General features: G+C 37.6%; 3 protein-coding genes across 7 annotated transcripts; all 3 read left to right on the forward strand.

Moving 5' to 3' along the window:
* The first annotated feature begins 19,642 nt into the window (after nt 1-19,642).
* On the forward strand, nt 19,643-35,124 carry heatr3 (HEAT repeat containing 3). Its single transcript, XM_039657349.2, has 15 exons — nt 19,643-19,913; nt 20,218-20,390; nt 21,664-21,751; nt 23,186-23,289; nt 24,106-24,215; nt 24,499-24,639; nt 28,526-28,836; nt 29,542-29,632; nt 29,843-29,997; nt 30,979-31,061; nt 31,149-31,285; nt 33,474-33,562; nt 33,664-33,807; nt 34,197-34,373; nt 34,785-35,124. Exons 1-15 carry the CDS (start codon nt 19,782-19,784, stop codon nt 34,896-34,898), a joined length of 2,049 nt encoding a protein of 682 aa, XP_039513283.2. The 5' UTR covers nt 19,643-19,781; the 3' UTR covers nt 34,899-35,124.
* A 1,008-nt stretch (nt 35,125-36,132) lies between these two features.
* tent4b (terminal nucleotidyltransferase 4B) lies at nt 36,133-61,987 on the forward strand. 2 transcript variants are annotated; one of them, XM_039657361.2, is made up of 12 exons: nt 36,133-36,991; nt 50,809-50,932; nt 52,227-52,273; nt 52,720-52,840; nt 52,941-53,048; nt 53,512-53,640; nt 54,585-54,798; nt 54,932-55,058; nt 56,103-56,212; nt 56,292-56,482; nt 56,612-56,755; nt 58,938-61,987. In XM_039657361.2, exons 1-12 carry the CDS (start codon nt 36,486-36,488, stop codon nt 59,076-59,078), a joined length of 1,962 nt encoding a protein of 653 aa, XP_039513295.2. In that variant the 5' UTR covers nt 36,133-36,485; the 3' UTR covers nt 59,079-61,987. The 2 variants fall into 2 exon arrangements, with proteins under 2 accessions (XP_039513295.2, XP_039513302.2); XM_039657368.2 differs by having other exon boundaries at nt 56,355-56,482.
* Nucleotides 61,988-62,310: 323 nt separating this feature from the next.
* Nucleotides 62,311-113,052, forward strand: adcy7 (adenylate cyclase 7). Of its 4 annotated transcripts, none has more exons than XM_039657315.2 (26): nt 62,311-62,514; nt 88,259-88,770; nt 91,857-92,063; nt 92,237-92,401; nt 92,547-92,696; nt 94,417-94,574; nt 95,494-95,605; nt 97,033-97,160; nt 97,305-97,463; nt 97,589-97,721; nt 97,829-98,017; nt 99,672-99,712; nt 100,913-100,993; nt 101,113-101,182; nt 102,153-102,250; nt 102,397-102,481; nt 102,830-102,967; nt 103,366-103,461; nt 103,776-103,954; nt 104,252-104,369; nt 104,466-104,669; nt 105,927-106,073; nt 106,535-106,639; nt 107,675-107,789; nt 110,921-111,045; nt 111,937-113,052. In XM_039657315.2, exons 2-26 carry the CDS (start codon nt 88,606-88,608, stop codon nt 112,081-112,083), a joined length of 3,315 nt encoding a protein of 1,104 aa, XP_039513249.2. In that variant the 5' UTR covers nt 62,311-62,514; nt 88,259-88,605; the 3' UTR covers nt 112,084-113,052. The 4 variants fall into 4 exon arrangements, with proteins under 4 accessions (XP_039513249.2, XP_039513272.2, XP_039513256.2 ...); XM_039657338.2 differs by having other exon boundaries at nt 62,312-62,514; nt 104,466-104,624; XM_039657322.2 differs by lacking the exon at nt 62,311-62,514 and adding an exon at nt 70,525-70,676.
* Nucleotides 113,053-115,256: the final 2,204 nt, after the last annotated feature.

Here is a 115,256-nt window from a genome sequence, read left to right on the forward strand (position 1 = left end):
TATATGATCAATAAGTCATGGCAAGTTGATGTAAGTGGACATTTGTAAGGAAGGACTACATGCTGACGGTGCTCTGGGAGTACAGGCTAGCTATCTCTCATGAGTTGAAGAAGGCTATCAATATCTGATTTACCTCTATTAAAAGATGTAATGCTGCCTTGTTTCCTATCGAAGACGTTCCTGAAGCTTGGGACAGAACCTAAATGACAGAGGAAGGCTATTAGGGGGATAGCAGCAAAGACTAATGGTTTTGGTTAAAGAGAAATCGCAGTTGGAATCCGTGTTCAGGTGAAGGCTGAATTGGTCTTCGCTGCCCCGCTCAGGAGGGGGGAGATGCTCATGACCCTGAGAAACCTACAAAAAATGCTGTGGGATTTCCATATACCAACGCTCTGACCACGCAGTCGGCTACTTTGAAGCTGCAGTACGTTATTTTTTTATTGGTAGTTTGGCGTGCAATTTTCATACTCATCCACCCATCCTGTTTAATGAAAGCCCACCCACTTAAACATTTCTGGCCTCGTCCCTGGAACAAACCTAATCCCCATCCTTCTGTTTTCTAACTTATACATCTTATCTTTCTCTGATGAATGCTGATGGTTAAGATATAGAACTCCTCCCTTATGGTTCTGGACTTCATCTTCGACGAAAACATTAATACAAAAAGAGAGATATTTAGAATTACTATTAGATAAGGCGGAGAAGAACGCTAAAATATTTATGTGTATTTACTTGTAATATTGTGTATTAATCTATATAAATGTACAATGTTAAAGTATCTTCTTTTGTGTTCCACAGAAGAAAAAAAGTCATACGCCTATATGGAACAACATGAGTGAACAATAACTTTAAGGAATGTGGAATAGTTTATTGACCCCTCTGGGATCTGCACTGCAGTGTATCCAGTGTGTGGTTGTGTATTTACTGTATGTGTCTGTGTTTTTGTGTGTCAGCATTTCTGATGCACTCCTCTATAATCTTTGAGCTTGTCTGCACAGATGCCACTGCTTTCTAATAATGAAAAATTCCTGTTTTCTATGGGTACGCTGGTTTAATGTGTTTCTTAGTGCTATGAAATATGGGATTCCTTTGATTTGATTTGAAGAGTTAATTCAATCTGTCTTAATCACATCTTCATTACACACATATATAGTTCGAATTACAGGGGGTAGCCTACTATACCCCCCCCCCCCCCCCATACATATTCATTTATAGTTAAGAAATAACAGGCTACACACAACAAGAGTACTATTTTCCTGAATACCATCATGACTGAAACCGATATATTATTTTTCATAACAGTTCATCATTAAACAAATAGTTAATCGTTCTGTTTCAGCAGCAAAAATAGTTCCAAACAACAGAACCACAGCGCATCTCAAAGCAACACTCACCCATGATTCATTACTGAATAATTCTTTGTTTTGAACTAATCGCTCGAGTCAAATATTTATTTACCCATTATTAAACCGCCTCATTCTGAATAAATCAGCCGTTTGAACGAATCGTTTAAATTAATGATTCAATGACTCGCTCATTAAGACCGTCACCTGCTGCCTCCTACTGGCGGTTTAGTTTCATTCTTTTCAACATTCCTTATTTGTTTATTCAAAAAAAATATTTAAAACAATCTCATAATCTCATTTAATACAGTTATAATTTTTCAGTGTAAATGATTTAATTTGATTGGTAACCGCCTAGGCTGTCTTATTATTTTAATTGAATGTAGTCAATTATTAAAATGTAAGAATTTGAAATGAAAGTTAGAGCATACATTAAATAAAATTAGGGGAAAAGTACCCTTCATAAAGGTACGGAAAATATTCAGATAAGAGTCTATAAAAGAAATGTAATTTTGCCAAAAGAAGGTTGGAAGGAAGGAAATTTTCTCCGGGTTCCCTAGTGTTATGATTTTGCCACCTCTGCCTCATTTTGAGCCAGGAAAAACCCTGACATTGGTCCATATAATTTTGCCTACAGTATAGGCTATGTAGCAAGGTAGTCTTCCGATTTTTTTTTTTAATCATTTTATAATTACATACATTTTAGGGGGTCCCCCAAGAGTCATAAGTCAGTCAAACCCTGGAGAGAACTATGCATCTATGACCGTGATGGTCATAGGAAGTGAAGGAGCAGTACCCCCCAATTATGGAGGGTTAATTCACACTCTGACTACACACACACACACACACACACTCTCTAGTTGATATATGACTATTATAAAATTAATGGCATCCTCTCGCTGCCAAGTTTGCCATTGTATCAGCCTGTCAGAACACATTCTCTCTTTCTCATGTCATTTGTCCTCAAGGAAAGCTTGTGAACTTTATTCCATGACAGCGGCTTTTGATCACTGCAAACAATCTGATTTGGATTTGACTGGATTTTTCCATCTGTTGGCGAGAAGGGCAAAGTTCTTTCTTTGACTGGTCCTCGGCCTGCTTACAGTATGCTGACACAATCTGGTGCCAGGCATTCTTGAGCTTGCACATGGTACAAAGTCGGGGTTGTATAGGTACGCAAAGATGCTAAGAGTCTTATTGGTTTATTTATTTGGGACAGTGCACATTAATGAACAATCTAACATTCCTATACAGACTGTAAATGAGCCAGGTTATAGCATACATGCTAATTTTCACCTGTAGTCCCAAGGGAGGAAGACAACAACATATAAAACAATACAACACGCAGTAGAATATGACAATATACAATATTATCAAGTAAGAAACACATTAGCACACATTCAGGCAGAATACATTGTATCAATAAAATTAGTCAAAATGAGGACATAACAGGGAACTTGCTTTTTAAGGTGCTTTTTAAATGTGCAGTAAGTGGGACATTTGCTAGTGTTTGTTGGATGCTGTTCCAAAAATGACCTCAGATAGACAGAACGGTTTCTCCAAAGGTAGTTTATGCGGGATGTCTATATCTCCTCTGAATGAAGCTCTTATACAACAACCTCTGTCAGACCTTGGTTTAATGTATGTAGAAAGTGAAGGTGGGGCCAGGTGATACTTTGATAAAGATTTGAAGGGCATCTCAGTGCACTATAACATAGGGACGTATAAGCCCTTTACCAGACTGTCGAACTTTGTGCAACTCTAATCACAATTTTCCATTTGTTTAGGATTTTTAGAGTGCTGGTGTTAGCAGAGACTTTCTTCTGCTAACTTTTCTTTCTTCTGCTGAAATATTTTGTTGAACAATTGAAACATGGAAGACAAAATGCAGGTGTTTCAAAAGAATATTTTAGAAAAATAAGAGCCAGGGGTAGTCTGATATTCCTGTTTATGTTCCTGTCTGTTTATGATTCCTGTAAATTTTAAGTTGCCAAAGTATTGATAATTCAGTGAAAGTTTCTACACTGAAAAGCTTTCAAAATCACCTTACACAGGCTCAGTGACAACATGCCAATGTTTCAAAACCCAAGACAGTTGTATATGTTCCTGGGCTGAATGTTGCAATGAAAATTGCTTAGGTTTGGCAGTTGACCAAGACAATAACTAGGATATATAATATTTCCATTTATCATATAGTTTAACTCAGAGATTAAACAGAGTTTAACGTGAGGCCAAATAAATGTACAGTAGGGAAAACTCTAAAATGCAGTTCAAATAAATGAACTGTTTCTATTACATTCTATAACCGTCAGAACTCATTAATATAATTAATAATCCATTTTAATTGGAATGCATGTTGTCTGTGTTTTGTTCGTTCAGGCCTGTTCATAAAAATATAAGCATCTTCAAGACAACATGAAGATGGTATAAGAAAGAAAGAAAGAAAGAAAGAAAGAAAGAAAGAAAGAAAGAAAGAAAGAAAGAAAGAAAGAAAGAAAGAAAGAAAGAAAGAAAGAAAGAAAGAAAGAAAGAAAGAAAGAAAGAAAGAAAGAAAGAAAGAAAGAAAGAAAGAAAGAAAGAAAGAAATAACATGCCTGTAGTGACACCACAAGTTCTGTGGCTGGGTTTGCTTTCGTGTGAATGCTGCATAAACTTTGATACCTCAGTTTGAGTGCTCAGACCAAGCTTTTAATTAATATAGCAAAGCATCACCCATTATCATTCATCTTTATATCTTGACAGCATAATAAGAGTATTGGTGTCTAACATCAATGTGCTTCTGGTTTCTTTATAAGTGTGGTGGAATGCTCCGTCTTTCTTAATTATGTCACTCTAAGAGATATTAAACAATTTGATTTGAGCACTGAGGTTTGCTGGGGTTATTTGTTTTCAAACAGACTCAAATGGATAATTATGGTTGAACCAAAGTATTTTTGTTATGCACATCATGTAAACCAAGATAATATTACAAACCAAACCATAGATCATTGGTTCATTTAGTAAAACATGTAGCAGTACTGTACGAAAACATGTTTGACATTAAATGAAGAGTGGTGGTTTAGTGACAGCCTTCAGATATCATATTATATTTCAAAGCTAAGCCTTTAAAATATGTGGGTATCTGTAATTTTTGTCAAAAAGTTGCAGCAACAGCTCTGGACACATACATGCTTCAGGTTGTGAGCGCTTTGGGAATTTTACTGTATTTCATGTCAGTCTCTTAGCAGCAATGAAGAGAAGTAAAACTCTGGACTCCATCAGGGCCAAGTTGGTGAAATGGTGCTATCAGCTTTTAAACTTGTGGGAATACAAAAAAAACCCCACACGGCCATCCATTAAACTTCTTATCAGAGATTGAAAACCAAAGGCTAGTCACGATAGCTTACACTATAGGATTTCACACTGGTTTTGCAACGTTGTAAATATCGTCGTTAGCTCTTTCCATTGATGAAAAGTAATAAAATAATTTGTTTTAGATGTATAAATACAACACTTGAAGCATGAGCTGCACTGTATAAAACATGGTTATTAGCAACACCAAAAGTTTACAAATAAGTTTCCAGAAGATTCTCTGTGATAGTCCCACCACCAAACTCAAACCATTGGTTGAGCCAATGCAGCTAGTCAGGATGATCAGTAAAACTAATGACTTGTTGTCAAAAGTCAAAATGCTTGATAAGATGGTGTATAATTTCCATAGCAATGACTCTTTACTTAAAGTCAATATGAAATTAAAATTCACATTATTTTTTGTAAATGCATGTTATAAATCTTCTTGTAAACTAGTCTGTTTTTAAATAACCTACATTTTCAATCAAACTGTCATAACTGGATCTTTCAGGGATCTTTATTTTTTATTTATTTTTTTCCGGTGAAATATGCAGGACCTTTCCAATCATTTAGTCTGCTTATAAACTCCTCCCCTGCAAGCTCACGTTCACCCAAATCTCAACAGCCAAATAAAACCAGGTCTCCATCTTATATATATATATATATATATATATATATATATATATATATATATATGGTCTTTTTTTGTGGCTTCCTGGGAAATGAATGATAATGATACTATCCAGTCAAATCCAATCATTATTACAATCATTATTATTATTCAGGGAAGACAATATTTTTTATTTTATTTGGGAGCGATAAGGGAAGTGGAAAATGGAAAATTTTGCCCCCAAAATGTTAAGAACCACTGTCCTAATAAACCGTATGGTAACAGTAGTGATTTGTAATAAGTTATTTGTACATTTTTATAATACATTTTTTAGTTGCATATTTTGGATATGCCATCAGAGTCAGGGGATGGAAAGTTTTTTGGGTTGTTCAGTGGACTTGTGAATCAGCACAACCCTGCCTGCTACACTGGGAAGTGGTCTGCACTTCCTCTTTCAGTCAGAGGAAGACAGGAGAAAAAGAGACAGACAGCATGGCTAGTCTTATGATTCGGGGGTGGAGGAGTTGTTTGTAGTTGGGACTGCTCCGTTCTTGCACACACTCACACACACACACACGTAACAAAAGACTTATTCCACACACGCTGCTGGACATTGTGTGCATGCATTTTTTTGTTGTTACAGGAAGTAGATCCTCTTACGAAGCATGTGCTCCAGCATCATCACAGCGTTATATGTACCATTTGGTGCTGATCTTATTACAGTCACAGTTATATAAACCTTCAGAGAACAGCCCCATATAATCACTCCTTCAGTCTCAGTGTGGCATTTCTGCTGATTCTGTCTGGCGCACATGGGCCAGCTGCTCATCAGGGTGAAAGGTGACATGAGAAACATTAAGAATGCTGTGCAAAGGTTAGCTTACTTGTACTTATAACTAGCCTTTTTTAACTGCTTTGGATGTCTTTCATTTCTCAGACAAAAAAAATCCTTATTGTTACAGCTGGTACATATTGATTGAAACACTGAAACAGTTCATGTGTTTTAGTATTTAAATGTGCAAATAATAACTCAATAAGCCTGGTTTACATCTATGTTTTATGCAACACAGTCTCTTGAAATTGCGTGTCTATACCTCGAATGTCATTTCTTGGGGCATTCATACGCCAAAAATTGTTTTTGCGTGCATATGCTACGCACTAAAAAACCCTGGGATAGGTTTAGGGATGAGAACGGGCTGGTTTAGGGGGGAGGGGGTGGGGAGTTTGTGCGTATTATACGCCATAAAGTGCATATCACATGCACGCGAAAAATGCGTACCATATCCACGCAAAAACTGTTTTTTGCGTATAAATGGCACGAGAAATGTGCTATAGATATGAACTTTTATAAGATTGGGCTGTTTTATGTGAATTTTACATTAAAAATGCTCTATGGAAGATGCAAATAAATTGCCCAAAATACACATAAAAACCTACATGTTGTTCTGAGTTGCTGGCGCTGGCTGCTGTAAATCGCATTGCGAAGGAAATTCAATAACTTGAATAAATTCAAGTTGTTACTTGGAAAATACATTAATAAAACCACATTCCAACATAAACAAAACTGAACAATAATCAGAAGAAACGTAGGGCTTAAATACACAGTGATAACAAGGTAATAAATGGACAACAGGTGAACACAATCCAATCAGTAACCATAGAAACAAACTAACAAACAAAACTCCGAAAAAGCAGCAAAGGGAAGAGAAGGAAATCAAAACCATGAGATTGGTACAATTCAAAGATACAACAGACGTCTGTCCAACGCATTCTCATCCTTTAACGTCATATAGAACGCTATATGACAAAACGGCGCTATACTACGCACATGGCAGCCGTTATCGTTAATATAACACGTGCTGTGAGGGCTAAGTTTAGGTGTGGCGTAGGGTGTGCGTGTCATATTCACGCTAAAGGATTTATAACGTCTTGGGTTCGCGTGTTATATTAACGATAAAGGGTGCCATGTGCGTAGTATAGCGCCGTTTTGTCATATAGCATTCTATATGACGTTAAAGGATGAGAACGGGCTGGTCTGTCACAGTCCTTCGTCTGCACCAGTCTGTCTTGTCATCAGCACTACACTTCCCAGGATCCTTTTGTCTCCTCTCCTGAACTCACTCCCTCATTAGCCACCTGTTCCTCGTCTTGATCATCTGTTTCACCGGTTTTCACCCCATTATATTTGATTCATCTGTGTATTTAGTTCAGTTCAGTTCCATTCAGTCTTTGTCGGTCGATGTGAATGTGTGTTCTGTGCTCTGCCTGCCTGTATCCAGACTTATTTATGAGTAAACCTTTGTATCGGAGCTCTTTGGACTCTGTCTGTTCTTCTGCCTGCACAAGTGACAACGTCACTACCAAATAGAACACCCCCATATTTACAGCTGATCTTGCCCAAACTGCCCATTTGAATGAGTGAGAGAGAGAGAGAGAGAGAGAGAGAGACAGAGAATTTTTTTTAATTATAGGCTCCAATCCTTATTTGTAATCCCCAGTTTTCTTTCTTTTGCATAACCCCTCCCCATACAGTGGGGATCACTTGAAGGCTTTCAAGAGCACCAATGCAAATCAATGTGCAGTGGCTGCAGCCTGTGTGAAAAAGGTGTAAAAGTGCGGCACCTGGCCACCAAGGATTTATATTTAATCATGGAAAATGTAGGTATTATAAAAAATTAAAATGGGAATTTTGGTGGTAGTTTACTCTGATTAGGTAGCGAGTTGTTAGCTAGTACATAAACGACATATTTTACATGAATACTCTCCAAAGCGGACATTTAAACATAATGTCCATTTGTCCATTCAGACACAAAACAGCGCTCAATGTATTACTTGCGCTGTATAGGGGTCTATGGTTGCACACTTCAGGTCTGGTGTGTGCGCACAAAGATGAGACATGATACAATATGAGACATTCTGGTCCTCTCTCTGAATGAAAGCTAACCACTTCTTTCTTCTATCCTTTTCTTTTCGTATAGAATAAAATAACAGTTTGGAGTTCCTCTTTCGGCTGCTGTTGCAGCCAACTGCATAACATTTTGCAGGCATTACTAAGATCATTGGTCATAAAGATGGCGGTGCAAAGCCACAGTGACATCATGTGACCCGAACGAATGGCACCCCCTCTCAAAATGGGTACAACAGTGGAGTAGGGGCGGTAGCTTTGGAGGAGAACAAGGGGCTGACGAAAGGCTGGAAAAAAGAGGATATGATGGCGTGAGAAACCAGGACAGCGTTGATGCTGGGAAGAGCCAGAGAGGAGAAGAGAGCAGGAGGATCCAGGTGAGAACCCAGAGTACAGCCAGGACAAACGCCCCTGGCATAGTGGAAAGAGGGAGAAGACATGGTGACGACTTGGCCGTGGACGACAAATGAAGATGGAGACCGAGGAAGAGCTGAAAGGGTGGAGGGAGAAAGCACCTCCACCGTCCCTAAACTACTGGGGTTAATACCATTTATGAGTCTTCCCCTACCATCCTAGGAAAAAAAATATCGCTCCCCAGATGTAGATTTACATTTTGCTTCGTTTCGCTCGGACATTTAACGGCGTGTACATACATGCGGAATCACTCAGACATTTAACGGCGTAGACATACACGCATACACACTTGACTTGAAAGTGGCGTGTATGTTTACGCAAAAGTCATGATGTCATGTTGGGCAGAGTGAAGTCTTATCAAGGTGGAGCCGGAGGGACAAGGGAGCTCTCGTCGGGCTTAGGCGATGGTGGGCTAAGTCATTCTTTCTGGTGCTGACATCGCGACAGGTTTGGGCTCCATGTCTGAGGTGGGCTTTGGCATAGGCTCTGTGCAGGGTATGGGAGGCGGCTGCAGGAGAATACAGGAATCTAACACATCGAACAAAACCACTTTCAACATGAATGAGACAGAACATCGAACAGGACATTGAACAGGGCTTAAATACACAGAGATAAAAAAAGGTAAGTAAATGAACAATCAGAAACTATAGAAAATAACTAGCAAACAGAACTCAGGAAAAGCAGCACAGGGAACAGAAGGAAAACAAAACCAAAACAGAATGAGACAGTTATATGTTGAATGGAAACTTAATTTACCAATGTTTTGTTTTGATATTTCAAAATTTGGCATCTATTAATTAATATTTAAATGAAACTTTAATTATATACCAAAAATCAATAAACCTATATAAGTTGCTATTAGATGCTGCTAGCATTTAATTTTGATTAACACCGGGCTATGACTCTGCTGGGGCTTAAACAGGCACCTGGATGAGCTCTGGGGCTCGAGCAAGCTCATGTGATGGAGCCAACACTGGAGCGGACTCAGGGGCTGGAGCCGACCTGTGTGTGTCCCAGAGCCATTATGGATAGTGCATCTTTCTGGTTTGAGCTCTGGAATTTCCCTCACTGGGACGGACTCATGAACTGTACACTCAGGAATGGACTCTGGGATTTCACTCACTGGAACTGATTTCTCAAAACTGCTTTGCTGGACTGTCCAGATAAGATGGTAGTCCTAATTCTGTTTCAGGTTCTGATGGTGGTGACTGGTTTGATGTTGGACAATGAGAATTGATACTATAGGGAATAGCTGTTCTTTACTTCACAGACCTCTTCTACTGCAAAAGAGCATCCACTCAGCCACAGAAAATAATCAATATACTTTTTTTAAGGAACATTTTCCAGCCACTGTAATTTGCTGGAAAAGACAATTGTCCAATCCAGTCCAAAAAAATTGGTCTTTAGCATGTCATTGTTCCAGGGTACCTGACGTGAGAGCTCAACATATTCAACATACACTCACCGGCCACTTTATTAGGTACCCCATGCTAGTAACGGGTTGGACCCCCTTTTGCCTTCAGAACTGCCTCAATTCTTCGTGGCATAGATTCAACAAGGTGCTGGAAGCATTCCTCAGGGAGTTTGGTCCATATTGACATGATGGCATCACACAGTTGCCGCAGATTTGTCGGCTGCACATCCATGATGCGAATCTCCCGTTCCACCACATCCCAAAGATGCTCTATTGGATTGAGATCTGGTGACTGTGGAGGCCATTTGAGTACAGCGAACTCATTGTCATGTTCAAGAAACCAGTCTGAGATGATTCCAGCTTTATGACATGGCGCATTATCCTGCTGAAAGTAGCCATCAGAAGTTGGGTACATTGTGGTCATAAAGGGATGGACATGGTCAGCAACAATACTCAGGTAGGCTGTGGCGTTGCAATGATGCTCAATTGGTACCAAGGGGCCCAAAGAGTGCCAAGAAAATATTCCCCACACCATGACACCACCACCACCAGCCTGAACCGTTGATACAAGGCAGGATGGATCCATGCTTTCATGTTGTAGACGCCAAATTCTGACCCTACCATCCGAATGTCGCAGCAGAAATCGAGACTCATCAGACCAGGCAACGTTTTTCCAATCTTCTATTGTCCAATTTCGATGAGCTTGTGCAAATTGTAGCCTCAGTTTCCTGTTCTTAGCTGAAAGGAGTGGCACCCGGTGTGGTCTTCTGCTGCTGTAGCCCATCTGCCTCAAAGTTCGACGTACTGTGCGTTCAGAGATGCTCTTCTGCCCACCTTGGTAGCCATTTTGAGATGGGTGATAAGTAGATCAGCGGGATCAATAGGGCCGAGGAGAATGCTCATGTTTAGGGTCTTCTGCAGAGTAGTAGACTCAAAAAATATGAATAGGAAAAATATGGAGAGAGTTTATCAAGTAATGCAAAAATATAGCTGTTCATTTTGGAGCTTGCAGTGAAGCTTGTGGATGTGCAGATGGAGGACCAGTGAGGCAAACCTACAAGTCCTTGAAAGGCAGAAAGAGTATTCACTCAAAAAAACGACCAGATATCCATGAAGAGTATGCTGGCTTTTAAGGTGTGGAACTGATTAGGGTGATTGAATACAAATGCAGGATGGTGGAGTGTGTGCAGGTGGGAGCCAGGAACTATTATGGGAAATGAAGTTCTGAGGTGATCACAACAATGACTTTGTATCAGGTGTATATGTAGAGTTTATTCATTCATCCCACATCCACTGTATCCCATTCCTCAAATAACCACAACAAGCAGCTGTAATATCTGTTACTATGACAGCAATAAAGGGAGGATTCCATATCCCTAACCCCCTTTCCCATCCCACATCGAAGAAGAGATAAGATACATTAGGAACTTATGATGGAATCCTCCTACAATAGCGAGCTCAGTGCGGAATGGCCTTATGAACCAGAGCATGTGAGAACCAGGCTCTACTTTTGGCAGAGCACATTAACACACAGAGCTGATTCAGCAAACATGACATACACTCAAGCTCTTTATATAGATGCACTCATTCATTAATAGTACATTCTGGACAGGATCTTTACTGTTCTACAGGAAGTCCTTTTCTATATGATTTCTTTGAGTATATTTGATGGTCAGCTCTGTGAAGTTGTTTAAAAAAAATGTTTTGTATCTGTTCAGTGTTAAGTTGAAGGTTTTTTTTACTTAAACAAGAAGAAAATAATGAATGAGGAAAATAACATTCTCTGATCATCGTGCTGGTTTATCTCCTCACCACATATCCAAAATAGCCGTTGGTGCCAGCAAGGGTCATCAGCACGGCTCATGCTAATCCTTTGAAGTTCATTGAAGGATCAATCCAGAGAACATTAGTAATTATTGTGATGAATTCCAAACATACAAACTTTGAAGAACAAAAAGACAAATGGAAAAAATCTGTATGCCATTCAGCAAATAACAATTTTTGAGTTCATTCTTCAAAATAATAATTTTTGACAAATATGTTCAATAACATTGTGAATTTTCCATTAAATGTTAAAAGAGTACTAATGTCAGTCACCTGATTTTTGCCTTAATTCAACCGAGGTCAGTGAACTCATGTGTTTCTTCGCTGCAGTAAGAGGAAATAAATCAGTGTCATCTGCAGAGTGATTTTGGAAAGCAGCATTTGGAATATTCCTCTAACAACCCAAACTAGCTTTCAGAAAACAAAGGACCCTGTAAAAATGTCTCCCTCTGAATTACTAGATGATTTAGTTGTTGTAGAGAATGAAGCATTGAGGAATCAGGAATCCAAATAAAAATCATTGAGACTATAATATGTATATATGCAGACTTTTATAAGTGACAATATTTACAGAATGATGCTTTGAATCTCTTATGCTGTAAAAAAAAAAAAAACTAATTGGGGTCAGAGAGAGGTTTTTTTTTCAGATCTGGCTCCAATAACAGCTCAGATACATATGGTCTAAAGTACTGTTTTGTGGAGGCAAAATTGAGCAAAAATGTGCTTCATGTGGAAACGTTTAAATGAATTGATTTTATTCAAATCAAAATGTATCCTATTGACATAACTGAATCAATGTAAATTCATAATGTTACACATTTAAGCGTCAGAACAGGTAGAATCAGGGCCAGCACAAACCCTCTTTTGGCGCTTAAAAACTATTATCAGGATTTACTAAAGACACGCAGTGAAAAAATAGCGCTGAAAAGGTGTGGACAGTTCTATTTTAATTTTTTTTTGGCTGATCTTGCATATGCATTTGAAAGAGTTTCCCTTTCGGATGCAAAACTAATGGGAAGAGAGTATTTAAATAAATCATGCAAGGTGATTCACTAAGGTTTGCACTAGTCGTCAATATACTGGTATTTGCACCATTATAAAAAAAAGCTTAAACCACAAGGCGTCAACTTTGACCATGCTTCAATATTTGACGTTTTAAGCCTAGTTCACACTACGTGATTTTAAGCCCGATTTAAGCCCGATTTGCAAATCGTTGAGTCGCCGACAAGTCAGGGTGTTATCGCGTGCAAATCGCGGGCGATTAGCGGACGATTAACGCTCGCCAATCAGTTAGTGTGAAAGAGCCAACAACGCATCAAAGACAGCTCGCAGACAGCTCGCAGACAGGTCACCGAGCTCAGAAAAATATCTAGCATGCTAGATATCTCGCGCAGTCGCGCGACTCAATCTCAGTGATGTCATGAGTACAGCCAATCATAGCAACGCATGGGTTGAGGACACCAGGTAAATCTTACTTTTTCTTTTTGCATTTTTTTTTTCTCAGAGCAGATCGTCGAGCAAACAGTGTGCAGCACTAGTTTCTGTCTGACGTCCATATTCGCGTGTTGTGTTCTTCTCTGCAGTTTCGCGTCATTTCTGGTTCGTTTTATTGCGTGGTTTTTCGTTACAAAACATGGTTTCTAGACCAGATAGAATCGTGTTGTTGTCAACTCGTTATTTGTTTGATTATTTTCAGGATTTAGACCGTACTATAGTACTGAAACAGCTCTCATTGAGTCACAAATGATATGCTCTTATCATCCGATCGTGGTTCTCTGTGTAGTGCGTTGTTAACTCGTGTAGTGAGTTACCTCCTGTTGTGGATCAATCACGTTGTGTTGTGTGGTGTGAACAGCTAAACAACTTGAACACTCATGATTTCACTGAGAGCAAGTCATGTAGTGTGAACTGCACAGTTCAGCCCGACATTTTAAAATCATGTAGTGTGAACTAGACATTAGGCGCCCTTTAGCGTCACTTACATGACGCGATCCTAACTGGCGTCATCTAACTGACGCTAAAGGAAAGCATCAGTTAGAGGACGCGGTTAGGTTTAGGTGTGGGGTGGGGGTAGGGTACACGCGATCCTAGGGCGTCATCTAACTGACGCTAAAGGGCGCCTAAAGCGTCAGATATTGAAGCATGGTCAAATGCTTCCCAAGGCGTCAGATAGGTGACGCCTTGGGGTGAGAATGCGTTGCAAACCAGATGCTTATTTGCACTGCTCTTGGTAGATTGTGCTGGTCATTACAGAAATGATCCAGCTGTGTCTGTGTTCTTTAATTTGCACATTTTCAATAGTTCATGCACATAACTTTGTACTCCCATCTGTGTGTTTTTTTTTACTCTCTTTGCTCTCTCATGCTAATTTGCCGTTTAGTAAATCCGACCATTAGTGTCTAAAGGTAAAAACTGTAAGTTATAGTGTGCCCACCTAAAATTTACATTATAAGGACAGATACAATGCTGTGCTCATGTCTAAAGAAGCTTTGTGCACCAACTCTGAGTGTTTAAAGTCCAGCTGAGCTTCTGCCAGAGAATGTCAAGCCCACGCCCTCCGAGCCAAACACTGGAAAACCGCCCAGAGAGCTCACACGATAGGCCAGCTGACTGCAGCCATTTCAGCCAATGATTACACTTGTGAGGCTAACACCCCACCCTCTCTTAACCCCCCACTCACTGGGCACCCGGGAAGAGATCAGAAGGTCTCTGGGTTGCAAGGTCTAGCAAAGTCTTTTGCTGTGGCATTGACGCACACTCTGATACATAATTTATACTGTACCCTTCACATTGTCAGACTTTAGGTGCAGTATAAACTCATAAAAATGCCCATTTTAGTCCATATTGTAAATTCCAGCTATCCAGTAATATCCAAACATGCAAAACCAAGTATCTGATATTATAAGAAAATATGTATGTAAATATGTAAATGTAAATATGTATATTGGAATATCTGTGAATACTAATGAGCTGTGCTTTGAATTTGTTATAGTGTGGGCACAGTAGTGAAGATGTTGAGAACTTTCTGTTTAAAGTTTTGGATGTTCAGGTATAAAATGTAAAACTATTGGTGCATAAAATCAGTTGAACTAGTTTTAACTGGCCAACGTGTGAACTTCACTCAGAAGAGATATCAGTATTGGCAAACCAGGAATGGAGTTCCGTGTTCACTTGATTCAATGACTTTCTCAAGCTTTTCAGTGACGCATACAAACATAAAATTACTACAGCCACCAAACTTCCTTTTCTCTTTTTTAAACAGACACACACTGCATTGCATGCTCTTGTACACATTTATGTCATTAATTATTGTTTATTCACCCTCTAAATGACTTCAGAGTGAGTCAATTTTTTTAAGCTTTTTTTTTTTTTTTTACAGATTTCAAAACGCTAAGACATACTACAATTACACATACAAATCCACCATGAAACATAATACCATTTCTTGGGGGCTTATCATGCTCTCCACTTGTAAAATGACTCTGGATGTATAGTAGTAGCTGCCTATAACGTATAGGTCTTGACCTTAGTGCTACAGCCAACACTTTCGCACATTTAGGACTTTAGGCTTTTAAAATCGCCTTTCCAAGAAAAACCCAGCTAATGCTAATCTAGTTAAATGTGTTGCTATCATGTGGCCAGAGTCAGAAATCCCCTCAATCTTGCACTGAATTGGAAATGTTCACTGTTAGACAAGGAGACAACGCCATCCTGAAGAAAACTGTTCTTACAACAGTAATGCGACTATGGTATTTTGATGTATTATGCACTTAATTTATGTGAATACTGAGAAGAGTTTTCTATGTCAAAGCAAAATACCTAACAATTGAGGGAACTAACAATTCATTGAACTAACAATTCAATATTGATTCATATCACTGGAAAGCCAGGAATCAATATGAATGAATCAATACAGTCATTTTCCGTAAGCCAAGAGTTAAACCTGTCTGATCAGGTTGTTGTTGCATGAGTGATCCACATTTTTAGCATGACATCACAGGTCCCTCAGAGTGGGGTCCCAATTCAGAGTGAAGAGAGGTAACAAAGAATTTGGACCCACTCACTACGTCAAGATCTGTACTGAAGTTATTCTTCTCTCATTGTTTCTGCAGCTGGATTGTGTGAGTTTTGTTGCTTTGCTTAAGAGGTCAGATTGAAGCCTTCAGGGCAACAGCTGATGGATAAAGATCACACGAAAAATCATAACAATTATACCTCATCTGCTCTATTGGCCTCCTTTTCTCCTCTTTATTCCATGAAAATAAAAAATACGTATATACGGAAAATATACTGATTCTCTTTTATGCATTTAGTGAATAAGTTTGTCTGTAATAAGAAAATGGTCAGTGTTCCTCCATGGATGTTGTTCCTCAGTGTCAGCCAGCGGAGGAGGGCTGCGGGGGGCAGATCATGTCTATATACTGTAATTAAATTTCATTATGTGGTTTTCCTGAAATCAGCGACAAACATCATCATCACCCATTTATTTTGACCTAAAGAGCCGTCTTTCCCCATTTTACATAACACCACCCTTCCTTCTGCTTCTCTCATTCTCTCTCTTGTATGCATTTTAAGGCAACATGGGGCCGATTCTGTGTTTCTGACTTTTGTTATAGTGCTTATGTGGGTGAAGATGGCTAGTCTAGAGGTCATTGTCTCATAAGGCAGAAAGCTGATGAGCTTGTCATGAGGTACAAACTCGCAGCTGTGTCCTTTATAAAAATCCACGACTTCTCAGTTCTCTCTTGCCCAAAACCTCAGAACGGAAACCTTGAGGATAAATAAAAATGTAGATAAAACATAAATAAATAATTAATAATAATAAAAAACAAAACTTGGTCTAAAGAAAATAATTTTTTTTCTTTTTGGTTTTATTTATTTATTTTTAATTGAACTACATTTAGAAGTCTGAAACCAGTTGAAAGGACTCCTGGACCAGAACTAGTAGACGAGACATCACATCACACGTCAAGAGCTTTATTTATTTATTTATTTATTTATTTATTTTGCAGGATTCCTTTCTTAATTTTGCTCTGTGGGATTCTGAACATCCGTTACAAAAAGCAGAAATAATCTCCTGCTGTCTTGTGCTTGGGTTACTCACATGGTGGGGACTTGTAGATATCATCTAACACGCAACAAACAAACCTCTGCAAAATGTAATAATGTCTAGGCATTGATATTCTGAAATTAAAGAAGATTAGATACGTCTTAGAACATTCTGTAACATCATGTAAATCTACATTGAAGTGTGAGTTTTACTTCATGTCGAAATGGCTAATGTTTTAAAGCTGAGTGAACAATGGTAAAGCATAACTGAGCGTGCTTGGTACTTGGAGGAACGTTTGGCCTATTTGCTTTACTCAAAAGAAAAGCTCATAGATCATTCACCTCACAAATGACACCTTACATCCGACAGCCTCTCAGTGCGGTTCAGCTCTCCTCTGGCCCAGGCGCTGATGGATATTTCCCCAAACAGATGTATTTCGTCATCATACTGCACTGTTTATTCACACAAACATTAAAAAAGTGTGAAATTGCTGTGGAGAGATTTGGGACGTTGCTGGCGTAGTAACATAGAACAATACTTCCATCTAGTGGTGAGTTTGTGTTCACCCTTGTGTAGGCCTTCTTTGGGGGGATTTGTGAAGTCAAGACGTGTGTGTGTGTGTGTGTGTGTGTGTGTGTGTGTGTGTGTGTTCATGTTTTTCTATCCTGGTGGGGACGTAAACCTAATTGCAATGCACACAGACTCATGGGGACTCGTTTTACTGTGGGGACCTAAAGTGAGATCACCATGGGTAAACATGCTTATAAATCATACAGAATTAGTCCCCTTGGAATTTTAAGGTTCTATCTGCGTTCTGAACAATTTTGAGATATTGAGCTTCAAAGTTTTTGCATTCCATAGGCTATAGGAAAATGTGTATGGGGAACAAGTTTCTTTCAAACATAAAAATAACAGGGACCCGTACAAAACACATCACATAATGTAAATAAATTGTCATAGAATAAGAATATGTGAACAACTAAATTTTGACAAAAATGTCAGATAGAACCTTATAATTCCAATGGGACGAATTATTCTTTTTTAAAATATAAAAATGCAGAATGTTTCATGTGATGGGTATAGGGTAGGGTTAGTGTAAGGGGACAGAATATATATATATATATATATATATATATAAAACACTACGTCTATGGAGAGTCCTCACAAAGATATTAAACCAGACGTGTGTGTGTGTGTGTGTGTGTGTGTGTCTGTGTATGATCATTGATGGTGCTTTAATGTTTGTACTGTGCAAAAAGTTTGACTTGCATTTTAGAACATAAAGCAGGATCTGTATGAACGATAGATATATGAGTTCATGAGTTCCTCAGTCGTTATCATTGGGAGCCGTTATCAGTGAAATGATACAAGGACAGCTGACGCTGTGCTAGAGGAAACCTGCTGGGTCAGAAATCAACCTTTACACACTCAAATTATTCAGTTCATTCAATATATTGAGAACAAAGACAAGGAGAAATGTGTGTGCAATGACGTTTTTTTTATTTTTTCATTAAGTGTTTCAGACCCATAATGTTGAAATCCTCTCTGATTTCGATTTTGAAACATGCTGATTTGCAATGAATTATGGGTCCTCTCAGGACAGTTTTTGGGGAGGTTTGCCACGTGCTGACTTGCAGAAGGCCTATGGGATTTGGAAAGGAAGACCCAGGGTCTCTAGCTCTCATTCGACACACTGCACGGGTTAGGAGAGGTCAAACCTGTGCTTTTGCCAAAACTAACTCTTAAATTTTAAGAAAGAAAGAAAGAAAGAAAGAAGAAAGAAAGAAGAAAGAAAGAAAGAAAGAAAGAAAGAAAGAAAGAAAGAAAGAAAGAAAGAAAGAAAGAAAGAAAGAAAGAAAGAAAGAAAGAAAGAAAGAAAGAAGAGGAATTAAAATGAATTAAAATGTCAACTTTTTATTCATTAAAGATTCCTGCGGAAACTGTATTACAGTTTCCTCAAAAATAAGCAGCACAACGTTTTCAACATATTAAGAAATGTTTCTTGAGCAGCAAATCAGCATATTGATGATTTCTGAATGATCATGTGACACTGAAGACTGCTGATTCAATTTTGCCATCACAAGATTAAATTAGCCTAGATTTGAGAACATATTAAAATTGGAAACAGTCATTTTAAATTGTAATAATTTTACATACTGTATTTTTAAATGCATTTAAAAAAAATCTGCCTTGGTGAGCATAAGTGATTGTGCCGAGCCATTACATTTTTATATAGGCCTAGTGTACATTTTTGTTCTCAAGTTTTTTAAAAAAGCACAAAAAATAAACATCGACATTTTCCAATAATAATAATAATATAATACTAATAATAATGTCAACCTGAATGAATGAAGATATAAAAGGTAATATATATTACCCCCCACGCCCCGCCTCCTACTCAGATTCCCAGGTTCCAGAGAGAGAAGATGCAGAGGTAGAGTACAGACATCTCTCAAAAACCATATGGTAGTCTAATATTTACTAACTGTTAAAGATTAGACATGGGCTCTCCTGGAGGAGTTTATCTGTAAGAAGATCAAATGCGCTTGGTTTTATTGATTTATGTATTATTCCGTGGTGGAACTTCAGATAGAGAAAACAGGTGACTGGATGCTGACTATTTGACATCCAATATCTCCCTTGCCAAGTAATAAGATTTCTTTCAGACCCGCTTTCAACTGCAGTGTGTTTTTGACCCACAGGGTGGCGCGCCAAGTCTTTTCGACGACACGTTACTTTACGACTATCTCCTGCGCTTTACGGCAGCTTCTAATGTCCACATGGTCGCTCGTGTTGTGGGGTTTTACTGTCTATGGCTGTGAGCTTGCCCGAGTTTAAAACAGTTTGAAATTGATTTTACACTTCAAGTGTATTCCAAACACATTAAAAGCATGGGGAAGACTAAGAACACCAAATTCAAACGACCACCGTTTTCTCCTGATGGTCTTGCAGCGACTCCCGTTAAACAGGTTGTTGAAGAATCAGAAGATGAAGACTCTCCGGCAGCCGAGCTACTCGATAAAGTAAGCTTTCAGTACTGTGACAACTCTACAGAGTTGTAGTAAATTAGGTCTTGGAATCCAAATACCCCAAAACACTGAAAAAAAAGTGTGTAACGTTGTGAGTGTGTGTGAGTGTGTAACGCTAATGACAGTGTCAGCTGTTTTTCTGATGGAATGTTCATTGAATAGATAAATCGTGTCAGCCTTCTTTACGGCTGAACTAACTGTTTCAGCTGTCTGTCAAGCAAGTGAAGTGTTCAAATATATCTTTGAACTTATAATTCTCTCTTGTAACTCTCTCTCTCTGTATGTGTGTAACATACAGTTACAGAGTCCATCAGCAGATGTGCGGGAGTACGCCTGTGCCAGTATCTCTCGTGTTGTACAGCAGAGTCAGGCGATCCCAGGATTCCTCCAGAGAGATGCTGTCAGGAAAATCGGACCTTTACTGATGGATCGCAGCCTGTTGGTCAGAGAGACTGCTGCTGGTGCTCTCAGGTACACACACACACACGCACACAATCTCTAGTCTATTGCTCAGGTGAGACTGGCAATCTACTTTTGAGCTGTAGTAGTACTATTCAGCCGCCATGGAACGGAACTACACATTTTCACAAGCGTACAGTGAAAAACGCATAAGTGCTTTTTACACGTGAAATATTAATTATGTTTCATTCTGAATCCTGGGTTATCTTGCTTCACATTTCACATTGCTAATAATTTTCTGGGGTAAACAATTTAATCCTGAGTTTTCATAAGCGGACGTTTCATACTGTACTTTCCTGAAACACACGTTAGTGTTCTTATTTGCATAATTGTGGTCAGGGCTGGACTGAGACAATAAAAATCGACCCTGGCATTTTTGCCCAGACTAGACCACACTGCATATGATCATAAAAACCGCCCATCTTTTCACGCCCTTGAATATGTTCCTATGGCTTAAAGGGTTAGGCTAGTTTACCCAATAATGCAAATTATGTAATTAATGACTCACCCTCATGTCGTTCCAAGCCCGTAAGACCACCGTTAATCATTGGAACACAGTTTAAGATATTTTAGATTTAGCCTGAGAACTCTCTGTTCCTCCATTGAAAATATAAGTACGGTATTCTGTCCTTGTCCAGAAATGAAATAAAGACATCATCAAAGTAGTCCATGTGACATCAGTGTAAGAATGTTTTGAAGCATCAAAAATACATTTTGGTTCAAAAATAACGAAACCTATGACTTTATTCAGCATTGTATTGTCTTCGGTTCTGTTGTCGAGCCGCGCTCAGTGACCCTGATGTTGTGTTATCCACATTTATAACCACTAATGAATGAGAAGGAACGAGTGAGATTTAACAGATTAAATAAGTACAAAATTGTCATTTATTAATACAATCGAACTATACTCCACAGTGATGAATCCTAAAACAAGCTATAAGATGTTCAAAATTAAAAGCTCCAACCCATATTCAGTGTGCAAATTAAAGAAAGAAAAATTCATACCTCTTTTAGTTACAGTGTCTGTCTACATCACACTACTACATAATAATAGTTATAATATTATTCCCATGACAGTAATAGCCATATTTTGTAAAAACAAATGCACTGAAAAATAAAGGAAACTTTCTAGTAAATTGCGGTAATCGTTTGTATAAAATATATTAATAGTTTTTCTAATGAACATCTTAGTGAATGATATGCTTTATCACTTTTACACAGCTCTTTGATGCAAAACTCCTCTGCTTTGGGGATTATTCTGTAAAAATGACCCTCTGTTTTACAGGAATCTTAGTGCCTGTGGAGGCCCTGGAGTATGTGAGGACATGGTGAGACAGGATGTGCTGACATCTCTGTCTGCTCTCCTGAGGGAGGTATGAGTCCTGGATAAATTCACAAGTGAATTTATACTTCATTTTATATATATAGTGTCTAAAATTAAAATTGTTTGATTTAAAATTAAAAGGAAATTTAAAGGTCTAAAATTGCTTGCAAATTCCTACAAAAACCATCATGACAGGTCTAAAATATAAACGCTTATAATAGGCATTGTGAATGAGGGTAAGGCAAAACACATTTTGGAAGAAGGATTCAGAGCCGGCTGCAGAAACAAACCAATGGACAGGCATTTAATATTGTAGGGGGGGCCTAATTATGACATCCAATAAATTGTTCTATAGGACAAAAACCAACTATTACGCCGATTTCAAGTACCAGGTGTAATTTGCGTGTGGGATATGTCCCCATATGTCCCGTTGATATTGTACCCACCACTTTTGAAACATATCCCGGCACGAATGTACCAATACAAATAAACAAAACATCTTCAGTTAACTAGCAGAGCATTCGTTTCGTTCGTTTTTTAAATAAGAGACGATCTAGCGCTGAAATGTGTTTTTTAAATCAACTGTTCAAATGCTCGTTGCCGCTGGCGCGGATAGGCTAATGTGTTTTTTTTTCTGGCTTGCGCACAGTCTTCACTCGGACGCGCAATCCGTTGTGGAGAGACTCTATTCATTACGGTGAAATTAAAACACAAAATGTTCTGAAGATGTTTTGTCTCTGCCTGATATACAACCACTGATAAACGTAATCAGTTTTGATGAAAGAAAATGTTATTAGAACGGATTAGAACCCAGAACCTCTGGCACGCTTGGCAAAAGTTCTACCCCTGGACCATTATTTATTACATTCACGTTCAATACAAATATAAAGGCGTAATTGAACGACCACATAAACCTAAATCAATAACTATTTAAATCAATTAAAGGATATCGTAATGTTATGCTACATATCTGTTTTATGAATTAGCAGGGCTGGTGCAACTTAAGAAGAGTAATAAAAATAACTGGCCCATTCATGTTCTTAATACAGCTGAAGTCGACGTTTTTGGGAGTGGAATATCCGCATGAGTTATTCAGTACATTATTTTTATTTTTAAAATAAATTTCTTTTTAAAATTTATTAAATGCAAATTGCATGGAGAGGGGGGCACAGGCGCTCGGTAGGCGGGCCCGGCCCCCTAAGGCCCGCCCATAGCGCCGGGTATGGAAGGATTGATGATATGTTGACATTAAATAAAAATTTAGTTAATATTGAACAAAAAAAGTTACGTAGTGTACCTTTAAACGATAAATGAGTTAGGTGTACTGTACTGGCCAATGACTTCCAAAATAGTCTTAAACCAACATAAAAAAGAACTGAGAAGATCGTGGGTGATTATCCTGCCTGATTTTGATATTTACACCGCCCACCCCTTGTGAGGAGACATTTATTCATGAGACTGTTTGTGTGTTTGTGGAGAACAGTGCTGTGCTGGCTTTGACGTGACGACTTCTCCTGTTATGAAAGGACAGAAACACACGGTGGAAGACGTCACCAATGAGGCAGTAAATTTACTTTGGAACCTCTGGTAAGACTGAGCTTAAACGAACTCTTTTTGTGATCATGACAGATTGCCGTTTATACCTAACAAGAGTATTAACAAATGTCTTAGAAATACCCTTGAGTGTTTTTTTGTGACCACTTGACAGTGCATCAACATCTTTATATTGTCCCTAGGGCACTGTTTACATCTGGTAGACACATAGACAAGGGAGACACATTCCCGGTTATTCCTGGTGTCTCTTTTGTCCACTTTCAACCGCTTCTGTCTTGATTTCTTTGAGGGGAGGTTCTTTGTGCGTTTAAATTTTTTATTTTTCATTTTTTTTAAATCTTTCGATCTAATAGACAATAAATTTGCTTGCACGATTTGCACATGAACGTGACCGGAGACGACGGAAAAACGTACAGAGACCAGTTGCTAGCGCTCTTCACATAATGTTTATGCGTTAGGTCAGTTGAAGAATAGGCCATCTTTGGTGGCTGTTCGAATGCATTAGTTTTCAATTACCTCTGGAAGTGGTTGAAAATGGATAAGCTCAAAATGTTTTAGACCCTGTTTACATCTGTATTTACCGCCGTCCACTTGTAAACCGATCGACCAAAACCCTTCATAATACTAGGTGTAAACAGGGCCTAGATTGATTAGTTATAATATTTAAAAAAAAATTAATTTAGTAAAACATTAAGTGATGGCATTTAGAGCATTTACTTAGCTTGTATTTTAATTAAAACAATGCATGAAGAGTTGTGCTGTTCTGTTCAAAATATGTTCAAAAAGTTGACAGGGTTGCAGTCTTGTATGATCTGTGTGCTTCTGTCTGTTTTCTTTGTGGTTGTGTAGTGAGAGCAGTAGCACAGCAGTGTCAGTGTTCAACAAGTCTGGACTTCTAGATATTCTTCTACACTGTCTAAAGAGGCACTCTCAGAATATGGAGTTGGCAATATCAGCAGGTATGTGTATATAAAACTCTTCAAAAGTTTCTTTTTTTTAATATGTTTATTCAACAAGGATGCCTTAAATTGATCAAAAGTGACAGTAAAGACATTTATAATGATATAAAAGATTTATTTTAAAAAAAGGCTGTTAAAATGTAAAAATATATATATATATTTCAAGTTGTAATAATTAAAAATAGTATTGTTTTTGCTTCCCCTCAGATTGTTACATTTCATTCTCACACTCCTTTAATTGGAACTATTAGGAGTAATTGTGGTTGTTTTTCCCCCTGTGTAGCTCACTGCTTGCACACAGTAACAGAAGATAACTCAGAACTGGTGTGCAATGTGAATTCAGGGGTATTTGGCATCTTGGACAACATTCTGTCCACCACACACACCAGTATGGAATACACTCTCCTGCGCACACTGGCTGCAGGTAAAACAACACAATACTGGACGTGTAATAAATATTTTTACTAATTATTTACTACATTCAATCTTTTTTACAACGTACAGATCGGTACTCAACCAGAATGCTTTTTTTGCAGCAGGAAAAGTATTTCTGCTCTTGACCACTAAGTGGTGCAATAATCATAGATGTTATAAATATTAGATTATGTCTGATAAAGGTAGGGTATGGGATTTGCAAAACGGACGGCAGATTTTGAAAATATACGATTCAAAAGGCCCTACCTTCTTTCCTCCAACGCAGAACATGGACATGCAATCATTTTTTCTCCAAAACTCAGATGCGCAAGATTGTACTTACTCTCTATCTCTCTGTACCGGGGTGACTTGCACTTACTGTGACTGGGTCACAAGCTTTGAGTATGTGCACTAAGGGGACAAGTGCGCAAGGGGCATGGTACGTCTGTTTGATTGACGCACTTTCAGTCCAATCATTCTAGATGGTCTTGGAAATGATTGGCTGGAGTTTTTCGAGTCCTGCCCATTCCACAGATGATTACATTTCTTAATTTTCATTTCAGTGCTTCTAACTTAGTGGCTGGAAGTGGGTTAGGATTTCAAGTGATTTTTGAAAAGAAATGGTCAAAAAAGAAAATCACATACCCCACCTTTAATATGGAGTGGATTTATCACAGCTCGTTTTCACGCCATGTGGAGATTTAGCAAAAAATACTATCAATAAGATTTTTTAAAATCACATTCACATAACCAAATGTAGTAATCTGAAGCCAATGTAAGTATTTGCTTTTTATGAATTCAGACATAGCAGGATATGTAAAAATTGTCTTTACTTTTTCATGGAGTGCACTTTAAAATCTTAATAAGCTTAAGTATTATGTATCATAATCTCCTTCTAATCATATATATATATATATATATATATATATATATATATATATAAAATATAGAAATATGAACTATTAGGCTACACATTTGCATGGGAGTATTAAGAGTGATTGCATAGTTTTCTAATAGGCTTCATGAATTAGTATTAATTCAGGAGTATTAAGAGTGATAAGTCAATAGCCTTGTGAGCAGGCTACAACACAAGCTGCAACTGTGCTTCAGGCTGTTCGAGATCAAGGTTCAGGCTTTTCAAGCCAACATAGCTTGTTCACAGGCTTTAGCCTCTGGTTTAATATTTGTCACAAAGAAAAGAATTTGTATTTTTAGAATCGATTTTTATTTTAACAAAATACTATAGTATTAGGCTCTTTATTTTTAATTGATACTTATGATAACAACAATATTAGCGGTGTGCCGGTTTCAGAATTGGTGATGAAGTTTATGAAGTGAGTCAAATGTGACGGTTCTTAACATAACCGTCGTCAGGGGAGGAGAGGGAGGGGGCTACCTTATATGCTGAGTTTCGGTTCTTTTATGAGACGAGCTCCAGTTCACGCGCCGGCACCTCTGTTTCGTGATTGTCGTCTGCTATATTTACTTCTTATTTATTAAATCCAGGCAATTGTTTGATGAAACATTGATTAAAATTAAGATACAATTAATACAAAATGAAATTCATTTTAAAGAAAGGTTTTCTGCTTTCTGTTTGATCTCTCTGTGAAAAGTTTTAATGCTTATCAGAGCTTATTTTATCAGAGCTCATGAATGCGAAAAATAAAATAAATATTTCATGTTCTGTAGAGACTACAGTTAGGCTACTCATAATTTGTATTCTGAATACGTAACAACAGTAACGTTACATGTATTCCGTTACCCCCCCGGTTATATAATAATCGTCCCACCCCTAAACATTGTAAATATTTGCTCTTAACCTATGTTGGCTGACAGCTTTTGTTTTACTTTTCTTAGTGACGCTTAGAAATAAGAAACAGCAGATTATTATAACCTCATCGTCAAAATAAAATTCTAAAAAAGAAGACCACTAATTTCCGTGAACCAAACGATCCTGAACAAAGACTGGCAGTATGTCTAAGGTATGGGGACACACGCGCAGCCTGGCGGAAGCTTTGGGCAGACAGCTGTATAGGCTACAGGTTATATATTGTACCCAAATAATACATTAGTTATAGAATTGGCTGCTCAATCACACCTTAATCGATCCAAAATTTCAATCTGATTGAAAAGGGAGGTTTATTCCTTTTCTAATCCGATCGAGAGAACATATAAACACTTGATCGATTTGAAAACCAAAACTGAAAGGACTGCGCATGTGCAATGATGTGTGGATCGAGCTCCCCCTGGCACTGAATTGTCAAAAAAACTCTCAAAATGCTGGCTGTGAATGCGAAAAACGCAGAAAAGCGAACCCGATCTGATAGTTTTTTTTTTTTTAATGACTGGCGAAAGTTTCGGAGGCGGTGTGCAAGCGTGATGGACTAACGTGAGGTCGAATTTTTTTTTTTTTTTTACATGCGAAAAATTTTGGATGCGAATTTCGGACTCGGAGTGTGCAATGGGCTTTACACTTAAATACTCACCTATTTAAATACAGCAACTTTTTTGGGGGTCGGTGTGCGTTATGTAATGTAATGTTATAAATTAACATTATTCGCTCATGTATTTTGAATTAAAATGAAAATGAAAGCTGACTAGATATATTTAAAATAATGTAGGCCACTTTTTACTGGTAACATAAGACATCTGTCATTATCAAGACCCACAAATATTCCCCCATTGCATAATTATTCTCCAATAAAGCTGCAGTCCATAGCTTTTTTGCGTTAACAATTATCCAAATAAAATTGAGAAAATACATAACCAGCCAGTGTTCAAAACTATCTGCTTGCCTTAGCTCGATTCAAAGCAGTAAGCTTTTAATCATGTTTTTAATTCCAGTGGTACTGGTGGATTCGAGCATGTCTTTGCGTCATTATGTCACATCTGTACACATAAAGAAGAGTCTCTCGGCTAGTATAAGCTATGTTGCGAGTGAGGATGTTGGAGATTTATAGCCTTCTCTCACAGCACTTGATATAATTAAACTTATCAATTTGATGGCAGATCCAGAAATGTTCAAACGACAGTCACCAGTGCTGGAGATTCACCCGTTCTAAAATGTAAAAGACTTCGGGGTGGCTACAGGATAAAATAGACTGCAACCGGACACATGCGAAACAAGGATAAATATCTGAAGGGCTTTAAGTAAGCAATAAGGTATGAGAGGCTGTGCTGTATCGTGAATAAGTAACGGCTGAAGGGCGTGCAACCCCTTCAGCCGTTACTTATTCACGATACAGCACTTGCCTCGAGTACCTTATTGCTTTTATAAAACGGTTGCCACACAATATTAACGTAAAAAACAATATATTAGTGCAAATTTCTTGAAGTAAAATCACTAAAAGCCTTCCTTCCGCTAGAAAAAATATTCCCTGACCGTGAACAACAACGTTCCAATGTGTAAAATGCATGAAAGCTCAAATAAAAACAACATAGAACCGCAGTGTTGCGCAGCGATCAATAGAACCGTTGGGTGAAGAGGTCATAGCCGTGTTTTATCATGAATAAAGCACAGCTCTTGACCAATCAGAATCAAGGATTCGAACTAACCGTTTTATAAATGCAGTCACTAAATGCTGATGTAGTATAATTTGTTAGATTTAATCAGCACGTTTTACTGCAATGTCAGAACCAGTGTTACAGAACCAGTGTACAGAACCAATGTCTTATCTAGTTCAGATGACATTATTATCATTATTATTAGTTAATTATACCTAATGCGCATTAACTAATATTAACTAATTGATCCTTGTCTTCCAAAGAGTTATATTAGTGCTAATAATTGGTGAGGAAATTTAAGACTGAAATACTGATTTCTGCATGGATAGTGGACACTTAGCAAATAAAGTTTTGTATGGTTAAATGTTGTTTGTCTTTCATCTGTTCTTCAGGTTCTTTATGGAATCTAAAAAGCAGCCTGTCTTCTGCTCAGCAGTCTCAGACACTGACGGCACTGGCCGCCACTCTCTCACACTGTCTCATGTTGGACGCTGGAGTGCTCATCCCAGAGCTGTGGCATGCTGAATCTGCCCGTCTGTCTAAAGAGGCAACATCTGCCACAGAGTCAGATCATACGGATGAACGGTCTGAAGGGCACAAACCCGAAGAGATGGAGGAGGATGGGAGAGATGAGAAGATAAATGGAAGAAAGCCCAAGGGACAAATGTCAAAAACAAAAAGTGACATTTCAGATCTGTTGCCTGTAAGTTTGAATCTGCTCTGTCTTGTTGTTAAAAAAAGAAGAAAAAAAGGACCAGGTTAGATACAGATTTAATTTTTTTGGGGTGAATTTTCTAAGAAAAATGATGATAGGTTAGAGTGCGCATGGAGGTCACATGCGCTTCTTCACTATATTCCTCAACAGGAGGACGATGTCTTATTGACTGGCTGAATGTGTCACATGACTCAAATAAGGTCATCGTGAGGGCAGGAATACCTTCTGTACTCTCCCTTTCCTCTTCAAGCCATGTAAACGCAAGTGATGGCATATCTGTCCCTCAGAGCAAAATGGTCTCGCTCTCTCTAAACACAGAGTGACTGTCCTCATTTATATATGAGTGTGCTGGGCTACAGTAACCTCTCTGTACTCCCGTTGGCAAGTGTAACCTGCCCATAGGGTGTCCTGAACATTGTCCTGTTTGAAAGGTCATGGTGAGATTTGATCCAGATCCTCATTTGTGGCCTATTTTTCATCTGGAACCAAAGCAAAGCATGTTTACTCAATCTGTTCTTTCCATGTTGCCATGAATGGCCTTAATTCTTTAATTTTCTATTTCAGCTTCATGAAGGCAATTATTAGTAATCAGTTAAACTATCTTAAATCAGTTTAACCATCAGGATATGTGTACAGACGACCCCAACAATTACTTTTGTGGTTTTGTTGTGTGTGTATGTTGTGGTTTTAAAGAGAGACAGACTGGAGTTGCGAGAGGCCAAAGCACTGATGTCAGCACAGCAGACATCCCTGGAAATCATCGTCAACATGTGCTGCTCCGATGGTGAGATTGTGTTATTTATAGGCGAGCAGGTGCTTGGGGGAAGACATGAATATTCTAAACCCTGCACAGGATTAGAGGAATAATTTCTGTAGTTGTATCAAAGAAGATGAGACAGAGGATAATGTGATGTAGTATTGACTCTCTCTTGCTGTGTGTGTGTGTGTGTGTGTGTGTGTGTGTGTGTGTGTGTGTGTGTGTGTGTGTTTGTAGAGCCCTCAGATGATGAGTGGGAGGAGATGTCCAGCAGTGATGAGAGTGAGATGTGTGCTGATGGGATGGCAGACACTAATTCCAGCCTGTTCTCCCCTCTCTGTCTGTCTGCTGAACTTCACACAATCCTGCTCAACCACAGCATACCTCAACAGGTAATTGTTATATTATTATATAGTCTGCAAAACAAACAGTGACAGTGTCTTTTTGTGTAACTCTGGTTAGGGATGTCACGGTACCAAAATTCCAGTAGTCAGTACAGAGACCTTTAAAATGTCACGGTTCTTGGTACCAATTTCGGTACAAATCAGTTTTTTTTATTTTATTTTTAACTACTTGAAAAAATATATATATATTAAATTCAATTCAATCACTTTATTATTTATGATGGTAAATTTATGAAAGCATTCAAGGCTACATGCTGTTTAAACAAAAATATTGATGATACTGAGAAAAAAAATCAAGTAAAAAATACATTCAGCATTCAGTGGATTTACAGTAATATTTTTAATTCATGGAGACGTAGTTAAATCTATTGTACAGTAGCCTAATATAATTATTTCTGTCAATTTCTTTAAGTTAAACCAAACTTTTATTTTGACGGGCTGCCGTAAAGACCTTTGAGTTTTCGTGCGATATGATGTGATGATAGTTTTTCTCAAATGAAACGTTAAAATGCTCATGAAGTGACTCGGAGATGAATGGAATCATGAATCATGTCATCATATCGTGAGGCAGCAGAGACTGAAAACAACGCGAGCGTCACTCATGCGTCAGTGTGTGTGTGTGTGAGAGAGAGGTAACGTTAAATGAAACTGCGCGTCTGCGCCGTTCATTCACACAGAGACAAGCACAACATGCAGGGTTCATATTTAAATAGTTTAATATACACAGAAACCACATCAGCAGCGCCACCGGTCGCCATGTCTCAGCGCTTTCATGAAGAGAATGCAACTTCACGACCTTTGTGCATGCATGCGCATCCAGAACCGGGTTTGACCGGGTATTCGGTCCCATCGGGACTTGGTAGGGTGACGTTTAACATTTTTTAGTACCGACTTGGTACCGAAGTACCAAACATTTTGACAACACTAGCTGTGTGTACTGTATTCACCTAACTGTCCGATTGTTTTCAGGTCTTAAAGAAGGCAGAGTTCCCCAGTGCTGAGGTCCTTGAGCTCTGTAGCAAACATCCTTCCTGGAAATGCCTCTTGAAAAAGTAAAAAAAACATATGCATGATGGTTTTAGTATCATGCAAAGCAGTGCGAACCATAATCTTATTCTCTCAAGCTTTGTTCCTTCTAGGATGCACCTGGTGCAGTGTCGGGCACTGACGTGTCTCCATAATATCCTTTCCTCTATGGATACAGAGTCTCTTGGTGGTGCTTCAGGGCTACAGGCAGTGGCTCTGCACCTCTCCACATTGGTCTTCAGCTCAGCAGGTGATTAATTGCTGGGAGATTAATCAAATTTTATTTTCAATTACAAATTTGGATAATCTAAAATAAGTTATAAGGCTTATTTGTGCCACATTCCTTTTTGCATTGATTCTTCAAGGGGGGGTTGACTGCTTTTTTTCTTTGCATGATTGTGTTTATGGGGTGCAATATAACATGTATTTGTGTTTTTTCTTTTTTAAAAAAGTCTTATTTTTCATAAACTTCACCTTTTTCATCAGCCGCACTCTCCTCTGTCCTCGAATGAGCGGTTGACTTCCTGAGTCTTTAAAACCACTCCCTCAGAAACAGGCCGTGGGGCTCAGATTGTTTTTTTTTGGCTGGTACGTTGTGATTGGCTAAACTGTCGCTCACGTTGTCCGGAAGGTTAACGCCCATTACCTTTACGTGCGAAACGTGCCTGTCATGAGCTCCGGTCCAGATGTAAATAATGGCGTCGAACTGCAGTATCAGTTTGAGGCACAATCAGACCGAGAAAGCCGCAATGAAGAGGGTCAAACAGCACCTCACCACACACGGCTCTTAAAACCAAACTTTTATTTTGACGGGTTGCCGTAAAGACCTTTGAGTTTCTGTGCGTGTATGATATATGATATGATATGATGATAGTTTTTCTCAAATGAAATGGTAAATATATATTTAGACGCTTCTGAATGATAATTTGCTACATTTTTTAACTTTATACACATTTGTTGTACACAATAGCATCTGACTGGCAACAATAGCAACTGACTGGCTACTAATGTTAAACACAAACAGTGTTGGCAATTTTACGTTCTTGATCAAATCGAAAATAATGTCATAAAGCATATATACATGAAAATACATTTACAACGTTAGTACTAATACAAAATTCATGTTTGTACGCGTTTGTCGTAGACACAAAACAGCATAACTAGTAGCCTAGTGGCTATAAAGCCAGCGCTGGCATTTGAAAAAAATAAAACACAAGGCTACGTCTAGAATTATACATGCAAATAAAATACATTTAAAATGATTAAGTCTTAGCCTACTTACAGGTTATGGCCCAACAACTGCTGCCTCTGGTTTTAAAGTTGGAACTGCTTCATGTTTTAGTAACAGTTTCTTGTTGAATCCGGTGTTGAATTCGTGGAGATTCTGGAAGCTGTCCTCCGTAAAATGCGCAGCACAAGAGAGCTAAATTACGATCGTCATTTTCAGGAACATAATCAAACATAAATTGTATCCATTGTTGACTAAGTACAGCGTCCGTGGGAAGCCTGAAGACAGAAGACCTGACAGCTGGGTGAACACAACACAGTCGACGTGCCGCAGAAATATGCTAATGCCCTTTTCTGCATATCCCGGAGGGAGGGTTGATGCAAATGTGTGGGTTAGTGACGTCTAAAACCCAGCTGTAGTCCCAATCGAGTCGTTTTTGTAGGCAATTATACTTCCTGATTTTTAAAAGACAATATCTCTGCTTACACTGAACTTTCAGCGCTGCAACTTTGCAGATACTGTTCATGCACCATCAGCAACAAAAAAAGTGAAATCGCAATCACCCCCCCCCCCCCCCTTTCAAAATTTTCTTATAAATTAAGCATACTTTTTTTCCTTTAGGAAAAAAAATATGATAAACAAGCGAAAAAGAAAGAATTAGACCGAGCCCTTTGAATCGGTGTCAAAACTCTAGCCACGCACTGCAAAGCAGTTGTGCGTGTTGTCATATTTGGCCATAACACGACATGACATGTAGCCCAAGCCTGTAACACATTCTCATTTTTAGCATTTTTGAGAGGAGTAAAGAGATGCATTGTCACTTGTCCAGTTTGGTCTGGAATGCGGCCCTGACCTCCTGAAGTGGTTTGAGGGATCTGAAATAAACCTTATGGCATAAGAACTTGTTTTATTTATTCATCTTTTTTGATGCTTTTTCCCATACGTTTAAAAATATCAAAATTAATATCGATATCGCAATATTCATTATCGATATCGCAATATCACCTGTTTGTCAATATCGTGCACCCCTAGTTGGTAGATGTAGATGCTCCAGACAGGGACCCGATTATAGCACTTCAACACGGAAAAAGTCAGATGTTCATGATATGTCCCCTTTAAGTAATGGTATAAAATAATTGTGATTTCAGTATTGACCAAAATTTTTGTGATTGTTGAATCATGATTTCTTCCATTCTGAATTCATTTCTAGAGGTATTAAAGGATGAGGAGTTTCTGGAGGCTGTGACCAGTGCTCTTCGGTCTCTTCTACAGATCATGGCTACCAAAAACATCCCTCAGGTCAAAACATTCATCATTTTTATGCTTTAGTGAAACATCATTTCAAGCTTTACCCTGTATTTGTGTGTAACTGTGTTTGTTTTATGTGCTGTATCCTGCAGTGTATGACTCCACACCAGCTAATGAGTTTTTGTGAGGCTGCTACCAGCTGTGAGCTGGTCAGTGTGAGAGTTAACGCTCTGGCCATTCTTGGTATCACAGGAAGTTCTCTTGCCAAAGAGAAAAACACAGAAGACACTCTACGGGTAAAACTGATTGTGGTAGAATTATTAGAATAACATTAGTCTTGTTTATATTGTTTTTTCTTGGTGCCCACAATAAATATAACATTCAGAAATTATTACCTTTTTTTAGGTTAGAAATAATGATCAAATGTTCATTTTATAATATTTTAATTAAAAGATTTGATTATGTTTTGTTTAATTATGATTTATTTTGTTATTAGAAATGGAGTAAATTACATGGAATGCAGTCTCATTTTACACCACATTCTACAGTATCTTAGGACATAAATGTATTTTGATTTACAAATGAATTGTATGATCAAATATGCCTGCTTTTCGTAGGTTTTTGCAGTTTATTCTGCGTTAGCTTTGGTCAGTTGTACACCTAACCTTACCTTTTTTTTTTGCAGCTGATTGGAAATGCATTACTGAATGTTGCAACAAAGGACACAAACCTGGTGGTGTGCGGGGAAGCGCTGGACGCCCTCTTCGATGTATTTGCTGATGGCGATGAAGCAGAGGCTGCTGGAAAAAATATTAACCTGCTTTCATCGCTCAAAGCTCTTCAGCCAGGGTTTAGGGCCAAGGTTTGTTTAAAGCCAACAAGAAATATTAGCTCAAATACATGCATTCATGTTCGCACACTTGAGCTGTGATATTAAATCAGACAAATCTCACACCTCTAAATACAGGCTCGAGTTTAATGTTCAAGAGGAACGTTTTTGTCTGTTCTCTGAGATTGAGATCGCTTGCATAAGCACTGTCATAAGACTGTCCACAGAAAGTAGCACTGAAATCCAACTGAAAGGATCTGCCTTGGTTGGCTTATCTTAAAAGTTCCACTTTTAAACTGTAAAGTACTTTTTTTTCCAGCTGCTTTTATCCATTCACAGTCTGACCATTCACAACATAGCCATTGCTGGATCTCTGTATTCTAGTATGTTCTTAGGCCTTTAGATGGCAGGCTTTTCAAAGTTTGGCCTTTTGTTCCCTCACAGCTGCGAAAAGAAGGCAGAGGAAAATACAGCCCTGATCAGCTTTGTGTTCTGGACAACATAAGGATCAACCTTAAGAGATTCATCGGCTACTTGGAGAACCTGCAGAGAAAATGAGGCTTCAGAGATCTGGAGTACAAATTCTCTGTAAACGGCTCGCCTAATTTTATTTAGCATTTTCTATCTGTACTCTATGGTTTTCTTTTTATGTGAGAGTGTTTATGTGAGGAAATTAAGATACAAAATTATGTTTGTAAAACCAAACATATAAGTGCTTTAATTAAAGAGTCACATATCATAATTGTTCCTTGTTGTGTTGACAATTAAGAAGAATAAGTATTAATCTGTGATGTCTGTGTGTTTTTTTACTTATATTGTACACTCCCTTGACCATCAAATCTCAGCAGTTATACTGAAGTGAACTGAAAAGTGTGAGTGAAGCAATGTCATCCTGTTATATATCAGATGCCCCTTTAACCCCTTGTTTATTTTCTGGCTTCTGGTAAGACCTGTCCACAGCGAGAGCATCTGTAAATGATAATGGATCAGTGCCCTAGGGTTACTTTATTAACACTGCAATGTTGCTCGGCTTCCCCTCTCACCCAGTCCGTCATCATGCGAGAACAACAAAACCCTTTTTATGTATTGTTTTATGGCCTACAGCAACAGTAGATTATCAGATGTTTATGGGTTGTATTAGATCCCTCATAAACCTGTATACATGAAAAGAAACATTGTTTTAGATGTTTGGTTATTTTGATAACTTATATTGCTATTAGCATGCTTATTTAATTAGTTTTGCATACACTTAAATTGTAGCAGTTCAGGTGGATGTAAAAACCGAATATATTAGCTACAATATTTCTCAAAAATTAGGATACTGTATGATTGTCTCAGTCACCTTTCACTTTATTGAAAATGATGAAATGAAAGTGAATCGTGAATATGGCTGTCTTATAATGTTATGCCTAACATCTTTTGTCGTTCACTGTAGAACAAAAGGTCACATTTGGAACAACAGAAATTATGACAATTGTATTTTTTTTTTATAAACAGTGGTCGGATCTATTTCACAGTAATAATACTGTATTCTATTTGTGGACTCTGTTCCTAGTAATCTAATTTCTGTTAATGCATTTCAAAATAATCCAATTATAGAGATGTCAGTGAGACCCCGTGCACTATAGGGCTCAATGGATTAGACAGAGCCACGCCGCCACTCTACGAGGTACGTTTGAAACATGACAAGTGAGTGGTTCGTGTTACTACAATGTATCAAAGCTACTGCTGTTACGTAACAGAATTGTAACGTGCGCTCTTGCGTAACACTCGGAGTCGGCGCGTCCCCGCTGCGCGCTCGCTCACGCCTGGCTGAGCATGCGCAGTCGCGAATTGGTCTGTCCGCCATTGAGAGACACACGATCTCAGATAGAAACGGGTCAGAGGCAGTGACACAGACGACACTCACGTTTTTCCATTCCTCGTGCTGAAGTTTGACGGTTGTCTTTTTTTTTTTTTTAAAACAGAACCTATTTTACAGTTCGTTTACACTGGTGTTTTCCTTTTCATAGAGACGTTGATGGACCCGCACTTGATATTTTAGTTGCTGTCCAGGGCGAGTGTGTTCCCGTTAACTAGTGGGTGAAGCGAATCGAGCCTGGCTCTGCTCCGGGGGCAAGTGTGCTTGCAGCAGCTCAGCGTTTGATGGATCCTAGAATCGCCTGGTTTCAGCCAGAACAGCGCGGACCCGCCAACAACCTGTGGATGCACATCTGGGAAACGACACAGACGCTGGGAAACCTTTACTTTAACAACAACTGCAACACAGCTAGCGCCAAACTGACGAGCAGCGGCGGCGGGGACGGGGCGTCGAGCAACGCGGTGGACAGCAGCGGAAAGACCAAGGATCATCAGGGGATGTCTGGATCCAAACCCGACAGCGAGGTGTCCCAACAACGAGACTTTATCCCGCTGGAAACCAATAACAATAATAACAGCAGCAGTAGGGCGGGCAGGGGTTTCGGCGGAGGGGGGCAAGTGTGTGGCAGTGGGGTCGCAGGAGTGGGAACGGAGTTGCCAAGCAAAAGGAAGAGAGACAACAAGGCGAGCACCTTTGGCTTTAACAAGAGTCTGCTGCTGACGGATGGGGCGCAGGACAGCTACACGGGCACACCGTGGAAGAGCAGAAACTACACGGACGGCATCGTGGGGTGAGTGCAGACATGAACTTTATATGTGTGGGTGTAGTGGGATAACCTCCTCGATGCAGGGCCCGTTTGTTTGCTCGGATTCAGGAGCTGGCCTACGCGTTTGACACTAAACTAAGGGGTGTTCAGTACACGTTAAACATGTCATGACCTGATTTAAAAGGTTATAACAGCTCGATGTTGGACCTGTGACCGTTCATTTACAAAAATAACTGTCATGTTCTCGCAGGTTTACCAGTGGTTTGACATCCGAGCCCTTTCTTCTCCATATTTGGCATGTCTAGAGTATCCTAACAACCCTTCCATTTAAATGACCTGCGCTGTCTTGTCAGCTCAGCTGCTCCCTTGACTGTCCTCTAGTTCCTGAATACTTCACGAGTAAATACATTTTACAAACTCTCTCAAAGTCAGCTTAGACTTGAAGAGAGAGTTCACCCAAAAAAAAGAAACTTCTGTCATCATTTAAACATCTGTAGGTTATTTCTTCTGTGGAACAAACACTGAAACAATTCTCAAAATAGCTAGGCTACTCTTATGTTTCACAGAAAAGTGACATGTACATGAGGATGATTAAATTATGCCAGATTTTAAATTTTTAGATGAATCCTTATATGCTGCTTGACGTTTTGTCACAAGCCTAGATAAATGCATAGTTTCTGTCATAATGCCATCGTTACTACAGTTGTTGAGACAATACAACTCTGGTTACTTTGTGTCAGTTTTACATATTACACAGTTTTAAGGTCATCACATGACTAGATATGTTTTTCAGTATTACATGTGGTGTTTGGGAAACAACTGTTGCTATGGTAATGTTTGTGGGAATCAAATCAATTATAATGTTATGGGATTATAGAAGAATAGAACTAAAATGTCTAAACTAGAAGTTAAAGAATTATATATATAATTCTTTAACTTCTAGTATATCTAACTTATATATATATATATATATATATATATATATATATATATATATATATATAAAATATACATTACATTATATATAATGGAGAACTCCACTACTCTAGTGTGTACTGTATGTGTAATGAATTAAATAGCGTTGCTGTATGTACCGCCTCTATTAAATCCTCTGTCACTCAGTCGGTCAATAATCTACACCTTGCTTGCTCTTCACACTCTGGTTACTCAACGATCAGAAGTCATCATGATGACAAACTTATTTTCATGTTTCTATTGCTGTCATTACTTAGACTGCTGCAACTGTTTATGATCAAACGGCTTCAAAAGTGTAGTTCATCACTTATGTTGTTTCAAACCTGTTAGTCTTCTGTTCATCTTTGGAACACAAATGGACATATTTTAAATATTCTCTTATTGTTTTTGTCCATCCACAATAATGCATGTTACCACATTTTCACTCTTCAAAAAGCGTGAAAAGACATCATAAAAGTAATATATATGAATTAAACACAACACAATCACTTTGAACATTTAATTTAGGCTTTATTCATATATAAACATTGATCAGCGAACTAGAGCACTAATAAGGTTGTTCTCGTGTATCAGGTAAGCATGGTGGATTGCTTAACATAATTACTTTTACAATTTTCAACTTTGAATGGATGAACAATAATGATGTGAGAATTTTAAAATAATTCGTTTATGTTCTGAAGATGGAAAAAAAGTAAATGATGATGGAACTCTTATTTTGGCGAACTATCCCTGGTCTGAATAAAAGAAAAATCAGCATCATGCTCTTAAACCATATTTTCCCTGGCCTGAACCTAAAAAAAACATTAAATTAGGTATTAATGACAGTACTTAATTTAGTGCATTAAATGTCCATCTTCCAGTGTGCCAGGGTGGTGGAAGTAGTGGTGCTGGATTGTATTTTCTGGTTTGTTTGGTGTTAGACTTAGGTGTGGTGGTGGTTTGGTAGGTTTTTTTTAAAGTGCTGATGATGGCCCTGGTTTGTGATATGTGCAGCAGCTTGTGGAGCCCAGAGCAAAGTACAGCTGACAAGCCTTATCCACATTTATAGTGTTCGCTCACATAAGTGCATTCCTTTGCGATTTAATATATTCTAGAGTTCTAGACTTTCTCACCGGATTGCCTCTTCACTGTTTTTCCATTTCTCAGATTAATGAACTCCTGTCAGCTCTGTCTTAGTCGTGTGTCAATGTACAAATGTACAATCAAATCCGCTTACAATAGAGTTTTGTATTTGGAGAGCATGTCTGAGATGCCTTAAAGATTTTAATCTTGTTCTGTGGAGGGATCATTTGTTGTGTTGTTTTAGAAAGCCATGATGTGAAAAATGTGCTTCCTACAGCACAGAATATTTCTAACCTACATCATAGAAATAGTTTGTGTATGTCTTAGTTGGAGGCTAATTTTCCACTATAATCCTATCCGCTGTTCTGTCCGGAGGTGTGAGAAGAGAGACAGATGGTTTGAATCTGTGAGTGGAGAGATTTTTCTGTGTTTATATTCTCTGTGTTGAGTAAGTTCCTTCCCTGCTCTACCCAAAACAAATGCTCCCCCTCCCAGCTGACACATGATCCCGTCTCTGTGATGTCACAGTGCTTCTGGCCAATCAGAGTGAGCTGCGATCCCTTCATCTGCCTGACAGCTATGCTGCAGTGAGAGGGAAATCCTTTCCACTCTGAGTTGTGCTGCTGCTGAACTTTTATGTTGGGTCTTCTGAATGTTATGAATACATATAGCGTCTTTGTTAAAAAAAAAAAAAACATAATTTGCATTGATTTTATATATATATATATATATGCATATGCGCACTGGTCTCAGAATCAATGCAAATTTTTCTTTTAAACAAAGATGCTGATTTGTATTCAGTAGGTGTTGCTAAACAGATGGTGGTCTGACTTCATGTCTTTGAATAGTCTTGTTGTCGAAACTTTAAAGAATTGGAAATTAGATCATTTCCTCATAAGGCTTCTCAGAGGTTTATTACTACATGCAGTTTTTTATAATAGTAGCTTGCTGTTGTTGTTTTTTCCATTACAAAAACTTAAGCGACAGTAAGTTCCTTCTGGGTGATGCGTTTCCTATTTTTAGCTCTGTTATGTGCAGTTGAGTTCAGACATATTTATCTATCTCTGTCATTAGTTTAACCCGTTACCATGGGAGGCATTGCAAGTTGGTTGAAGGGGGCTAAATGTAATCGAAAACCATCCTTTAGTGGCAGCACATGGGGTTTCCCTGAGAGGATTTCAGTCTTTTACTGAATCTGCCACTAGCAGCAGGATTTGGAGTTGTAAAAGAATCGTCAAAGTCCCTTTCAAAGAAAGTCTGTTCACTTGGCGGCCTGGCATCTATTTTGGGCTACCAGTTTTATCTTTTTGAATGGGGTTATCCTGAGATCTCAAAAACTGATTGCTGAAATCACGATTAAATAACATTTTAAATCCGGAACAAAATCTGATATTATGAACTGGCCCATAAATGTTGCTTCTGACGCTCAAATAGCTTTACAAAGCTTATTTTTCACGCCAGACCAACCAATGCACATGTGCAGTCCTAAGCAGGAGTCTCTGGTTACTGTGGGAACTGGAGCTTTTAAGAGCAACTGCAATGACGCAATGACTTTATGAATCAGCGATTTGCTCTTTTATTTAGAAGGTGGGATGTATTCCACCAAACTGCGTGTTGCACTTTGTCCCGTTCATAATCATAAGTAATAGGATAGTCAAATGCAGTATCTTTTCTATAGTGTCACATGCTAGAGGAATGACTGTCCCAGACACCCTCACACACACGATTAGACCACTCAGCGAGAATTCACCCTCGTCACAAGGGCACTTTCCCAGGGTGCTCAAAGTGAACGGGATGATGTCAGAATGTGTTGCTTTTGTTTTTAGACCAGTGGCTGAATGTTTGGAATCTACATTGACAATTGAAACCTAAAAGCTTGACTGTTGGTAAACTTTTATTAGTTTTAATTATGCCAGATCAAATGCTTACCTGCTGCAGTCCACTTAAAGGGGTAGCTCACTCACTTTCAAATCGCACTGTTTCAAACCTGTAGGCTATGACTTTTTCTTCTGAAGAAGACATTTTAAGAAATGCATCAGTGGGTTTTTTTTTTTTCATACAATGGAAGTTGTCTTTTTAATTGGCGAGGAGCTGAGCTGTTAGCACATATCAAATGACTGATAGTGTTTAACATGTGATCAGGTTTAGTTTGAATGTGGTTTGTCATGGTCTGTTGAGCATTGAGGCTGCAAAGCAACAGACTGACTTTACTTGCTCAACTAACAGCAGGCCATGCTCTGCCTAGCAACATGAAATGGACACTTGTTTATGCTTTGCCCCAATAAATGTACCAGGGAGGGTTTGGTCCGACTTGAGTCAGAGTTGGGTGGGTACCCTTTGAGCTTGAATGTTACTGATTCATCACAGAACAGCGTCAAATACACATCTAGATGTCATGGAGCTTCAGTCAAAATAAGGCAATGTTTTGGCACCCTCAAAGAACCCCTTGACCGTCTGTACATTTCACAAGCACTGTTTTTTTGGTTCTCATTTTGGTAAGGTTCTTATCCAGTATAACTTGTGGAGTTATTACAGGGCCATACAAGCGATCTGTGATGAAGAGTGGAGATTATAAATCTTCTCAGCCTCATGACACAGTTTGTAATGCCTCGCTGCCACTGAAACACTTACGATGCACTACTTTCTCATGGCCATTGGCTCAGTTCATTAACTCTGTCATGAGTATTAATTACAATGTAATTTTGGCCCTGACTGATTGACATTTGTTGTTAGGTCTAGGAGTGGACCCAAATTTTGGGTGGACCCAATATTACCCAAATCTTATATCACAATATCAATTCAAGTTATTTTATTTCATTGTAACTATAAGCTTATGCTTTTTTTGATATCAATTTACAAAATGTAAAAAAATACCATTGAAATTTCAGAATTCTTGCCACTATTTTCAATACCACAAAATAACTCGTATGCTGAAGTAAAAAAAATACAAACTCTCAAGCTTACTGAAACAATTAAACAGTGAAAATTAAAGAACAAAGACACTAATTACTGTCAGATAGGAAAGCAAATTATAATGGAAAAGTCACGAATGTAATAGACCTAGCCTATCTGAAAACCTTCAAGCACAAGAAATAAATTGTATAAAGTAAACAAACAAAAAAAACACTGCATAGTCTTCACTGTGTAAATTATTCTTATTAAAGTTTTCTTAATAAAAACATTTTCTTATTAAAGTTACAAAAGTGATTCAAGAGCAGTGAGAGATTTTCTCTTTTTTTGGTGTTTTATGAACATTAATAAGGACAGCATCGGATGCTGTTACTTTAAGGTAGGATTGCACTGATATGAAAATCTTGTCTGATACTATAATTCTCACAGTTTGAAGCCGATAATGATATATTGGCGATAAATCTAAATCCAAATTTTGATATAAATTTTAAAAGCCTCGTTACAAAAAACAAGCACACAATTATATATGATATCTCATTATTTTATGTCACCTGTATGACAGCAAGTTGCACTTTTTAAAAAAAGTAATTCCAATCATAGTTCAAGCAATTCAAAACCATCATAGCAAACAGTGCTCAACTGAAGTGTCTCAACTGGAGAAAATATCTATTTATTGGCTGTAATATATTGGCCCAAATTTTCTTATTGGGCCAATAACGATAAATTAAAAATCAAAATACATCAGCCGATAGGTATATGGTGGCCGATAAATCAGGCATCCTTTTAAGACAATCTTCACGAATCCAAGATACTTGTGTGTTTTCTTTCTCAACTGTTAGTGTTCACTTAAGACATACATTACTGTGTTTACAAAGACATGGTCACTTTGACACATGATTATGTGTATTTAACTGTTTAATCACAATTAGTCAGCAAAAAGTTCTCACGCGCTTTGAACAGCGGCTTCATGTAATCTGGTCTCTTAGACAGCGCTGGGAAACAGTCTCTCTGACAGTGTGCACATCTTTGTCTGCTTACTGTGCTTCAGTGGTCTAAAAAAATCACTTGTTTTTAAACCGCATACTTAAAAATGCATGCAAATGATATGCTTTTGTGACCGTGTGAAGCATAGCAACGTCACATGACCATAACCGGAATAGAGACATTAGTCCAAAATATCTACTGGTTGACAAATTTCTACTGGTATATCACCCACCCCCGTAGTGAGCACTATCCATAAGTGGGATTGCCGCTTACTGCTTTAAATTTTGTTTGCCAGGGGGTTCTGCTCGCTACATGATGACCAAGTAAATTGTTTTTCTTTCATAATGCAAAAAATAAAACTCTTTAAAGGGTTGCAAAGGGTAGGTGAATTTAGTCATTTCTAAAAGTGGGTCAGGTATGTCGCATGATGTGTGCTCTCCTTCCACGTTTGTTGAGCTTCTGTTAAAGATAGACTGCTGAATTAAAAATAAACTTGTTGGTTAAAAATATCCCCTTGGCTCGAAATAATAAGCGGGTCCTTTGGTCTTGTACAGCATTTGTATAGCACTGTGTATTTAACAATTACGGGTTCAAAACAGCAACAACTAACTTTTTGCAAAGTGAAAAAAAGTGAACAATTCTTTATTCCAGTTTTGATACCACAGCTAAAACTAACAGCCTAATATAAATTTAAACATTATTAAAGGCAAGTTAACAGTCAGTAATAAGCTAAGAACAAATAGCCTAATCAAATTACAAGCAAAAGCACAAATAAACGCAATAGAACAAAGATAGAAAAAAAGAATAAACAGTGCTTTTCAGGGTAGGTCTAACAGTAGTTTTCAGGTACAGTAATTTAATAAAGCAAGCAAATGTAAAATAACATTGCACACTATTAAACATGCTTATTATTAATTAATCCTTAATAAAGTTACAAAAGTTATCTAAGCACAGAGTTATTTGTTTTATGTCCTTTGTTTGATTAACATTAAAAACACAAACAGCAGCCTTTTTTATTGTTGTATAAATAATTTTTAGTTTGTGTTAAAAAGTGGGAACATATTTAGCTTTTTTCAGCTTTTGAATATAATTAGCATTGGTCTATCTCTAGTTTGATTTTATTCATTAGGATGAATACCTTACAGTGCATTCTGACAGTTTTAAGCTACTCATTTTTATACACTATTGTTCAAAAGTTGTCTGTAGGCTGTAAGGCTGTAGTTCCTGAATAAAAGAGGTAGTCCTAATTGCTTTCCACAGACTTTTGAATGATATTTGAAACTATAATTATTATCTGTACCCTTAACTACCCGTTTAAATAATTGTCAAAGGTCAGTTTTGTAATAAATCATTTGCCAATAGAATTGCATCTGATTGTGTCATGCGTTTGTTCCACGTGTGCTATCCCCACCCTAATCGCAGAATTCCCCCATTTTTAGATGTGAATTAAGAACTGAGAACTTCTGGATGTGACGTCTATAGAGGAACGACTAATAACAGCAGTCTTGATCTAAGCCCACATATGACCAAAAAAGTGATTATAATCATCGTCACCAACATGACACTGACAAGTCTTATTTTACCCCAGAGAGTCATTGTCACTCCAAAAACATATGGGTACAGCTTCCTTTCCTGGTAAAATTTGTATAAATGAACTGTTCATTCATTATTTGTTGAAGTCTCAATAAAACAGAACTAGAGACAGATCTTTTGTTCCTTATTGCAACCTACATCAGAGTGTAATGGATTAATGGAAAACAATGTAGTCCCATGGATTTGGTTCTTTGCACAGGTTTTGGATTGAATGTGAGCTTTGGACTAAAAATAAGGAGATGAATGTGAGCTGAGCTGAGTTAGGCAGACTAAATAATTGAATTCCGGCATACGTTAGTGGACAGAAGTCTGTCATTTTCATTGGAAGGTCCAGTTATGGGGTGCACACAAAACATTTTTTATTTTATTTTAAAGAAATGAAACGTCTGCACAGAATTGTTCAAATTTAGGTCAATAAAAATGCATTTAGAAAATGATGTCATGCCAACTTTGCAAACATTTCGATCAGTTACTTTTTAAATGAACCCATTTAAGGTTTTTGCTGTCAGCAAAGAGATTTTATTGGCGCTTTTAAAATATATTTCCTCTTAAAAGTAAATGAGGATGATTGTGTGAATGTTTGTTGTGTCATTCAGTCAGCCCACAACAGCATCTGTGAAAATTGTGTTTTGTGTTGCATGGGCTCATGTTGAAGGGTTTCCTATAGCGACAGAGTCTGCTCTCTGATTGGCTGACAAGAGTAAACTACACGCTGCTTGTGCTCTATTGGAGGACACAACAGGCTGCACTGGAGAATTGAAACTGATCCGAACAGCTTATTCTGTGAAACGAAACTCAGACTCTGTGTAATCTGCTTCCCACAACCAGGGTGGATGACTCTGTGTGGTCAAATGTGCTTTTCAAACTGAAACAGCCCACTTACAATTGTTTTACTGCAGTTGGATTGAGTGTTTTAAAAATGTTCAGCTCTTCCTTTTGTTTTAGATTTGATCAGTCTTGGTTTGTCAGCTTTTAACACTTGCCCATTTGTGTTTTGTAACTGTTTTAAAAGCTGATATGGTGAGTCCGAGATCAAGAGGTCATTCAAACACTGTGTTTCCATTCTTGCTCTCAGTTCAGTTGTTAGACTGTACTTTTTGTTTCACAGAAGTGAAACTCACACTTCTATCTAGCCATAATGAAACAACACACGCTTCAAGCACACACCCATATGCAAATATATACTCAGATAAACTTTGAATAAGCCTGAAATGCATGAAAAATCTGTCACAATTACACACACAACCACTCATTACTTGTATTCTAAATCTACTACTACTACTTCTACTACTAATTTGCTATAAATGGAAATGTGTGTTCTTGTTTCATGAGTCTATGAAAGTTTGTATGTGTTTATTGGGATAATTTTGTAATATTGTCTGATCTTTGTCTTTTCACCACTACATCGTCACTTAAGCTGCAGATGAGGGTTTCCGTTGTCCGGTAATTACCGGATATTGGACGGCAAAAAAAAAAATAATGAAATGTCCAACAAAAGTAAATCTCTTCGTTCAAATTGTCCGACTAAAATGCCCTAATAATCCTGCCCCCCTAACATAATCTGAATTTGAGAATTATCCTAAAATGTATATAAAATACATTTTAGGATCGGTCCAATCGATCAGAAGGATTATTTGACATTTTACAAGCATTGAGTCTGCGGACATTGTTTCTTTTATCGATGCCGTAAGCCTGCGACGTGATACCCTCGCTGTCATGACAGCGTTCCTATGGAGGATTGCTTTTCTCCACAGCCTGCGAAGTCCTTATATGTGATTTTAACAAAATATATCCAGTCGGGATGCTCATTTCGGTTAATTTTCCCGACCGACAACTGCTGCTCGTTAATCGATATTAACCATTAATTGATAAGATTATAATATTGAATTGCCATTAACTAAAAATAAAATTGATGCTTATCTGTGACCTGTTAAAGTACATTTAAAAAAAAAAAATTATTAATTACCAAAGAGTGGAATTTTTATGTGCAAACAGCTGCACACAGAACAGATCAACAACAGAACCTGGATTCAGATAAAATTTGCATGCACCTGACAGTGACAACAGAGAAAAACAGAATAAAATAATACAAAAAAACACAAATTGGCCAACACTAAATATATTTTAACTTAAATAATTAACATATTAAGATGACAAAAAGAAAACACTGAATCCTTTTGAACAAAGCTTTCAAAAACCGGCAAAAAAATTTAGTTACGATTTTTAGTTAAAAATAGAACCCTACCTAAATCCACACTGAGATGTTTTTATCTTGATGCGGCGCAGACGCGCTTGGAAAAAACGAGCGCTGGGCACCGCGACCACATAACTTCCATTATGGACTTTAAGCAACAGCCTCTGGTGGAACGGCATTCTGTCATTCTATTGCACATGCGCGACATTAACTGCTACTTGGCGACGTTCTACTGTAACCGTATACTACGTGAGAACAGCTGATTTTCCGTAGTCATTACTATGTGACAGAATAGGAAAGTTAATGTTATGTTTTAGGTTATGTGGCATTGTAATCATTTTTGTATATCATTAAATGCCAAAATCAACCCTTCTCTTACCCTTCTCAAAATCAACCTTTCTCTGTTGATTGGCGCCAATCGGACAATCTTTTTTTTTTTCCGTCTATTTGAAAGTTAGGCTAATAAACATGTTGCGTTCTATACGGTTTGATTAGGTCATTTTCTAAATTTACGTAGCCTGCCTCCAGTTTTCCTCAACTTGACTAATTTAGGGGCAATATTTGACCAGCACATCATCAAAATGTCCGTAACACGAAAACTCTGCTGATCAATTTGAAACTCAAAGGAAACTCTGCTGCAGACGCACACAAGTATGCAGTGCTTTGTACAGCGTCACAGCAGCAGCAAGATGCTTCCTTCTCTGTACATAATAAATAAAATAAAGTTTATATATCATAATTTCATGATATAATCATCATATTTTGATACTTTACTTTTTTTATAATACACCATACTTTCACCCAAACTGAATAATAAAAAAAAACAAGTTTAAACGTGGGAAAATCTTCTATAAATATTTTGGTTTTCATTTATACTTCTGCGTTGTTGTCCGCGTTGACGCGCAATTACACTTGCAGAGGGCGCACGTGAAACCCGGGGAGTGGTTCTAGCAGACCAATTCTATGCGTACGCTTTATCACGTTAAGTTGATAATTCCGCGAATGACTGCAACTGCAGATTTCGAACAGATGGCGACAAAGAGGAAAAACCGCGGACTTCAGCTTAATAATAAATAAAAAGTAAAGTTACGTTAACAACCCCAACCCACCCCCCATTTTTTGTTTTGCTGATCTTAACTATTGTGGAAAATAATGGTAAAACTTTACTCAAGACAGCAATCTTTACTCAAGACAAACACGATTCTGTTTAAAAGGATATTTTGACAATTATGTGTGCGTTTGTCCAAGTGCAAGAAGACACGAAAGAGAACTCGATTCTGTATGAGAGGTGGTTGTGTCTGTGGAGTCTGCAGTGGGTGTTTTCGTGTTGCAGTGGTGGCCAGATCTGATGAATGCTGTCAGACTGCCTCTGCAGAGCGTCATGCCAAGGGCAGAAATTTCTCATGCAGTTTTGTTTCACCATCACTGTCAGACAAATGCGTTTAGACACTGATCGGACCCCGAGAGACTTGTGTGTGTCTGTGTTGGTGTTTATTCTCAAAGCTTTGCATGACTTGTTTTTGCAACTCGGGTGACTGGTGGTACTAAGACCTTCCTTGACATAAAAACTGTATGCTCTCATTCAGTGTTGCCACTCAGATAAGCAAATGCCATTGAGTGCACCTTTACTTTCATGAAACCGATTCTTTCATTTGAAATGGAAATCAGTGCATAGTTTTTGAACAATTCCCAGCATTTTTGATGAGTGAGTCATTCTTAAGTAAGATGCCTAGCCTAGGATTCCCAAAGTGCAAGTTGTTCTTCAGAGCATGATGGTTTCTCACCTGTCCTTTCCATTTCTAAAATGTCTGGGCTGATGACTTGGGTAAGCCTTTTAATTCTCGTACTCTTTAGAGGAAGAACTTTAGTTTGGCAGCTCTGGTCGAACATAAGGGATGCTGGGATTAAAAGACTGAACACCTTGTTCTGCACTAAAGATGTACCAAATTAAATGGGCCCCACTAACATTCCCTTGGTGTCAAATGTGGAAGTGGAAGAGAGACTGGATTGTGGGCCTGGTCGTTTTTTTTTTTCCTTCGATTAATTCAAATTGAATGTTTCGCCACGATTTGAATAGAAATGTTAGCAAACGTTACAATTAGTCATGTTGACAATACTGAAATGATAACAGTTGAGAGAAGAAAATGATCTGACCACAAGATGGCGCATTTGATTAACCGCTTTCGTGTGACATTCTCTATGAACATAGAGCACATCACATCATACAACAGCGGCTGTTCACACTGAATGCGTTGAGTTAAATTAAGAGTTGAAAACCATTAATACTTTGTTCAAAATAATACCTTTTTAGCTAACTGTGATTTTGTATATGCACATTTCTGAAATACATAACTTAGACCGTTACCACTGATAACAGATCACTCTATATTGTAATGTGGACTCATGCATTTTTTTAAGTTGACTAGTTAAACATAAAAAAAATAATAATAAATAAATACAAATCTTGAATCTGTCACTTGTTCTGAAAAATATTGAGAATTAATTTTTTGCCATATCGCCCAGCCCTACACTAAAAAAATGCTGGGTTGTTTCAACCCAAATATGGACAAACCCAAATGTTGGGTTAAAAATGCAATTAACAAATTTAAAGTTGAAAGTGAATGTTGAAGTTGGGTTAATTTTAAATTACATTTTAAACCAACATTTGGGTTTGTCCATATTTGACCCAAATTTGGGTTCAAACAACCCAGCATTGTTTTGAGTGTACTTGACTGTGAAAGAACAGTATATTTAATGTTAGGCCACTCTAGCTGTTAGCAAAAATAGAATGCAGAACGTTAATTTAGTGTAGGTGTAAATGCAGTGTCCACACAGATTCTGTGTTCAACCTCAGGAGGAAAGGAGGAAAGAGCCACTCTGCCATCTAGGTAACGTACCAGGGTAGTTTCTGTGTCAGAATACTACATTTAAGCATTCAGGTTGAAATGAACTTGGTTCAGATTATTAAAGATGTGTAATAAAGAGGCGTCAGCTAGATAGTTGTTTCACTCTCCCTCTTCCTGACTCAGAAGCCTCACTAGCTGTCCCTGATGTAATAACCTGCCTTTGGATATTTACTTGCCTGTAACTAGGGTGTGTGAATTTGTTTCTTTGTTCTTCTGTCACCCTGAGTTATGTCAACCAATATTCTCATCACTTACCTGACAGCATACACACAGTACAGTGTTATTAGATTTTTTAATTTTTTTTTAAAGACAAACAGACATTTTGTCTTGAGCAAAAGACAACATTGATTGAGCACCAAATCAGCATGTTCAGACTGCAGGCAATATTTTTTTTTTTCCTCAAATCAGATTTTTCAGGCAGACCGACTATTAATTGCAAGTGATCAAATCTGCATGTGTTTCTTTGGTAATGATGGAGGTGTACCCACATATGTAATGAGGCTTTCAAAACAGATGCAGGAAAAATGGAGGCACATCATCTAGCTCTTCAAATAAGCACTCTGTTGAGACTTGGTGCAGAACTCCTCTGGCACACAAGAAAATGGCAACATTTTTGGACATGCCGCTTGAACATCGTATTAATACTTCTGGTATTTCCTTCGTTGTGTGTTGCATTAAGAGTGAAGCAAAATACAATTTGAAATATGATTTGAGCAGCCAAATCTCTTTTTTTTTTTTGCTCTCCAGACTTTTAAAACCCCAATCTGGATAAAATCTGGATATGCAAAAAAATCTGTCTGGTCTTAGAATTATTTTTTTGCAGGGTCATGTGACAATAGCTACTAAAAATTCAGCGTTGCTGTTTTTAAAATATATTAAAATAGAAAACTTATATCTTAAATTGTACATTTATTTCACAATGAGCGCATAAGGCAGTAGTTTAGGTGTATTTAACCTGGTGAAATATAAAACCTTTGTATGCATACTTTTGGTTTTGTTTTATTCTTCCTTTTATTGTTATTGAATGACACTCACAACAGTCCAGGTCATCAGAAACTAGGTTTATTATTAAACATCAGGTTTATCATTTATCATCACCTGGTACTGTGCTGCTAAATTACTTTAATGTATTTCTGTTACACATTAAATAACTTTATTGCTAATAATGCAATCACTCTAACTAGATTATGTAACACTTTATTTCTTTTTCTCTCCAGGCTGCATGAAGAGATAAAGGACTTTTATGATTACATTTCTCCTCGTCCAGAGGAGGAGCACATGAGGCTGGAGGTGGTGGCCAGGATCCAGAGGGTCATCAAAGACTTGTGGCCAAATGCAGAGGTTCGTGAATCGTGTTACTCACACACCTTTTAGTTAAACTGATTGATTTCTTGAGGTTTATGTTATTCGTATTCTGGATATTTGGACAATGAGGCACAATCAATATGATATCTGCCATGGATGCATTAATATGAAAATAAATATAAACACTTCCCTACTTTCAAGTTTCGCTTTAACGTTACATGTTTCGCGCTATTGTCTTCCGGTTCTGTCCGCAGTGACGCTGGTGGCATAAGACGCTGCTCCATTTGTTAATTTCTGTTCAAAATATAATGCACCGTCCTTGCAAAATAGTTCCCTGTGCTCAACTTACAATTACTCACTCAAGATTTTGGCACATATATAAGACCATACTGATTGGTTGTTTCAGACTGGGATAGGTGTATTTCTGTAAATGGCAATAAGACCACTGGGAGGAGCCAGAGAAGCTTGCTTTTTTTCCCCCAAATTACATCAAATATTTCAAAAAATGTTTTGAATATGTTTTACTTAAGTCCAGACGATATAAAAAGTTTGAATTTTTTGATGATCATTTTCTACACTTGTCTGTTTTAGGGTTAATTATTTATGCTCATATATATATATATATATATATATATATATAATTTAATAATTTAGGGATAATTTAATAATTATTTATTAAAGGCACTGCATATATTTTTTTTGACTGAACTAAAGCATAAATTGCCATATGTTTCCTGATATTTAGGAAACATGCCAAAATACAATTGTGCAGCAAGTTATTCCACTTTTAAAAGTGTATTCTTTGTTGGAATGTGTATTTTTGTTTTTGTTTTCCCGCCCACTGCCCATTTACCTAATAGTATTTTGATACCCCTGGTGGAACTCACCGAACAAACTGGGTCAGTGATCTAAATCTAATAAGCTCTATGACCAGAGGCATATTAAAACCCCTTACACTTTAGTGTAAGGCTTTTTGCCTTCCATTGACAATTGCGCTTGTTCCTGTTGCGTCTTCGATCTGGCCACCCGCGTGAGCATCGAATCTGAGGAGAAGGGGGCGAGGGAAACAACTCTCCAATATTTTGAATTTGGACTGCAGTACCCATTTCAACCGCTAGCTGTCAATATTACATACTGCACCTTTTAAGGTGTGGAGTACATTGCACCATAGGCTTGCAGAGCATGTAACTGTCAACATATATTCATGCATCTGAATTCACAGCTTTTCATTGTTTTTCTTTTTTCAGTTTTAAATATGAACACAGGATGTTTGTTGGGTTCTTGTGGGGGAAGACTGAGTTGAACCTCTTTTCCTATTTTCTGATTGCAGGTTGAAGTGTTTGGAAGCTTCAGCACAGGCTTGTATTTACCTACAAGGTAATTTTATGATGATTTTTTTTTTTTTATCTTGCTACATTTTTTTCACTGAGCACAATATTCTTATGGTATTTAACTGTTTTGTGGTTTGAGCTAAACAAAGGTTTAAGAATTGTTGTAATTGTGTATTATACAAGTATTATGACGTGTAGATGTATGTGTATTTGAATGTTTTTTGTGTTTGCATGGATGGATTAAGATTTGTAATTTTAGCTCTGCTTATTCAGTTGCACTCAGTTATGTGATGTCAGTAAATTCTTAACATTCTTAGGAGCACTTAGATAATCTTTTTTAATTTATTAAAAGCCATCAAGCTTTTCCCAAAACATCAATACATGGACTCATCATTTACTGGATTATTTATTTATTTCTTAAGAGGAGAATGATTTCTGTTTGCTGCTTTATTTAAGCCTTTCTCTCATCTGTATCCTCTCTCTTTATATCAGTGATATAGACTTGGTGGTTTTTGGTCACTGGGAGACTTTACCTCTTTGGACTCTGGAAGAGGCGCTTCGCAAGAGACAAGTGGCAGATGAAAACTCTGTTAAAGTCTTGGATAAAGCAACGGTACGAGCACTGCCGTGTGTCGTACATGTGTGTTGGGCGTTTTTTGGCATCTATCAGTCAGAAATCCCTGCTTGTCTTTTAATGCTCTGTGTGTCTATAGGTCCCCATCATTAAATTGACAGATGCACACACAGAGGTAAAAGTGGACATCAGCTTTAATGTACAGAGTGGTGTAAAAGCTGCAAACCTCATCAAGGACTTCAAACGGGTGGGTGTGGAGGTTTTCTAACTTCTTTCAACTCAAGTGATTAATTTATAAGGAATGCTGATTTTGAATGGAGCTGTTTAGGTTTTAGAAACTAATTTGAACCAACTACACTGGATTGTCACCAGAGGTCGTATCTCCTTAATGTACACTGTGCCACTGCCAGTGAATTTATATCAATTATTCCCACAAATTCTACATCACCACCACAAAGTGGAGTAATATTGATGTATTTTATGTCGTAGAATAAAATGTGAAGGTGTCTTGAGCTTGTGTTCACCGCAGACCTTATTTCAGCCATTTAACCGAAACCCCATTCAAAAAACCCATTGACTTTCGGATAATGGAACCGGGCCTAGAAAGTGATGTCATACCTGCTATTGGCTCTCCCCTATTCTTGACGTTAAACAGTTTCATGTTCTGACCTGTTTGTATTTGTGTGTGTGTGTGTGTCTGTGTGTTTCAGCAATATCCTGTGTTACCGTACCTCGTTCTGGTTTTGAAGCAGTTTTTACTGCAAAGAGAGTTAAATGAGGTTTTCACAGGAGGAATCGGCTCATACAGTCTGTTCCTCATGGCTGTCAGCTTCTTACAGGTAACATTCTTCTACATTCTTATTTTAGGGTACTATTGAGAGTGTGTATTTTAGAGTGTGTGTTTGTATTTAACGTCAATGACTGATTTGAAAAGTTAGTAATAAAATGAACAGCAAAGTAACACATTACATAGAAAAAGTGTCAGGTTCATTGTTTTGCATTTATACTCAAAGACTTTATATACAAATCATTTGGCAAACAGTATCGGATTTAGTTCTGTCCATTGCTATGGTTCAGTTGTGCATTTAAATATTGTTAATCCAAACGCTTTGCATTGCAATTAAAATATATATGTTATTTACAGAAAGCAAGCAAATATCTTTGCTGATATTAACTGTCTATGCTGTGCAATAAATCTTTTATTTACATATTTCTTACACTTTGTCGTTTATAATGAAAGGATTCGCCAGCATGCAGAGCCCTCGCTGAATAAAAACTCAGCCTTTTTTAATGGTGTAGAGGTTTTCTGACTAACTTGAACACATCTGATTGGCCATTGTGTCGTTCACGTGCTCAACAGATATGTCTGTGATTGGCTCCTTAGCTCAACAGTTGTAAATAGAAAGCTTTGGCGCTCTTCACAAGGCGCTTACACAAACACTCACAGGAACGTTTTAAAGCAGCCGGCTAGCAGCGGGTATCATCATCACATTAAATAAACCAAATAACCCTTTGGCGGGACAAAGATTCATTTTGGCGGCCAAAATTTTTTTTTTTAACGAAGGAAAACCTTGAAAATAGAAAATGGTTATTTTAAACTTGAATGATGTAATACTTCTCTTTGTGAATATCAGCTTGTTAAAGCTTGCTTTTGTTATCAGAGGTATATGCCTTGGCAGATTTACCTTCGAAGTGATAATCACCCATTTAATGGAAATTGTTTATAGGCTTTTTGCTAAAATAGCAATTTCATCACAATTCTAATTCCTGTTTTATTTCCCAGCTGCACTATAGAGAGGACGTGTGTAGTTCAAACGCAAACCTTGGTGTGCTGCTGATTGAGTTTTTTGAGCTGTACGGACGGCATTTTAACTACCTGAAGACGGGGATCAGGATCAAAGACGGGGGCTCATACGTGGCCAAAGATGAAGTGCAGAAAGGCATGCTGGATGGGTACAGACCCTCTATGCTTTACATTGAAGATCCATTGCAGCCAGGTACACATACAAACACTTATACACACACTGAACAGTTTTAAACCGTTCAGTTGATATGAAAATAGCATCAAAGATTGTTTGGAATATGTTCTAATTCTTATAATTTGTTTCTGTGTGTTTGTGTGTACCACAGGAAATGATGTAGGGCGAAGTTCATATGGGGCGATGCAGGTGAAAGAGGCTTTTGACTACGCTTATGTTGTCTTAACTCACGCTGTATCTCCAATTGCCAAGTACTACCCCAACAACAAGTCAGAGAGGTGAGACAAAGAGAACTGTAGGAGATGTGCGTTTTATTTTATCAGCTGTTAGGGCTGGACAATATATCAAATAAATTTTGTATTAAGTTGTGAATTTGATAGACACTTTATTGAGCCATGATGTAATATGTAGTGTAAACACTAGGACCTCTGTATTCAAGCTCTTGATTGGGGAATATGTACTCCTTATTATAGATAATGGGTCTCAGTCACTATTAATTGCAAGTAATATTTTTATCTATACATTGAAGAACTTCTCAACAAACATTTTTACCTATTTTAGTACAATAAACACATGCATGTTTTCAGACCTCTCGTTGGCAACATGTATACGCACATTTGTGCACTTGTTGTTGTTTGCATACGTGTGGTTTCAGTTGTTCCTAATTTTTTTTGTAAAGTCCTTGAAAAATTATGATTTTTTTTTTTTTTTTTTTTGAGTGAGTGAGTGAAAACCCTGCAAAAAGCTTGTTGCTTCTAATACATTTCTGAGCATTGGTCAGCTCATGCCATACAATGCTTAAAAAAAAAATAGGGCTGTCAAACAATTAATCGTGATTAATCGCATCCAAAATAAAAGTTTGTGTTTACATAATATATGTGGGTGCACTGTGTATAATTATTTTATATATATAAATACACACACATGCTTGTATATATTTAAGAAATATTTTATGTATATACTGTATACAGATTTATATTTAATTTATATTATATATAAATATTTATTATATAATTATTTTTTTTCTTAAATATACATGCATGTGTGTGCATTTATATATATATATATATATATATATATATATATATACACACACACACACACACACACAAATAATCATACACATTGCAACCACATTTATTATGTAAATACAAACTTTTATTTTGGATGCAATTAATCACGATTAATTGTTTGACGGCCCTAAAAAAATCAACAAATACAAACTAACAGACAATATTGTAAAATCTAATATTAACAATTAGAGGTGGAAAAAAAATTCTGTGTTTAATATTCTGATTCTTGGTTTTATCTTTTCCCCACAGTATTCTAGGTAGAATAATCCGTGTCACACAGGAAGTAGCAGAATACCGTGACTGGATCAGTGCGCAGTGGGGTCAGAAGAGCAACAAAGAGCCGGTCCTCAACTGTAATGGTAAGGCATTATTTCTGAGCTTATTTTCATCCGTCTCTCACTCTAGAAAGCTGAATATAATTTTTTTGTTTCTCTATAGCAAATGATGTCACACTGCTAGTTAAGCCTGAGGAACTTGATGAGTGTAATAATAACCTTTCAGAGGATGGTGTTGGGCTTCCTCCTGCCCCCCGGAGCAAAGTGTCATCCAACTCCTCGTCTCCTTCCCCCTCTTCTCCTTCATCACCATCATCATCTTCATCTTCAACGGCCTCTAGCTCAAGTGATGCGGTAAGTCCTTCATACTTTTGGCATTAAAAATCAAACAAATAAATGATTTTACTTTGTCTGTATTGGTGAAATACAAAGAAAAAAAAGAAAATAAAAACATGATGTTTTTTTTTTACTGGCTTTCTGCAGGATTCTGATGGAACACCCTATAAGACAGCGAAAGCTTTGGGTGGGCGGGGCTCTTACAGTGAGAATACAGAAAGGAATCTGTCCAATCACAGATCTCAAAATCATTCAGCAACAATACCCACCCCCACTAATAAGGGAAATAAGGTAAGAACCTGTTAAAAAGTGACTGACTATCTATCTCTCTTAGGGATCTGCGGTATACCAGTACTGCAAAATTACCGGTATATAATATATTTCAAACGGTACAGTATCATAATTTTGTTCAATTCGGTATTTGATGCGCTACTGTTTGGAAGTTCTCCGTTACCTAAACCGACGCGGTTGACGCGAAACCGGCAAACGGTGACGACGGAGGAACACGATGGATCGAACGAAGCTCATTCGAATCTCTACACGCCCGAAATCAATAAATAGAGAGAGCAGTATGCTCATCCTGACTCGTTGAAAGAGTTCAGAGATTGATGTGAGTTCATCATTCAACTGATTTAATTTAGACTTTTATTGAACACTGAACAGTGCAATAAAAAAAAATGTAATATAGTAATACATGTTCAGCATGTTAACATTACTATGCAATGCATTATATGCATTATATGAACCCAAAACGCAAACCAAACAGTAACCAAACCAAGATGAATAAATGTTGATAATGATGGATCTGTTGATATGTTTTAATATTATATGTTCATATATAATTATAGATATTAACCTATTTTAAATGTATAAAATCAGGTTTTTTTTGTTTTGTTTTTTTTTTCCTCAAAATCAAAATTTTACCTACTGTTTGTTCCTTGACTAATTTTATTTATTTTTACAGTTTGATACTGTTTCTTTACACATTTGGTAGTGGAGAGTTTCAAGCAGTGTTTTTTAATAAAATTGTTTCAATTCACTTACATTGATACTTTTTTTTCAACTGTGTTATCGATTTAGTATCGATACCGAGGTATTAGTTTCTGGTATCGTACCGAAGCCACAATTGTGGTATCGAGCCATCCCTAGAGGTGGGGGAAAAAATCGATTCTTAGATGCATCGCAATGCGGACGTGGACGATTCTAAATCGATTCTTAAATGTCAAAAAATGTTTATATATATATATATATATATATATAAACATATGTTATATATATAAACATATGTTTATATATATATATATATATATATATATTTATAATAACGGAATATTGACGGACTGCAAAAGACATAACTCTAAAGCGCAGAAGTGCAGTGGCCGGACGGTGGTGTGCACATAACAGATACGCGATGGCTGAGTGTGAAATCCAAACACCCTCCTCGTTAACAGTGATGTGTGGAAATATTTTGGCTTCTGAAGTTGAAGGGGGAAAGGAGCTGGACAAGAGCCACACTAGATGTAAGCTTTGTTGAATAAAACTAATATTTCAGAAACGCAACAAATATGAGAAGCCATATGACGCGTTTCCAGCCAGAGGAGGAAAAAAAAACTCGTCTGTACCGGTCGTTGTTATATTATTTATTTACTACAGGAATGCTGCTAGTTCAGGCACACATTTATTTTCCTGTTGGTTCTTTGCAATGTTTATAAAATCTATTGTACTTTAATTCTTTATTGGTCATTACTTTGTACTTTTAAAGCAAAGTATGTTTAGTCACACACCCACACAACAAAAAGATTCAGATGATCGATAAATCGCTTTAGCATCGAATCGCAGCCCTCTGAATCGTGATATGCCTATTATATATATACACAGTATATATATATGCTACCTATTTTCCCAAAAATATTTGATAAAATTGAGACCTTGACCTTTTCTTTCACCTTCTTCTCTTCTTCTCCTCTTCCTTCACTTTATCCTTCTTCTCCTTCACCTTCTTCTCCTCCTTCACCCTCTTCTTCTTCTTATCCTTCTCCTCCTTCACCTTCTTCTCCTGCTTCACCTTCTCCTTCTCCACCTTCTTTTTCTTCTCCTTCTCCTTCACCTTCTTCTCTTCTTCTCCTCCTTCACCTTATCCTTCTTCTTCTCCTTCTTCTTCTCCTCCTCCTCATTCTTCTTCTTCTTTTCCTTCTTCTTCTCTTTCTTCTCCTTCTCTTTCTTCTTCTCCTTTCTCCTCCTTATCCTTTTTCTTCTCTTTCTTCTTCTCATTCTCTTTCTTCTTCACCTTCACCTTCTTCACTAATATATTATGAACAAACCTTGACAGAAAATGAACAAACTAGTCTAGGTTAATAAATGCTTTTAAATTTTCACTTTTATTTGATGATACCTAATGCATTAACTGATATTAAATCTGTAAATTACTTTAACATTAGTGTCATATTTGTGTATTTTTTCTTGTTTTATTCAGAGCCGACAGCTTGCTAACAAAAGTGCTCAAGGGTCACACAGCAACCCCAACAAGATGCAGCAAAACAACAAGTCTCAAAAACTCCTCTTAAAGAAGAGGAAACCTCAGCGTGAGGTAGCGCATGGGGACCTGTGTAGATAGGGGGAGCTGTTACTGCAGACTTACACCTGCTCTTAATTTTTCTGACCACTGAAGGGTGCTGGTGGTATCATTTTTCTCTCCTGTCCCACTGTTCAAGGGATGCGTGTGACTTTGTAGCTGGAAAAGGAAAAGAACAAAACACACACAAAAAAAGAATAAGTCAAGTGGGCATATGCCATGGGACTGAAATCTTGTGGGAGTGTTTAAAACTCCTCTGGCTTCTGCGCAGCTTCTGCTCACTGCCCATAGGGGAGCTGCACTGCTTTACTGGAGATGTGGAAGACCAGAGAATGTACTGTAGGAGAGAGAGAATTCACCTTGAGCAATACCTGAAGCCCTGGACTTTTGCCTCACTGAGGAAAACTGAAATTAAAAAAAAAAAAAAAGACTCAAATTACATAAAAATGTTATATTGAAAGTGCAAAGATTTTTAAATGTCTATAAGAACATGAAAATGTAATTATTACAAGAGAAATTATGCATGTGTTCTTTTTTGAAGAGTGGTTCTTTTTTTGTCATGTAAACAGATTATACAAATATTTGTACAAGAAAACTGAAAACGATACAAAAAAAAAAGGAAAAAAAAAAACTAAAAATACCCCAAAAACATTATCAAACATGAAAATGGTTTCATAATACTTTTATAGTATTGTTCCAATTTTGCCATGCTATAGATGTACACACGTTAATAGAAAAACAGCTCCTCAGCCTTTTCTTCTGTTATATTGTTTGTGTAATGTTTGGCAATTAAGAGGGGTAGAGAGTTAGCAGTTGACTACATCTGGAAATGAGAGAGTGTGTGTGATACAGTGTGTATGAATGAGTGAGAGAGAGTGTGTGTGTGTGAGAGAGAGAGAGATATGGCGCTAACAAAACCCTTGCTGTCTGTCTGCTAGAGGAGAAAAGTGTGATGATCTGGAAATGTAACGAACACTACAGCTGTGGTTTTCAATCTGCTTCTCTGAATGATCTGCCCATCACAACATAAGTTTTATTTGTTGATGTAATGTATTTATTTTTATCAATGACAACAGGTTTCTTTATTCTGACCATAGTGGCCAGATATGTTTTGTTTCCTGTCTTAGGGCTGAGTGGCAAAACATGATTGTTGCTTGTAATGTAGTGTGCTATATATATATATTTCTTTTTTTTTTTTGTCAAATACCAATTTTCCGATAACAACTGAGTGACCAAGTATATTTTTGAAAGTACATTTTAAGAGAGGTATTGAAAAGGTGATTTAAACATTTTTATTTGTGGCTGGTCTACTTAAAGGGAGGTAAGGTAAAATAATTTGTGTGATTGTTATTTGATTTTTTTTTTTCGCCATTCCACTGGTTCTTCATGTATGGAGTAAATGCCTGTTCTCTCAAAATTAATATTATTGCAGTTCTTCATATAAACAGTAGGTGGTGGTGTAACCTAAGGTTATTTCATACACTGTAATTTCCCTGTGACTAGATTTTTTTTAATTTATTTTTTTTTTATTAAGAACGGTTTTCCTAATAGTTTTGAAACACTCGCATATCTTTGGTGTAAGTTAGAGAGATGATGGCTCTTGAAAAGGTAATACTGTATCGAGTGTATGTGATGCTATTATGGATTATCAAAGCCAGTAGTATGTTCTAAAACCAGATGGATGCCACTGTAATAGAGTGAGAGATGCAGACACCGCAATTAGAAGATCATTAGTGCCACAGCCAGTACTCCAGACAGGTTTACTACACATGTATCCACGAACATCCATGCAATAAAAAAATTACAGCACAACTATCAAACATCAAAGTGGTACATTTCCTATTTCTGCTGAACACTTTTTTTGTTGTTGTTTTGAAGTTCCAGTAAAATGTATTACTGTCCTGTTAAGTGTACCAATTCTTTATAATTTTTTTTTATATTGTTCTATGCCATGGTTTAGGCTGTTTAGCTTAATGCTAGCAAATGTTTATTGTTCTGTCACTGGGAGCAGCAAAACATAACTTGAAAAAATGCAAACCTAATGCACCTGCATAGTGAACCTAGTGCCGTATGCTTTGATATATTCTCAGATTTTTGCTTGGTTCTTTATTGGTGGGGGAGATTGGAGGATATTTAAAATTTGCTGCTAGCACATTTACTGGACGGACACATTTCCAATAGAAAATTGTTTTATCTTGCTTTCAGAGGAATTGTTTTTTAAAAATGTATCATCAGTTTGAGCTCAAGCAGACCCATTTTATGTACTACAAAACTTCTGGTGTGAAACACATTTTTAAATGCACCAGGTTTAACATGACACTGAAACCATTGATAATCCTAAAATAGTTAAAATCCCAACTCTTAAGTGTGTTCTTTGAATGTTGGAGACTCATCATCCATTGCAGAAGAATTGAGCTACATCATTTGTCCAGGTGGGAAGTTTATATATCTGTCTGTCTGTGTATGTGTATGATTAATATGGCAGTGTTTTGGGAACAATTGTTGCTGCTTGAACAGTCATATCACTTTCCAAAAGCAGATTCACACACAAAAAAAAAATAAATAAATAAATAAATAAAAACGCCAGTTTAATTAAACGTTTTGTATATTTCCTACTTGTAGTGCCTCTCTGTGAAGTGTAGGCTATTCCAGCTGGTGCACTGATATACAAAGCACAGAACTGCAGCTTTTGCATTGTTTATTGACTTGTCAATAGCCACGTCTGTTAAAAACTGGTGATCCCAAAAAGGAATGAATACTGAATATGCATAAACAGTTATTTTTTATTATTTTTATATAGCCTATATTTCATGATTGGTTTTTATTTTGAACTGAAATTGTTTTGAGTCATTGTTTGAAGGCTGTCACTCATGTTATTAGCTCTTGTATCTATTAAGAAGACAAATATGTTTTGTATGTTTTTGTGAGAACGAAAATGCAATAAAGATCCATTTTGAACTCAATCAAAAGGAAGATCTGTATTCTACAATAAAATTTCACTTTAAAATACCAGTGTTCGCTGTGTTTTATGTGGATTGCAATTTACAATCCAACACAACAACAAACATTCACAAGAAGACAGTGTGATCACCGTTACATTCATATAAATGGATTGGACGTGCAGAAGAGAAACAGTTTCTTCTCCTTTTTTCCCTTTTTTTTATTGTTAATTTGATTGAGGATTTGTTCCAGCATGCAATTACAAAAGTCTCACACAGTTCAGACACCACAGAAACATTCGTGTTTTTGCTACGCGCGGGGAGGCGCGTGCATTGCAGACATGATACAAGGTAGTTTCGGTAACTTAGCGCGTGCACAGTTTGTGATCGAGCTTCTGGAGCTCGAGCATCTGCGAGAGAGAGACAGGCAAGATTTTACACTGTCAAACACGGAACCGAAGGACAAAATCTAATTTATCTAATCGCTGTGGGATTTGGTAGCAGAAAAACTGAGTTTAGCACTCGACAGTAGCGGCCAGGTGAGTGAAGTTTCTCGCTTTAGCGAATTAAGTTAGATAACGTTACCTGAGGACAGTTACCCATGGACTCCAGAACGGAAATAAGCGAACAAAGATGTTCTTTGTTTTGTTTTTCGTTTTAAAAATGTAATATTTGGTGGTTAATTTACGTTTTCGGTTAAACGAGCCCTTCTGCCAGAGATTATCATCACAGGTCTCTTTTCGTGTCTGCGGGGCATCGTCTGACTGAAAATCTATTATTCCCTTAGTATTGATACACGTGGAAGGAATGTTGTAGCTGCTACAGCTTTACAGAAAGAGTTAAAATGCCCTGAAATAGTTGGGACCAATGTCTGTCTCCTTTGTTTGAAGTATGTAGAGCGCAAACACATCTTCTTGTCCCGTGAAACAGGGGACATGTGTATGGTAGCATTAGTGAGTGTCTATTGGGACTGGTGTTGATGTCCCAAATCTTTCTGAATACAAATATGCCGTTCCTTATAAAAAGTACATTTTCAAATAGAGTCAACACAGCTGAAGCTGCAATCCTCAGGCAATGTCTGCTAGATAGTGGAAGTAACTTGTTTTCTTTTGACATAAATGGTCTCTATACAGGAAATGAATATGTTAGTGTGCATGAATCCAAGTGCATTGGAGGCTTATCGTGTGCAGTGTATTCTGAGCAAACAAAGCAATTGGACCATCTGAAAGTGAATAAGATAAAACAAAAGGAAATTTCATTTCAACAACATTTCATCCCATTTGTTCATTTCAACAACAAAAACATATATATATATATATATATATATATATATATATTGATTTTTAAAAGTTCAGCACTGAATCCTCTAGTCCTGGAAACATAGGCATTTCTGTCTTGAATAAATTGCTTTGCACTTAGACATAGAATTCAAAGTTTCTATGTTATATATATATCTAATCATGCACGACTGGAAAAGTAATGGAAAGTCACTGGTCATAAAGGTTGGAAACCCTTAAAAAGCCATGACTGACGATGAAACCTCACTGAGGAAGCGTCCACTCTAATCTTCTGTAAACTGCTGCAAGTGTGTGACAGAATTTTATGGTTTTAAGAATATCAAAGTATAATTGTTTTCAAATACGCACAGTTTCTAATTTGTCATTGGTGCAATTGCTATATTGTTAAAAAGGGTTTTGTGTCTGAGCTGCTGTTTAGCTGTCTACATTATTACAAGTAGAGACTAAATAACATTAACATTATCAATCACTGCTTGATTCATTCAGAAACAGGTCATGTAAACTAAACATTTTGAGTATTTATGACAAAATGTCAAGAATAATGATGACTGACGTTTGATGGATCACACGGCTTACCACAGCAAAGTCATTGTGGTACTGAATCTGGCACGCCAGCCGCATTCAGCACTGTAGTGTACAGATAAACTCTCCCACTCATAAAAGTTCACGAGTGATGAAAGAATTTAGGAGACAGGAAGTGATTCTGAAGTTTACTGAAAGAAAAATCTTTGCTTTTTGGTGTTATTAACAGTCGGCCACTAAACATAACTTTAAGTTATTAACCTTTTCCCGTATAAAAAATGAAATGGGATTCTTTTGGGTAAATTTGAGTAAAAGTTCTGTCACCACTTCAAATGTCTATTGAATGGAGTTTTAGACTTCTTGACAGCCGACTGATTTAATATGCAAGGAAGTAATAAATTAGCCACTAATATGGGCTAATGGGACATTCATTCTTACTCGATGGCAGACTGGATTGGGGTTTCATGTTGAGAGGGAACAATCTCAGTAAGATGGGTTTCAGTATGACATAAGATGCCTGATGCAGGACACGTTTCCAAGCTAGTCAAGCTAGTCTAGTCTTTCTTTCTAGTTGAGAAATGTCTCTGTTGTGAGACTTTGTGTAGGGCATCTGTTGAACAGAGAGTGGATTGAGTTCTCTGAGAGCCTGACCGTGCCTGAATGTGAGTGACAAGCCAACAGCCGTACAGGCATAAGGTTAATTTTAACCTCACACCAAATGTGCTTAAGCATTGTGGTCAGACTACTGGTAATGTGTACATGCATGAGTTAAAGCATATGTCTAAGCGTTAGTGTGTATTTCCATATTGGACATGTCTAATTTATTATTATTTTTTTTAAATCTAAAGCTCTGCTTGTTGATTCCTGAGAAGGCCATTCAATTTCAATGATTATTGAAAGTTGATCAAATATAACTTTATTTGTCCTGTCAAGATCATTTTTTGTAGTTTGTCTCTTTGATCTTTGATTGTTTTAATATTATGAAATATTATTATTATTTTAAAATCTCAATATTAGATTCAATATTATTTTGAAAGTTGCAGTGGCCACTGACTGAGGCTAAATGTAAATCCGATTGTGCAAAAAGTTAGTTTTACTGAACAATGAACATGGATGTGACTGTATGTGTCTGTGTAGTAATAATGGCATCATCAATGTTCCTATTATTGTGACAGCCAATATTTTCTCCTCTCCTACTTTAAAAGAATAGCACAATCGCTCCATAAGACAATGGAGAACTGCTAGATCACTTATGCTTAATTTAAGAAGCACATGGACCCTCTTTGACCCTTGACTTGTTCTCCACCCTTCACTCTCTCACTAATGCTGGATATTTATATATGGTAGAGGCAAGAGCGGTTAAACGTTCAACTTCTGTGTGTTTGTGTTCTTCTCTGATATTCCCTGAGTTTTTCCCACCCCTGTCTCATGTGTTGCACACTCCCTTCCTCCTGTGGAGATTGTCTGGAGTGTACCATCCTAATATCCACACAGGCGATGTCTTTTCCACTGAATGGAATTTGGTGCACTTTCAGGGAGTGACTTCCTGAGCTTACTTTTGTTTTTCGTCTTACACTTACGCACAGTTGTAGGCTGCTGCAAAGTAGGCTGCTGCAAATTTTGAAGTTACTTTATTGCTAAAAAGAATAAAAAAATACTTTATTTCAATTGAAGTTCCACTATCATAACAAGGGCATTTCACTGTTTTCCTTTCATAGCGTGTTCTGTGACTTTTAGTGCTGGTCAGACCGACCTCTACTATAAAGATCCTCTGGGGGCGCATTACAGAAAGATCATAACTTTAGAATACTAGTTAGGACCTTATTTAGGACAAATGCTATTACAAAATGACATTTTTTAACCCTTAATCGCTGTTTGGGGCCCACTGGACTTTTCCTTGATTTTTTAAAAATGTTCCCTTCATCTCAGGGCCATGAAACTCAGTGACTTTTCCTACATAATCTATCTAAACATGCATAAAAAAACTGGGTTCGATTCGGTTGTTCTAAAGGTGTGTGTGTGTATATATATATATATATATATATATATATATATATATATCATATATATCAAGTTGTGAGGAGAATTTGAAGCATCAAGAAAAATGAATTGAAAATGAATGAGATGTGGTCATTGCACTTTAATTCCTTAACTATAAGAAAAACTGTTTTTCGACTAATCACCAGATGGTAGTATTCTATCCCTAACACATAGAGCAATGTCCAAAAACTATTTAGATGGAATTATGATCATCATTTTAGTGTTTTTTTTTCTTTAAAAAATAATTTTTCATGTGCCAATTTATGGCCTAGTTATGTAATTGTGCAGTAAATAGGTAGACAACTTTAAAAAATCCAAAAAACAGAGCTGATTAGTTGAGAAGTAAATTGAAAAATTATATATAGTTTCCCATAAAAAAAAAAATATTTCCTTATGCAATCACTCTTTAAAAGTCTGGGGTCAATCTGAAGAACAGCTTAAGTGTTGTCCTTTTTTAACAGCGATTAAGGGTTAAGTAAATAATCTTATCTTAAAGTTCTACGGATAGGAAAAAGGTATTACAGAAGCACCCTAACTCCACAAAAAAATCCTAAAAACTCTCTTAACTTAGGACAAAACCACTGGTGTCCTAACTTCAGAATTATTTGTGAAATTAATTATTACTGTAAAAATATCACATAATAATAGCCCTGTCAAAGTTTTATGAGATGCTGCACATGTCAACCCGTGTGCCGCTGGGTAGATCAGCACGTTACAGTACAAATGTGCGCATCTACCACAAAGGTAGGAAACAAGTTCTTACTGGATCTCTTCCGAAATCGTCAGTATCTAACATTTTTGTCTAGTTTTTATTCGTTGACGAAAATGTCAATAGATTTTTGTCATTCAAAACTAGTTTTATTTAGTTATTGTCTCGTTTTCAATTATGGGAGGTTGTGTAAATATTTTTTTCCCATTCGCACATATCGATCTTTAGGGGCATATGCAAGCAAAATGGTCGCACTGTAGAGCCCTGCTAATGGATTATTAAGAACACCTGTTCAATTTCTCATTAATCCAATTATCAATGCATTTAGGGGTGTGGTCCTGGTCAAGACAATCTCCTGAACTCCAAACTGAATGTCAGAATGGGAAAGAAAGGTCAGTTACTGGGATTTTCACACACAATTTCTAGGGTTTACAAAAAATTATGTGAAAAGGGAAACATCCAGTATGCGGCAGTCCTGTGTGCGAAAATGCCTTGTTGATGCTAGAGGTCAGAGGAGAATGGACCGACTGATTCAAGCTGATAGAAGAGCAACTTTGACTGAAATAACCACTCGTTACAACCGAGGTATGCAGCAAAGCTTTTATGAAGCCACAACGTGCACAAGTGGATGGGCTACAACAGCAGAAGACCCCACCGGGTACCACTCATCTCCACTACAAATAGGAAAAAGAGGCTACAATTTGCTAAAGCTCACCAAAATTGGACAGTTGAAGACTGGAAAATCGTTTAAATGCCACAGCCTACCTGAGCATTGTTTCTGACCATGTCCATCCCTTTATGGCCACCATGTCCCCATCCTCTGATGGCTACTTCCAGCAGGATAATGCACCATGTCACAAAGCTCGAATCATTTCAAATTGGTTTCTTGAACATGACAATGAGTTCACTGTACTAAAATGGCCCCCACAGTCACCAGATCTCAACCCAATAGAGCATCTTTGGGATGTGGTGGAACAGGAGCTTTGTGTCCTGGATGTGCATCCCACAAATCTCCATCAACTGCAAGATGCTATCCTATCAATATTGGCCAACATTTCTAAAGAATGCTTTCAGCACCTTCAATACCATGTAGAATTATGGCAGTGCTGAAGGTGAAAGAGGGTTGAACACAGTATTGGTATGGTGTTCCTAATAATCCTTTAGGTGAGTGCAGAAACACATAAGTCCTAGTCCAAGCTGATGACTTGACCCATCTGTGCGAACTGGGTGCGTGGAGACATGGAAATACATATGTTGACAAGGAGGTAGAACGACGAACATTTTTTGGTCCTGGGACAGAAGATAGATGTACATGTTTTAATATTTAGACCACTTCTATTATAGATTGCTATCAGGATGTGAAGAGAGTTTCAACCAGTATAACAAAAAGGTTTATTATTATTATTATTATTGCCTACCCTTCCTTTTAAGGATTGATGACCACTGAATCCCTTCATCTCATTCATGTTTTTATAGGCAATTACACAAAATCAATCTGCCCAGTAATGTAATCACCAAACCAATAACAGACAAAGTGGTGCCACACTGCTCTTTAAAGGCCTTAGTGGGATATTTAATATGGTATGGTAGATTATTATTGTGTTTCGTGTTTTGGTGATGATGTGATCTTGACAGATAGGCTGGGTCCATCTGCATATATGACAAACACACACTCTTTAGAGAGAGAGAGAGAGAGAGATCTGGTGATTATAGTACAGAGTGACAGCATCACAGACATCTGTTGTATTAAATGTTAAGCAAACAGTCCATGTAGTGTGATCACAGCTATCACAAAAGGTTACTGACTGTCATTCGGAAGGTCAAAACTGCTTCCCCTCAGTGCAGTCTGTTGCTGTTCTGGCTTTGTGGGCAGTGAAGCATGTGCTGTTTGATCTATTTTAGATTTTGTCTATTTGAGTTGCTTAACAGCTCTGTGTAAAAACAAGATCTCACACTTCTGTGTTCAAGCTGTGTGGAGGAGTTGTAGAGTTAGCAGCCATCTCTTGTAAAGGCGGTCTAGCTAAGCTTGAGACTAATTCTAAACACTACAGGCTTGGTTATACTTGTGAAGGCCAAATTTTCTCATTTAGTGAAATATGACAACTGACTAGTGAGGACATTTAGTCATCACTAGTTTAAAAGGCTTATAAATTGACATTTTTTTATGTATCTTGTGCTTTGCACATTTTTTTGTGATGGTGTGTTACAAATGTATTGAATGTTTAATGTAGGTTCCAATACAATTATACAAACTGAAAAGTTTATTAGACTGAATTTTATAATTTGAGGTATAAATGATGATTATATCAGAGTTTCCAGCAAGAGATTCTGCCAGTCCTGGATTCTGTATTATAAGTTCAGTGAATCAGATTACTGAGACACTTTGTCTTTTATGGCTTTGGGAGCCCCTGGCTCAGTTTGAAAAGTTATGATGATTGGATTATGATTTGTATCACTCTTAGTCTAGGGCAGATTTCTAAACCTGTATACATCATTTACATCCTTTGTTCAATAGTGTCTCATCACAATATAAATCCCCGCCCCTAAATAGATTGCAAGGGAATGTTCCCTTAGTAAGACTTGATGAATGACTGCAACAGCTCGTGATACCACCAAGTCCCCTGGTTTTCGCTTCTGAGTTTCCCACACTTTAGAAAAAAAAAAATTCACAACCTGATACCAAAAGTCTAGGTTAAGGGGTAGGGGTTCAGTTGAGGCCATAGAAAATATTAACCTGATATAAAATCAAAGGAGTCTATTTAATGTCCTCACTAACATAGTGAAGCAAGCACACGTGTGTGTGTGTGTTGCTTTGAAGTCTTCTGTGCCTCTTTTGGGATATCCTTCTGCAGTAATGTCCAACCCGATCTCACGGCAATTTGTGCGAATCTTACGAGGTGGCTACTTCGGCTAATACGTAACAATTCGAGGTGGCTAATTCGTACGACCTCACTCGTACAAATTGTAAGATTTTTGCTAAATCGTACATATTTTACGAGTTAACCAATTCGTATGAATTCGTACGAATGACCTACCCCTGACCCCGCCCCTAAACCTACCCATCACGTGGGTTTAGAGTGAGGTCGTATGAATTAAATTTAATGTAAACGTAAGATAGCGTTGTAATGTCTGACAAAGAAAGAGAACTGTGTTTCGGTGAGATTGGATAGGAGTTCAGCACCAAGGGTTAGATCATGTACTGATCACCCATTTGTTCAGCTGTACTACAAGTGCTGTACTAGATTTAGCAAAACATAGTAGTTTTATTGTGGAATCCATGTTTTGGTAAATCTTCTGATTCTACTGTATTTCCTCTGATGTGATGAACACATGCTACTGCGGTTTCATTTTAGATGCCTGAAATTCTCAGTAATGGTTTACTATGTAAAAGGTCTATGGTGTTTATGTAAGGCTATCCTTTTAAAAATACACTATGTAAGAGACTTTAATATGAAGCCGAATACTTCAATGAGTTCATCAGGTTTTGAGATTACACAAGGTCATGGCAAATCTTCTTTGGCCTATGAGAGATGAAGAGGTTATTTCATTTGCCATGTCTTACCGTCTGAGCCTCTCATATAAAGCACACTTGAGCTGATAAAAAAAAGTATTTCTGTTGTCTTTGTTATGGTGTCTTTCCTGTAATCCCTTTCTTATTCTCTCATTTTGTTTTTCCTCCCTCCCCCTTTACCCTCATCATCTGCTGTAGTGCACCAGTCTGATTAATTGTTCCATATATCCTCTGCCTAACCCCTCAAAAAACCTTTTCTCCCACAGGCACAAAAGCTAGCATTTAAGCAAACAGTGGTTGATAACAGCAAAAATATTATGATTATAATATAAAGCGGAGGAGCGGCATCCGTGTGTCACATGCATTCTGAACATTCTTTCGCAGTGTGTGATTGCTCGTTGCACTGATGTAATGTTTTGTCTAGCCTTGTCTTCTCGTTTTTTCCACCGTCTCTCCTTCACACGCGCTCTCATCCTGAGATGCAGAGGTGTGGACCTTATCCCTGCGCAGTGTGGACTGTGTGGAAGTTGTCCTGCTCTTGACCCTTTTGGCACTCTTGTGTCTTTGTCCTAAAAGATTTGACCCTTGAAGCTCTTTCCGAAGATCATTTGCCGTTGAAAGGTATTTCAGGTGCTTATGTGAAGCATTGTATAGTGTGTGTCGCCGCTGTGTTTTTTGTATGGATTCCGTTCATCTTAATCCCTTATTAAACACAGATTATTGCATGCTTTTGCGATATTTTGCATTTGTTATTATGTATGTGGGATCGAGCATGCCAGATTTGGGTGTGTTTGTAACAGTGTTTGTGAATGGGTTTTGACATGGGATTTCCTAAATGGTGTGGTATGAAAAAAGACAAACTAAACCTGTTGTCCACAATGGATATTTTTCTTTTCTTTTTGTTAAAGGGATGGTTAACTCTAAAAATAAAAAAAATAAACCTGCCATTTTTTTTATTCTTTGTTTTGCACGCCCATTGACTTCCAATTGTAAGGACAAAAACGGTCGAAACAGTCTTCAAACATCTTCTCTTGTGCTCTACAGAAGAAAGAAAAAACATACATTTGTGAACGACATGTGAGTCAGTAAATGATAATAATAGTCCTTAGTCAGGGTAGCGCCATATTTAATGTTTGACAGGTATGAAATCGAGGCTGAGATGGGTAGAAGTATGTTCATTCAATAGATCGTTCTCTAGTTGTATAGCATTTCAGTTAAGATGACAAAATGTTGAAAACTTTACACCTTAATATAGTAAAGACTATTATCTATCCCTCAGAGACTTGTTTTCATCTGCATAAAATTCAATATGGTGTCTGCCCTGACTAATGTCTGTTGTTGGGTGAATCATCCCTTTAAATCATCCTTTTTGGGGCTAAACTTATCCTGTCTTTGTGAAAGGGATAGTTCACCCAAAATGAAAATTCAGTCATCATCATTTACTAATTTGTTTTGGACCCCATTGACTTCCATAATATGGACAAAAGCGGTTGAAACATTTAGATTTTTTTCTCGTGTTGATTAAATGATGACATAATTAAAATGTTGAGTGAACTATCCCTTTAAATCACCTTTTTTTTGGTGTGTTGATGGTTTTCCACCGTTATAGGCGACTGGAGGCTGCAGAAACAAAGAATTACACTTGAATGATGGGGAGCCTATGTAGGTTTGAAAGCACATGAAGGCCAGAAAGAGTGATAGAGTCTGTGTGTTTGTGCTCTGTAAGAGTCCAGGTGTTCAGGTTTATTGTCACATGACACGTCTGAGACACACTTATCTTAGTGACAAGTGAATTCGCCGAGCTCGAGAAAACGACCGTCCTTCTTCATTGAAATCTCTCAGAAAAGGTTAATTGTAGTTTGAAGCGATGTACGGCACTGCTCTGCCGCCTATACTGCACTGCCTTCAGCCCTGTAGTTAGGGAAATGAGTCACGGTTGCTAAGGAAATGGGTTGGTGTGTGGTTAGATTGAGTAGACATCTAAGGTTGTCTTTGATGAGAGTTTCTCTGCTCAGAAAATGGTGGATTCTGTCTTCTGCTTTTGTGTGTGCTGTGTGTTTCTTTGACTTATAAATTTACTGCCCACTCACTCTGACTGCCTTTTTCAGCACAAAATCAGCTCTGTCTTTATGCAGCATATTTCACGTCATCATCATTATGACTAAACATGCAGGTGTGTAACTTAAAATGTTGAGGTGTGTTTTCTTTGGAAAAGAGTATGGTCTGAACGTGTTTTTCATAATGTGACTCTAGAGATTTTGTCATGGTGCAGGTGTTTTACAACAGCTGTCGTTAAAGACCCGTTGCTCTTAATGGGAATTTACGTTTTAATTGACATTTTAAATTGAGATCTCACTGGTAGGGGTCATGTATGTGTGTGGGAATGAGAGAGAGTGACCAGAAAAGGGGTGTTAAAGGGAGGTGATTAATGTACAAGATATCTACTTTCACTTAGCTAATATTCAACCTTTCAACTTCCCTCTCAGTCATACATTCATAACAGTCACAGATTTCTTACTTAAAGGGTTAGTTCACCCCAAAATGAAAATTCTGTCAGTAATTACTCACCCTCATGTTGTTCCCACCCCGTAAGACTAGAACACAAATTGAGATAGTTTTGATTAAATCTGAGAGCTGGATCACTCCTCCATAGGCTTATTAAGGGATCGAAACTGGCCGGCTCAGAAGTTACGAAAGACATTGTTAAAATAGTCCGAGTGACTACAGTGGCTCAATCTTAAGTTTATCAAGTGACGGGAATACTTTTTGTGTGCAGAAAAAACAAACAAAAATAACGACTTTATTCAACTGTTCATTTCCTTCTCCGTGGGCCGTGAAATTTCATGCAAAGCTTCTTGGTTGTACGTCCTTCCTTAGAAGCCCATGGAGGAGTGATCCAGCTCTCAGATTTAATCAAAGAGATCTTAATTTGTGTTCCAAAGATGAACGAAAGTCTTACGGGGTTGGAACAACATGAGGATGAGTAATAACAAACTGAATTTTCATTTTGGAGTGAACTAATCATTTAAAGGCTGAGCTGATATAGTATGTTTGTGAATGAATTACTTGAGAAGTGCAGAATGTCTGTGTGTGACGTGGCTATATGAATTGTTGAGTAGCGTATTCCTGGTTACAATCTGATTTTTGTGTGTGTTCCAGTGTCCTTCCACCATGGAAAAAGGGAGTGAATCACAATATCATGCAGGGAGCTATACAGACATACAGTACACACTCTGGCTCCGTACAGATATACACACCTAAAAAAACACACACACGTTTGTTTGAAACAGTGTAATAAAACACCGGGGCACCAGTTTCTGATACAACGGCTTTCATTGTCATGAAAGAGAAAAAGGAAAGAATGAAAACGAATGATGCATGTAGTGAGACAGAGAATGAGCTTTATTCTGAACAGCACCGAGTTCATGCTGAAACAGAATATCCTGTCGTTTTTTTTCCCTACCAAACAGTCAGTATGGATATGTCTAGATGGAAAACAACTAGCCAACTATTTGATTAGCGATGTTTATGATTTTTTTTTATTTTTTTATAAATGTATACTTTTATTCAGCAAGGATACATTCAATTTTATATTTTAAAATAAATGCTATACTATTCATTAACCCTTATGCTGCATTAGGGACATTTTTGGTCTTTTGCAGTTAAATTTCTTTGACCATTTTGGCTGTTTTAATGCAAATGGTATGAAATTTGGCAAAATTGTGACTTTTTGGATACAAAATGTGATCCCATTTTGCAAAATATGTATAACACACACTGTGTAGATCAAATAGTAACACTCAGCACCATAAAGACCAAAAATGGCCCATTGAAACCCATTAAAACGTTGTTTAAATCTGAGGCTGTCAGTAATACATGAAACATGATTTTTGCACAAACATCCTTTCATTTTGAAGCAAAAGCATTATATTTGCATTATATAGTGTATTCCACCAGATGACGTCACTACATATTTATTCCCTATGGGTGGAAATGCACCTTATTTTAGGCAATAGGCAATGTTTAATAGGTGGCCATTTTTGGTCTCTAAGTGGGATTTTTTGCAAAGTGGGACTGTGATAATCCAAATCTAAAGTTTTCTCTTTGCATTTAGTTTATTGAAAATAATTTAATTTTTGTGTTTTTTCCTCTTATACAAATCGATGGTTTCGCAAACAAAACTGGTAATTAAAGGGTTAAAATCCTGAAATTGAATACATTTTTGGTAGTTATGATGAGGACTGATGCTGGTTAAAAGATTTAACTTGGTAAAAGTGGAAAATAATAATAATATATAATATTTTAGGCAATGTTTAATATGTGGCCATTTTTGGTCCTTAATGCACTCAACGGTGTTAAAAATCTAATGCAGCACAAGGGTTAAAGAATCCTAAAAAAAAATGTAGTACAGTTTCCAAAAAAATATTGAGTAGGACAACTGTTTTCAGCATTGATAATGATACATTTTTAGGTGACGTAGTGACATTGTACGTACTCAAATAAATACAAAGTAATATCATTTAACTACATGTACTTACGATAGTTAGGTTACAGTTTAGGCTAGATTTAGGGTCAGTTACTTTAAGTTAACTATGCATAATTTACTGTGTTATTAATATAGTAAAAACATGAAGTAATGAGTGGATACATGTGAATAACATGGATACATGGAAACACTTTATTTGAAGGTGAAATAGTTGTTCACCTTCAAATAAAGTGTTTCCATGTATCCATGTCATATTAGTTGACAAGTATTCAGGCAACCCACAGATTAGTCTATTTAAAAAAAAAATAAAAAAAATATTCGTTTTGCTTATCCCTAGAATCAGGAGCCCTGTTAAACGGACATAGAACAACATACTTGGTTTTCTAGCGTAATCTCGGTTCTTTCTAGAGCCATAAATTATCCTTAATTTTGCATTCTTTGTCAACACAGTGCAGCAGCTAGCAGACCTAGCGCAGGCTGTCTAGTGCGCCCATTGGCTACTGCAGCAGCCTACCACTGAGCCTGGTGTGACGTCATGCCCAGTAGGGGCGCATCGCACCCACTATACATCACAGCCGGCCAAGTGGGTGTGGCTTAGCATTTAAAAGCATGGTTCGGAGGCTGCTTCCCTGGTTTCATCATCTGAAGCAAAAATCGCTTGTGACCTTCTAGAAAAAGCCTTCGTAGTCACAGAGTCCAATTCTAAAGGAAATTGACTGGCTGGGCAGTAATGACCTCTCGGTCCAGTTGACCGTGAGACCCAAGCTTTCCAAATGTCTGAGGAGCATATACAAGTTCTTTCTCTGACTGTACTAAAATCAGCCAATTGTCCAAATACTTCAGAATTTGCACGCCCTGATTTCTCAAGGGGGCGAGAGCCACCTCCATGCACTTTGTGAACAGCTAGGTACAGGCCGAACGGGAGGACAGTGAACTGATATACCTGGCCGTCGAAGGCGAATCTCAAGAATGCCCTGTGACGAGGTATAATCTGAATCTGAAAATAAGTGTCTTTCAGATCGAGAGATAAACCAGTCCCTCGGGCGAATTTGCATGAGAATTTGTCTGCTGGTAATCATTTTGAACGGTCTTCTCATGAGAGCTTTGTTCAAAAGTCTCAGATCTAAGATAGGTCTCAGACCTCTGTCCCTCTTGGGTACGAGAAAAAAACGGCTGTAAAAGCCAGACTTGCTCAGAGAAGACGGTACCGGTTCTATGGCCCCTTTGCACAGCAGTTTGGCTATTTCTGTGCGGAGTAGATGTGCTACTTCCGCTTTCACTGTCGACTCAGTCCGTGCTAAGAAACGCGGGGGACGGCGAGCGAATTGTAGTGCATAGCCCTGTCTTATTGTGCTCAGCACCCACTCTGAAACCCCTGGAATTGCTTCCCATGCTTTTGCATGTGCCAAGTGGAGAATGTTCTTCGGGTCCCGATCGCCTCACAATGTGGGCTTAGGGAACTGAACTGGAGATGTGGGCGTGGCGCACGCGCCCTCGGTGCTTGAACAAATCGGCTCGCTGCCAGCCGCTTTCGGCTGTTTCATATGTAATGGCCCGATTAAACTGAATGGGGAGCGTTTTTTTGATAGCTTTTTGAAGCGCGGGTGGCATTTTAGGCAGAGTGATTGACAGGAAGCACGAGTGCTCGTGAGCGAGCTCGTGACATACATTCGCAGCCTGACCGTAATGAGTGCTCAAATACGGCGGCTGACAGCAATGACACACTGTTTTATATGTGACGCCCCGGTTACCTTGAATGGGGGACATTTTCTGAGAGGTTTGTAGCGAGTGAGTGGCGCCGGAGCCAAAGTTTTCAGTAGTAAGTGTAAGCACCCTTGGCAGGCTGTGACGCGTAGTGACCATTGGAGGTGACGTCACGCAGGCTCAGTGGTAGGCTGCTGCAGTTGCCGCAGAGCAGCCAATGAGCCTGCTCTAGGTCTGCTAGCTGCTGCACTGCGTTAACAAAGAATGCAAAATTAAGGATAATTTTTGGCTTCAATATCTTGAGAAAAGATAACTTTACCCGTAGCGTAAGCTAAACTTAGGCAATACGAGAGAAGCTCTCATAAGAGAACATTAAGCTCAGACCTTGAGAATCTATCTGAGGATATTTAGGAAGCAGAAATGAAAATCAACATGTAGAAAGACAGACAGTGAGATGAGTCAGCCATTTAGTCCTGATGGCGGCTCCTAATGAAAGAGAAAGACCAGATCGCCGGTAGTTACATCACATGTAATTACATGCGCAGTAATCAGATATTGGAGGTGTGGAATGGTTGGGTGCACTGACTCTAACCTCAGATGGAGGATAATAATGCCTTCCTGTGCAACATTTACCTGAACTAAACATCACATCGCCCCAGCTAATGATATTCTGCAGAGAGTGAATGTTTATTTGTAATTCACTAGTCTGACCTGCATGGTTGGGTGTGCAGATACTTTCAGCAGTCTCTGTCATCACGCATTCAAGTCATCGGAAAGATAACATGTCAGGGAGGTAGTCTTCACAAAACAAAATAATTATTTTCTGAATCTGAACAATAAACCCAGATAGCTGAATTAAAAAGAAAAAAAAAACTATTTATTATTTCTACAACCTATAAATGGTACCACACAACTAAATGTGAAACAAATCGGGAAAGTTGAGTGATTAACACCAGTAGCTACAGACTTTTTATTTTTTTTCTCACTGATTTATATTTATAGATTATATAATATAGGTCAGTGTTTCCACTATGCTTTGCATCGACACACCCAATCCAATGTCACAACTCGATAGTGTGAGTTTGAGTTTTTCACTCGTAAAAATGACTTGAGAGGCGGTTTTGGATACATGTCCAATTTCCAACTATGAAACTTTTATTTTTGGTAAATAAATTGTAAAATAAATAATTAAATAAATAAATAGATTTTTTGGTATGCTAAGTATTACGTTTAACAGTGTTATTAAATTGTTAGTGTTTGTAAAGATTAAATTTAAGTGAGCATTAGATGATTGCTATGGTAATCTAAATGTCGAAAATAAGGGAAATGAACATGTAAAATAAAATAAACTTTATTACGGTCTATTTGTTACATAGACCAAATAAATATGGTCTATGTAACAAATGTTTGTGATTTATATGTTTATATATAAGCTATCATTGTATTCTGCTGAGAGCAGATTTGCTTGAGGTGAAGCCACATGAAGTCATTTTAAACGTTATAGTCAGTTGTTTCCCATTTATGTTAGCATCATATGTTTCTTGTTTATTGCATTTGTGGCTGCTCTACTGTGTCTTTATTCCTAAGCTAATTTAACTCGTGGGATGAAATGTGATGCTGTGAAAAGATTGGCAACACTTAATGTGAGAGTTATAACACTCCATCCTGATAAGGCAATATGCTGAAATCGACTATTTTGCCACCTACTGCAACATCAAACATTTATATGATCCTTGTGTGCTCCCAGGAAATACAGTCTTATCTTTCTGTGACATCAGGCGTAGTCATTGAATATAATAGTTTCATTGAGCCTAGGTCTGTTTTGTAGACTGATCCACAGGAAATGGATTTAAGTACAAATTCAAGTCTAATAGCAAGCTGAGGCTAATTTGCTTTTCTATAAGACAGCTTCTATTTATGGGACATTGATCTTTGAAAAATATGCATTGAATGTAGGGCTGGGAATCAAAAGTGTATCCCAATTAATTGCAAGAAGAGTTGAAAGAGAACACAATTCGGCACTCGCGTGCTTTTTGGGTGTGTGAGACGCCTCTCATTTACGCCTGGTCATTTCATGCGTTTTTACTGATTGGATAGTTATCTGATTTGTTAAAACGGTTCCATTTACACTTGCCCACAAAAATGTGTCTACGTAAAAGGAATATAATTGCGATCTTCAGTTTCCACACTATATGCAAATTTAACGTCAGTTCACGGCAGCTAAAGCAACAGATATATGAGCTGCATTTTATTTATCATCAGGTCATTTTAAAATCGAAGAAGGCATGGTTAAACTGTATTTAGCAAAAACCATGGCCAATTTGTGCTTACCATGGTTTAACTATATTTTATTTGTATTAAAATCATGTTTAATATTTGTAGTGCATCACTCAGCATTGCCACACATCAGACAAACTGTTGGTTAGTTAAATAAAACAGACAGTGTTCCAAATATATATGCTAGGGGTAGTTGTGTGTGAAAATGTGAAGTAAATTAATATTAATGAGATAAAGTAATATATCACAGGCCACGGCACATAGGTGAACCTATTTATGCACAGAAGAAAGCCAAGGCAGCATAGTCTGTACGCAACCTATCATGATGCTTCTGGATGCAGTCAGAAATACATGCTCGATTTTAATGTTATTTTAAGGTAGGGTGGAATTAAATGAGTGGCAAAACATTTTGTTTTTGTCAACTTACGTGCCCAATTGGGAGCCACTGCTATACGTGAATGCAAAATTGTGGTCGTTCTCAAACTCACACTCACACTACGTTTCCACCCACAGCAACACTACCAGGATTCCTTTGTAGCTTGACCTTGTCGTTTCACGGCAGGGTTCCTATTGTCTGAGTTTCCGAAAGATAACAGTGATGTCTCTTTATGAGAGTGATGATGGAATATCTTTTATTCAAAAAGACCCTTTCACTCTGCAGGGAGCCATTTCACCACACCTCATCTGTGAGTCCAGAGAGAGAGAGAACACAAAGAGAGATGAGGCAGAGTTGATCTCTTGATTGAAATTAGTATACCGTACAATTCTGTAAAGTCACCATAAAATGACGTAGACCCTATGCCCCTCGTGTGGTTCGTGTGACACACTCTGTTGTGTAAACAGTAATAAAAAGGAACTGCAGTATATTGTTACTTTCCAGAACACACTCTACAAACTCAGTAGAGTTCAGTCAGTTTTGTCAGGACAGTGCATTTATGTAAGTTCTGATTAAGCTGAATATTGCTTGGCATTTGAGATGTTATAGACACAGTCTGCTGAAACAAATAGCACGTCATAAACAATGATACATTTTCATGTTTTTATTGAACACACTGTGTAAACATTCACAGTGCAGGGTGGAAAAAGTGTGTGAATCCTTAGATTTATTAACTAGCTGACCCTGCAGTCCAGTTATAAAACCCACACCAGACGTTCACTTTAAATGCAGATCCGGAAGAACTTTGCTTGTAGTTTTGCAAGTCACAGTCTCTATCCACCTTATTTAGCAACGTGGAAGTAAGCTATTTTCTGTGACTGTGCGAGACTTCCGATTCAAAAGCCACTATAGACAAGTAACTAAGAATAACAAACTGCTGTAAATGTTAAAACTATTTGTGTTACAAACCAATGTGTTAATGATTGAATTAAAATAATATGTGATATCAGGCAGCATAACAGACTGTCTTTGCACAGCTAAAGTAGCTGGAAGCAGATGACACTGGAAGTTTTGCACATTCAAGACCTCTATATGGCTGTGCCTGCTGTTACAGTAGGCTGAAAATAAGGTGGGTAAACAAATCTCTAAAAGTCTCAAAATCTCTACTGTTTGATGTTTTTGTATTTATATTGCACGATATCCAAGCATAAGATTTACGATTTCAGTCAGATCAGTGTTTTCATGAGATTTCATGAGTCAAATTATTGCTTTCTACTGAAAATGAACTTTTATTATGCTTGTGTATTTACTGTCAGGTGCACCGCAGATTTGTTGACCTTTCACTATGAGTCAGGCCATCCTTAAAAATATTTTGGTTTGCAGTAACAGCAATTTTTTTTAAAAAAAGGGTCGGTAGGTAGGTCTATATTTTTTTTTTTCAAGGTTCAGTGTAAAAAAAAAGTACAATTTTGGTCATGGTGATCGTGAATTTAAAAAAAAAAATGCATATTGTGACGTCACTGACTGGGTCTTCAAACTGTGCATCCACCGCTAGGTGTTAATTTTAGGCCAGTCACAAAATGTATAAAATATCTATTTGTTGTGCATACAGTATATACATGAGATAGGCAAAAACAAGTACAAACACATGGTCAAACAAAGAATACAATTAAACAAAGATACAAATTAACCTATATACACAGTGCTTTAATTTCAGGAAGGTCTAAAATTAGCTACTTTTCAGTTAAGTCTGTTGCTCTGTCTGAAAAGAAATTTAATTTATTAATCAAATGTAAAATGACACTGCATAGTTTATCATAGTTAGATTAATGCTTATTAAAGTTTAAGATATTCATTCAAGAGCTGTGAGTGATTTTTATCAGCCTTTTGTAGTTTGATTCGCATTACTGGCTCAATCGTCACGTTTATTAGACTACTGCCCCTTTAAGACCGAATGAAGAACTCCACTGTAATAGATGCACCATCATTTTCTCCCAACTATTTACGTCCAATTAAGACATAAACTGTGTTTAAATGAATCTCAGAGCAGGTCATTTTATATTTTATGCATATTTGATAGTTTAGATGTGCACATGAAGCCCAAAATGAGGCTATAGCCTACTTTTCTTGTCTCGTTTTAGTGCATTTCGGAGCGCGCGTCGCGCGTCGTGAACAGCGTCTCTTGCGCAGACTTTTGTGCTTTTAATAGCTCTTTTAATGATTGAACGCGTCCGCAGTTTAGCAACAGTACAGAGTGCACCGATCGTGCTGATTCTGACGGTACGTTTGGGTTTTAGGAAGAAATGACAGCGCAACGCTGTGAAGGGAAGGAAGTTGCGCTAGACAGAATGCGTATGTAGGCTAATGGTTTCATCTCAAATATCATCTTTTTATAATCTTTGAAAGCGGAAATCTAAAATACAATTAGAATAATATCCCAGATCTAAAGTGTACTGTAGGTAACCACGTTCTGTCCTCATTGTCACTCATTAAGCAGGGCTGTCGTGCTGCGCGCGCTGTGGCTCCGAGTGAGAGATCGCTCTCTCTTCTGGACTGCGAATAGCAAAATGCATCACAGACAAATTGTTTAATATTATTATTATTATATATATATATATTCAGCCCCGTTGCCCTTTTAATACCGGGTACCAAGCGGGAACACTGAATGAAACGAGCAAACGTACAAGCCATAGTTTGACACGCGTAACGTTAAACCAATGGTGTAAACATAATCGGATGACTATGACGCCACGGGTTTTTATTTAAAAGAAAGAACGTAGCCTACGTTTGTAGGCTATGTAGACACAAGCAACTTTCACAATACTAACTAAAATATAATTAATATTATTTTATTGAATTTGAATTAGTAGTTTGAAGAGTTAAAAAAAAAATCGGTCGGTCTGAACGCAGGTTACAACCGGCAAGTCGGCCGGACTAAAAGGAAAAAAAAATAAAAAATTGGGTCGGCCCTAAATTGACAGGGTCGGTCGGGTTACGGCAAACAAGAATATTTTTAAGGGTGGCCTCAGGAACACGAGTTAAGACTGATGTCGGATAGATGTTGTTTAATATAGTTTCTGCTCTGTTGACCATAGTGCCCTCATGACATCAACAAAAATCACACCTCAGTATTTTTAGATACTTTTCTAATTTAAGACAAATATTGTATTATTACTATAATGGACATTCGCTTGTTGGCAAGACAAGCCTTTATGCAAAATGGAAATGTGTGAATTTCTAACATTTACATATAAGCATACTGCTGTGATGTAAGCCATGTGCTGAGAAAAAACAGGTCTCAAATGCATTAAACCACACACATCTGATAGGAAGGCAAGCCACTTTAAACTGCATGCTTGTGTGTTAGTTGAAGCTCTTAATATACAGCATGTCTCATGTCTCAATATCCTGCCCAGCTCCACTTTGAAGCGGAACACAGGGTTGTCATACTGTTAAGATGGGTCTAATGATGAGAGAAGAACAGAGAGAGGAATTTCAGCGTGAGACAGAATTCATTTACAGTGCCCAAGTTGAGGATGTGCCTTTGACAGTCTCCACTTCCTGTGTACACTACAAACAGCAGCAGTGATTAACCAAACCAGTCTCGGATAGCATCTGACTAATCAAATCACCCCCCAACCCAATGTCATCTAAGTCTTCCTCATCAGGGCTAATTCAATATGCTGCATATGTGGGGATATATTCACTTTGAGGCAAGTAGTACCTGTGGCACAAAGACACAGTTGTTTAAGTGGACTTGCTTTCTCAATACAACACATTATTATTAATATTGTTGTTGTTACTATTACAAACATTGTTGCCCTCAATTTTAGTAACTCAGTGTGATGAACTCATAGTCTGACCTACATTTATATTTTCTTGACAGATATGTTACAAATTGATTAAATAATTACTTAAGCAAGTTGTAAAAGATAAAAGTCAATAGTTGCACAGCTATGACAATAAATGACAGATTGCAAAGGTAAACATATGAAATGGAGGCACCTTGCTACTAAATCAGTTATCATGTGTGAAGAAGCAGATAATAATCTGAAGTCTAAATAATAAGCAGTAAACATTTAATTAGTCTATTGCAATAGCCACAGTGTATGATTCCTCACAACAAAACTAGCTTCTTCAGATGGTTTGTTCTGTGATCTACTAGCGCAATGCTTACACTTCCATTTATATACTGTATATACATGTATGTACAAAATGTATCTTTGGCAGTACAGCAATAAATTACATTTGATTTTTTTTTTGAAGAATACAAAACAGTTAACAATTACAGGGGTTGGACAATGAAACTAATACACATGGTTTTACAACACAATAATTTATTAGTATGGTGAGGGCCTCATTTTGCATCCAAATACAGCATCAGGATTGTCATGATATTGGAGCTCAAACCATCACTGATCCAGTCGTGCTTCACTCTGAAGATTGGCCACCAGGCATATAGATGTGAAACCTCCAACATTGGCCAGTGTTTCAGTTTCATTGTCCAACCCCTGTAGTATAATAATGACAATATGCAATGTGATAAACCTAATATTTATGCATTTCAATTTTAAGTCAAGTCTGCTTGAATTATGAACACAACATGGACCAAAGACATCTAAACAAACCAAAAACAGGACATGATGTCATCGGAATGCTGAATTATATCTGTTTTTCTCGTCGTTGCCCATTACAGTTTGGTACAGGCGTCAGAATTGCTGTCTCTTTGCAGCAGATCTTCGTTTGTCTGAACACGTTAAGTGACATTGTTTAAAAACTATTTTCCAGAATTAATGGAAATCTTAACTGGGAACTCGTCTTGTTTGCTTTGCTCATCTTTTGCATATGGTGTCATTGGTGCAATCAGTGGATGATGCAGCCCTACAGTTGGTGATGGAATGGACAACAAAAAAGGAAATGAAAAATATAGGATGAGGAGTGTAAATAGTACATTTTCTAACTGGTTTGCTGGATTAAGGCTGAGAACAGGGCTTTTATTTGTTGGAAGGCCACTGTCCTAAGTTTGACCATGGACAACACATCTCTCACATCACATGGGGCTCTTGAAAATTCACATTTAAATTGCTCAGATTTGGACACGCATGCACTTCCCCCTGCCCTTCTTTTCTTTGCTCCATCACATGTTTTTCCACAGAAGCACAAATGAAAGATGAGTGTGAGAGTGTCACAATCTCCAGTCCACCTGCAAAACAGTATCTGTTCATTATTCAAAATATGTTTTGTCATATAGGTTTGGAAAGACATGGGAGTGAGTGATGGGTGAGAGAATTCAGCATTGCATGATATTTGATCGGATTGTACGAGAAGTGATTGAAATCTCAGTATTCTTTAATAATGCAATATGCATCTGACTATTAACAATATAAGAGATTGTAAATATTTTCTACACGTGTAATCTATGTATGACATAATGAACATGTAAAAAAATATATATATATCAACCAGTCATGTTTAGGTGAGATGAATGTAATTGCTTCCTTGATGAAATGAATTCCTGTATTTGAATAGTGTTGAGAAGCATGCATTAGTGTCGTGAAATCTTACTATATCACTGACTTATATGAAGTACTTGAATTTGAGTCATGGAAAACACTTGAAAGCAGTCATATTTATGGAAAAGACAATAGTGTTTATTTATTTTTTATTTTTATTTTTTTTTTACCATTACCATTTGTAAATGCCTCATGGCTATGCATGTGATATTGCTCATATATTTCCAAGTATATAATACAGCTGTTATTCTTCAGGTCAATCATAAATTCATAAGGGTTCAGTTTGAGTGAAGAAATATCTGTCATAGTATCCTTTCAATGGTTAACCAGGGGCTGCTTTGCTTGTCAGTTGCGCCTTATAAGGTGTTCAAATAATTAACGTTTTTTACAACTTTGCTTTGTTCCAGAATTAATCAGGTTTTTTTTCAAGAATGTTTGTAAGTTGTTGTATTTTGTACTTTATATCTGTAATTTGAGTAGAACAACAACAAACTATCCTTTAAAGGGGTGGTAAAATGCCCTTTTCATAAGATGTAAAATATATTGCTGATGTCCCAGGAGTGTGTATGTGAAGGTTTAGCTCAAAATGCCCCACAGATATTTTTATATAGCATGTAAAAAGTTGACAATTTTTGAGGGTTAGCAAAAAAGCACCGTTTTGTGTCTGGCCCTTTAAAGGCAAATGAGCTGCAGCTCCAGGGACAGTGGGCGGAGCTTCAAGAGTGTTTGAGTTAGCAGCTCTGATTACCTCACGCAGACACATGCTAAAATGTCAGAAACTGTTCTGACTTTTATGTTTAAACTAGAGTCAGACAAAGATGGAGAGACTAATAAGAAGTGACAACATGTAGAATGCATCTCCGAATGGTTAATTGATGAATTTATGTTGCTGATGTGGAGTTAACTATCTTAAAGTTGCATATTCTGTCAGGATAATCTAAATCGCTTGTGTAGGAACTGTTGTGAGTTGCACACAGAGTGACTTTGTATTGCATGTGAAAAGACGGATGCTAGTTTGAGCTGACTCTCAAATGCGCTTGACTACAACTCAACATGGACTGTGTGCTTGCGGAGGTGGGGTTTATGTTAATGCTAGGGTTAGTGATGTTACTAACCCGGGAGGAAGCTTGTGTAGTCCCTACCAGCCGTTTGTAATCCTTAAAAAACGATTTCTACGATGTCTCCCTTTTCTTTAAACGCTGAGCATTGTAACTTTGCAGATGTTGTTTATGCTCAAAACAGCAACATTACACACTAACTAAGGTTAGAAAAGTGAAATCATAATCAACCACCCCTTTAAAAGGTTGGATTGCAGTTAGATTAGATTGTAATGTAATTACTTTGCAATTATTTACAATGAAATAATTCATTTTCTTATGTTATTTCATCCATTAATAAGAAACATACATTGAGTTTATGCCAAATTTCTATTTGCTCTTCTATGCAATGAAAGTTCAAGGCTTTGCTAATTTTCCCACAGTCGTTGCAAATTTTGCATGTGCTGAATTAAAAAATGTAAATGGATGAATAAGGATATACTAATAAAACACAATGGTTCAAAAACCTTATTCATCCATTTACCTTTTTTTAATTTGAATTTGTAAGATAAAGATATTGTTTGATAAGTGCGATCTCTGATTGTAGTCCTTGAACCAAACAAGTAGCCTAGTGCTTGAAAAGTACTTGAAAGTCCTGGAATTGAATTTGACAGCATCTGTAGGAACCCTGTGCTGTGCTTGCGTCATGTTAAGCATCAGATCATTGTGTAGGTTCAGAGCTTCACCACTCTTCACTGTGCTCTGCAGGATCTTCAGCAGCAGCCAGGAGGATTTGACCCTCCCTTTTTCTGCATGGAGAGACTATTCACTCTCATTCCTTCTGTCTCTCCCACCCTCTCTCTGTCTTTCTTTCGGTTATTGCCCAGTTGGATTGTTCCTTTGCCATGGTAACTTTAGTTTGGGAATATAAAGGCCACTTGTTGGCTTGGGTGCATTTGTCTGGGAGAGTGAGAGAGTGACACGGTCATGTCATTCAGGTCTTTAATGACCCTCAACAAAGAGAAAATCGTAGAGCATCCCAGCTCTCCATCTCTCTCTCTCTCTCTCTCTCTCTCTCTCAAATTCAAATGAGCTTTATTGGCATGACTTATACAGTACTGCCAAAGCATTGGCCATTACATAGGCAATGAACAAATAATTAATAAATTAATCAGTAAACAAATCTCTCTCTCTCTCTCTCTCTCTCTCTCTCTCTCTCTCTCTCTCTCTCTCTGCTGTTTTCTGTGCTTCTGTTCTTTGACTTTCATCTTTTTTAATAGTGTTAGAGGATATTTCTAATGCTTCTTTGGTAATTCAATGAGTTTACAGGAAATGAGAATTTATGTATTTTTCAGGGCTATTATCGGTGATCAATGTTGTCAGCAATACGTCAGCACAGCAGGTTTAGCAATATTTGAAACTCTCTTGATGGTTTAGTGTGTTTCATGGTGTGTGTGCATTCAGATGTGAAGCTGTTGCTTACGCTTCCATGATCGTTTGGTTGCCCTCCTCAAACAATAATCACCTGCAATGAGAAATCATGACCTTTGGATGCAGCTTATTTACAAAGAGTCTCCTGATTTTTTTTTTTTCCTCTCCGGACTGTTTCCTCCACCTGAATGAGGATGTAGTGATGCAGATTGTTTCCGGCACATTCAGATCAGGGATGGGTCATGATGATGACGACGATAAACTGATATGTCGATAAAGGAGGTCAACTATCTATTTGTATATTGTATCTATTTTTCACTAGTCTCTTATGCTCACCAAGGCTTATTTGATAATAATTGCAATATAAACTGTAATATTGTGAAATATAAATACAATTAAATATAACTGTTTTATATTTATACATATTTTAAAATGTAATATATTCCTGTGATGAAAGCTGAATTTTCAGCATCATTACTCCAGTATTCAGTGTCTCATGATCCTTCAGAAATCAGTCTAATGTGTTAATTTGCTGCTCATTTCCTATTATTTCTTGTTTTTTTGTTGAAAACAGCTGCTATATTTTTATGGAAACTGGAATGATTTTTTGTTAGGATTCTTTTATTGATATGAAGTTAACAAAAAATAGCAATTATTTGAAATGGAAATCTTTTGTAATATTATAATGTATTACATTTCTTTACTGTCACTTTTAATTAATTTAATCTTGCTAAATAAAAGTATTAATTACTTTTAAAACAAATGTAGCTTGTAGTATGTATTTTACCTAATTGCTGCTTTGCTGACAAAGTTGTGTTGCTTTTCGCTTTCAGAAATATGAAGTGTATTTTAATGTTAAGATATAATTTCTTTATTGTCAGCATAAAATAGTGTACCATGTAAAAGCATTAAACAACTGCCTACACTGACTGAGGATAGAGTTCACCTAATCTGTGTCCAGAGTTTTTCTTTGTAAAGCTCGGCTCGTCTCAGTCTAAGTGTAGCTGGGGTTTGGCCGAGGATGCCATGGAAAGCACAGCAGCCATCTGCTATAGGCTCAGTAATGAAGAGAGAACTGAATCCACACAAATGTTGAACTCTACCCAAAAGCATTTTCACAGGCACAGAGAGCCGCTAGTGTGGGAATGACTAAACACAGCAGTGTTTACAGAGATCAAAAGAGTTGACCTGAAAGTGTGCTCTCTAAACTTGAGCTTTTGAAACAAACTCAAGTTCTTTTCCAAATGAAAAGCTCCTTAATTTCAATGTTTATTTGCTTTCAAGTTAGTAAGAATGACTAGTAGATGTTATATTTGTGTAAACATTGTAGTATACGTAACTAACAAATTACTCTCTCTATTTTCTTCTGTGTGTGACAGGAATTTTTGGACTCTGGGAGAATCCGTAATTGCATTGCATCGGCTTTCATCCAACTTAAACACACCGAGGGACCCTGAAACCATCTCCAACAGGATCAGGAGGCACCAGAGTGACGGGAAAAGTACAAAAAGAAGGATCATAAAGGACATGCACAGAATGGTGCTGTGGAGGGTAGAGCTGAAGTGTTCTGCACTGGAATGACCTCCTACATACTCTCACGTGGTTTCTATGGGAATTTCAGCATAGCCGCACTCTGCTGGATGGGAGGAGGTGTTTTTCTGTGGCATCTCATCGCTCTGCTCTGATTGGCCAGTATTTTTCAGCCTCTGCACTGCCGTTGGTCAGTATGCCAGCAAAAGGGAAGTACTTGCTGAATGAGCAGAAGTTGAAACAGGAAGCACTGTACAGGAAATTTTCTGGCATTAGCCAATACCAGCCATTCGTTCTGTTGCTGGGACTGAGTATGCTCACTTGTGTCTCACTGCTAGTGCTCTTCTTCAGCCTGCAACTGGTGAGATGCCACATTAATGCAAATGCACTCATACAGTATACACCAGGGGTAGGCAAGTTTGGGTTTTACAGAGCCATTACCTGCAGAGTTTGGCTCCAACTCTGAAAAAACCTCACCTGCCTATATAGCCTGAGGCTACGTATACATTGATCTGGATACATTTGAAAGTGGCATTTTCATTTAAAGACACTCCACCCACACTAGTGAGGATGAGAAACTTGCATGAGAAAAATGCCTGAAAACACTTCACCTTACTGCGCATGCGTAAAACCTCACAAAAGCTCACTGCAATGCTACAGACAGAAAGATAAATAATAAAGTTAACACACAATTCTTCTAACAGGATAGTTATATTTACCAAAATATCTCACTATTCACTGATGCGTCCAGGTTGCAATCAGTCACCATATGTTTGGTCTAAAACGCAACTTCTCTCATGTATTTCCACAGGACAGTAAATGTGAGTAAATTTTCGGTCATCTTGCTGGACTGTGATGAGAAGAGTGTACAAATTAACATATTTTAGCAACAGTGTGAAAGTGAATAACACATAACAAGCACAATACCGGTATAAACATATGGTAACAATATGCGTCACATGACTAAACTTACGTCATCGTTTTTAAATACCTCAGTTTTGACAGTCCACACTAATTTATCCAGGACAAGGCCTTAGTAATCCTGAAGACACTGATTAACTTGTTCAGGTGGGTTATTGCTAAACTCTATTGCTAAAGGACATTGGCTCTCTAGGACCGAACTTGCCTACCCCTGGTATACATTCTTCCACTCTGCCAACCCCGGTCCTGGAGGACTATCTTCCTGCAGACTGCTGACTTTCCAACCCTGCTCCAACACACTTTCCTTTTTATACCATGGACACCTTGATTAGCTGGATCAGGCGTGTTTGATTAGGGTTGGAGCTAAACTCTGCAGGATGGTAGCCCTCGAACCTTTCTCTAAAGTCAAATGCCCACTCGAACACAGCTAAGTCAGTATTCAACATACATTGCTTTTCTTTCTGGATCTGGTTTGTCCTTGTTGTTCAGACGGTATCTGATGATTGAAGCAGCCTCGCTTACATAATCCTGCGGCGACTTAGGTGCTGATTCTCAGTAGTTGCGTAATTTGAGGCCTGATTATCACAATGCAGATGAACTGGCATTATCCGTGACAAGAAATTGTGTGTTTTAATTGTCTTAATTGCCAGTTTGTGCCAAGTCATTTAGAATTGCTGCTTTTATGTGGGGAATATGTAGCACATTGTATGATAGTCTCTCTCTTCGGTTTCTTTGGCACATTATCACATATACTTTCTCTGGAGTCAGCTGGATGTGAAGAGGGGCCGTGAACGCTCCTTTTGCACTGCTGTTGTTCATCTCTTTAGCAGATAAGCACTATACCATCTGTGCAAACTTCTGTAACCTCCTCTCTCTACACCAACCGGCCGTGGGAGGAACAGAATTACAACCAGTGTTGCTCTCTGTGTGTGGGCATGTGTGTGTATTTTGTTTTACTATTTATTTAACCCTTCACAAAGCCCATGGGATGTTGGCAGTATCTGTGGGTGTGTGAGTTTCTGAATGCTTGTGGACTGAGGTATGTATTTCTGTTCTGTTTGAAAGTTAAGTATCTCAGTGGTAATTCAGAGTGGTTGAATCAAATGGGTGAACATGAGTGGAGGACTCACTGCAGTGAGAGTCTATATTGGTGGGCGGATAAGTGGCTGGGTCGATCTAGCGCTGCGATTTGCCCACACAGGTAGTGACTTGTAGTCTGATAGTGTCATTTTAATAATACAACTCAATATATGCAATGTTGGAGTTTATAAGAGTTTTTTAAAAATTCTCACTAAGGCTGCATTTATTTAATCAAAAATACAGTAAAAACTTTAGTAAAACAGTCAAAAAAAATACTGTTGTCAATTACACTCCAGTGTCATTGCTGCTGTGTGACATGATCCTTCAGAAATCAGTCTAATCTGCTGATTTTGTGCTAAAAAAAACAAACAAAAACATTTCTTATTATCAATGTTGAAAACTGCTTAATTTTTTTGTGGATATATATGAAGACCTCCGATGCAAAAGCCTCTAAAAGCCACCTCTGTCCAAAATTTGATAATGATATTGAGTAAATGCTCTCAGCACATAGTATACGCTCATCAAATACTTTAATTTCAACCTCAATAAAACCTAGCCCTCAGCCCATTCAGAAATGCTGGGACTTGGGTAGAAACACATAGGAGCCTGATAAAAAATGTTAAAATTAAACAAAAACTTTAGACGGACTTAGAGCCTTTTGCATCTGAAGTCTTTATATATATCCACACAAAACCTTATCTCAGGACAGGCAACCTTAGCAAAAGTTATGCATTTTAAAACGAAAACACACTCGTGTAAACAGGGCTAAAGTGTTTTAGAATGATTTTGCTAAGTGGATGATTAAATGCCTCAGTCATAAGTAATTTGTTTCATTCCTGAATGAATCAATGTGTTTGAATGAATTGGTTGATTGCAGGATTCAAACGATTAAGACAGTCACAAGTCTATTGACGTAATCATGTAATCTACCGAAAGTGTAACTAAAACATCCCCACCACAAATGCACAGCCTGTCTGGAATATGCAAACATCAAATTTGTGTTTCAGCTATTATTGCTCACTCAGATGGTGTCTGGTTTTAAACTGGTGTTAGCTCTGTGACGGATGGATTTAAGTGATCTCTGGAGCTTTAAATCAGGATTTTTGGCTCCTGTTTATTTATATATGTGTTTTTCTGCCTTTAGGGGATAAGAAAGAAGGAATAGAGTGGGAAGCAATAGTCCCTTAATGACTCCATGACAACTAATGTGCAAAACTAATGTTTTTAAGAAAAACTGCAAGTTTTACTTTTTGTTCTAGAGAGAGAGAGTCAGTAATTTCTTTTGAACAGATTTACTTATTTTTTTGGAAGCTTGTGCACTGCAGCTCACACACCCACTCCCACAAACACACTGCTTTTCCGTAACCCTTTTAAAATGAGCTGTCTTATGTGATATGTGTTTTTCCCCTTAACACCTTGCTTTCTCCATGTGTGTTTGTGTTTCAGAATGCACGGGACCATGGTGTATTTGTGGGAGTTGTGGGAGGAGCATTTTGTTTGTTCCTGGCTGTGTTTATATTAGTGTATACAGACACTCTCTCTCAAAGATGGAGAACTTTGCTTGGTCTCGCCGTGTGGGCCACACACCTCACAATGGGCTTCACCTTTATTTTCAGCACAGAAAACAAAGTAGAAATACAACCATGGGACCAGGTAACACTCTAGCTATAATATTTTACAGAGACTTCACATGACAAGAGTACTTTTCACAGCAAGAACTTTCTTATTTGTTCACTGTCATGTATTAAATCATATAAATCGGTAATTGAATAATGGTCAGTCTTAAATAAATGTTGATGTTGCACTCTTCATCTTGTTCTCTCCAGGTTCCCTTCTTCCTCTTCATCATCATTACAGTCTACACCATGCTGCCATTTCAGATGAGCTATGCTGTAACCCTGAGTATCATCTCCTCTCTGTCTCACATCATTGTTCTTTCGGTGCACCTCACAGTGTTCAGTTTCCCCCCCAAACACCTCATCACCAATCAGGTAAAAGGAAATCCACAATAGGATTGGTTTAAAGGAAACCTTCAGAAAATCTCTATGTAAAGAAGCTGAAAAGGATATAACACCTCAACCTCTCTCTCTCTCTCTCTCTCTCTCTCTCTCTCTCTCTCTCTCTCTCTCTCTCTAGTTGCTGTCAAATTTTGTGGTGTTTATTTGTGGAAGTGTGGTTGGGGCTTTTCATAATATTCTGATGGAGAAAGCTCTCAGGCAGACATTTCAGGACACTATTCGATGCCTCGGCATTCGCATGAAACTGGAGATTGAGAAGAGGCAGCAGGTGCTCATAAACTTTACCTCAACATCACAGACACAGTCAGAACAAACACATAGAAGAAATACAAATTATGTTCAAATACACATCACCCATGATATCTTGATACAATTTATGCCTCGTTTTTACAGGCGGTCAACATATGCTTGCAAGAAAGTTTCATCTTTGCCCAGTGTTAGCGTTATTTTTCTCCACAAGTTATGTTTTTGTACTTCTTTAAAAGAGAGTTGCTGGCCTGGTATCTCCTATTAACCCCCTCAACCAAACGCTCATCAACTTGGGTGTCTGCTGTTATTGCCTTGTCCAGTAGTTGTTTGTTTGTTGTTCCATCTCAACTGTTTATCTGTAAAAAATGGCCCAGCCAGTGTTGGAAGCTTGTGGACCAAATAATAAGTGCAAAAAACAAAAAATCAAGGCGCTTGTGTAAGCTGAGCGTAAAACATATTTTCGGTTCAACAACCACTCAAAACACCTTGGCCATTGCTTAGTAACACTATAGCAACCACAGCTTTCAATATACAAATCTCTCTTCCAACTTACCAAGTAATTGAACTATGCAAGAATGAGATACTTCAAACTTTGAATTTCTCTTAATTCTGCACAGATATTTAGTCTACATTAGGCTTAACCTCCACTTTTTTATTTATTTAATTTCAAACTTTTAATATTAACTTTGGGAATTTTCTCTTGAAAAACATTGATTTTATTCAAAAGGGTAGTTCACCAAAAAATGAAAATACTGTCATCATTTATTCGCCCTCATGTCGTTTCAAATCCCTAAGATTTGTTCCACAAGAACCAATGATGTGAGTTTTTCATGCGTCTAGCAGGTTCGATTGAGCTTCTGTTTAAGTTTGCTAATGAATATTTGTATGTAAATAATGTATATAATTTTTATATAGAAATCATATAAAGCGATCAAGTCTCTTTGGACTAAACCTCTCAATTAATATCGAGTACGTTTACGATCTCTTTATGAACTTTTTGAAGTGCCAAAGTGTCAGTTGCTTGGCTGTCAATGGAGGGACAGAAATCTCTCAGATTTTATTAAAGTATCTTCATTTGTGTTCTCAAGATGAATGAAATTCTTTCTTTTGGAACAACATGGGGGTGAGTAAATGATGACAGTAATTTCATTTTTGTGTGAACTAACCTTTTTCATTCATCTTCAAATTTGACAGCTGAAGGTTATATTTTGCACATTAAAAATGTAATCAAGGAGGTATAAGTTTATCCTGGAATAGGTTTATCCTGTTCTTAATTAAACTTCTTGTGTCCTTTTACAATCAAAGGATATATTGTTCCTCAGTTTGTTATGACTGTTGTTGAGGAAGTGACATCACATAAAGAGAACACTGAAAAGCTGGGTAAAGTTTAATGGCAGGCTGTTAACCTCCCTGGCAGCATATGGAGATTAAAATAAAACTCAGGAACAATGTCCTAATGATGAACCCTAAAGACAACATAGAACACAGGGTAATAGTAACCTTGCAATACACATTAAAGACAATGCTTTTTTTCTTCTGAATGATACAGTTTCCCATTACCTTCCCATAGTTCAGATTCAGATCTCAGCCTGGTGACACTTAATCTGTTACAGTCAAACAACTGAAAAAGATTAGGACACTTGAGATTAAAAATAGAAATGAAACAGACTTTAACAGTAAACTCAATGTATGACATATTACGGGTGTTATCTTTAAATGTGTGTGTGTTTGTGCTGTAGGAAAACCTTTTGCAGTCAGTCCTTCCTGTGTACATCTCCATGAAGATGAAGTTGGCCATAATGGAGCGCTGCAAGTGTAAAGATAAAGAGGAACAGCAGCGTATGGTCCGGGACAACAACTTCCACAGTCTCTACGTGAAGAGACATGAGAATGTCAGGTAACACATCATGTGCTTTTACTCATCAATGCTGTCCTACAGTTCATACAAGAGGCATTTGTGTATTGCTCTGTTTTTGCATTCAATAATTTTGCAATTCCTCATTAATCAAGTCCTGATGGTAAATGAATGGTCAGTCTGTTAGACCTAACTCTCAGAGTGCTCATCATGAGGCCACTCATTTAATTAGTTTTATTTCCCATCAACCCCAAGAGTGGACAGGCATCTATTAATATGTTTTTGTCCAAGCTCACAATGCTTAGTTCTCAGGCAGCCGTTTATATTTAGATAGACGGACGGCTTACAGCTGCTCAGAGAAAACAGAGATTGACTCACCTGTGTGTGAGCAAACAATAGGGAGCTGTTCACCTGCCGAGATTTATGTGGTCCACTCTCTTTTTGAACTTGTTCATTAGGAGTGTGATGACATGGACTGTGTGTGTGTGTTTGGTCTTGAAGTCAGCATTGAGAACAGCTGGGTCTTAACGGTTCATTTCCATGAGCCAAGTATTTATTCTTTTCAGGGCGTTCAGACAGCTGACACTGAGCTGCTGCTTTTCTCGTCATTAAAAAGGACTCGGCACAAGTCACATCAAGTTTCAAATAGAAGCGTTTTTTTTTTTTTATTAAAACTCATATTAACTCAGATAATACACATAGATGAGACACAGCATGTAAGCACAAACAGAATAACTTAAATACACAAGGTGACGAACTCAAATACTGTACAAACAGGTGTGCTGATAAATAGGAACATAAAGAATAACTATGACTGCTGAATGACATGTACACAGAAACAAAGGCAGACAGCAACAGAGAAACATAATAAGAGTCCATGAAAATGAAACTTAAGCTAAACTGAATATAATTGGTGACATTAAGATTGTCTCTTTTTTGTCTTCCCCTTGTTTTCTGTTAGCATCCTATATGCTGACATTGTGGGTTTCACACGTCTGGCCAGTGACTGTTCTCCTAAGGAGCTTGTGATCATGCTGAATGAACTTTTTGGGAAATTTGACCAGATTGCAAAAGTAAGTATGATTAAATATGTCTATAGTATAATATAATTATGCTCTCATGCTCACAAATGCTGCATTTATTTGATCAAAATGCTGTACAACTGTAATACTGTGAAATATGATTTGTTTTAAAACATGTGTTTTATATTTGAATATATTTATTGAATATATATATATTTTAAAATATAATTTATTCCTGTGATGGCAAAGCTGAATTTTCATCATTACTCAAGTCCTAAGTGTGTCACATGATCCTTCAAAATGTATTCTAATATACTGATTTGGTGCAGTTTTTGTATTTTTATTATTAATGTTGAAAACAGTTTGCTGCTTGATATTTTTGTAAAAACTGTGGTACATTTTTTCACTATTCGTTAAAGGTGCACTGTGTAATTTTTAGTGGCATTTAGTGGTGAGATTGCATATTGCAACCAACAGAAGTTACGGTGGCCGGCAGGAAAAGAAATCGTCATCTGAGACAGCAGAGAGTAGCCAGTTAAACAATGAGGTTTCTTTACAAAAATAAATTAAGAAATTAGGTTTACTTGATTATTCAGTAAAATGATATGTTATTGTGAATATTATTGTTACTATATTATTGTAACACTTGTCAGTGTTTTATTCGCTCACTTTAGCTAGCTTTTTTGCTTGAAGAATAACATAGTAACAAAATGCGTTTGTCTGTTTAACGCTACTGTAGAAACATGCTGGTGCATTTCAATGTAAGGAGACCAGCGGTGTATGTAGATAGAAATGGCTAATTCTAAGGTAATTAAAACATAACGGTTCAATATGTAAGGTCGTTATATGCCACTGTAAACATAGTTATGTATATGATATTGCATTTCTGTCAACAGATCCTCCTAATTATTACACAATGCACCGTTAAGAAAAAAACTTTGTTTTTGTTTTTTAAATAGAAATCCTTTGTAACATTATAAATATATGTACTGTCACTTTTTATCAACTTAAGGCATCCTTGCTAACTAAAAAGTTAGCACTTTGTTACAGTCCTGTTTCGCATGTACATACTGTATACTTAGTAATTACCAAAAACTGGGTAATAACTGGGTACTAGTCCTGAATCTACCCCTAAACCTAATCTTAAACTGTACATTTACCTTATATTATTCAGTACTTTCTTGGTAAGTACACTTTAAGTACATTGAAAGTGCACTTACTGTCAAATAAATTGCAACAAATAAAAGTATTAATTTCTTTAAAAAAAATTAACTGACCTCAAATTTTAGAATGGCACAGTGTATAACTTAATATATACTGTATAGAACATAATATCATTTCATTTAATATAATTCAATCTGATTATCAACCAGTTTGGTTCTTAAATAAACATTTAATTGATAAATTGGTAAATTAGATACTTGTGCTCTGAATTGTACATAATAGTTGTCCTTGTGCTTGTGTTTTTTCCCCTTTAGGAGAATGAGTGCATGCGAATAAAAATTCTTGGTGACTGTTATTACTGTGTGTCTGGCCTCCCCGTTTCCCTGCCAAATCATGCCAAAAACTGTGTTAAAATGGGCCTGGACATGTGCGAAGCCATCAAGTAAGTCTATATGTTTATACAATATGTAAATATACGTTCACATCATCATTAGCACAGCATTTATCCTTATAGTGTTTCTTTCTAGCACTGGCCAAGACATTTGACAGATGAATGGCTGATTATTTTTCTAATCGTCACTTGCAGGCAGGTGCGTGAGGCAACAGGTGTGGATATTAACATGCGAGTAGGTGTACACTCTGGAAACGTCCTCTGTGGTGTGATTGGCTTACGGAAGTGGCAGTTTGATGTGTGGTCCCATGATGTCACCTTAGCAAATCATATGGAGTCAGGTGGATTACCAGGGTATGAACAATAAAATCACTTATCAAATGATAATTGATAACAAGTTGCACACAGAATACTGTCTGTATCGTTATGTCATACCTCAGGCCTTCTTCATAAGATGCTACTTATTTTTCCTCCATCAGACGAGTTCACATCACAGAGGCGACTCTGAAGCACTTGAACAAAGCGTATGGGGTGGAGGAGGGGAATGGTCACTTGAGAGACCCCTACCTTAAAGAGCTCAACATCAAGACTTATTTGGTCATAGACCCTCGGGTAGAGACTTTAACTCAAACATTACAAGTGTATGTCTGTCTGCCATATATATGTTAATGTATATGAATCTGAATATGTTGGTGTGTTGTTTATGTTTGTGTGTTTAGTCAAAAGATCCATCACTGATGGCCCCCAGTGTCACTAAGCCTCGTGTGAGTGATGGTTTGAAGATGAGAGCATCTGTGCGTATGACGCGCTTCCTGGAGTCATGGGGGGCCGTCAAACCGTTTGCCCATCTGCAGAGCCGAGAAGAATTCTGCACAGATGCTATGGTCAATGGAAAGGGTCGCTGCAAGGTCAGAGATGCAGACGTTAACGGAATAGATCACTCAAAAATGAGAATTGACCTCACAACAGATAAATGACTGACAGCCTAAATACCAAACAAAACGTTGTGCTGATAAGCCTTGTTGTTATCAACAACAGTTTGACCATTAAGCTTACATCGTGTCTACACTGGACATGACTGTTTAGGAGTTGCATCACACTGTAACGCTGGACGTGACAAAGCAAATCCATTTGCTCTTCCTGTAAGAAGTATCACGAGTGCTTGAAGCACGTCATAAATAGAACGAGGCATCGGTTTACTTTTGGGGATTTGTCATGTCACGAAACGGCGCATCCAGTGTAGACAACATCACTGATTATAATGGGTTCTTTTGTCGCACCACGTCGTTCGTGTCTGTTGTAGATGCGTTGCAGATGTAGAAACTTGCCCATTTTAAATGACCACCCCTGTTTGCATCTGCAGAAAGCAGCACACTACTCCTGTACGTTAATGTCAATATTTATGACATCAACTGTCTTACTTTTTGACATTTGGATAGATTTCCTTGTCATTTTCTCATCATTATATTTAGTGCAACATAACCTGATACAAAAACTTGTTTCTTTTTTTTACAGTTACTTATTTGTGGTGCAACAGATGACAAAACTCACAGTTCAGATCATATTATGGTTTTTGATTCATGGATCGGATCATTTTTTGGATTAGCAAAAAGTTAGTTATCAGTTAAAAAAAAAAAGAAGAACAAATACACTAATTACAAGCATAGATGAATTCAAGGTAGCACTTTATTTTACAGTGTCCTTGTTAAATATGTTGTATGAATAACAGTAAAATATGCATAATTACATGCAACTAACGCTCAACCAAAGCCTATGCCTAACCCTAACACTATAGTCAGTACATGTAGTTGCTTAATATATTACTTAGTACTTAAATGTACAATTACACTGTAACGATGACACCTTAAAATAGAGTCCAAGTCCAACAAATACAATATAACAAAGTTACAAACAAAGTAAGTATACTGCACAGTGTTCACTGATTTAATCTATTAAATATAGATTCATCTTTGTTAATGCTGTCTTTTGTTGTTTGATTAACATTAATGACAAACAGCAACAGGTATTTTATCCTGCTGTCACTTTAAGGCCGAATGCACGTATCCAATACAATGATACACATCATATTTCTTTCTGAACTATTAATGTATACTTAAAACTGTGCCGAATGTGTATAACTGACCGTGTTTACGTGAATACTAACCAAGGCAGGCATTTTGACATAATTTTGTGCATATACATTCGTTCAAGTGCAAGAAGACGTGAAATAGGAATCAATTTGTTGTTCGGAAGCTATCCTAAACGCACCTCTGTGTGCGTGCGTTGGGTTTGTGCGGCTCTCTTTTGTCTCTTCTTGTGCTGGAATGGTTTACAATAGCTTGAATGTATAAATTGGCAAGACAAAAAAAATGTCCAAATGATACAATTTCACTCTACGATGGTTAAACTGTACTATTAATCCTTGAATCCTGTGCTTCAAAACATGCTTTAATCCTTCAAAAGTAGTGGCCATGGTTAAGTAATCGGTGTTGTGAGGTCAGTTCCTACATTATTTACACACAGAGGTGCAAAGCAGATGTTCACGTTTGTCTCTCTCTTTAGGACATCCCTCTTAGATCAGTAACGACCAAAATTACAGAGAGGTGAGTGTTGTTTGCATCATATATTGGTCTGTCTTGAGTGTATCTCAGTTGGAAAAAACAAGGTCTATGGCCTAAGGGCCTTTCAAAAGCTTTTTATAAATGTCCACTTTAGTTTGTTTCGAGTCTGGTTTTGCCTTGCTGACTGAAGCAGTGATGTTGAAGTTGTCTTTCTCACTGTTGATCTCTGACAGTTTTGATGAGTCTTTTGAGGAGCCCAACTCTTTACCCAACCCTCCCTTGTGCACATATAAGTGAGTGGAGCCATACTGGCTCAGCAAGCTCTATGGGGCCCGTAGTTTCAACACTAACAATGCAAATGCTCAGTGAGCCACTGTTAATTGGTCATATGGTTAGCATGACCATAGCTGCACTCCCTCAGTGGTGTGTTTCCAGCCTACAGTGCACTTTTGGTTTAGACAAGCATGTGTTTCTGCTTGCAAAGAGAGAGAAAGGAAACAGCATTTTCCTTTCTGAGAAGTTCTGAGGCACATTGCAAGGGGGCTCTCTGTCAGGGTTTAAACTAACACAAGGCATTCTGTCTGCCACGGCTCTCACACATAAACACACACACACACACACACACACACACACACACACACACACACACACACTGGTTTCCATGTTTTATTGGGACTTCCCATAGATGTAATGATTTTTTATACTGCATAAACTATATATTTTATCCACCTAAACTAACCTACTAAATCTCCCTCTAAACATACCCATCTCATTAAACTTTCTGCATTATCACATTTTCATAACATTTCATTTTGTATGATTTATAAGCTCTTTTCCTCATGGGGACAAAAAAATCCCATAATGTCAAAATTGACTGGCATTAATCTTGTGGGCACATTTGGTCCCCATAATGTAATGGGAATACCAGGTACACACACACTCAATTCTCAACAAAACTTCAAGAACTCTCTTGTTATCTATTTAGATCCCTTAACTAAACAAATGATTTAGATTAACTACAAAACTAGTCAAGTCATTTAGAACGATGAACTTCACACATATTCATCCAAGCTTCCCTTGTACTGGCTGCAGTCAAATATAACTCAATAACAGCATGACAACAGCTATAAACATCTATTCTATCCCACAGTGCCCATGCACATTTAGACATGTGCATTGTGTGTTACTTCATGAATCCAAGTGAGTTCTTGTCTCTGTGATCTGTGTCTATTGTCCTTGTAGGAATAAATCACAGAAGACTAAGTTTGATGAAGAGCTTCACGACAAGATGACCACCACCATCAATGATCTGAGCTCCAGCAAGTTAGTCTTACATAAACAAGCACATTAAATAATTTTGAATGGAATTAAGTTCAGTTTGGTTAAAGATGCACATTTAATGCGTATGAAAACGAGTGAAGAAAGATTTTGTGTGTGTCCAGAAAGTGGGTGAAGTCTGAAGAGATCTCTGGCCTCACGCTGTGGTTTACTAAACGAGACCTTGAAAAGCAGGTTAGTGTTTTCCTGAGGGCTGTAACTTCTGGAATGTATGTGTTAGCCATGTGTTGTCCAGTGGCATGGCGGATGGGCACGCAGTGCGAGGGTGCCCCACTTGTTGGGCCCTGCGAAAACCCCTGTGCCCTTGTGCCGATAGACGATAATCAGCTAATAGACAGGATGCGCTGATGTGTCGATAGACGATGATCAGTAGATGATCAGCATCAGCTATCGGCCTTATAAAGTGGATTTGACATTTCCAATTTAATGTAGGCATAATAAATTATTACTATTATTATTACGTTGAATTAATAGGCTATTAGCTACAATTCAGTTTCTCCACAATGATTTTATGGCGCATCACCCCATACAGCTGTGAGGAAAATAAAAGATTAGTTAAATTAGTTTACTCCTCATTTCAAAAACAACTTGTTTAAAACAAAATACTTCTCTTCTAATTTTTTTTCAGTACTTCTGTGCCACAAGAGAAATTTTAAGAAATAAAAATTAAGACAGTTATATAGGCCTTTACCATTATCAGCAGGTTGATGATTCGGCTTTCATCGTCAGATGTTTTTACTTTTGCTTTCTGTAGTGAATAATTGACTAGGGTTTGAGACTTCTCCACCGCCATAACTCTAGAGCAAAGTTTGCACATTGCTCGTGTGATATCCACTGACTCGCCTTAATGGTTTAAAATGTAAATATTTCCAATATTTTGTGCGAAAATTTCCTTCATCAACAACTACTCGCAAAATTATGGACAGAAATTCAGATTTTGCACGCATCATTCCCTGTGATAAAATCAAGTCAATTTTTAAATAAATGAGTAGCTAAATAAACAAGTACGCTAAAATTACCACCCCCCCCACACACACACACAAAAAGAGAGGGGCCCTGTGAATTTGCGCTACGCCACTGGTGTTGTCTACATGTTAAAAAGAAATGAAGAAATTAAACAAATGCGTGTATGTGGTTCTCTCAGTACAGGACTATAGAGATGCCAAGCTTTAAATATTACATTGGTTGTGCCACCTTCATCTTTATCTGCATCTTCATCATCCAGATGTTTGTTACCAAACAGTAAGTGGCATGAACTCAAGCGAACCCCATATGCAGGCTCAATTTAACACTTTGGTGCTGAACGTGTGTCTTCATGTGCTACAATCATTTGCCCTGAGAGTAAATATAACTATCTTTATTTGTCTCTCTCTCTCTCTCTCTGTTAGGCGTAAAGAGCTGGGGCTGACGTTTGTGGTATTGGGGTGTTTTCTGCTTTTGATTCTGTGCATCTGTTTTGCGAGTCATATACAGGTTAGACCACCACAGCACACCCATTCAGTTGGCCTGACGGTTTCTGGGGTATTTTTGTGGTTTTGTAGATGCTGGAGCATGCATTGCCTCCCTTGCTGTGCACAATGCTGTGATGTGGAGAATGTCATATGCTGTGTCCATTGTTGGCACTGAATTATATTAGAATGTAAAAGAACTAAAAACAGTTGCTACAATGTTGCAAACTGAAATACTCCTAGTGTCGCCATTCAAATACACTGTTGCTTTTTTCCAACACTCTCTGGCTTCAGTAACCTTGAGCTTTCGCTCAGGTCAAATCAGCTTTCTTTCTTTTTGAACAGCTGTTTTTCCCTTCTTTTTCTTGCTCAGAGGCAGTTTCCAGAGAAGCTGAAGTCATGCACGTGGCTCTCGGCTCTTTCAGAAGCAGTGGTTAAGAGGCCTTTTCTGCGCCTCCCATTGGCAACTGTAGCCACCGCAATCATAGTCATCATCGCCATGTTCAACTTGGTAATGCTCAGCCTTTCTGTCACGGCAATAAATGTCACAAATACATTATTTAGTTTAGTGTCTCATGTTGTGTAATACACTAAAAACGCACACACAACAGAAATTAGACTTTTTATGCTTAGGTCCTCAGACAATATTGTTGGTATACGTATGTTTTCACTGAAGCATTACAAAAAGAGTTGGTAACGCTTCCTTTTACAGTCCTGTTACCCATGTACATATTATGTACTGATTATAGTACTTACAATTACTGGGTAATAACTAGGTACTAACCCCAAACCTACCCATAACCCATGTATTTATATTATATTAGCCAGTTCTTTCTAGGTAAGCTCACTGTAAGTACTGTACCACCTGTTGACATTTTTTTCCCCTAAAAAATGTCTTTCACTCCACAGTATTTGGAGTGTCACCCGGAGAATTTATGTGTCACTCGGCTACAAAATAACAGCAACATTCCTGATTCTGTCAAAGATGACCTATCGTATTTGCCTGTGAGTATCAAGCACTTTTATTTAATTTATCTAAATGGAAACATGGCCTAAATGGACAAATGGCCTAAACTTCTGTTATTGTTGTATACAGCTAATATAAATACAACCAACTAACCCAAACCCACATCATAACACTAAAAATGATTTACATTATTATTTATTACATGATTTAATTGACTATTTTATCATCTTTATAAATAAGTATGTGTCATAGCCCTGATGTTATATTATGAGAGTATTATAACTGCTGTCTTGTTGCCAAAGAAACAATAGAAAAATGATTAATGGAGTTTCTGTATGGTTTGTCTTTCCAGTACTCAGTATATAATTGTATATTGGCGTTGATCGCCTGTGGCGTGTTTTTGAGGGTGAGTTTGGAGCTGAAGGTGGTCTTCCTATTCATCGTCTCAGCTATTTCCTACATCATCATCTTCTACTCCCAGGGGAATCTCTTCAGCAACTACAGCTGCCTGCTCTATGCCAACCACAGCTGGTACACTCTCACAAATACGCATGCATGTGTCTTATACTTCTTATACTTTTCATAACACTTTCATAAATGTATATTTAATTGTAGATGCTTATATTACCCCTGTTTTTTGCTGTCAACTTAGTTATTCTATTAATATTTGAGCACTGTTACATGTTATCATTAGCAAATCTCAAAATAAATACACACTTGTTTCGTACTGGACATTTAAAACAATAGATTGTTTTTAATAATAATCTGTGTGGGCAAGGATTTTCATTTATGTGCTTCTCTGTTAAAATCATGTCCATTGTTTGTCAGTTGTAGTGTAGAGGACAGTCTGAGGCTGTGCAAAGCAGGAATTATGAAGCACCCACAAATCATGAGCTTCATCTACATCACACTCTTCCTCTTTACCATGCTGCTCATATCCCACCAGGTACACACCTCATGCTACACACATACACACACACACAGTAATACTGAGCAGAGAAAGTCTCACCCACCCTTGCTCTATACTCTCTCTTCCCTTCAGAATGAGCGCTGTTGTCGTCAAGACTTCCTGTTGAAGAACAAGAACCTGGCCGATAAGGAAGAAGTCGAGCTGTGCGAAAACCTGAACCGTCTGCTTTTGGAAAATGTTCTCCCTGCGCACGTGGCTGCTCTCTTCGTGGGCGAGAACAAAAAGAATGAGGTGGGGCTGCTGTCCACTATCTCTTTACTAAACCAGAAGTACAAGGTAGGAACCAGCTTCCAGTGAGTTGGGTGAACCTGTATATCATGTGCTTCTGTCTCCCATACAAGACCAGACATATTCCCAACAGTGCTTCCCAACCGGGGGTACCTGAGCCGGTTCCAGAGGTCACTTGGAAAGATTTGGATTTTACTTTGTTGAATATTTAAAAAGAGACAAAAAGTACTATTTATGAATAATGTTATGGCTTTGCAGATCTTTTTAAGGAAAGAAAACAAAATAATGTGTGTAAAATTAGCATTTGTAAGAGGCATTTGTACAGATTGGACTGTGGCACAACACAAGATGAAAAGGTTGGGAAACACTGCCATTTACCACACAAGATCATATCATAAAATACCGTTCCAATCATTACTGTCTGATTACAATGTAGACTATACAAAGAATACTAGGTCACCCTACACAGTATTTTATGCTAACCCCTCTACCATTTTCAACCACAGTCCATAATTTACCTTTTCATATTTAAGAAAGATTCAAAACTTTAGGTCGAAAAAATGGCCTGAAATATTCACAGATATTTATATATTTTTATTCCTCCCTGATCTGCACTCTTTCAAAGATTTTTTTTTTTTAAGAATTGAATTTTACAATTGTCTAGTACTGCAATGATTGGGTCATTTTTCGTATTCTCACTGTCCAGAAATTATTTTAAGTTGTCCCTGCTTGTCCAAGCTGCTGGTCAGTAAGATTTTTTTTTTATGTTTTTAAAAAAGTCTCCACTGCTCAAGGCTGAATTTATTTGAAACAGTGATATGGTGAAATATTATTACAAATTAAAATAATAACTGTTTTCTATTTTAATATATTTTGAAAAAGTAATTTATTCCTGTGGTGGCAAAGCTGAATTTCCAGCAGCCATTACTCCAGTCTTCAGTGTCAGAAATCATTCTAAAATGCTGATTTGCTGCTCAAGAAAAATTTCTTGTCACTGTCAGTGTTGAAAAAAAGTTGTGATACAAAACCTTGGTCTTTCTGTCTATTTGGAGATTTTTCATTTGTGAAACAATTCATATTTCAATACATTTAGTCTTGTTCCTCCCTTGATTTTATTTATCCCCAGTTTATTTGATGAACATTTTATTCATGTTACGTGTGGTATAAGTTGAACCTCATGTCATCTGTGAGTCTGTGAATATCCTTTCATAAAACATGTTGTTGTTTCTGTTGTGGCATGTGAATAATAATTACACTGAATCATTGAACTCTTGCCACATGTGTCTTTCCGATCCTCTTCTCCAGGACCTGTACTATAAGTCATATGACTGCGTATGTGTGATGTTTGCCTCTGTGCCGGACTTCAAAGAGTTCTACACGGAGTGTGACATCAATAAAGAAGGACTGGAGTGTTTGAGGCTTCTCAATGAGATCATCGCCGACTTTGACGAGGTCAGAGTGATGTCACGTCTCATTCCCTTCCCTTCTCTTCTCTTCTCATTCCCTTAATTGATTGGATGAATCATTGTATATGAATAGTGCTTCTCTGCCAACATCTGAAGAGCTTCCAAGGGCGTCACCCAAGTAATCATTCGTGTAGTTTGATGAAATGAGGCAGCCATTGTTGTACACTCACATCACTTCAGCTGCTTATTTCTGTGAGCTGCGAACAAAGCCCTGGCTTGACTGATTTCATGTTTAGGATCTAAATACAGGTCCATGCTTGGCTTACTTCACTTATTACTAGTGTTAAGTTTCAGTGTGGTATGGCTGCTGTCCCGTTTCTTTCAGTTATTATTATCCTCCCGTTCTCTCTCTCTTCCATTTATTGTAAGATAACATTTCGGCATGAATTTCTACTGCTCGGAAACATTGACATCTACTCTGCCCTTCCCTCTTCTATTTATCTGCAGTTGCTGTCTAAGCCCAAGTTCAGCAGTGTGGAGAAGATTAAAACCATCGGCAGCACGTACATGGCTGCGGCAGGACTGAGTGGACCTCCGGAGCAGAGCAGCCAGGTACTTACTGCACGACGTTAAGTAGTCTACAAAAAATGTAATCAAAGCTAATTTAAACCACAACTCTCACAAATGCATTCATAAAATACACCATGTATCTTGTATATTCAATTAATAAAAGAGAGAGAGAGATGGATGCTCTCTATCATACTAATTGTAGCCCACTGTTACCACTGTTTGTTTTAAGTTAATTTGTCAGCTTTTGCTGTCATACTTTAGTAGCTTTTATCGCACATATTTGCTTCTAAATGGAATGCAGGCATTTTAAATGTGCCATATGTCACTATGCACCAATCAGTAATGGTGGCATTCGCATATCCTGAGGCTTTGCTTTAGGATTACTTAAAAATACATTTTAATTAAAAATGAATTGCAAAACATTGTGAATTCAATTTAGATAACTCTGATTAAGCCACACATTAAATGTAATTTGAAGTCTGTCCATAAAGGGGCCTCGATTACGAAGCTCAGCTCAAGTTCCCAAACCTACATTTGGAGCTTCGTTTAGTCTGTTCTCAGCAATTGATGGATAGAAACAAGTCCTGCATTTTTTCTTTCCGATAATCTGTTTCACTCAAATGTTCAATTTAGTTGCAAGGGTAGTGTGTTGTTGATCACAATATGGAATAACAGATCTGTCTCTACTTTTGTGATATGGCTTAGAAATTAGTGTTTTACACGGCTCTTGTTTGGAATGTAGACGGTGTTAAACTATTTTTTAAATTACAGCTTCAAAGTTAACATGCTGAAAGTATTTCAATAATACATAGTGCTTTAAGATTTATATTCACCTTGACTACATTGTAATGGAAAATGAAAAGTGTCTTTTCAAGACTCTAAGGCATTTGTGACTGAGGTGCACTTGATGAATAAGGTGATAAAAATTGGAGGCTGCACATTTTTAAACCAAAATAAAATTCCTTTTGTCCATGCAAGTCATTTTATTCTCTGACCCCTGCTCACTCTGCATTTATAAATGTGTCCTTCAAGCTACATCATTTATGTATCTCTGAGCTCTGTTGTGTGTGCTTTCAGGACCGTGAGAGGCAGAATGCACAGATAGGAAACATGGTGGAGTTCGCAATCGCTCTGATCGGCAAGCTGGATGGCATCAACAGACACTCCTTCAACACATTCAGGCTTCGCGTCGGTAAGTCTGGCTACAAAACCCTTAATTCTACATCACTGTTAATTACTCAGTTATTGCTTGGAGGACACTTTATCTCCAGGTATTTCAAGAGATCTTTCATTTTAGCCTTTACAGCTCTGGCTTTTAAATTAAGGGTTAAAAATGAAACCAATATATACAGGATGTAGCTGAAAATCTCATTAAAAAACAAAGGCAGCTCATAAGAAAGAACTCAGGCATCTTTAGCAGCTCAGTGATAACAGATGCGCTCAGGGAACTGGCATGAAATTCTTCATAAACGCTCCATTTAAGAGTATGAGAACATATCACCCATCTGTGGCTGAGATCTGATCAAACTGTAACAACAGACACAAATCCCTTCTAAAAGACTTTATTATAAAAGTAAAACAACATTCCAGCTGTCACTTTAGGATGAAACTCACTGCATCACTGGATCTGTTTTTATGCTTTAAAAGAAATCAAGTACTCTGTAAGTCAAATTATATTGAGGTTCAAAAACAGTTTTACTGTCACTAAGCAACAAGGGCTACTCAAAGACTATGAGTTAATTAAATAAATAGATGTGCTGTGTATTTTAGAATGAAGCTAGACACTGTGTTCTTTAACACACAAGCAGCTTTATCCAGTGTGTCCAGCAAAGTGTTTTTTCACGCATATGGTGTATTTTTTCAATTGTTTTCAATGGGGGCGCCTCGTTTCTTAAAGAGCCCCTATCATAGCATTTGAAATGTTCCTATTTTTGTTTTAGGAGTTCCCCAAAACAGTTTAACGTGCATGCAAGGATAAAAAACACTTTATTTGTCTTATAATATGCATTTATTTTTAACTGATTTGCTCAACGACTCCCAAAATGATTCGTTCGACGATTCATTTTCCCAAACACCTCCTTTGAGTGACGCGAATCTGTGGCGATTGGTCAAATGACCCAGTTAGTTGTTATTGGTAAACTGTAGGCAGAGATTGTCTGCAACGGAATGCCCATAACCAGGATTATAGCTTGTCAAGTGTTGAAAATTGTATATAGTGTTTGAACAAACATGTCAGAAAAAGTGCACTTTCCACACGGCCGCTTACTCGCGTCTCCATAAAGAGCGAGCTTTCCCGGCGAAACTCACATTGTGGGGGCTTGTGAAGGGCAGTGCTTATTATATTATCCACTAATCTAGTTTACAATAGCATTTTTGTCATAGGTTATGGTCATATATATATTTTATTTGTTGTTTTTCTTTATAATGAAGTTGTCTGTATTAAGTAGATTGTTTAACACACAAAATAGTAATTATCAGATCAATGAGGCCTCACCCTGCTCACCACAACCCTGATTTAGGGTTTTATTTAGTTATAATAAACAAAACAAAAAAACAAATACAATTTTTATCCGATTAATCGATTAATCGGAAAATAATCGTCCGATTAATCGATTATCAAAATAATCGTTAGTTGGAGCCCTAGCGAAGTCATACTTGGCTAAGTCGTTTAGGAGGTAACTGCCATTTTTCAATGAATGTCTGGTGAATATCAAAAACAAAACTAACTTTACCCCGCTTAGAAGCTGTGCGGAGTGTACACAACACACACAACACAATATAACTATATTGTGCATGCTACAGAAAACATAATAGCAAACATTATTAATAATACTTACAGATTGTGATTCGGAGGAGGACGAACCTGATCCATATACACTGGATACTGAGCCCTCCTTCAGGAACAACCGGCTTGCGAAATGCGAATCCACATTTGAATTAATTTAGGTTTTTGAATTTGAATGATTTGTCATTAAAATTATGAGAACACAAGGTTCGGGCGTTGCAAATATGAACTCTGACCACTGATTCTTCACATGCTCGTCCCTGGACAATGGAAACAAGTGGCTGAACGGTGTTTGCAATGTAAAACACAGCGTCTTCTCGACATGATGCGATTCAGCTGAAGTATTTGAATGTGTTCTAGATGTCACTTCAAGTTTACACTTCCGTACGCGCGCAGTTGTTGGGAGCGGCCAATGACCTATCTACGTCACGATTGTAACAGCTAATAACTCGTTTCAAAAACAATTCATTTCATAGACTCTCACTTTTGAAAGACAATAACTTTATATATGGTGCACTTTCAGATATAAATCTTTGCAGGATGTTTTCATTCCCTAAGAGCTATATTCCACACCACATGAACAGTCGTTTTCAAAAATCCATGATAGGTGCTCTTTAAAACGTCATGAGCGTAACAAGGCGCTGAGCGTTTTTCTTCCACGTTGAAGCGCTGAGCACTCTGTGTTTTTTACAGGTCGTCGAGAGTTGAAAAATGTTCAACATTGGGTGAAACAGTGCTCATCACTGTCACTTTTTACCCAGCCGTCCAATCATAGTGGAGGAGGGGCGGGGCTAATACCACACGACCAACTGTCTCAACATTCTTTCTGTACAACGACATCCACCAGCAGAGCTAACCGAGCAAAATGGATGAAAATGAACTTTTTAGTATGAAACAAATTATTTACGAACTCAGTTACAAGTAAACTGTGCTGCAGATATTCTGTATCATAGCAACAAAGCGTCTCAACTGAAAAAATGCTGCGCTGCCCAAAAGCTCTCAAACACCCAAAGCTAGCCGTTTTCAGCAGAGCATCTAGCGTTTTCAGCTGGCTAAAAACACTTAATGCTGCTCCACACGAGCTCAATGCTAAGTGTGCATGTTACAAGCAATTGTGAACGCAACCTGGAAACCATGTTCACATCTTTGAAATGAAGAAATTAAGACATCCTTAAATATTATTATTGTAATTTAACAGTTGTACTATTATTATTATTGCACAGCTTATGTGAAATGTTACAATAATACTATTTCAAATTTTGTTTTATATTTTTATTTAGTAATAATAGTGATCAAATTAATAATCATTTTAATTATTATTATTATTTTATAATCATATCGTTGTATACTCTCAAACTCTGGAAAAAATTTGTAACCAAGCACAGCAAACCTTTTTTTTTTTTTTTTGCGCATTTTAAATCGCATTTCGATTCCCCCCAAACCCCAAAATCATGCACTATTAGCACAGTCATAGTAAACTAAAACGCAGATGTCATGTTTCAAGAGTTTTTTCCATTAATCTGCGTGTGTTTGTGCAGGTATAAACCATGGCCCAGTGATTGCTGGGGTGATTGGAGCCAGGAAACCACAGTATGATATCTGGGGAAACACTGTGAATGTGGCCAGTCGGATGGAAAGCACTGGAGAGCTGGGGAAAATACAGGTAGGAATTGAATAACTCTAAGGCTCAATCCCAATTCACCCCTTGGCCCTACCCCATGTTTTCGAGTGTACCCCTTGAATTGAATTTGAATTGCCTTTTATTGTCATTGCCTAGAACAACACAATTTAAATTGCACTTCCCATGGTGGTAACACATAATATGATAAAAAAAAAAAACATCAATACACAGTACATAAATACATAAAATATACTGTAGATAAAAGATAAAAGCTCAAATAGTCATTAAAAATGCAGAGCAAGCTTGGCCTTTAAAAGAGAGTTACAAGGGCCAAGTGGATGAAATATTCCTCTAGGAAATGGAACAACCCTTCAGGAACCCGATACGTCATCAGTCGTCGGTGATGGCTCTGCCGTTACGGAGTTTTTACAAGATTTCTCCATGATTATAACATTCCTTCCTCGAAATGTATGTCTTTTCTGATTCGGAAAGGTAATTTATTATCTCATTTCTTAATTTAAACGACTAAAGTGTTATTATAAGAGTAAATAAAGTGCATGGTGGTATCATCTGGCGCTAAATTTAAATGTTTAACCGTTTGCGAAGCCATCTCGCCGGTGATTTGCGATGCATTCTGTGAACTTTCTTGTAGCCCTCCGTTTGGAGGGTGCCTCTGAAAAATCTCCGTTTCGAGGGCTTTGTAGCCCTACCCCTCGATCTCAACAAGAATCGTGACTCCCTACCACTAGACGTGAACGTGTAAAAGCGGTGAATTGGGATTGAGCTCTACAGTACTTCACATCTCTAAATCAGCTATGATGATAATTCTCTTCTCATGTCTAGATTTTCCAAATAGCTTATAGCTTATTGATTTGCCCTCATTAAAACATGGAATGAGGATCAGTTTTTCTATGACATCTGTTTGTGTTGCAGGTGACAGAGGAGACATCAGATGTCCTGCAGAAGCTGGGCTACCAATGTGAGTGTCGTGGCCTGATCAATGTGAAGGGCAAAGGAGAGCTCAAAACCTTCTTTGTGTGCACAGATTTCAGCAAACAGCAGGGCATTGGTTTGAGCTGAGACTGACAGCTTCACACACGCACACAAACACACAAAGACACACGCACACACACACACACACAGACTCCGGACCTATATGTGATCTCTTTGGGGTTTTTTTCAAGAATGTTTTATTGCTACTGGATTTGTTCCTTTAGAGCATGTCTAAAGAACTGCACATTTTTATCTGAATTTGAAATGTTAGTTTATTTTGGCAGCATTTGGAGACCTGAAACTCTCAGATATGCAGCGACGTATACCTACACACATCTCACATGAACACAAGCTGAACTGTGCGATCCTCTTATGGGACACAGACCACAGAGAGTGGGTTACTTGAGTTCGCTGAAGGAAAATATTAGTTCTCAGTATTGCTCTCAGACTTTCTGAGTACTGCTGTCATAGTGGCCTTGATCCTGTTGGATTTAGACTGATTTGGGATGACTGAACTTGTCGACAGAGGGAACACCTGACCCACACAAACTCATTATAACAAATGAACAGATGTGAAAATATCTAGAATTTCTTCAGTCATTTGAAATAATGTGTCCTTTATTATCAACTTTTCGAGCAACAAAATAGTGGATGCCTATTCTTCCTTGAATCTACATACTGCGGATGCTTTTTTGTGTTTTCTTTAAAAAAAAAAAAAAAAAAAGTGTTTTGAATGCCAAATGTTGACATTCAGTGTTGATTTGCTGTTGCCTTTGAGTTGAGATTGTGGATTTTGGATATGGGCCTTCCTTAGCTTCATAATATTCTACCGATTAAACGATTAAGTTATGTTTACATATACCTGGGGAATACATGTAAATGAATGAAAATGAACGATCTTAAAGTGAAAGTGTACTTTCATCGATTTCCCATTGTCTTTCTCAGATCTTGACCAAATAGCTCTGTGGCTTCTCTCATCTGAATTTGTATATTCACTAATGGATGTACTCATGAATCTCAGCTCTCATCGCAGTAAATTGATTTGCTCAAAAGGTCTGTTTCTGTTCCAAGAGAATGCTTATTGAAAGTGGCAAGTATTTGTGTCTAATAAAGCCATGGCCATAAACATTCTATTTAGATTGACTGAATTTACACGGTTTGAGATTATGTGCTGCCTTTCTGTACCAGTGTTTGTGAGAATAAATCATTTTACACTTAAAGGGTTAGTTCACCCAAAAATTATTCGTAATACGTTATAATTACTCACCCCCATGCTGTACCAACCCCGTAAGACCTTCGTTCATCTTCGGAACACAAATAAAGATATTTTTGATTGAATCTGAGAGCTGGATCAGTCCTACATAGGATGCCTAAGGGACTGGCTCTTGACGGCCCATAAAGTCATTAAAGAAAAGGTTTAAATATTCCATGTGCCTACAGCGGCTCAATTATAAGTTTATCAAGCGACGAGACTACTTTTTGTGCGAAAAAAAACATAAATAACGACTTAATTCGACTATTCTATTACTTCCTTATGGGCGCATGCGCGAGAACTGAGACAAGGACGTTCTTCTCCTTCGACTACTTTTTGTTACCGGCTGCTCCGCTTAGGAGTTGACATGGGGACTTGTGACTTGGTGACTTGGACTCGAGTCGACTCGAGTCGCTATTTTTATGACTTGTGACTTGACTTGACAAAAAATAAAATACTTGAGACTTGACTCGGACTTGGGAGTTAAAGACTCGGGACTTGACTTGACTTGAGACACGATGACTTGAATGACTTGAGTGTTAATCACATCATGTTTTCAGTTTGAATATAAAATATATAAATTATGTAAAAAAAAAAAAAAAAGTTGATCCAGCTGGAGCGCAGGCTGAGAATAGCGCTGTCATGACTGGATCACGAGATCATCAGTCATGCCCTCTCATACCTTACGCACACCACGGCCACTTACATCAGATATCACATCAACATGTCAGCCGGAGGGATACCGAGGGTCGTTGCTTTCGGCTTCAAGAATTTCTCAAAACAAGATGGCAAAAGAATAGCGCTTTGCAAGACATGCAACGTTAAGATCGCGGACAGCCAGACGACAACCTCCAATTTCGTCCGTTATTTGAAGAGCCATTCTGCCCAGTAAGTGCTTGTCAATTTGTTAATGTTATCTGGTTAGCTCGCTCGTAGTTAGCTAGCTAATGTAAGTTAAAGCTAGGGTATACGATTTCAAAGATTGTTCATTGTTAATATCCTCGTTTAGATGCTGTTTATGGTTATATAGTATAATCCTAACAATATAAATAGAAAAAAGAACGAAAAAAATCCATTCACTCTATTGGCTGTAAAGCCACATAAAAGTTGACCAATGGAAGCTTTGCGAGCGCAAAGCTACATTGGTCAACTGCTCTCATCCAATCACCAGCTACACTTGAAACTCCGCCTGGAGCTCGCGTCTCCACCCCGACCGCGCCCAACCACGCCCGACCGCGCCCCCCTTCTGCGTCATGAGAATCGCGCACGTTAGCAGGTGACCGCACATGGTAGCTAGCTAAGTAGCACATCAGACAGCAATGGATAACAACGAAAAATACATCAGCAAGCGTCCCCTGCTTGCCCCTACAAGAAAGTTAGGACGGAAGAGAAAGTCGTTTGAGGAAAAAGCAGAGACGAAAAGAAAATGTGAAGAACGCCGAAAGTTGAGTTGGATAAATATAGGGTTCACCATTGACCGATGGAGGAAACTTCAGCGAGATCTGGGACTGAAGACCGACGCTGACACGGCTGACTTTTTGTTGAGCAGGTAAACATTTATTTGTACTCTTATATGGTGTGACGTGTTACATAAATAGCTTTTTATCAGTCTGAAAACTTGCTAATGCTGCCGGTCGGCATTGGAATGTTAGCTGTTTAGCATCACCTGTATCACGGTTCAAAGTAAATATATTTCTTGAAGTGCTTGAATATATTGCAGTATGCCTAGCGGGTTTCTGTTCGAGCCGATCGGAATTTCAAAAAGATGCGCTGTATGCTGCTATAACAATTACTCAAAACCTTAGCAATACTACTATTGATATCATACTTATGGTGGTGGGTAGTGTAGAACATTTCATGTGTTGCTAATCTTGCGTAGGCGTGATCTCAAACGTGTCATTCCGATGATGACAACTTGATTGAGTGACGTTGTTCAATTCGTTTCCCTGTGGGAGGGATCAGGTAGCAGAAGGGAGAGGGGTGTGTGTGGAGAGGCGGGATGAGTTTT

This window comes from Pimephales promelas, chromosome 1 (genome assembly GCF_988280905.1).
Source record: "Pimephales promelas chromosome 1, fPimPro1.hap1.1, whole genome shotgun sequence".
In the NCBI taxonomy this organism is placed as follows: Eukaryota; Metazoa; Chordata; class Actinopteri; order Cypriniformes; family Leuciscidae; genus Pimephales; species Pimephales promelas.

What these genes read in the sequence shown, in the direction of transcription:
- heatr3 (XM_039657349.2), top strand. Translation starts at nt 19,782, where the DNA reads ATGGGGAAGACTAAGAACACCAAATTCAAACGACCACCGTTTTCTCCT. An exon ending in CAGCCGAGCTACTCGATAAA is followed by an intron (nt 19,914 to 20,217) that starts GTAAGCTTTCAG and finishes TGTAACATACAG; the next exon opens with TTACAGAGTCCATCAGCAGA. An exon ending in CCTGCGCACACTGGCTGCAG is followed by an intron (nt 24,640 to 28,525) that starts GTAAAACAACAC and finishes TCTGTTCTTCAG; the next exon opens with GTTCTTTATGGAATCTAAAA.
- tent4b (XM_039657361.2), top strand. Translation starts at nt 36,486, where the DNA reads ATGGATCCTAGAATCGCCTGGTTTCAGCCAGAACAGCGCGGACCCGCC. An exon ending in ACTTGTGGCCAAATGCAGAG is followed by an intron (nt 50,933 to 52,226) that starts GTTCGTGAATCG and finishes TTCTGATTGCAG; the next exon opens with GTTGAAGTGTTTGGAAGCTT. An exon ending in TCATCAAGGACTTCAAACGG is followed by an intron (nt 53,049 to 53,511) that starts GTGGGTGTGGAG and finishes TGTGTGTTTCAG; the next exon opens with CAATATCCTGTGTTACCGTA.
- adcy7 (XM_039657315.2), top strand. Translation starts at nt 88,606, where the DNA reads ATGCCAGCAAAAGGGAAGTACTTGCTGAATGAGCAGAAGTTGAAACAG. An exon ending in GTTTTGCGAGTCATATACAG is followed by an intron (nt 102,482 to 102,829) that starts GTTAGACCACCA and finishes TTTCTTGCTCAG; the next exon opens with AGGCAGTTTCCAGAGAAGCT. An exon ending in TGCTGCTCATATCCCACCAG is followed by an intron (nt 104,370 to 104,465) that starts GTACACACCTCA and finishes TCTTCCCTTCAG; the next exon opens with AATGAGCGCTGTTGTCGTCA.